We start from the raw sequence: 144,179 nt of genomic DNA on the forward strand, positions 1-144,179 counted from the left end.
AATCCTGAAAGATGATACCTCAGAGAAATGGGCATAGTACATTACAGGTGGGTAGGCAAAACATTTCAAGTGACTGTCCCTGTTTCAGAGTAATCTTCATTGCTACACGAGAACAGCCTGTTAGCAGCAGTGGGCTTGAGACTCAACTTGGCTCATTCAGGGGCATTTCTCCTGTCATTGGATAACTATCTCAGGGCTCCTGGTGGCTTGGAATATAATATAGTGCCTTTTGCAGCCAAGATATTGATTCTGATCTCTATTTGAGCCAGTTTCTGTTTCATAGCCAATAAACAGCATCTCTTTCCCTCATGAAACCGATAACTCATTATTCGGAACTAGCTATTACCAGGTGCTTGTCTTGATTGCTCAGAAGACTTAATGAGTAACAGTATTTAAATCTGGAGTATCTCTTCTTCTGTGTGTTTATTTAGGAACTTTTGAAGAGATTTCTTTCAATTTCTCAGAAAGTTCCTCAAAGAATCAGGGAGATTTCTTTTTTTAATGCTTAGGAGTCAGTGGGAGAGGCATTAAAAGTCTTTGAACATTATATTTGCTGTAATTAAAGATTAAGGTTCAAAATTGACTGCTTAAAGATCTTACCACCCATTTCTGTATACTATGCACTTGATTGCAGGGGCAGACTGAAAATTGGAAGGAAGATTGTTGACAGAAGATGGTTACAGGGAATCCTGGGATATATTATCATTACTCAGAATCATACAAAACTTGGATGACTTAGGATGGGGGAGGGCAAGAATTCTAGTGTTGTTTGTTCAAGTATACAGTTCTTTTAGTAAGTACTTAGGCATTTTTTGTCAGATGTCCCTGGAGATCAAGGCCTATTCTTTGCATCAAAGAATAGAATACTAATGCTCAAGGAATGTATATCATTAACAGTTGCCAGTGGAGCATGGAGAGCACACAATAGAAAGAAGCATGAGAAGCTGTGCAGTGGAAAGACTGGGGAGAATCAGGTAGATTCCACACTTAACCAGAATATTAAATAGCTCTGTGATACTGGACAAGCTATTTCACCTCTTTTAGTTTCTTCCTGGGTTAATATAAGACATTACTATGGTACCCTGACTCCAAAGTTCCATTTGCATTAATAAAGTATTCATATTGTCTGAACAAAGCTACGGAGAGTGAGTGGTAAGGAACCACCCACCTGATTTCATCTAGTTCTCTCATTAAATATTTACATTCACTATATAGCAGGCAATTCACAAGCTTGGAGATACAAAGAATATTTCAGGCAATCAAGGTCAAGTGGGAGAACTCAGTGAGTTAATGGACAGTTTTAGTACATGGTATGGTAAGTGCTAAAATGGATTGAGGTGTGGGGAGTGGCACAACCCAAATTGGAGGTTGTGTGGTATCAGTAAAGGGTTTCTCAGGTTAAGTGAAATCTTACCTAAGACCTGGAGGACAAGAGGACTTAGCCAGGAAAATGGAGCCAACAATCTAGGCAGGAACAAGCAGTGTATTTGGGAGCTTCCGAGAGTTCACTGTGACTAGGACTTAGAATCTGAGGCAGAGAGGGAAGTGAGACTGGAAAGATGGTCAAGGAGGGCCTAGGTACTATGTTAATCACATTTACATTTAATCAACCATGGGGAGACAGGCAAATTGGATTCCAGGAAACTCTCAAGTAGCCTGGTATCCATCCAGATGGAACTAGGGGCCCAGACTTCAGTATCCAACTTCCTGGCCTAGTGGAGCTTCCCCTTTGCCCTGCAGTCCCAAACCGGTTCAGTTACAGGTGCTAGCAGCAAGTGTTCCCTTAGCATCTAAATTCGGATTTATTAGCATTTAAGCAAACCCTGACTTGATTGCATGCAAGGCTGCCCTCATGCTTACCCTGTAACTTTAACGGGAAAGAAAAACTTCCCCTGAAGCACAGCCCCAAGGTGCAGCCAGCAATGCCCGGCCTCTTCAAGTCTTGCTGTATGAGGTACTATGTCCATGTGTATATTCTTCCTGACACATTGCTGGTAAGTCCCTCATTAAAACCTTCTCAATTTGCTCAGACCACATGCCAGTTACAAGGTTTGCCTTCACTCACCTCATCACAAATGGGGCACAACATAAAAGCAAAGTCCACTCATTTCAATTCTGGCCATTTGGAAACTGCAAAAGGGATCAACCAAGCCATACCAGGGATGATCAACATCCCTAGGTTGGTGTTGGGAAACCTGGCTGGGCTAAAATTGCTGGTGAGAATGTTATTGTGCTCATTTGTGTCCATGTGCCACAACGGCCCTGGAAGACCACCTCATACGGCAGAATGAAACTGACGAGGGACAAGAGTGAAATGGTTTGATCCCTTGGCTCTCCCTCACAAGTGGCCAGCCCTTGAGAGCCCTAAGGAAAAAGATTTGAAAAGAACCCTTCACCCCAAGGGCCATTGGGATAATGGATTCAACATAACCACTTAGACTTGAAATGTCATTGTACAGTATGCCATCCAGGGGCCTTTGGGGGAGAGTTGATATACAGCCTGAGGCACTTCAATACAATGACAGGTGTGGACCACTGACCACGAGGTACAGCGGTGCTCAGAGATGTATTCACCAAGTGCATTGACTGTCTCATGATGATGGAGGAGGTTGTGGTTATGGGGGGAGGAGTGGGGTGAGGGGTGTGGGGGGTATATGGGGATCTCATATTTTTTGAATGTAACATTAAAAAAATAGACAAAAATAAATCTTTTAGAAAGCTAGGAGAAAGAAAAAAAATGCAATGACAGGAAACATGATGAGACCAACCATGAAGTCAATGAAGCTGAATTTAGAGAATTTGTATGTTACTGTGGGATCCCGTGTTGCCAAATAAATTAGCTAGTCTGACCAAATTGGGGGGAGGGGAGCAGATGGGCTTGCCTTTTTCTTGAACCGGATGCTCAGGGAAATCAGGTTCAGGTAGCTACAAAGAGGAGACTTCCCTGGGACCCTGAATGCAAAGTGGGATATCCCTCCTGAGGCAGTAGCTACTTCTGGACACCTTAATATTTTAGCATGGTTCTATGGAAATCCTGGCATCAGACCAAATGACCTTAATTCCTACAGTGCTGGAAGAGTTGGTAGAACCTTTCACAAGAGGACATCCCTAATTCTGCTCATTCTGCCAGGGAGTAAAAGAAGAGGCAATCCTTTGTTATGCCCAACCTAAAAGGGGAAGATGAACATAAGGGGCCCTGGCAGGTGAGCCAGGTCTCTGCAGAAGTGGAAAGGCACCATTTCAGACTTCCCTCTGATGCTCCCTCAGGCACACATTATGGCTCTGGGTCTTGAATAAAGGGACTGCTAGATAAGGAGATAGATGGGGAAAACTGAGAGACTGGTGGATCAATAAGCAAGCTCAAATCATTCTGAGGTTGCGGAGAAAACAAGGGTGCAGGAAGCAAAAATGGCTGCTGTTATTAGAGCAAGCATTCAACGAGACCCTCACAAGAAGCTGATGCAAAGAAGTCTTGGGTGAGAAGGCACCCTTTGGAGATGAAGGCCATTAGTTCTCCCCACTGTCTAGCCAGGAAAGCTCCAAAGCTGCCTGTGTCATTGGAGATGGGTCCAGAGGATGAAGCTAGGTGGTTAGCCAGCTACCATCTTAGCACTGCTAAAACGAGACCATCAAAGACACTCCCCACCCACACAGACCCCATGCCACCTAAGAGACTGATTTTCTAGCCCAGCTACTAACAGGGTCCTTCAATTCCTATATAAGTGTTCAAACCAAAAGCAAATTTGGCCCAGAGCCCAGTCCCCTGCCTTTCTCAAGGAGATTAACTTTATGCCCTAGTCCATGTAGCCTGGGAAACAGATGGGGTGGGAGAAGATCCAACATGCTTGGACTTACCAGACACTGGACCCCAAGGACCTGTTGTTCTTGGACCTGATCAAGTCCACAATAAATCAGTGTCTCTGCCAGGGTTTGGGACTGGTTTTACTTAAAACCAAGAGACTTGGTACAATGACTGCAGATGCTGTTGACTCATTTGATTAGATGAGGCTCATGGTCCCTTTGTCCAACTGCATAATTGGTGTGTACATGCTAGATCACATGTATTGCAATCCCACCTGATGAATGCTACAGATTAGGTTGAGTCATAAGAGCCTCCTGTACTTCCAAAGCCTGCATGATGGTGCAGTCAGAACACTATCACATACCTGAAAGTGGGAAAGAAAATATTTCCCTTATACAAACTTTATTTCAAGGAGGGAGTGGTGGCCCACACTGTCTTCTAATTCCACAGTACCCCTGCCAACCTGTTTTGGGTGCCGTGATAGTTTGGAGCTCTGTACACACATCTTAATCCATTCATTGTAAGCTCTTTTGATGAGGTTGCTTCAGTTAAGGTGTGGCCCACCTCAATGAGGGTGGGTCTTAATCCTACTACTGGAGTCCTTTCTCAACAGAATGAAACTTGGACAGATGGAGAGAAAGCCACAGGAAGCAAGAGCTGATGGTCAATGGAACCCAGAAAGGAAGGGAGAGGCCAATAGAGGCTACTGTGTACATTACCATGTGAGAGAGGTACCCAGGACCAAGGCTCACCAGCAGCCAGCCCCCAGAATGCCAGTTTTGAGAAGAAAGCATCACCTTACTGATGTCTCAGTTTTGGAATTCTTCTACCCTCGAATCATAAGCCAATAAAATCCCATTGTTTAAGCCAAACTATTGCATGATATTTGCCTGAGCAGCCAGAGAAAACTAAAAAACATGTAGCATGAACAAGAATCTGCTCTCTGTATCTGTATTTTGTCCTCATCTTCTTTTTAGGAGGCACTGGGAACCAAACTGGAACCTCCCATGTGGGAGGGAGGTGCCCAATGGCTTGAGCCACCTCCACTCCCGCTTGTTGTGTCACTCATAGTGTTTCTTCATTGTGTCACCTTGTTGCATCAGCTCGCTGCACCAGACTGTCACATCAGCTCACTGTCTTGCTCATCTTCTTTAGGAGGCACCAGGAACTGAACCTGGGACCTTCCATGTTGTAGGTGGGCACCCAACTGCTAGAGCCACATCTGCTTTCCTCTTTGTTGCTTTAATGCCCTGAGACTTTGGCATTTTATCATCTTTAGGCTCCTTCATAAACCCCGAAGAATGAGGGATTTTCTAGACACATTGGTGTCTCATTCTAAGTCCCCAGATAGGGGGAAATGGACATTCTTCACTTCTTCCACCTTGCTGATGCAAGGTTTGGAAACATTGCTGTTTAACAGAGGAATACTGACTCATTGTAACCAAGAAAAGCCACTAGTCTGATGTATGGCTACCTCAAGACATCTTGCTTTGAAAATGCTTCCAAAGAGTGACTGGAGATGGCAGTAAATATTGAGCATGTCTTTCTCTCTCTGAAGTAGCTGCTAATTCTATTTTTTACCTCCAAGGACCACATGATTAATGGCATTATAACCTAGCAACATGGGAAGGTATAGAAGAGAGATCTAAACTGGTATGGGAAGGTCTCATGAAAAAGTAGTATTTAAGCTGAGACCTGAGCAGGAGGAGGAGTTACCTCAGTGGAAAGGAGGGGAAAGCATGTGCAAAGGCAGAAGAGTGCATTAGGAGTGCAGGGACTCCTAATGGTATGGCCATGGCATAAAAACAAGGAACTGGGACAGCAAGATGCAAAGCAGGTGAGCTCTCATAAATCAGGGAAAGGAATTTGGATCGTCAGGGAAATCAGCAGCTGTTGAGCGGTATTGAGCAGGAGAGTGGCATAATCAGACTTACGCTTTCAAAAGTACACAATGGTCACAGTGTGGTGAACGTATTGGAGTGGTCAAGACTATGGGTAAGTGCCAAGTTAAGAGATTATTTCAGGAATCCAGTCGAGAGTTGATGTTGGAGGCAATGGAAACAGAGAGCAGTGGCGGGATTAAAAAAACAGAGTGTTTTAGGACTCTCCAAAGAAGCAGAACAAGCGTGTGTGTGTGTCTGTGTTTGCACACATACACATATTTCATTTTCATTTCAAGGAACTATCTTCTGCCATTGTGGGGAAATCACAGACTGGAAACTCTCACACAGGAACAGTCTCCTCCTGCCCACCAGATGGCTCTCTCGTCTGTTTGCTTGTTGTTTTTGCTCATTGTTTGAGCTCATTGAATGTTCATTGTTTTGTTTTGTTTTGTTGCTCACTGTCTGTTTGTTTTTTCTATAGGAGGCATTAGGAAACAACCCTGGACCTCACATGTGGGAGGTGGGCATTCAACTACTTGAGCCACATCTGCTCCCTGCTCATTTGTTTGTTTGGGGTTTTTTTGCTCCTTGTCTGCTTCTTTCTGCTCATTGTCTTCTTTTGTTTTTGCTCGATGTCTCCTTGTCTGCTTATTGTTTGATATTCTTCTTTAGGAGGCACTGGGAACTGAACCTGGGACTTCCCTTGTGGGAAGTGGGTGCTCAACTGCTTGAGCCACATCCACTCCCCTGATGCTGCAGTCTTGAGGCAGAATTTCCTTTTCCTCATGGAAGCCTCAGTTTTGCTCTTAAGGACTTTAAACTGATTGGATGAAGGGCACCCAGATTATCAAAGTAATCTCTTTTACTTAAAGTCAACTGATTGTAGATGTTAACTACTTCTACAAAGTACCTGCACAGCAACACCTAAATTAATGTTTACTTGAATAACTGGAAACTATAGTCCAGTCAGGTTGACACTCAAAACTAATTACACATAGTTTAGGAAGCAGAATTGGGAGGGTTTGTTGATTGAATGGGGATTGAGGGATATGGAGGAATCAAGGACTCCCAGATTTCTCACTTGAGCAACTGGATAAAAGGTAGTACCACTGAATGTGATAGGGAAACTTGAGAAAGTGCAGATTTGTGGTGGACAATCATTCCTTCAATTTGGGGGGATGAAGATTTTTCAGTGCTTGTGAGTCATCCAAGTGGAGCTAGTCAGATTCAGAAGAGAGATCTAACCTGGAGATGTAATTTTCTGCATCATTAGCAGATAGATGGCAAGTAAGATAAGAGTGTTTGTATTTCTTTGAGGAGATAGGGTAGAGTGAGGAAAGAAAGAGAAGAGAGCTGAAGGGAGCACACTGAGGAATTCCAATACTTAGATGTTGAGTAGAAGAGGAGGATCCCAGCAGAGTAAATGAAAAGTAGCAGGCAGATATATGGGAAAACTAGGAGGTAGAGATTGAAAGATGCCAAAGAAAGAGACTGCTCCAAGAAGGAGGGAACAGATTTATTATCATCATTTATCCTGTGGGGCCATAGGGAGCCAGCAGAGATATTTAAGTAGGAAGACACATTTGAAGCAAGTAGAGTGGATTAGAACTATAAGACACTATTGGTAGGAAGATCATTTAGGAAACTTTCTGGCCTAGGGGAGAAGTAAGGGGGGTCTGAACTAGGAATGATGCAATAGGAATAGCAGGGAGGAGTGGACTTGAGCATTTTGAAGCTAACTGGGTGTGAGAGATAGAGTCCATGAGGACCCCAAGATTTGAATCATAGGAATTAGGCATATAATGAGGACATTCCCAGGGAAAGGAAAGTTAGGAGGAGGTGTTGGTTTGGAGGAAAAGATTTAAAGGTTGTTGGAACATACTTTTAGCAGACTATCCCTGATTCCCAAGCATACCATAAATATCGTCCCCTTTCATTCCCTACAAGTTTCTGTTCAGGCTCCTTCCTCCATGAAAAACACCTTTCCTGCCTTGTTTGCCTGAACATTTTCTACTCAATGGTCAAAGGCCCAATTTAAGGGTCAATTCTCCATAATTTTTGCTGGTACCCTCAGGCCACCTCTGTGCTCCTCTGGCTCTCTGTTCAAACTTTTATTTATTTATTTTTGTTTTTATTTATAGAAGTTGTGAGCTTACAAAACATTCATGCACAGTGTTCAGGATTCCCATACATCACCCCTTCATCAACACCTTCCATTGCTGTGGAACGTTTCTTACAGATTTTTTTGTCTTTATTTTTTTTAATGTTACATTAAAAAAAAATGAGGTCACTATATATCCCCTACCCTCACCCCACTCATCCCACAACAACAACCTCCTCCATCATCATGGGACATTCATCGCACTTGGTGAATACATCTCTGAGAACTGCTACACCACGTGGTCAATGGTCCACATTATAATTTACACCCTCCCCCAGTCCACCCAGTGGGCCTTGGGAGGACATACAATGTCCAGTAACTGTCCCTGCAGCACCACCCAGGACAACTCCAAGTCCTGAAAATGCCCCCACATCACATCTCTTCTTCCCACTCCTTACCCTCAGCAGCTACCATGGCCACTTTCACCACATCAATGTTACATTTTCTTCAATTACTAATCACAATAGTTCATGAATAGAATATCAGTAAGTCCACTCTAATCCATACTCTATTCCTCCATCCTGTGGACCCTGGAATGTTTATGTCCACTTCACATCTATATCGAGAGGGGGCTTAGATTCCACATGGATGATGGATGCAATTCTCCTGCTTTCAGTTGTAGGCACTCTTGGCTCCCTGGTGTGGTGGTTGACCTTCTTCACCTCCCTGTTAGCTGGCTGGGGTAAGTCCAGTAAACCAGAGTGTAGGAGTTGCAAGTCTGTTGAGGCTCAAGGCCTGGCTATCACATGGACAGTCCAGAGATTCAGATCCTTTGAGTATACACTAAACCCCAGTGCCAAACACAGGTCTGGTAAAAGTAACAGGAGAGGCTTGTGAACAAAGATCACATCTCAGTCCAACTCCATCACACTCAGGAACACAAACTCCAAAGTAGGGTCAACTGACATGGCACTAAACTCCATCTGCCATGACTATAGAACATGTGGGTCTCTGTAGCCCTTAGAAGAACCAATACCTGGGGTTATATCTACTTTAAGTGTCTCTGAGACTCTGCTGAGGTGTGCATAAGGTGACCCCTCTGATGAACTCCCGGCTCATTTTTGGAGACTCATAGCCATATAACCTCATTTGTCCTTTCCATTTCCCCCTTTTATTCAAGATCAAAAAGCATTTTTAACTCCTGATATTACATATAGGCTGAGATATTCTGCTGGTCTGAGTTGACCCTTTTATTCAAGGTCATTTTGTAGTTACATCATCACCTGGTACTTTGTAGTAATCCCTTGATGCCAGGGAGGCTCATCCCCGGGAGTCATGTCCCATGCTGGGGAGAAGGCAATACATTTACATGCTGAGTTTGGCTTTGAGACTGGCCACATTTGAGCAACATGGAGGATCTTAGGAGGTAACTCTTAGGAACCCTGCAGCTCTAGGCCTAGTTTTTATTTCAGGCACACAGGCTCACAAGCATAGTCATTAGTATCAAATACCTCATTGTTGGACCATCCTTCTTTTTTGGCTTGTGCCGTTGCATTTGGGGGATTGTTCCTGTTCCATTAGGGAATGTGATAGAGCTCCCCTGGCTAGGAACTCAGCACTCCCTCAGTTGTTGTTTTTAATTGTAACCACTATGAAAATATCTAAACATTTTTATGTACCCTGTATATATGCCCTGGAGAACTCCCTTCCAACCATGTGCCCCCTATCAATAACATCCCCTACCAGTATTCCTCCCCTGCCATTGTTGGACCTCTCTGTGATCCAAAACTTCTTCAAAAAAGAAGCCTAATATATTGCCAGGTTCCATTAATAGTAAAATGGAATATAGTGATGAGTTTAAAGGTTAGATATAGAATACATACTAATTTAGAAAAATTAAAGTAAAAATAATTTCGGGTGTCAAAACATTAAAAAATGAAAAAGCTTTGTTTTTGATGTTTGCCTTCCATCACTGCAATAAGTGTTGCCCTGTATGCACATTGGCAAGACAACTTCTTCCATCTCTTCCCGGTGTCTACGTCCTTTCTTTTTCTTTTTTTTTTCTAATTATTAAACTTGTCTTCACAAAAGTTTTAGATCACAGTAATTCATATATACAATATATGGTACTTCTACATATCCCTCAACATCGTTGCAAGTATCTCTGAACATGGCCCTTCAAGTAATTGATTGTCACTGTGGGCCCTGAGGGAATGGGGAATGAGGTATTGAATAGATGGAATCAGTGTAACTGTGGGGCAATGGAAGTGTTCCACAAGATATGCGAGGATGGGTATAGGACATGTTAAATTACACCAAAAATGTATAGGGGACTATAGGGTAAAATGTAAATCATAATGTAAAACATAAGATAACTAAAAATTTAGAAAATTGTGTAATCTAAAATATAAACCATAATGTAAAGCCAAGTGTAACCTTCTTTGAAAGCTATTGTCTCCATATCTGTACTTTAGTTACAGATTATTAAAGAACATCATACCATCATTTTTTTTAAAGTATCTATTGAAGAGTGTTCCTTGAGCAGTGATTAACGCAGGGAGAATTTATTATTGGGAAGGTAAATTTCAATTCATTTGTGGGGAAGGACAACAATGAAAAGTGAGGATTTAGAGTAATTTCTTCACAGTAGGATGGAGGTTCTAGTGTGCTTCTATCAGAGGTGGAGTGTGTCTGTGTGGCAGTAGCTCTCATCTGGATTGGTGTGAGGCTACCAAAGGTGGTAGTGAATTGCTCAACACCCATTCCAATCTCTTCAGTGTGCCTTCCTATACTGCAGGAGTTAGAAAGCTAAAACCTACATCTCCCAGATTTCCTTGTGTTTTGATTTGCTAAAGGTTGCCAAGGCAATATATCAGAAATGGGTTGGCTTTTACAATGGGGATTTATTAACTTATAAGCTTAGAGTTCTGACGCTGAGAAAAATGTCCAAATCAAGGCACCATCAGCAGATTCTTTCTCTCTGATCTGCAGCTGCTGGTGATCAGGCACATGGCAGGGCACAGCAGTGGCATCTCCTGGTCTCTGCCTTCTCTTCCAGGCTCCATTGCTTTCAGGTTCTGGTTGTCTCCAGCTTTCTCTCTGCTCCTGTAGCTTTCTCTTTACTGGGTTCCACTGATTTTAGCTTTTGTCTTGTCTGGTTTCCTCTCTCAGCTTCTAGGAGTTATTCTCTGTATTTCTGCATGTTTCTCCCATTTATAAAGGACTCCAGTGAGAGGACTGAGACCCAACCTGGGTCACACAAATCTAATCAAAGGCCCTTAAGCAAAGTAATTTTATCAAAAGTTCCCACCTACAATAGGTTTACATGTACAGGAATGGATTAGCTCTTAGGACATGATCTTCTAGGGTCCACCCAGCTTCAAACTGTCACACTTTGCAAACAGGGTTTGGATGCCATTTAGGTACTACCATTCAGAAACTATTACAGCATGCTTGAATTCCAAACTGAAATGAAAGCAAAGCAGTTTGCAAGACATGCAATTTTGCTGGTGAAGGTCTGAAGCCAACAATCTGGCATCAGGTTTCTAATCTCCAAGTCTCAGCTTATAGAGTGTTTTCCCTAGATTCAACAGTTCTGGAAATGACTTCCTGAGCCTCGTATCTCATTATTAGTTTAACTTGTCCTCCCTCATTACTTGAGGTTGAGCATCTTTTCATGTCCATCTGTGGTGATATTAAAAAAAATAGAGTCAAGGGATGGGGAGGGAGGGAGGGAAAGTAAAGAAGAAAAAGGAAAAAGTAAAGAAGAAAACAAAACAGAAAACATCAATTCTCAATTCTCCACAGGAACAGTAATTACATTCTGAGCAGTGGTATGTTCCATGTCATGAAGCAGTTCTTTGTATTCATGCCATACAACAGATTTTCTTCCCTAATGGTATCTGGGTTGGCTAGTATCAAATTTAGCTCCCTTGAAGGTATAGGATGAAAGGGTAAAGCTAGTGTGTGATTTTATTTTATTTTTTTATTTTTTCATGCGGGGCGGCTCAATGCGGGGCATACTCCTTGCACATGGGGTTCCTCTACATGGGGGACACCCCTGTGCGACATGGCATTTCTTGCATGAGGCAGTGCTGCGCCTGGGCCAGCTCACCACACAGGCCAGGAGGCCCTGGGTTTGAACTCTGGACCTCCTATCTGGTAGGCAGATGCTCTAGCAGTTGAGCCACATATGCTTCCCAGTGTGTGATTTGAAATCAACATTGGATAACCTACAACATGGTTACTTTTTTGACTTTTTATTTTGAAATAATCTCAAACTTACAGGTCAGTTGCAAAATTATATTTTCAAAAACCCATATAGGGAACTCTACCATAACCTCCACTCAGATCCACAGATCCCACTACCTTTTAATATTTTGCCACATTTGTCATTGTCAATCTCCCTCTTTTCTAGCTAGATAGGTTGTATACATCATGTACTTTGAGCACGTAATACTTCACATACATTTCCAAAGAACAAGGATATTCCCTTATGTAATCATCTTAAGTACAGCTATCAAGTCCAAGAACTTTAACATTGATATAAATCTTGCAGTTATAAAGGTTTATTTGGGCCTTTCTCCTCCATTATTAGATCCAGTAAAGGATCACTGCATTGCTTTTACTTGACTTGTGATTATCTTTTTAATCTCTCTCTCTCTCTCCACTTTTTTAAATTGTGGAAACATATGTACAACATAAACTTCCCCATCTGAACCACTCCCAGTCATACCACTCAGGGGCTTAGTCACATTCACAATGCTGTGCTACCCTCACGCACCCTCCATTACCAAAACTTTCCCATCCTGCCAAAGAGAAACTCTGTACCCATTTTGCATTAACTCCCCATCCCCCTGTACTCTACTTTCTGTCTCTATGAATTAGGATATTCTAACTATCTCAAAAAAGTGATTTATTTCACTCAGGGTGATGTCTTCAAGGTTCATTCATGTAGTAGCATGTATCAAAATGGCATTCCTTTTTAAGGCTGGGTAATTACTGTTTATACCACATTTTGTTTATTCATTCATCTGCTGGTGAATATTTGGGTTGCTTCCACCTTTTGGCTATCATTTTATCTCAGTCTTAAGGTCTCACCAAAAAGCTCCTATTACAGTGTAACAATCTATTGACCATCTACCACTGACCATCTACCATATTCATTACAGTAATTCTTCACGAGTGCGGTCCAAGACAACTGTCTGCTACGATGCAAATGCTCCATATATGCACTGTGCAATAGGAGAGCCATGAGCACTTGCTGTGTGGCTACTGTGACAATTCTATTGCATTTTAATTAATTAAAATTGAAATAGCCACATTTGGCTAGGAGGAATTAGCAGCGAAGGGTGGAGTATGAATTGATCCAGGACAAGGAGTCACGCTACCGGTGCGGCCTTAAGCCCCATTCACGTGTTCAACAAACATATAACAAGCACCTATAAGAGCCAGGCCTGGAGCAGGGGCGTGGCGTGCGCACACGACACAATTTCAGCCCTTACAAAGGGCAGAGTCAGCGCGATGAGTCAGAAGACAAGGTTCACCGAGAGCTGGCAGCACAACCCGTCACCGCGAGGGGGCTTCTGGGGCACGGGAACGCCGCGCAGGCGCAGTGAGGCAACGCGACGGTTAGGCGGGAGTCCGGCGCCATGCCTCTGGAAGCGAGGCCTGCACGCGGGAGGGCCCGGTTCCTGACTGAGACCGTGTGGGGGGCGCGCGCAAGGCTGATCGACGGTGATACAAATTTCAGTGCGGAGAACCGGGCAATTGGGGCGCGCCCTGGGGTTAGCAGTCTTAGGCGAGGGTACGGCATAGCTAGGACGCCTCAGCTGAACCAGCAGGCATCGCTGCGCGGCCTCCAGGCTGATTCGCGGCATTCTGTGTTAAAGATGTGGACCAACAGGCGGTTCGGCCTGCTCACGCTCATCATCTGGGTCTTCCTGCTTCTGTGCTACTACTTCAGTCCTGGTGAGTGCCGGCAGCAGGCTCGGTGGGGTTGAGGGGGCGGGACGTGGGTGATTTGGCACCTACCTGTGCCTTTTCTCCTCAAGCGTCTGGGTTCTAAATATGTACGCTTTTCCCTCCCCAAGGCCTTCATCCCCTGAGACTCCCCCACAGAGGCTTTCCCTGCCTCACTCCCTCAGCTCACAAAGGTCCTTAGTCCCTCAGCTCCTATCACAGTGCCTTCCTTCCTTCATCTCTTCTCACAAAGGCTTCCATCCCCCCTCTCCCTTCAAATCCCGTCCATCAGTCATGGCCCCTCTAGAAGGGTTTTTCTTCCTAACCACCCCTCGCATGCTACTAACCTTTCCCATCTCCCCTCACAAGGTACTAAACACACTTCCTTACCCTCACAGATGCCTGCCCTTCCCTCGCTGAAGTCTTCCCGTTTTCTCTCCCCTCATAAAGGCCTTCTATCCCTCACCTCATTCACAAAGTCCTTCCTTCCCTTCCCTCCAGTCACAAAGACCTTCCTCTCACTTCCTATCCCAGGACTTCCCTCCCTTACCACCTCTCTCAAGAGAACACCCTGCTTCACCTTTCCTGAAAAAGTCTTTACTTAACACAGTGAATCATGCGGTGGAGGATGGACTGTGGTTACCAGAACAAATAAGAGAATGCTCTCTCATGAACTGTATCACATATGTAATACTAACACAGGGTGTTAATTATCAGGTGGGTTGGGGGAAAACACACCAAATGTAAGATATTTGCTATAGTTGGTAGTAATATTTTGATGATGCTCTTTCATAGTTTGTAACATATTTCACAACAATGCAAGGGATTGGTGGTGTATAGGAACCTATGATGATATGCATATTGTTTTTCCAAGTATACAACTCCCCCTGCCCGATGGCTTCCTCATCTATTTGCTCGTTGTTTTTGCTTCTTGTTTGCCCTCGTCTGCTCATTTTGTGTGTGTGTGGTTTTTGTGTGTGTGTGTTTTTGCTCGTCTGTTTTTCTGTTTTTGTTTTTTTCTTTAGGAGGCACCAAGAATTGAACCCAGGAACTCCCTTGTGAGAGATGGGCACTCAGCTGCTTGAGCCACATCCACTCCCTGTTTGTTTGATTTTGCTCCTTTTCTGCTTGTTGTCTGCTTATATTGTTTGTTTGTCTTCTTTTGGAGGTAGTAGGAACTGAACCTGGGACCTCCCATGTGGGAGGTGGGTACTTAACTGCTTAAGCCACATCTGCTCCCCAATAAGTACACAAATTTTACTATAGACTTATTGTTTATGTATGTTCATGTGTGAATGATATACTTCAATGAAATTTTTAAATGAAAAAAACTCAATGACGTAGTGCCTTAAGAATAATTTTTTAAAAGCCCTTACCTTCCTCAGAACTCTTCAGAAAGTTCTTCCCTTCCATACCCCCACTCAAACCAGTCGAAAGGTCTTCCCTCCTTTGCGGATTTTCTCTCTCAACATCCCTCAGGAAATCCTTCCCTCCCTAACTCCCTTCACAAAGACTTTCCCTCACTGATTTCTCCTAACAAGTCTTCCCTTCCTCGCCTCCCCTTATAAAGTACTAACCTCCCTCACCTTCCTTCTTTTTTTATTAATTGAGGTGACAGTCACATAAAAAATTAACCATTTTAGAGTGTGGACTACAATGTGTACCACTGTCCATGTGCTGCAGTATTTCTCCAGAATGTATTCACCAGGTGCAGTGGATGTGCCACGATGATGGAAGAGGTTGTTGATGTGGGAGGGGTGGCGTGGGTGGGGTGGGGGGAATATGGGGACCTCCTATTTTTTGAATGTAACATTTAAAAGAAAATAAAGAAAACAAAAAAAAGCAAACAAAACGAACCATTTTATAATGAAAATTCAGTAACATTTAGTACATTCACAATGTTGTACAACCATCACTTCACATCTATCTTGTTCCAAAATACTTTCATTACCCCAAATAAAACCCCATACTCTAGGAAGTGGATGTGGCTCAAGCAGTTGGGCACCTGCCTACCACATGAGAGGTCCTGGGTTCAGTTCCTGTACCTCCTAAAAAATTAAAAAGATGAGCAGACACAGAGAGCAGACAGTGAGCACAAACAACAGTGGGGGGTGGGGTGGGGAGAAATAAATAAAATAAATCTTTGAAAAAAAAAACCCATACCCATTAAGCAGTTACTCCTCATTCCTCTATATCCCCAGGCCCTGGTAACCACCAGTGTACTTTCTTTATCTATGGATTTATATATTCTGAATATTTCATATAAATGGAATCATATGATTTTTTTGTGCTTGGATTCTTTTGCTTAATGCTTTTTTTTTTTTTTTTTTTTGAGGTACTGGGGTCTGGGGAATGAACCTGGAACCTCATATGTGGGAAGCCAGCACTTAGCCAACCACTGAGCCACATAGGCTTCCCTGAATTGGTTTTCTCATTTGTTTTGCTGCTGTTTGTTTTTGTTGTTTCAGGAGGCACTGGGAAAGAAATCTGGGACCTCCCATGTGGGAGGCGGGTGCTCAACAGCTTGAGCTACATGTGCTCCCAGTTTAATGTTTATAAGCTTTACATTATGGCATGCATCAGTACTTCATTCCATTGATAGCAGAATAATATTTCATTGTATGGATATACCACATTTGTTTATTAAGTAACAGCTGATAGACATTTGGATTGTTTCTGTCTTTGGCTATTGTGTATAATGCTGCTATGAAAATTTGTTTACAAGTATTGGATTGATTACCCGTTTTCAATTCTTTTGGGTAGATGGAATTGCTGGATCATATGGTTATTCTGTGTTTAACATTTTGAGGAACCACCAAACTCCCATAGCAGCTGTACCATTTTACATTTTTGTTCATGAATTTATGGGGAAAAGTTTTGGTATTTCACCATTAAATGTAATGTTTTCTGTGGGTTTTTCATATGTGCCCTTTATCATGTTAAGGAACTTCCCTTGTATTCCTAGTTTTCTGAGTGTTTTTATCATGAAAGGGTATTGGGATTTTTAAAAATGCTTTTACTGTCAATTGAGAAGATCATGTTTTATTTCCTTTGGTCTATTAATGTTGTATATTACATTAATTGATTTTCTTATGTTGAACCACCCTTGCAGGGATAAATCTCATTTGGTAATTTAAATATGTTGATGGGTTAGATTTGTTAGTATTTTGTGAAGGATTTGTGCATCTGTATTTATGAGGATTTGGTTTGCTCTTCTTTTTCTAGACCTCGAAGTATATTGTTAGGTCACTGATTTGAGATCTTTCTTATTTTTAAAATGTAGTCATTTATGGCTATAAATTTTCCATTGAGCACTGCTTTCACTGTATCCCATAAGGTTTCATATGTTGTGTTTTCATTTTCATTCACCTCAAAGTATTTTATAATTACCCTTGCGATTTTTTTTCTTTGACTCATTTGTTATTTTAAGAGCATGTTGTTAAATTTCCGTGTATTTCTGAATTTTCCAGTTTTCCTTTTGCTATTTATTTCTAGCTTTATTGCATTGTGGTCTGAGTAGATACTTTGCATGATTTCAATCTTTCATAAGTTATTGACGGGGAGTATATGTAGTACAAGTTTGAGTGTCAGCTTCTCATGTACAAGGTCCTGGGTTCAATCCCTGGTACTTCCTTTAAAAAAATATTGAACCTTGTTTTGTTGCCTTACACATGACCAATTCTGGAGAGTTTTCCATGTGCCCTTTAAAAGGGCATGTATTCTGCTGTAGTGTGGAGCGTTCTATATAAGTTGATTAGGCCTACTTGGTTTATAGTGTTGTTCAAGTCCTCTATTTATTAATACTCTATCTAGATCTTCTTTCCCATAGTGAAAGTGGGGTATTGGAGTTTTCACATATTATTATAGAACTGTCTGTTTCTCCTTCTGTCAATATGTAATGTCTTTCTTTTTCTTTTTTTTGTGTTTTAAAGTTTATTTTGTCTGATATTAGAATAGCCACCTCAGCTCTTTTTTGGTTACTATTTGCATGGAACATCTTTTTCCATCCTTTTACTTTCAAACTCTTTCTATTTTGGGATCTAAAATGAGTCTCTGGTAGACAACATATAGTTGGATTATAGTTTTTATCCATTCTGCTAGTCTTTTTTTAATTGGCAAGTTTAATTCTTTTACATTTAAGGTAATTACTGTTCAGGAAGGTCTTAATTTCTGCTAAATCGATATTTGTTTTCTATGTCTTTTTTTGACCCTCAATTTCTTCAATCTACTTCTTTGTGTTCAATTGATTCTTTTCTAATTTATCATTTTGATTCCCTCCTCATTTCCTCTTTAGTATATGTCTTTAGTTAATTTCTTTGTAGTTAACATGGGAATTACTGTTAACATACTAACTTTATAAGATTCTAGATTGAACTGACACCACCTTAGCTTCAATAGCATAAAGAAACTCCTCTTATACACCTTCATCCCCACCTACCTTTGTGTTATTATTGTGACAGAGTATCTTTATATATGGTGTGCACATGAACAGAGATTTATAATTATTGTTTTATGCATTTGCCTTTTAAGTCATATAGGAAACCAAAAGAGGAGCCACAAACAAAAAATGCATGTATTCACCTATGTAGTTATCTACCTTACTTCTTCATATAGCTTTGAATTACTGTTCTGGTGTCCTTTCACTTCAGCTTGAAAGGTTCACTTTAACATTTCTTGGGGCAGATCTACTGATTAAACTCCCTCAGCTTTTGTTTATTTGGGATGTCATATTTTCTCCTTCATTTTTGAAGGATAGTTTGTCAGATATTGAATTCCTGGGTTTTGACTGTCATGGTTTCTGATAAGAAATGAAATTTTAATCTTATTGAGGCTCTCTCATATATATATATATATATGAAAAAATATATTAAATATTAATATATATATATATAAAGAGTATATATATATATTCTCTCTGCTTTCAGGAGGTTCTCTCTTTGTCTTTCAGCAGTTTGAGTATAATGTTTCAGTGTGCCTCTCTTTGAATTTATCTTTTTTGGAGTTTGTTGAACTCTTGGATGTATAGATTCATGTCTTTCATCATATTAGTGAAGTTTTATCATTGTTTCTTCAAATATTCAGTCTTTCTCTTTTTCTGTCTTCTTCTTCTGGAACTCCAATAATGCATGTTTTTGTATGCTTGATCGTGTCCCACAGGTCTCTGAGGCTCCATTCATTCTGTTTTCCTTTCTGCTCCTCAGACTGGATACTTTGAATTGTCCTATCTTCAGGTTTCCTGATTGTTTCTTTGACCTGATCAAATATGCTTTTGAAACCCTCTAGTGAATTTTTCATTTCTAGCTATTTTACTTTCAGCCCCAGACTTTCTGTTTGGTTCCATTTTGTAATTTCTGTCATTTTATTGATATTTTCTATTTGTTTATCCATTATTCCCCTGGTTTTCTTTAGTTCTTCATCTATTGTTTCTTTTAGATCTTTGAACATATTTAAGACAATTCATTTAAGATCTGTGTCTAGTAAGTCCATTGTCTGAGCTTTCTCATGGATGGTTTCTGTCATCTTTCTTTTCCTGTTAATGGAAAATATTTTTCTCTTTCTTTGTATGCCTGCTATTTTTTGTTATTGTCATTGCTCAAAACTGGACATTTTGCATATTATCATGTGATAACTCTGGAAATCAGAGGCTGATGTCTCCCCAGGGTGATGAAGATTTTTCAGGGCTGCTGTCATCTATTTGTTTAGTAAACTTACCAGATGTTTTCCTTGTGTGCAGTCACTTAAGTCTCAGTTCCTTTATCTCAATGGTCAGCCAGCTACCTGATAGAGTTTTCTTTAAACACCTGGAGCCAAAATGGACAAAAAAAAACAAAACCTCTCCTGTTCTTTGAAGATTGATTGCCTCTGAAATGGGGTACTCCTTCAGTGCTGGTCCAGGTTGTCTACAACTCTGCTTTTTTCTTACCTCCTGCTTGTGTAGAGCCCAAATATTATACAGAGGTGCAAGCCTAGGGTCTTCCCATGTCTTTTCTGAGCACACGTGTGTCCTGGGGCATGCACACTGCACTACAGATTCCCCAGTATATATGTAGTAGCAGAGAGAAATCGGGTATGCATGGTATTGAAGGCCAGGATGTGAGAATTCTGAGAAGGAAGTTTTAATTTTGACCGGCTGGACTGAGCAGACTCTTGTCCTGATAAAAACCAAGCCCTGAATAAAATTTTTGGGTCCATCTTATACAGAGGATGTAAGAGTGGGGAGTCAAACAGTACTTGTATGCAAAAGGACTTTTTATTAGTTTTTTCAAGTGTTTTATCTGAGTATTAGATAGTTTATTTCCTCTAGGTAAGCTTGAGTTAACACATATCCCCTACATTCCAGGTAAGCTTTTAGTGTGAACCCCCCACATTCCAGGTAAGCTTGACACATTTGGCTTGCATCCTCCCTGAATATCCAAAGCCTATAGAGTTTATACTTCTCAATTGTCTTTCTAGGCGTATTTGGATGTAAAATAAGTTTGAATTTGTGCACAGGCTATATTATTTCCCCCCATTTGATGCCTGCTTAAGGTTATTAAGCTTTGGCATCACTACTGTTAGTCTGTCTGAACTGACTGGAACGTATATAGAGCCATGAGATGGGCAGCTGTTTGTGTTTTTACTATACCATTTATTAGGGTGCGCATTCTGTTTACAATGAAAGGGAGGAGGCAAGAAAGTATGGTACATCCTCCTATGAGGAAGGCATTTATTCCCAGTAGAAGCTTGAAATTGTTTACTATTGACTGCTGGCTTCCAAAGGGATTACTTAGATTCCAACCATTCCAGTTTTACACTGGAACATGAGCCGTTTTACCATTTTTCATGTAATTTTATCAATAACCTTTCCAGTGCTGTCTAGTTCAAGGCAGCAGTTAGAGAGATTGAATTTTCCACAAACCCTCCTTTCAGCTGCTAGGAGATAGTTTAGGGCAAGACGGTTTTGATAGATAGCATTCCTGAATTGAGTTTGCTGTTGGGCTATTAAGTTTAGAGCATGGGCAGTGTCATTAGTTATTATTTCTACCATGACTTGTAAGTGGATGATTCGGTTTAGCATATAGATAGGGCTTTGATAACCCTACATGCCATCCTCTGCCCAAGTTGCTGGCCCATAGTACTGGATTATATGCTCAGGGGGCCATTTTTACCTCCCCAGGTAACAACAGCCCTTTTTTCTCTTATGTTTTGATATACTGGCTGGCTTAGCTTTTTCCTTTTTGTTAAGGGAATGAGGAAGAAGGAGGGTTTTATTGTACCAAGCATACAAGCACCACATCAGTCTTTGGGAAGCTCTTGGAATGCAACCTTTCCACAAATCCAGTGCAGACCATTTGGGGCAGTAAAGGGGCCTTTTGCGGTGGAGTTCCACACTGTGATTAATTTGGGGAAAGTACGATTTATGAGAATGAGGTTAGATTCATTCCATGTTTCCCAAGGCTCTGTTGCATTGGTGGTATAATTTTGGAATTTTCCCGTTGTACATGTTAAGTTTCCAACAGATATAGAGGAGTTTAGGCAGGCCCTTGAAGCACAATATTTTCCTGTGACTGAAGTTTGTAAGGGCCAAATACTATCTTGGAGAACAGCCGGGAGGCCAGTTTCATTATATGATTGGCTGTAATTGTATTCTCTAGTTTCCCAGGGCCATTGGTTTCCCATATTAGTACCTTCACATACATGGCACAAGGAGACATTTAAGGCTGCCCCTACTACTTTAGCTGGGTTTATGAAGAGGTTTCTTGCTGCTTGTGGAATAGAAAAGGGTTTTTCCATTCTTCGTAGAAGGAATGGAACAGAGTGGGCTTTACTTGTGAGTAGGTATTCCCGATACCCAACCCAGATGTACGCTTTTGGGTTTATTCCTCTACCATCAATGTGGAGGCCCATTTGGACTCCCTGAGTCTGCCGGGATTCAAGGTTAAGGACGGTAAGGTTTAAGGGGTTACATTGACTGCGTGGACAGTTAGCTGGGGCCATACACTTGGTGAGGATGGCTGTTTGTTTAGCTGTGTTTGTGTTCCAGGTGGCCCAGTTGACACAAGACCAGTAGGGGCAGTAGTATGCACCTATGTATTTGCACCAGTAGGCCACCCCCTGCCTTGGGCTGTATTTTCATTTTTGGAACACATATATACTTGTTGTTATGAGTATATTTCTGCTCTCAGCTGAGCCCTCCATAATTGGTGTTCCATGGTATCCCGGAGTCTATAACTTGACATGTGTCAAATAGGAGGGACACTCATTGGTTCCGGCTAGTGACTGGGGTAGAGTTAAGTAGCTTCCCATTTTGATTAAGCACTTTTATTTCCCATTTATGGGAGACTGTTGGGGGTTTGGGGTCATAGCAGGTTATTTTGGCCAGATACATTACAGATGCTATAGGAGATTCTCTGAAACTGGCAGGTGGTTATATGGCCCTTGCAGGTGTAATGGCTATGATATATTAATGTGGTATTGACATGGGCCCCTGATCGCACCTTCTGGATTCATGGCTCACATTCTGTGGTGCTGACCTGGGACCAGAGGAGGGTCAGGGCTAGGAGTATGGAAAATAATTGAAGGGGCATTGTAACTGGGATTAAACCGGATTCCTATTTTTCGACTGTGCATAGACCAATCAGCTTCCAGGGTGTGCTTGCAGCAGAGCTCGGTGTTCTGTCCTTCACCTTCAGCTGTGCATGGACTAGTCATCTTCCGGGGTGTGACTGGAGCAAGGCTTGGTGTTTCGTTCCCAATCTTCGGCCATGCATGGACCAGTCAGCTTCTGGCGTGTGACTGGAGCAGGGCTTGGTGTTTTGTTCTTTTGCAAGATGAGTTTGGTTGAGTTGTGGGTATCTGGAATATAGGTCCAGAACTCTGGGGCAGCTCGCTTGACCCAGCTATGGTGTATCCACGGGGTAATTTCAGCTACTTTAACTGCACTGGGTGTGGATAAAATGACAAGATAGGGTCCTCACCATCAAGGGATTAGTGGAGCTGATTTCCAGTCTTTGACCCAGACTGCATTTCCTGGTTTGTACAGGTGTATGGAGCTGCTTAAGATAATGGGGGCCCTTTCTTGAACCCAGTGATGCAGGTTTTGCAGGGTTTTTTTTAAGCTAACTATTTGCTGAGCTATTGATAAGTTTCCTCTTTCTCTGAGATCCCCTTCTGTATTTCAGATTGGGTGGGGTTTCCAAAGAGGATTTCATAAGGGGTTGTTAGGCTTAGCTTTTGACTTGGGCTGGCCGGAACTTGGAGGAGAGCACTTGTAAGTACTTGCACCCATGTTAGCCCAGTTTCTTGGAAAATCTTGGCAATGTAAGTTTTTATAGTATGGTTCACTCGCTCTACTTTCCCTGAGCTTTGAGGATGGTAAGTGGTGTGCAGTTTCCATCGGGTACACAGTGCTTTGGCAATCTTTTGAGTGATTTCAGAGATGAAGGCGGGTCCATTGTTAGAGCCAATTGAGAGGGGTAGCCCATATCGAGGAATAATTTCCCTGAGGAGAACTTTGACTACTTCTTCAGTGTTTTCTGTTCGAGTGGGAAAGGTTTCCACCCAGCCAGAAAAGGTACAGACAAGGACTAGGAGATATTTACAGCTTCCGGATCATGGAATTTTAGTGAAATCAACAACTAGATCTTCAAGAGGCATACTGCCAGTTCTTTGGACTTCTGGAGTACCTGTGAGCCCCTGGCAAGGGTTATTTTTTGCACATGTCACGCACCGTTATCATACGGCATGGGTGATAGTGGCTAGACTTGGGATGTAGAAGAATCTTTCTAACACTTCTTTAAGGTGGGCTTTTCCCAAGTGTGTGTTCTTGTGGTAGTCTTGAACTACAGTTGTGGCTAATATTTGTGGCACAACTATTCTGTGATCGGGTAATGTCCACCATCCGTTTGCTCTTTGTGTTCTGCTCTTAGAGAGTATCCACTCTCTTTCGGCCTGAGTATATTGTGGCTCCTGGTGATTCAGAGGCTGTGGGATGACAGCAGGCAATGTATACTGAAGTTTCTGATAATTAAGAGGTTGAGGAATGAGAGCAGTGGCCAGGTTTTTAGATAGGGATCCTTCCTGTGCCACTCTTTATGCTTCAGCATCTGCCTTCCAATTTCCCTGAGCGATGGGACTGTGGCTTGTCTGGTGTCCCTTACAGTGCATCATAGCCACTTTGATAGGCTTCCAAACTGCTTCTAGTAGTTCCAGAATCTGTGTGCCATATTTAATGCTCTTTTCTCTTGAGTCAATGAGTCCTTTTTGTTTGTATGAGGCTCAACGCAGGGTAAGGAAGGCGTATTTGGAGTTTGTGTAGATATTAACCTTGGCCCCAGTCACAAGTTGTAGGGCTCAGGTAAGGGCAGTGAGTTTGGCTTTCTGTGCTGATGTGTTATCTGGGAGGCACTGGGCCTCTGCTGTGGTCTCGGATGTTACTACAGTGTATCCCACTGGCCGACTGCTGCCCTGCATAAAGCTGCTCCCATCCGTGAAGAACTCCATGTCAGGATTTGCCAGTGGCTGGTCTTGGAGGTCTGGCTGGCTAGAATATACTTCTTGCAATGTTTCCAGGCAGTTATGGGCTGGAACCCCTGGCTCCAATGGTAGCAGGGTGGCAGGATTTAGGGTTTTTACAAGTTCCAGTTGGACAGATGGATTTTTCACATAATAGGGTTTGATAGTTAATTTAACCAGGCAGCTTTTAGTTAGCCAGTGTGTTCCTTTGGCTTCTAAGATTGTGATTACTGCATGCAGAACCCACAAAATTATAGGCTGCCCAAGAGTTAAATTCATGGTTTTTAGTGTTATCATTGCTGCAGCTGCTACAGCTTGCAGGCATGAGGGCCATCCCTGGGCTACAATTTCCAGTTGTTTGGATAGATAAGCTACAGGTCTTTGTCAGAAACCGAGGTATTGAGTGAGTGCTCCTACTGCAGTGCTTTGGCAGTTATGAACGTAGAGGTAGAACAGTTTTTTGAGATCTGGAAGCCCGAGGCTCAGTGTTTCCATTAGGGCTTGTTTTAGAGCAGTGAAAGTGTTTTCTGTGGGCTTTCCCAGAGCAGGAGATCATGATATCCCCACTTTGTGGCTTCATATAAAAGGCACGTGAGGTCCCCAAAATTGGGGATCCAATTGCAGCAGAATCCAGATGCTTTGAGGAACTTTTGCAGCTTTGGGCAGGTGTTGGGCTCAGGGAGACTACAGATTGCTTTCTTTCTTTCTAGTTCCAATTCATGGCACCCCTGTGCTATTTTATAACCTAGATATCTGACCTGAGGTAGGCAGATTTGGGCTTTTTTCTTAGACACCCGATAGCCTTTTTGCTATAGATGCTTTAAAAGGGCATGGGTTCCTTCAGTGCAGTGTTGGTAGGTGGAACTTCCGAGGATGAGGTCATTTACATATTGGAGGAGAAATCGTTACGGCTTTCTGGTTTAAAGGATTTAAGATCACTGGCCAGGACTTGTCCAAAAATACTGGGCACATTTTTAAATCCATGAGGCAGTCGCGTTCATATTAGATGCTGCTTTTTGCCTGAGTTTGGATTGTCCCACGTAAAGGCGAAAATTGGTTGCTCCCGGGCGCTACCTGAATGTAGAAGAAGGCATCCTTAAGATCTAAGCATGAAAAGTAGATTGCCGATGAGGGTATTAAGCTGAGAAGAGTATATGGATTAGAAACTGCAGAATGGAGGGTTTTTACTGCTGAATTAACTGCTCTTAAATCTTGGACCGGACGATAATCCCCATCAGCTTTTTTAACTGGAAATAGTGGGGTATTCCATGGAGACTGGCATGGCTTTAATATGCCTTCATTCAGTAATCTCTGAATATGTAGCTGGACATTTTCTTGCACTTCACATGGAAGTGGATATTGCTTTATGCTTACTGGACTGGCTGTGGACCTTATTTCAATAATAATTGGAGGAATGTCATGTGCCATCCCTGTTGGATTGCCCTTTGCCCATACTTTGGGCACATTTTCAAAGGGGAGCTGCATGGCTGTGGATTGGCCAGTTTCACTGAGGCAAAACTGTTTCCATTCCTCCTGCAGAGGAAGGGTTAGCACTATTTTTGGAGGGTTTTGTGGTCCCAGTGTTAATGTGGATTGCCCCGTGGTGTTAAAGATAATTTGAGCCTGTAGTTTAGACTGCAGGTCTTGACCCAGGACGGGGACTGGGCATTTTGAAAGATAAAGGAATTTGTGAGTGACCTCCTTACCCCCTGTGATACAGGTCCTGGCTTGGAGGAAGGGCCATTGGGTACCTTTGCCAGTTGCCCCTATGATAGTTGCCTGTCTTTTTGATAGAGGCCTGACTGGCTTGGTCATTACAGAATGTTGAGCCCCAGTGTCAACCATCATATGTATGGTGTGGCCCCCAATATGGACTCCGACCACAGGCTTCGTGGGGACAAAAGAATAGGAGCCCGGTCTGTCCTAATAATTTCTATCAGAGTTCTCTATTCCTGCCAGTCCAATGATCTGATTTCCAGGTTTTTTTCCTGAATTTTTATGAACCCAGGGTTTGGTTTGTGATGCCCTGCTAGCTTTCCTGGCTAATGTTTTGGCTACAGTGACGGGGTTGAGTGGCCAGCTGGGATACTCTCACTTCCGATGCCCATCCTCCTTGTAGTACGCATACTGATTTCACCCTAGGGGTGGGCCCTTCCCTGTCCTCGGGATAGTGGCTTTACAGTTTACTCTCCTTGACACAGGATTGGAATTTTCAACTATTACCCCTGGCAGAAGATCTGCCTTCTTTTTCATCTTCTAATTTTCTTCACTCCTTGTTTCTACATAGCAGGTGACATAAACCTTAGTGGTTATTTCCATGAGCTGAGAGATATTCATTCCAGCGAAGCCATTTAACTTCTGTAGCTTTCTTTGGATGTCAGTCTGTGATTGGGTAGTGAACACTGCATTGACCATTGTTTGGCTCTTGGGAGCATTTGGGTTAAAAGGCGTGTATACACAGAATGCTTTGCACAGTCTCTCATAGAATTGAGTCTAACTCTCATTGAAAGCCTGTAGGATTTGGGTGGTTTGTGCCATGTTTACTGCTTTCCAGCTCCCCACCTTTAATCCTTCAACCAAGGCCCTATGAAAGGTTTCCTGTCGGTTGAGCCTGGTTGTATTATTGGGGTCCCACTGGGGATCCTCATCTGGAAATTGCGAGTGGGCATATTGGTCACTGTCCAAAGTTCCCACAGGTGGGTACTCTCTAAGCCAGGTTAGAGCCCCCTGCGTGACACACATTCTTTCTTCAAAGTTTAGTAACATCATAATGAGTTGTTTATAATCAGCACAGGTGGGTTTGTGGATTTATATGATGGGCTGGAAAAGGTTGGTCATGGCTTGGGGCTTCTCTGAGAATGGTGGGGTATGGCTTTTCCAGTTAAAGAGGTCCTTTGTAGTAAAGGGCTGGTAGATAAATGTTTGGTTTCCCCCTTGAACCTGACCATCTGCATCATAATAAATTGGGGCCCAGGCTTCATGGAGTGGTAACTGGAAAGATGCCTTTCTCTTTTCTCCCTCTGCCTCCAGGGCTCCCCGTGGTCTGAGTTGCCATTTTTCAGCGACTCCTTCCTGAACTGATGATCGGCACTGTGTTGCCAAGGGCAACTGGCTGTGGAGGCAGCTGGTCTGCATTTTTCGGTGCAGAAGGTGCCAAAGACAGCTACGGGGATGGTGTAGGTGCCCTCTCTGATGCAGATGGCAATAAAAACAGTGGCGGGGATGGTGTAGGTGCCCTCTCCGGTGCAGATGGCAATAAAAGCAGCTGCGAGGATGGTGTTGGTACCCTCTCTGGTGTAGGTGGTGATAAACTGTGGGGAGGGTGTGGGTGTTGCACTTCCCCATGCGGATGACGTGGGCTGCTTAGGGAAACTTGCTCATTCTCATTCCTCAGCACTGCCACGGTAGGGGCAATCACATAATGTGGCAGGAGGTCATTTATTTTTGGCCCTTCTGAAATGGGTGGGTTGGCACTAGCTTTGGGGTGCACTTTCTCTGGGCTGTTTGCATGGTGCTTGTTTGGTCTGGTTCCTGGGACAGCACTCCTCGGCTTTTGTAGTAGGCAAATCCTGGCTTCCTTAGTCATGCACTTCCCGAACCAGGGTGGACTTTGTCTCACAGCATTTTGCCAGGCATTAATGTAGGGGAACTGGGCTGGGTGCCCTGGTTTTTCAGGTACTACATCATGGATTTTAAGGATGATCTGGGGATCTAAAGTGCCCTCCTGGGGCTAACCCACACCAAAAGTTGGCCATTCTAATTCACAAAGCATTCTAAGCTTTCCTGACTGGAACCTTATGCTGTATACTTCTCCATGGAATGCACAGGGGAAGTTTTTCAGCATATAACCTAATGGGGTCCTACTTTGTGTGTTTCCCATGTTTTCACCTTGTGCTGCACAACACTCACTGAAGCCTCTCGCTTTGTCCATCTCAGGCTATGACCCTCGCAGGAGCTTAAAGCACTTCTTAGCTGTCGCGGGTCCGTACAAACCCCTGACTCGGAAGAGGGTCCCTTTGCAGGGAGGTCCCCTCGACCCTTGACTATATGAGGTCACCACGGAAGCACAGATCAGGACTCTGCACTCATCCCGCAGAAGTGATTTTTCTGTGTCTCACTCAATCTCCACAATCATACATATGCAACCACCCCATTTTTCTTTTCTCAGATCTAGAGAGAAGGCGGCTTCCTCCCATATTCTCAGGAATACTGAGGTCTCTTCCTTCCAGAGCTGATCAGGCTCCCCTCCTAATTTTAGAATTAGACTTTTCCTGCACTATGCCCCCAGGGGTCTTACCCGTCTGGCGTGTGGTGCTCCTTGCTTTTTTCTCAGAGTCTCTTAAACCTTTTGGTGCCCCCAGTTTCTCCAGAAGGGCTCTGGCAAAGTCCACAACCTCCTTCTGGATTAAAAGGGAAGTCCAAGGGTGCCCAGGGCTGGATTTTGCCTGGGCCCTCCCAGTCTCCTTGGAGATATCCGGGAGGGACAAACAACCATTTCTACCTCTGACCTTCTCAGCGTAATCCCGGACAAGCCCCCAGAAATGTAGTAGCAGAGAGAAATTGAGTGTACGCAGTATTGAAGGCCAGGACACGAGACTTCTGAAAAGGAAGTTTTATTTCTACCAGCCAGACTCGGTGGACTCTTGTCCTGATGAATGCCGAGCCTGGAATAGAATTTTTGGGTCCCTTTTATACAGAGGATATAAGAGTGGGGAGTCAAACAGTACTTGTATGCAAAATGACTTTTTGTTCGTTTTTTCAAGTGTTTTATTAGATAGGTTATTTCCTCCAGGTAAGCTTGATTTAACACATATCCTCTACATTCCAGGTAAGTTTTTAGTCCAAACCCCCCACATTCCAGATAAGCTTGACACATTTGGCTTGCATCCTCCCTGAATATCCAAAGCCTGTAGAGTTTATACTTCTCAATTGGCTTTCTAGGCATATTTGGATATAAAATAAGTTTGAATTTATGCACAGGCTATATATATTATATACAGTTGCCCTTCAAAGTCCTTATTCACCAGAGAATCCCCTTCCTCATCTTCCTTCTTCCCAGCCTTTTGGATCTGTATGCTGCTTGTCCCATCCTCTTACCCCATGTAACTACACATAGCCTATGTCTTTACTTTTTTTTTTTTAAGATTTATTCAATTTATTTATTTCTCCCCACTCCCTCATTGTTTGCATTTGCTGTGTCTGTTCATTGTGTACTTGTCTTCATTTTCTAGGAGACACCGGGAAACAAACTCAGGACCTCCTGTGTGGGAGGGAGGCATCTAATTGCTTGAGCCAACTCTGCTCCCTGCTTTGTTGTGTCTCTCATTATGTTTTATGTTTTTCCTCCTCATGTCTCTTGTTGCATCAGTTCACTACACCAGCCCGTTGTGTTAGCTCGCTGTCTTGCTTGTCTTTTTTAGGAGGCACCAGGAACCTGGGACCTCCCATGTAGTAGATGTGAGCTCAATCACTTGAGCCACATTCACTTCCCAGCCTGTGTCTTTAAATGCTGTTGTCACACTCTTCTCAGAAAGCTGTTCCAGCCTGAGGGGGGACAAGACAGAGGTCCCCTGCCTTTCCTCATTTAAAAATGCCTTCCCTCCCTTCCCTCCAATCTCTCAAAAATGCTCATTCTCTTTTATTCAGTCACAACATCTTTCCATCTCTCAGTTCCCTGCACAGTTATTTCCCTCAAAACCTACCCTCTCAAAAGTCTTCCCTCCCTCACCTTTCTTCCAAAGGCCTTCCCACTCTGACCTCCCCACAATAAAACCTTCCCTCCATTACCTGCCATCACATAGTACTAACAACCCTCACCCACTATTCTAAGTTCTAACATACCTTCCCTCCCTGCTCTCAAAGGTCTTTCCTTCCTCTCATCCCCTCACAAAATACTAACACTGCTCTCTTCTCTCTAAAAAACATTTCCGGCCTTACCTCCCTTCACAACTTCCCTCGCTCCCTTCTCAAAAATGCCTTCCTTCCCTCAACTCCTATCACAATGGCTTCCCTTCCCTTTCCTTCCTTCACAAAGGCCTTCCCTCAGCTATACTCTGAAATGCTTTCCTTCTCTAACCTCCCTTCAAAAGGCCTTTCTCCTCTTCCCTAACCACTGTGGCCATTCTTCCATTAATTCCCATCACATGGAAGTAGCCTTCCTCACTCACGACTCAAAATAATAACCTCCTTCAATTCTTCTCTCAAATGTCTTCCTTCTTTCATGTCCTCTTACAAAGTACTGGCTTCTCTTATTTCTCCATGTAAAAGACTTCCTCCCCTCAATTCCCTTCACAAAGAACTTACCTAGTTTGCTTTCCCTCACATAGACCTTCCCTCTTTCACTTTCCCTCCAAAAGTACTAACTTCCCTCACCATCCCTCACAAATGACTTCCTTTCTCTCATTAAGGGCTTCCCAACCTACCCTCCCCTCATAAAGCCCTTTTCTTTTTTGCCTCTTTCACAATGGCCACTCCTCCTTCACCCCTTCTCAAATGCCTAACCTCTCTCACTTACCCTTACAAAGTCCTGTTCTCTAACTCCCTCTCCCAAAGGCCTTCTTTCCCACATCTCCCATCAATTGGTATTTCCAGAGACTCAAACAAATAGGTTTATCAATCTTCATAGCAACATTATTCACAATTGCAAAAAGGTAGAAGCAACCCAGATGTTCAGCAGATGAATGGATAAAAAAAAATGTAGTATATACATACAATGGAATATTATTCAGCCCTAAAAATGAATGAAGTTCTGATACATGCCACTACATCGAAGAACCTTGAAGACATGTTGAGTGAAATAAGTCAGACACAAAGAGACAGATATTGTATCATTCCACTTATATGAAATAGCTAGAATATGCAAATTCATAGAGATAGAAAATAGAGTATAGAATACTAAGGGTAGGGGAAGAGGGAGAAGAGGAAGTTAATGCAAAATGGGTGTAGGATTTCTATTTTAGGTGATGGGAAATTTCTGGTAACAGATGGTAGGAAATTTCTGGTAACAGATGGTGGTTAAGTGTAGCACAACATTGAGAGTGTGATTAATCCCAATGAATGGTATGTATGGGAGTGGTTGAGATGAAAAAACTTCATGCTATATATGTTTCCACAGTTTGGAGGGGGGGATTAAAAAGACAAAAACAACTAAAGGCAATCTCATGAGCCCAGACTGTATCTAATAACGGAGGAGAAAATGCTCAGAGGGACATTATTACTGGAATATATGAAAAAATCAGAGTATAGACTATAAGCTTTATATCAATGTTAAATTTCTTGGACTTAATATACATAAGTAAATATCCTTGTTCTTAGGCAATGTACATGGAAATTAAGTGTTCAAGGAGCATGATGTATACAACCTAGTCTCAAGTGTTTAGCAAACAGAAAAATAGATAAATGAATAGAATGATATGGCAAGTGTAACGAAACATTCAAAGTTGATGAATCTGAGTTCAGTGACCTGGAGTTATATACTCCAGAGAAACATGTTCTTAATCTTTATCCATATCTGTGAGTATGAACCCACTGTAAATAGAACCTGTTGAAGATTTTGTTATTAGTTATGGTGTGCCCAAACTGAATGAGGGTGAACCTTAATCTAATATGACTGAAGTCCTTATAAGCAAAGGAAATGGTCTACTGACAGACAAGCCATGTGGAGCGGCCAGAAGCTGAAAGTCAACAGAACCCAGAAGAGAAAGGGCACCACTGTGTGCTTTGCCAAGTGATGAAGAAGCCAAGCAACCCCAGAGGTTGTTAACCAGCCTGAAGATATCAGCCCTGGAAGGAAGCAAGCCTTCTAGGCTCTAAAACTGTGAGCCAGTAAGTTCCTGTTGTTAAGCCAACCCATTGTATGGTATTTGTTTTAGCAGCTAGGAAACTAAAATATTGGAAATCAGGGCAGGGGTTATGTTGGAGTTCTTTGTATGGGCTTTGTATTATTTTTGCAACTCTTCTGTAAGTGTGAAATTACATCAAAATGAAAAGTTAAGTAAAATAAAAAGGGCATTTCTGCTTTCATCCCCCCTCATAAACACCTTCCCTCCCTCAGCTCCCCTCATAAGGCCTTCTCTCCCTAACTGTAACATAGTACTAAAATCCCTCTCTTCCTTTCTCAAAGGATTTTCCTTCTTCATCCCCCATTATTAAGTACTTACCTCCATAACATACCCTCTCCAAGGCCTTTCCTTCCTTACCAGGGGCTTTTCTGACTCACCTCTCTTTTTTTCTTTTTAAAGATTTATTTATATATTTATTTCTCTCCCCTCCCCTCCCCCTGCCTCGATTGTCTGTTCTCTGTGTCTATTTGCTGCATCTTCTTTGTCCGCTTCTGTTGTTGTCAGTGGCACGGGAATCTGTGTTTCTTTTTGCTGCGTCATCTTGTGTGTCAGCTCTCCGTGTGTGTTCGCTGCCATTCCTGAGCAGGCTGCACTTTCTTTTGTGCTGGGCGGCTCTTCTTATGGGGCACACTCCTTGTGCGTGGGGCTCCCCTACGGGGGAACACACCTGTGTGGCTCGGCACTCCTTGCGCACATCAGCACTGTGCATGGGCCAGCTACACACGGGTCAAGGAGTCCCGGGGTTTGAACTGCGGACCTCCAATGTGGTAGATGGGCGCCCTAACCACTGGGCCAAGTCCACTTCCCTCACCTTTCTTTAAAAAGGACATCTCACTCCATTCCCTTAACAAAGACCTTGACTTCCTCATGTCCCCCACCTTTCTTTAAAAAAGGACATCTCACTCCATTCCCTTAACAAAGACCTTGACTTCTTCATGTCCCCTGACATTTTCTAGTTCTTTTATGAATCCCAAAAAGAAAAAGATTATGTTTTTGAACAAATCCATTCTTGTGGATGTCCGCCCTTTTGATTGGACTAAGTCAATGAGGCATGACACAAGTTAGGTTTCTATCCTCTTGCTGGGCCTTATATAAATGGAAACACAGAGGAAGAGACACACAGGGAAAGGGAGCTCTGCCATTTTGACATGGCCACATGAGAGAGAACTCCAGGTTTGCCTACAGCTGCAGAAAAGTAGATAAACCCCGAGAGGCTGAGAGAAATCCCAGAGTCTGGAATCAGCAGAGCAAAGAGTCACAGAAAGTAGCCCCTGATGGGCTGGGGCCAACCAGAAGTTTAAGGCTGAGGAGACTAACCCTATGCTTATTTACCATATGGCAGGATGCCAGGATCATTAGTAGCTGACATTGGTGAGGAAACATCTCTGATTATGATTTGATTTGGATATTTCACAGTCTTGGAACTGTAAGCTTTTACCCCAAATAAAATTCCCATTATTAAAACCAACCCACTTCTGCCACTTTGCATTGGTAGCCCTTTGGTAAAGTAAGACACCCCTCTCAAAGTGACTAACTTCCTGGACTTCCTCTCAGAAATCCTTTCCATTCTCTCAGTAAGGGCTTTCAGGCTCATCAGCCTTCATAAAAACCTCCCCACCTTCATCTCATTCAAAATTGCAATTTCTCTCTCACATTCCTTCTCAAAGATCTTCCCCATTTCACATTACAATCTCCCTTCCCTCACCTACCTTCAAATAGAATTCCCCTACCTTTCTTCTGCTCAAAAAGCCTACCCTCCCTCAACTCTCCATATAAAAGACTTCCCTCCCTTACTTTCCCTCACAAAATAATAACCTCCCTTAGCATCCCTAACATAGTCCTCTCCTCCCTTCCCTTTTCTCACAAAGGTTTTCTTTCCTGCCTTTCCCTACAAAGGCTTTCTATCTCTTACTTTGTCTTATGAAGGTTGTCTCCCACTGTTCCTTACAAAGTATGCAGCTCCCTCACCTCAGGTCTTGAGGACTTCCCTCCTTCATATCCCTTGCCAAAGGCCTTACTTCCCTCACTTCTCACAAAGACCTTCTCTCTCGAGCTACCCTCAGGAAACACTTCCTTCCACTCATAAAGGCCTTTCTTGTGTCACCTCCTCTCCTAAGCCTTTCCCTTGCTCACCACCCCTCATTTAATTCTTTTCCTCTTATTTCTCCTCAAATATTACTAAACTTCCTCTTTTCCCCTCTTAAATTACTAACTTCCTTCACTTCCTTTGCAAAGGGCTGCCCTCCATCATCTATCACACAATTTCCTAACTCATCTCCTCTTACAAAGCCTTCCCTGTTCCAACTCACCTGGTAAAGTACTAACCTCCTCTCATAAATTTCTTCCATTCCCTTATTATGTGCTTCCAGATCTCAACAGCCTTCTGTCCCTCATTTCAGTACAAAATGCCATTCCTTCTTCACCTTTCCTCACAAAGGCCTTCTTTCTTTTGCCTACTCTCACAAATTTCTTCATTGCCATTCACAAAGGCTTTCCTTCCCCTCACAAATTCTTTCTTTGCCTTCACTCTAGGCTTTCCCTTCCTTGCTTCATAAATATCCTTCCCTCACACTAAGGTCATAAGAGCCTCACCTGACAAGGACCTTCATTCCCCTCATAAATGCCCTCTCTCCTTCACCTCTCCCCCAAATTCTTTCCCTCCCTCAGTTTAACTCATCAATTCCTTTCTTAGCCTCACAAAAGCCTTCCCTCTCCTCAGGCAGAATCCTTCCATTACCTCCCAAATGTCTTCCTTCCCCCTAACTTCCCATTCTAAAGCCTTTGTGTACCCTCTGGAGGACTTCATTCACCCTGATCAGAAGCTTTTAAGCCCTCCAAAGGCCCTCTTTCTTCCCATTCACAGGTTTTCTCCCCCTTACCACCCAAAGGCACTCTCTTCTCTTCCTCAAAAGCCATCTTTTCCTCCCCCTGCTCAGTGTTATTGCCTCACTTCCCACACTCAAAATACCTCCTTTTCTCCCACATCTTTCTTTTTTTCATGTACTTTTAAATTTTTATTTTTTAATTATCTTTTTTAAAAATTAATAGAACACACAAAACATTACATTAAAAAACATAAGAGGTTTCCATATACCCCACTCCCCAACCCCATCATTTTTTTATTTTATTTTTTGAAGATACATAGATCACAAAAAATGTTTCATTAAAAAACACAAGAGGGAAACGGACTTTGGCCCAGTGGTTAGGGCGTCCGTCTACCATATGGGAGGTCCGCGGTTCAAGCCCCGGGCCTCCTCGACCCGTGTGGAGCTGGCCATGTGCAGTGCTGATGCGCGCAAGGAGTGCCGTGCCATGCAGGGGTGTCCCCCACGCGCAAGGAGTGCGCCCGTGAGGAAAGCCGCCCAGCGTGAAAAGAAAGTGCAGCCTGCCCAGGAATGGCGCCGCCCACACTTCCCGTGCCGCTGACGACAACAGAAGCGGACAAAGAAACAAGACGCAGCAAATAGACACCAAGAACAGACAACCAGGGGAGGGGGGGAAATTAAATAAATAAATAAATCTTTTTTAAAAAAAATAAATAAATTTATTAAAAAAGAAACACAAGAAAAAAATACAAGAGGTTCCTATATACCCCACCATACCCCCTACACACCATTCCTCCCACATCAACAATCTCTTTCATCATTGTGGCACATTCATTGCATTTGGTGAATACATTTTGGAGCGCAGCTGCAAAACATGGATAATAGTTTACATTGTAGTTTATAATCTCCCCCAGTACATTCAGTGGGTTATGGCAGGAATATAATGTCCAGCATCTGTCCCTGCAAGATCATTTAGGACAACTCCAAGTCCCAAAAATGCCTCCACATCACATCTATTCTCCCCTCTCCCTGACCTATATACCCTATATACATACCCTGGAGAACTCCCTCTCAACCATGTGCCCCCCATCAATAACAACCCACACCAGTGTTCCTCCCCTGCCATAGTTGAACCTCTGTGTGGTCCAAAACTTCTTCAACAGTGAAGCCTAATATATTACCAAATTCAATTAATAGGAAAATGAAATATAGTGATAGGTTTAACGATTAGTAATAGAATGCATACTAATTTAGAAAAACTAAAATAAAGTATAAATAAATTGGGCTGTTAAAAATGAAAAATATTATAAAACTTTGTTTTTGACATTTTGCCTTTTATCACTGTAATAGGTATTGTCCTGTATGTACAGTGGCAAGGCAATCTATTTCATTTCTTCCTCAGTGTCTATACCCCTTCTTTTTTTTTTAACTTTTAATTTTGTCCTCAAAAGTTTTATTTTTTACACTTTTTAAAAAGTAAACTTAATCACAACAAATGTTACATTAAAAACATAAACATAAGAGGTTCCCATATAACCCATTTCCCCACCCCCCCACACCACCATTTCTGTAAGCTGTATTTTTTTGAAGATATATAAATCACAAAAAAAAGTTACATGAAAAACATAAGAGATTCCCATACCCCACATCTTTGTTACCCCAATCAACAACTTTCCCTCTCCCCTCTTTCCTTCCTTCCCTAAGCTCCAAGATGGCCTTCTCCAAAAGTCCTTTTCTACTTAACTCACCATGGCCTACTCTCCCTGCCAACTCCCTGACAATGGTATTCTCTTTCTCCAGGTGCCTAAAAGCCTTACCTTTTCTATAGTCTCCCACTCTCTCCCCAAGTTCCAGCCCCAAAGCTAAAAGCCTTCTGTCTTCACCACCTCCAAGTCCAGTGTCTTCACTCTCCCTGCCCTCCCCAGTAACCTTCCATCTTCACCAACCAAGGTACCCCAGTATAACTCGTCCTCAAAGATTGGGCAAGGGCAATGCAAGTAAAACAGAAACTGCTTTTTACTATTTCAAAACTACATGTGTTTATAATATTTTGTGAGGAATGAAATTCAAAGTTAAAGTATATTCTGTTCTTTTATCAACTATTTGAAATAAGTTAGAATAATATGATTCCTACTCTTCGAAAAATATTTTGATACTTATAATCCTTTATAAATTATAGTTTTACTTCAGATTATTCATGCTTATTTTTTTCTACTGTTCATTTAGAACTACAAAGTAGTTCTGAATTACCTTTATCCTATTTGTAAAAATTAGTGCAACACTGTGAGCTTTTTCATTCTCTGAAGAAATATGTACAAAAACAACAAAAGGATAAAGTCTACATTATTTTTTTCTTAGTCCACGAGTTCCTTTTCTATTTCTACTTTGAGTAGAAGTTTCAAAAAATTCTGTTTTAGTTTGCTAAATGCTGCCCAAGCAAAAAAGCAGAAATGACTTGGCTTTTATAATGGGAATTTATTAGGGTAAAATCTTACAGTTCTGAGGCTGTGAAAATGTCCAAATCAAGCATCATCAGAGAGGCTGTCTCACCAAAGACCAGCTGCTAGTGATTATGGACTCCTGCCACGTGGCAAGGCAAAATGGCAGCCTGTCTCTTCCTTCTCCAGGCTCACTTTCTCCCCCAGCTCTGCTGTGGGCGTTCAGGCATATGGCTTAAGTCTGTCCCCTCTCTTTTCCATGCTTCCTTGTTTCAGGTTTGGCTGCTCCACTGACTTCAGCCTCCAGACTCTTTCTCAGCCTCTTAGGGTTCCTCTCTTTTTCTGCAGCTGCAGGCCATCCTGGAGTCCTCTTTCACATGGCAGGGTAAAAATGGTGCCCTTTCTCTCTATGTCCCTGCATGTTTCTCCCATTTAAAAAGGACTCCAGCAAGAGGGCCAAGACCCACCCTGTGCCACACCTCACTGAAGTACTCCAATCAAAGGCCCCCAACTAAATTCAGTGCAATCAAAAGGTCCCACATCCACAGGAATGGACCAATTTAAAAACATAATTTTCTGGGGTGCACATACAAGACTTAAACCAACACAGTCTTTTCAGTGATTTTTTAAAAATTTCCATAAAGACTCTTCATTGTAGGTTTAACATGTTTTCTCTTAAAATAACCCATGATTCATTCTTTGTATTGTCAGATTTCCCAGATTCCCAGGAAGTAATATGTGTGGTATGGATTAAATATAATTTTGCATTTGAAACAATTCACTTAATGTAAGTAAGTGTGTCAAGAGGTGAAATAATTTGGCCCTGGCCCTGGAGCATTATGGTGAAAGCAGAACAGTTGGTCCAGAGCTAAAATAATTCACCTTCTCCTTCCTAGACAGACCCTTCTGAGTTCTGTTGAATCTATCTCTACCAAGAGGAATTGATGTTGTGGGACCTGATGTAACACTAGGATACCTCAAGCTTTTCTTTCCATTTGGTCTTCTGAGCCCCATTGCTTTTCAGGTTATATTTATGCAAAAGGCATAATCCTTTTTTTGCAAAAGACTAGTTGTGTAAAGGATGAGGAGTAAACAGGTAAGAGATTGTATGTTTGATCCTAGCACCTCCATTGACTGTCTATAACCTATTGGAAGAGTCCTTATTTTTTATCCTTTTCCAGGAAGATAAAAAGAAATAAAGATTGACTAATAGGTAACATTTTCAAAAAGCTTTGGCTGCAGGGACAAAACCGAGTAGTTAGTTTTCATATTTGTATTCAATTGCTTCATTTATCTGTTATCATTGGGAGTGAATGAAGCATTGCATAGTACCATGTACCTTGTTAAGCAGCAAGCCTTCTGTTGCTTTAACCATGTACATGTGGTGTAGTTGGAGGAACCCTGAACTGGGAGTTAGCAGATCTGGATTATTTTGATTTGGCCACTGACTCACCATGTGTCCTTTGACAAATCACTATATCTTGAGGCTTCAGTGAGGAGATTTAACTAGATGACTGTTTCTCTAGCCACAGTGTTTTGTATAATACCTTCATGACTTTTGGTTAGCTTGGTGCTACCAGTGGCTCATATTTTTTTTTTAACTGACTCTGTTAAAAATACATATATATTAAAAAGGAAACTGAAACACAGCTACAAATGGAAAAAAAATTAATTGCTCTTGATAATTATTTATAAAACTAAATATCCTAGAAACAAAGTAAAGTTACTAAATTAAAATTTAAAATGATGAAAGGCATGTTAAAATTTTAGACAAAATACTAATTATGGGAGTTTGAGCTATTTATGATTCATGAATTGGGCAGCATCCAAACCACACGGAAAGGAACTCCACTGAGGAGGTGGAAAGGGGGCTCTGATATATGGAAAACATGAAAGCAAGTGAGGAAATATTCTGATTGATGTTAAGTTTCCATTTTACATAGGGTGATCTTACAATGTGGGCAGCATATATACATTGATTAGTATGGTATGCTTGTCCGGTTTGATAAACTGTCTCTACTGGACTAAAACTGGTTTATCATTAGATATTGCTTATCCACACTGTTAAGTTGCATTACATTGTTCCCTTTTCTCAGAAAGCCCCCACATGTCACCTGTTTTTGGCTTCTGGAAAATCTGTTCTTGGAAAGGGGTCCCTCTTCACAATGCCCATTGCAGACAGCTGTTCTATTTTACTTAATGTTGGTGGAAAGCTCTGAGTTCTGGGCTTCTAGGTTCTTGGCTTATGTCGCATAATAGAATTTAAGGACATGCCATAGGGTATGAAAGGGAGTAAAGAGTTTATTAAGAAACAAAAAAACGAGTAAAGTACACGGACTGAGGCATGGACTACGGGATGGCTACAGAATGAAATATGCACGTGAGTGTCCTAGGTTAGGCCTTTTAAGACTTTTATTCCTCCCCTTGCATAATATTGGGGAGGGGTCCCAGCTGTTTGCTGTTCTGATTGGTTGCCTCACCTGTCAGTTCTCAGGGCCAATGGTGAGGTCTTTTTAGGGTATCTGGGGCTTTCCTCTTGACTGAATGGGATCTCATCCCACTCTCATTCCAAATGGGGTTCTTTCTCATGGCAGGGGTCTCATGGGGTCCTTCCAGCAGCCTTCTTGGTGGTCTTTCCTTCAGGGTTTCCATGTGGGGTTTCATGACCACATGCCTCACAGCCATGTTTTCTGCCAGGTCTCAACTGCAACTCCTTTTCCGTCTTCCTAAACTAACCTGCCTCACTTAACACATATACCAAATTGTTTAATCATTTTATGTTGTATTAAGTGCTTCATGTATGACTTTTCATTTAATCCTTACAACCTTTCAAAATAAATAGTATCTCTATTTTGTAGATGAATAAACTAAGGCTCAGATAAGTTTACTGAATTATCTGAGTTCCCTGACTTTGGGGGATGCAAATTAAGGTCTGTTTGACCTGAATCCTGGTTCTTTCCATTTCCATAATGACATCTTAATCCACAGCTTCCATTCTCTCTCCTCACCCTTTCATCCAAGTTCTCATCTGAAAGACCTTACCCCAGAGCAGGACTGCCTAGATTTTTTTCAAAATGAAAATGTAGGGCCCCATGTTCAAAATTTATTAAGAATTTCAAGATGGTGACAGCAAAGCATTATATCAAGCATGAGCAACTCCACAGGTCACAAACCCACAAAACCAGCCTGCCCCAGAATACACCTGACTCTGAGTCCGTTTTTTTTCCCCTTTGGAATATAGTTAGGTTTTCGTTCTTTTTACTTTCTGACAAGGGAGTTTAAAACCAAAATTTATTTGGGAAAGGAAAGCATAATTGGTTCTTTACCATTTTCCACTGCCATTTAAGGAAGTATGGTGCCTCATCTTTTGTTTGCTGAGCAGGTTGCTAAATGTAAGTATACAAATTAGAGGCTGAGAGGAAGAAATTCTTTTGCATATGAAAAGAGATGGGAGAAGAGAATAAAAGATGGAGGCTCCTAAAAAGGAGAAGATGATCTAATATGAATCTTGGGGCTGGATGATGGAAGGTTAGGGAGACAGGGAGAAAGCATATAGGGAACAGTGTTTCCTAGGGAAGAAAGAACAAAGATGTTAAAGTGGATTTTATGAAGGTTCGTAATATGGCGAGTGATGTCAACCCTGTTTGGTCTCATGATGGATTTGCTATACTGCTCATATATTTTTTCTGCTAGACATTAAAATAAATACATGCATAGTTAGGACTAAATACACCCACAAATATCAATCTGTGTTCCACATAAACTCATCTCATGTAGTACCCTTGGTACTCACACCACATTTTGGAAAATATTGCTCAAGTTAATTTTTTAAAATGTATTATTCTTTTCTTAGAGTGTAGATTTAGGAAATCATTCATAAAATATATAAAATACAGAGTTCCCATATATCACCCTATTAGTAACAGCTTGAATTATTATGGTACATTTGTTATAATTCATGAAAGAACATTTTTGTAACTGTACAATTAACTATAGTCCATTGTTTATAATAGGGTACATTGTGCAGTAAAGCCATATGGTTTTTCTTTTAATTATTATACTAGTAACATATGACCTTAAATTTCCTCCTTTAACCCCATTCACATACATAATTCAGCAGTGATAATTTCATTCAATGTTGAACTACTACCACCATCGTCCAATACCCAAACTTTATAATTAACCCAGGTAGAAACTGTACATTTTAAGCCTTAACTCTCTGTATCCCCAACACATCCCTTGGTAACCTATATTCTAGATTCTGAATTTATGAGTTTTCTTTTTCTTATGATTTTGTATCAGTGAGATCATACAATATTTGTCCTTTTGTGTCCAGCTTATTTTACTCAACAAGATGTCTTCAAGGCTCATCCATGCTGTCTCATGAATCAAAATTCCAGTCCTTTTTATAGCTGAATAATATTGCATTGTATGTATGTACCATTTTTTATTTATCCATTCATCAGATGGTGGTCACTTGGGTTGCTTCCATCTTTTGGCAATTGTGAATAATGCCACTGTGAATATCAGTGTGCAAATATCAGTTCGAGTCCATTATTTCAGTTCTTTTGGGTATCTATCTAGTAGTGAGATTACCAGGTCTATTAGACAGTCAAAGGGGTGCTGATGCAAAGTACCAGAATTGTGTTGGTTTTTATAAAGGGTATTTATTTTGGGTAGAAACTTAGTCACAAGGCCCTAAAGAGACCAACTTAAGGTACCATAAGAGGTGCTTTCTCACCCTAAGTCATTTGCCATGTGTGGAAGCAAGATGGTGGGTGACATCTGTGAGGGTTCAGCCTTTCTCTTCCACTTAAGGCTCCATGGGTCCAGCTTTTTCCAATCTCAGCTGTAAACTGGCATAAGGCTAGTCTCTCTTCCCAGGGCTCATTTCTTTCTGGGCTCAGCTGCTGTATTCTCTTTACAAGGTCAACTGTAGACTATCAGGCTCATTTCTCTTCCCAGGGCCACAGCATCCTCTGTATATCTTCTCTGTGTGTCTACTTCCATGTTAGGGTCTTTTATCGGCCCAAGGGGGCTTGGACTCAACACTGAGTCACACTCTAATGATGTGGTTGAATCAAAGCCCTAATCTTAACATAATTTTATCAGGCATCTTGGCTGAATCTAATAAAATCAAAGGATATCATGTCCAGAGAATCGGACCAGTTTATGAACTTAATAATCTTTTTTAGAATTCATAAATAGTATCAAACTGCTACACCAGCTCATATGGTAATTCTATACTTAGCTTTCTGAGGAAGTACCAAACTGTCCTCCACTGCAACTACACCATTTTCCATTGCCACCAGCAATGAATGAGTGTTCCTATTTCTCCACATCCTCTCCAACATTTGTCATTTTTTTTTTAAATAGTAGCCATTCTAGTAAGTGTGAAATGATATCTCATTGTGATTTTTTAAAATTGATTTTGTAAAAATATTACATTAAACAATATGAGGTCCCATTCAACCCTACCACCCCCACCCCACCACTCCCCCCCCAGTAACACTCACTCCCATCATCATGATACATCCATTGCATTTGGTAAGTACATCTCTGGGCATCTCTGTACCTCATGGTCAATGGTCCACATCATGGCCCATACTTTAGCATTTTCCTAACAGCTAGTGATCTCAAGCATTTTTTCATGTGCTTTTTAGCCATTTGTATATCCTCTTTGGAGAAATGTCTTTTTCCAGTTTTTTAATTGGGTTGTTTATCTTTTTATTGTCAAGTTGTAGGATTTATTTATATATTCTGTATATTAAATCCTTATAGGGTATATAGCTTCCAAATATTTTCTCCCATGGAGTAGGTTGTCTTTTGACTTTCATGATAAAGTACTTTGAAGTACAAAAGTTTTTATTTTGATGAGATCCCATTTATCTATTTTTTCTTTTGTTTCTTGTGCTTTGGGTGTAAAGTCTTAAGAAATCATTGCCTAACACAAGATCCTGAAGATGGTTCCTTACATTTTCTTCTAGGAATTTTATAGTTCTAGTTCTTATATTTAGGTCTTTGACACATTTTTAGTTCATTTTTGGATATGGTATAAGATACAAGTTATTTTTCATTCTTTTGCATATGGATATCCACTTCTTCCAGCACCATTTGTTTAAAAGACTATTATTTTTCAATGGAGTGTACTTGGTGTCCTTGTTAAAGTCAATTGGCCATAAATACGAAGGTCTGCTTCTGAACTCACAATTTCATTCCATTGGTCAACATATCTGTCCTTGTGCTGGTACCATGCTGTTTTGACTACTGTAGCTTTGTAATAAGCTTTAAAGTCAGGAAGTGTGAGTCCTCCATACTTTGTTCTTCTTTTTCAAGATGTTCTGGGCTATTCAGGACCCCTTACCATTCCATATAAATTTGATATTTGGGTTTTCCATTCCTGCAGTAGGCTGCTGGAATTTTGGTTGGGATTGCATTGAATCTGTAAATCATTTTGGGTGTAATTAACATCTTATAAATATTTAGTCTTCCAATCCATGAGCATGGAATATCCCTTCATTTATTTAGATCTTTGATATCTTTTAGCAAAATTTTGTAGTTTTCCATGTATAAGTCCTTTATATCCTTGGTTAAATTTATACCTAGATAATTTATTTTTATAGTTGTTATTGTAAATGGAATTTTTTCTTGATATCCTCCTCAGATTGCTCTTTTACTAATGTATGGAAACACTGGATTTTTGCATGTTGAACTTGTATTCTGCTACTTTGCTGGATTTGTTGATTAGCTCTGGTAGCTTTGTTCTAGATTTTTTGGGACTTTATTTTATAGGATCTTGTTATCTGAAAATAGTGTAAGTTTTACTTCTTTTCCAATTTGGTTGCCTTTTATTTCTTTTTCTTGCCTAATTTCTCTGGCTAGAACTTCCAGTACAATGCTAAATAATGGTAGTGACAGTGTGCATCCTTGTTTTGTTCCCAATCTCAGAGGGAAAACTGTTTTCTTTTCCCATTGAATATGATGTTAGCAGTGGTTTTTTCATATATGCCTTTTATCATGTTGTGACTTTTCTGGTTAACTGTGATGATCATGTTTTTTTTTTCCCTCAGTTTGTTAATGTGGTATATTACATTAATTGGTTTTCTTATGTTGAACCACCTTGTATACCAGGAATAAATTTCACATGATCGTAATGTATAATTCTTTAAATGTGCTGTTGGCTTTGATTCACAAGTATTTTGTTGAGGATTTTTGTATCAGTACTCATAAGAGAAATTGCTCTATAATTTTCTTTTGTTATAGTACCTTTATCTGACTTTGGTATTAGGGTGATGTTGACCTCATAGAATGAGTTAGGTAGTGTTCCCTCTTGAGTTTTTTGGAAGAGTTTGAGCTGGATTGGTGTTCAGTCTTCTTGGAATGTTTGATACAAGTCACCTGTGAAGCCATTGGTCCTGGGCTTTTCTTTGTTGGGAAGTTTTTGATTCAGTCTCTTGTAATTGGTCTGTTGAGGTTCTAGAGTCAGTGTGTTTCTAGGAATTTGTCCATTTCACCTAGGTTGTTGTATTAGTCAGCCAAAGGGGTGCTGATGCAAAATACCAGAATTCTGTTGGCTTTTATAAAGGGTATTGATTTGAGGTAGAAGCTTACAGTTACCAGGCCATAATGTGTAAGTTACTGCCCTCACCAAATCTTTTGCCACGTGTTGGACCAAGATGGCTGCCAGCATCTGCAAGGATTCAGCCTTCTTCTTCCTCTGAAGGCTCTGTCATCCCAGCTTCTTCCAGTATCAGCTGTAAGCTAAGTCTTGTCTCTCCCCTGGGGCTCAATTCTCTCCTGACTGCACTGCTCAGGGCTCTGGTTTCTGCAGCTACAATCTATCAGGTGAATGGCTCTCTTCCCGGGGCCTCTGCCATGTCTATTGGAGCTTTCTCTCTTTCCTCACATATATGCTTCGGTGTGTTCTTCTTGTGCATGTTTACTTCCTGGGGCTCCAGCTCAAAGCTCCAACTAATTCATCTCCCTTGTCCTTTTCTCTGTGAGTCCCCACTCACCAAGGGGGTGGGGACTCAATATCCTACTGATGGGGCCCAATCAAAGCCGTAATCATAAATTAATCAAGTAAAAGTAAAACCTCTGAATCCAATACAATCTAGTGTACCCAGAGGAAAAGACCAATTTACAAACATAATCCAGTATCTATTTTTGGATATCATAAATAATACCAAACTGCTGTAGTTGCTAATTTGTTGGCATACAGTTATTCATGGGGTCCTCTTATGATCCTTTTTATATCTGTGGAATCAGCAGTGATGTCTGTCCTCTCCTTTATAATTTTTTTTATTTGCATCTTCTCTCTGTTTTCTTTGTCAATCTAGCTAAAAGTTTGTCAATTTAATTGATCTTTTCAGAGAGTCAGTTTTGGTTTTGTTAGTACTCTGTTGTTTTTTATTTTCTAATTTCATTTATTCCTGCTCTAATATTTATTTGTTTCCTTCAGCTTGCTTTGGGTTTAGTTTGATGTTCTTTTTCTAATTCTTCTATGTGTGAAGTTAGTCTTTTTTTATAATATAAACATTTGGGCTATCAATTTCCCTTTTGGCACCGCCTTCACTGTATCACATAAGTTTTTATATGTTGTGTTCTCATTTTCATTCATCTTAAGATATTTACTAATCTCCCTTGTAATTTCTTCTTTGACTTATTAAGAGTGTGTTATTTAATTTCCATAAATCTGTAAATTTTCCAGTTCTCTGCCTGTTATTGATTTCCAGCTTCGTTCCATTATAGTGAAAAAAGATGCTTTGTATAATTTCAATCTTTTAAAATTTATTGAGACTTCATTTGTGAGCCAACATATGGTGTATCCTGGAGAATGATCCACATGCACTTGAGAAGAATGTATGTATTGCTGTTTGGGGGTACAGTGTTCTGTGTATGTCTGTTCAGTCTAGTTCATTTATCACCTTACCCAAGTTCTCTGTTTCCTTATTGATCTTCTGTCTAGGTGTTCTATCTGTTGATGAGAGTAGAAATTGAAGTTTCCAACAATTATTGTAGAGGTGTCTATTTTCCTTCAGTGTTGCCAGTTTTTGCCTCATGTATTTTAGGTCATCATGGTTAGGTGCATAAATATTTATGATTGTAAATTCTTCTTGGTCGATTGCCCCTTTTATTAATATATAGTGTCCTTCTTTGTCTCTTATAACAGCTTTTGATTTAAAGTTTATTTAGTCCAATATTATTATAGCTACCTTAGCTCTTTTTTGGTTAGAGTCTGCATGGATTATCTTTTTCCATCATTTCACTTTCAGCCTCATGGTATCTTTGGGTCTAAGGTGAGTCTCTTATAAACAACATATAGTTGGATCATGCTTTATAAAAAAATCTCTTCTGCTGATCTTTGTCTTTTGATGGTAGAGTTTAAACCATTACTGTATAGCATTAATACTGTAAAGGCAGTACTTAAGGCATTTTGTCCTTTGGTATCTATTTATTGTCTTTCTTTTGTCTCTCTTTTCCTTTATTGAAGCATCCTTTTCTGTATAGTTGATCTTTTGTGATGTATCTGCCTGATCCCTTTCTTATTTCTCTTTCTGGATAATTTTTTAAAATGTACTTTATGTTTACCCTGGGGTTTGTATCATACAACTTACTTATCCTACTAATTTGAAAAGATTCCAACTTAGCTTCAGTAAGATACATGTTCTCTGCTTCCATATCCCTCCATTTCCCCTTTTATATTTTTGTGTCCTTATCAGGAAATATGATTTTTCCTATTCAGTTGTATTCTGACTCTTATAGGAGTTAAAGAGTAGAGTTATATGTTGAGGACACAGTGCTATTATTTTTTTTTTAAGATTTATTTTATTTATTTCCCCCTCCCCTCCATTGTTTGCACTCACTGTCCACTCACTGTGTGCTCTGTGTCTGCTCATATTCTTTTTTAGGAGGCACCGGGATCTGGACCCAGGGCATCCTATGAGGGAGGAAGGCACCCAATTGGTTGAGCCACATCCACTCCCTGCTTGTTATGTCTTTCGTTGTGTCTCCTTGTTTTGTCTACTTTTTGCATCATCTTGTTGCGTCAGCTCACTGCACCAGCCCTTCGCATCAGCTTGCTGCCTTGCTCATCTTCTTTAGGAGGCACCAGGAACTGAACCCAGGACCTCCCATGTGGGAGGCGGGCACCCAACTGCTTGAGCTACATCCTCTCCCCAGTACTATTGGGTTTTATATTTACCCTTTTAGTTACCGTTATTGAAGATCTTCACTTCCTCACACTATTCCAAGCTACTCTCTTTTGTCTTTTCCTTTAATCTTAAAGAACTCCCTTTAGTAATTCCTGTAATACGGTCTTTTGTTGGTGATCTCTCTTGGTTCTGTTTATCTGTGTGTATTTTAAACTTTCCCTTATTTTTCTAATAGTTTTGCTGAATAAAAATTTTTCACTAGCAGTTTTTCTTTCATTACCTTAAATATATCATACCACTGCCTTCTCACCTTCATGGTTTCTGATGAGAAATTGATACTTAGTCTTATTGAGGATCATTTGTCTGTAATGAATTATTTTCTCTTCCTGCTTTCAGAATTCTCTCTTTTTCTTTGGCCTTTGAAATTCTGATTAGTGTGTGTCTCACAGTGGATCTCTTAGGTTTTATTCTCTTTGGAGTACATTTTACTTCTTGGATATGCATACTTATATCTTTCATAAGAGTTGGGAAAATTTTGACTGTTATTTTCCTCAACTCTTCTATATGTGCCTTTTCCCTTCTCTTTTCCTTCTGGGACATCCATAATGAATATGTATATATGCTTCATGCTGTCACTCAAGTCCCTGAGACACTGCTCATTTTTTTTTGTATTCTTTTCTCTCTCTGTTCTTCTGACTTATGATTGTGATTTCTCTGCCTTCTAGTTCACTGATTCTTTCTTCTCTCATTCAAATCTTCTGTTATATGCCTCTAGTGTATTTTCTTTTTTTTTTTTTTTGGTGAAATTTTTTTTAATTAATTTATTTTTTTTATTGACTTTGTAATAATATTATATTAAAAATATATATGTGAGGTCCCATTCAACCCCACCCCCCCAACCCACCTCTCCCCACCCCAGCAACACTCATTCCCATCATCATGACACATCCATTGGATTTGGTAAGTACATCTTTGGGCACCTCTGCACCTCATAGTCAATGGTCCACATCATGGCCCATACTCTCCTCCATTCCATCCAGTGGGCCCTGTGAGGATTTACAATGTCCAGTGATTGCCTCTGAAGCACCATCCAGGGCAGTTCCATGTCCCAAAGACGCCTCCACCTCTTATCTCTTCCTGCCTTTCCCCATACCCATCAGCCACCATGTCCACTTTTCCCAATCCAATGCCACCTCTTCTATGTGGACATTGGATTGGTTGTGTCCATTGAACCTCTATGTCAAGAGGAGGCTCAGATTCCACATGGATGCTGGATGCAATCCTCCCACTTTCAGTTGTAATCACTCTAGGCTCCATGGTGTGGTGGTTGTCCTTCTTCAACTCCATCTTAGCTGAGTGTGGTAAGTCCAATAAATCAGATTGTAGGTGCTGGAGTCTGTTGAGGCTCAGGACCTGGCTATCACATTGTCAGTCCATAGATTCAAATCCCCTAAATATATCTTAAACCCCAACATTAACTGCACCTCCAGCACATTAGCATGAAAGTCTTATGAAGGAAGATCCCCTCTGAGTCCAGATTCATCACACATAAACACCAGTTCCAAAGAGGGGCCATCTGACCTGGTAGTTAACCCCATCGGCCATGACCATAACTCCCATGGGTCTCTTAGCCCTCAAAGGAACCAATATCTGGGGGTTGTATCTGCTTTATCTGTCTCTCTGACTCTGCTCAGTTGTGCATGAGGGCAATCCTTCTGCCAGCCTCCAGACTCTTTTTTAGAAACTCGTAGCCATATAAACTCATTTCTCCTTTCCATTTCCCCCTTCCATTAGGTCAAACAGCATTTTAAAGTCATGTTATTTTATGTAGACAGGGATATTCTGCTGATCGGCATTGAACCTTCCGTATAAGGTCATTTTCCAGTTGCATCATCAGTTGGTAGTTGATAGTGGTCCCTCGATGCCAGGGAGGCTCATCCCCGGGTGTCATGTCCCACGCTGGGGGGAAGGCATTGCATTTACATGCTGAGTTTGGCTTCGAGACTGGCCACATTTGAGTAACATGAAGGCTGACAGGAGGAAATTCCCAGGCACAATGTTGCTCTAGGCCTTGTTCTTATTTTAGGCTTATCAGCTCACAAGCATAGTCATTAGCATCAGGGGCTCACTGTTGAACCCTCACTCCCTCCCGGTCCCCGCCGCTGTACGTGGGAGACTGTCGCTGCTCCCCTAGGGACCACGACAGAGCACCACTGGCCAGGAACCCAGTACCCCCCCTGCTGTGGTTTTTAATTGTTGCCACTATGAGTATATTCAAACATTACCATGCACCCTGGACATATGTTCTGTACAGCGCCCTGTCAGCCATATATCACCTGTCATTGGTATCCCATACCAGTATCCCTCCATTGCCATTGTTGAAACACTCTGTGATCCAGAACTCCCCAAAATTTGAAGCCCAATATAATGTCATGGTCCCTTACTAGGGAATGGCATACAGCGATGGGTTTAAAGGTTAGATAAAGAACTTGGATAAAGTTAAAGAACTTAGATAAAGAATGTTGACTTGAAAAAATTCTACATCCTATCTTTTTCTTTTTTTTTTTTCCCCCCTAATTATTCAGCTTCTCTTCAAAGGAGTCCTAGACCACAGCAATGCATATATATAATATACAGCACTCCCATACATCCACCACAAAACCTTTTTCCTTCCACAGTGATACTCTTACGCCCTATTCACATCATATTTACTTAACGTGATGTACAGAGTCTGAGACATTAGCTTTCTAACAAGGTGACATCTGTGCTTACATTATGGTGCATACTTTAGGATACACAGTTCTTTACATTCTTAGTTATCCTATGTTTTACATTATGGTTTACATTATCAGTCTGTCATCTCCTATATGTTATGGTGTAGTATTACATGTTTTATATCCATCCTTGTGTACTCTCAAGAAACTCCTCTCTTACCCCCCATTTACCTTGGTTCCACACATTTAACGTCCATTTTCCCTTCCACCTTGGTACCCACAGTGACAGCCAACCTCCGTTTCCTGAGGAGCCACTTCCAGAGATAGATGGAATAGTGTTCAGGGCCTAACTTGCTCAACTGCCCCAATGCCCTGGGAGCCACCCTTTCTCTCGAGGGATACAGTTCCCTCTATTTGATGGCATTAGTCCTCCCCAGGATGTGGGTCCACCCCCACTCTCACTACTTGGGTTTCTACCCCATGGTGTCACCCACTCTGGCAGAATGAGCATTTAGACATTCCCCAGGAGCCCGTTCTGCATCAGACCCTCCCCTCCGAGCATTCTAAACAGGTAACCCTCTTTATTATATTTTGATATGATTTTCTCGGCATTTTACTCTCCACCAACACCTGACCCTCTCCTGTGTTCGTATGCTACCCCTCCCTCCCCCCACTTTTGGGCAATGTTACCCATCCGTCCCTCCCCAGCCACCCTCAAACACGCAAAGCCCCAACCAAAGGCAACCCCTTGCCTCCCTTTTATCTCTTCTTTGTGTTCATACTTACCACCATCTCGTCTTAAATTCCACGCCTGCAGACATTGGCTCATATCCTTCCTCCACCCTCCGATTTCCTGTAAGCCTATCGTTCAGTCTCTTGCTATCTAGGGCAGCTTGTTTATTTCATATCATTGAGGTCATGTAGTATTTGTCCTTCAATATCTGGGTTGCTTCACTCAACATAAGGTTCTCAAGATTCATCCATGTTATCACATGTGTTTGTAGTGTGTTTGTTCTTACAGCCGAGTAGTATTCCATTGTGTGTATATACCACATTTTATTGATCCACTCATCTGTTGATGGGCATTTGGGTTGATTCCAACTTTTGGCAATAGTGAACAATGCTGCTATGAACATTGGTGTACATATATCGGTTTGTGTCCTTGTTTTCAGTTCTGCTGGGTATATACCCAGCAGTGGTATTGCTGGGTCATATGGCAAATCTATGGCTAGTTTTTTGAGAAACCGCCATACTGTCCTCCAGAATGGTTGGATCCTTCTGCATTCCCACCAGCAGTGGATGAGTGTTCCCCTTCCTTCACATCCTCTCCAGCACTTGTATTCTTCTGTTTTTTTCATAGCTGCCAATCTTATGGGTGTAAGATGGTATCTCATTGTAGTTTTGATTTGCATTTCCCTGATAGCTAGAGATTTGGAACATTTTTTCATGTGCTTTTATGCCATTTGTATTTCTTCTTCGGAGAAGTGTCTGTTTAAGTCTTTTTCCCATTTTTTAAATGGGTTGTTTATCTTTTTATTTTCAAGATATAGAAGTTCTTTATATATGCAAGTTATAAGTTTCTTATCAGATATATGATTGCCAAATATTTTCTCCCACTGTGTGGGCTCCCTTTTTACTTTCTTGACAAACTCCTTTGAGGTGCAGAAGGCTTTAATTTTGAGGAAGTCCCATTTATCTATTAGTTCTTTTGCTGCTCGTGCTTTTGGTGAGATATTCATAAATCCATTTCCTATTACAAGGTCCTGTAGATGTTTCCCTACACTGCTTTCTAAGGTTTTTATGGTTTTGGCTCTTATATTTAGGTCTTTGATCCATCTTGAGTTGATCTTTGTATAAGGTGTGAGATGGTAATCCTCTTTCATTCTTCTACATATGGCTATCCAGTTCTCCAGACACCATTTGTTGAATAGGCCACTCTCTCCCAGTTGAGAGGGTTTGGTGGCTTTATCGAATATTATGTGGCTGTATATGTGAGGTTCTATATCAGAGCTTTCAATTCGATTCCATTGGTCTATGTGTCTCTCCTTATGCCAATACCATGCTGTTTTCACCACCGTAGCTTTGTAGTATGTTTTGAAGTCAGGTAGTGTGATTCCTCCAATTTCGTTTTTCTTTTTCAGTATGTCTTTGGCTATTCGGGGTCTCTTTCCTTTCCAAATAAATTTCATAGTTAGTTTTTCTAGTTCCTTAAAGAAGGCTGCGTTGATTTTTATTGGGATTTCATTGAATGTGTAGATCAGTTTTGGTAGGATAGACATCTTAATAATGTTCAGTCTTCCTATCCATGAACAAGGAATAGTCTTCCATTTATCAGGTCTTCTTTGATTTCCTTGAACAATCTTGTATAGTTCTCAGTGTATAAGTTCTTTACCTCTTTAGTTAAATTTATTCCTAAGTATTTGATTTTTTTATTTACTATTGTGAATGGTATTTGTTTCTTGATTTCCTCCTGATCTTGCTCATTATTGGTGTACAGAAATGCTACTGATTTTTGCGCATTGATCTTATAACCTGCGACTTTACTAAACTCATTTATGAGTTCTAGAATCTTTGTTGTAGATCTCTCAGGGTTTTCTATGTATAGGATCATGTCATCTGCAAATAATGAAATTTTGACTTCTTCCTTTGCAATTTGAATACCTTTTATTTCTGGTTCTTGCCTCAGTGCTTGAGCAAGTACTTCTAAGACAATGTTAAATAGGAGCGGAGACAGTCGGCATCCTTGTCTTGTTCCTGAATTTAGAGGGAAGGAGTCTAGGATTTCTCCATTGTAAACAATATTGGCTTTAGGTTTTTCATATATACTCTTTATCATGTTCAAAAAATTCCCTTGTATTCCAATCTTTTGGAGTGTTTTTATCAAGAAAGGGTGCTGTATTTTGTCAAATGCTTTTTCTGCATCAATAGATATAATCATGTGATTTTTTTCCTTCAATCTGTTTATATGGTGTATTACGTTGATTGATTTCCTTATGTTGAACCATCCTTGCATACCTGGGATGAATCCCACTTGGTCGTGGTGTATAATACGTTTAATGTGTTGTTGAATACGATTAGCAAGTATTTTGTTAAGTATTTTTGCGTCTAGGTTCATTAGAGAAATTGGTCTGTAATTTTCCTTTCTTGTGATGTCTTTGTTTGTCTTTGGTACTAGGGTAATGTTGGCATCATAGAAGGAGTTGGGTAATGTTCTTTCTGTTTCGATGTTTTGGAATAGTTTCAGCAGGATTGGTGTCAGTTCTTTCCGGAATGTTTTGTAGAATTCACCTGTGAAGCCATCTTGCCCTGGGCTCTTCTTAGTTGGAGATTTTTAATAACTGATTCTATCTCTCTGCTTGTGATTGGTTTGTTAAGATCATCAATTTCTTCTTTTGTGAATATGGGCTGCTTATGTGTTTCTAGGAATTTGTCCATTTCCTCTAGATTGTCATTTTTGTTGGAATATAGTTTTTCAAAATATCCTCTTATGATAGTCTTTATTTCTGTGGGGTCAGTGGTGATATCGCCTTTCTCGTTTCTTATTTTGTGTATTTGCATCTTCTCTCTTTTTTTCTTTGTTAGTGTTGCTAAAGGTTTGTCAATTTTGTTAATCTTCTCAAAAAACCAGCTCTTGGTCTTGTTTATCTGTTCAAGTGCTTTCTTATTTTCTATTTCATTTAGTCCTGCTCTTATCTTTGTTATTTCCTTCCTTCTTCTTCCTGTTGGGTTACTTTGTTGTTGTTTTTCTAATTCCTTCAAATGTGCAGTTAGTTCTTCAATTTTTGCTCTTTCTTCTTTTTTGATATATGAATTTATGGCTATAAACTTCCCTCTCAGTACTGCTTTTGCTGCATCCCATAAATTTTGCTATGTTTTGTTATCATTATCATTTGTTTCAAGGTAGTCATTGATTTCTTTTGAGATTTCCTCTTTGACCCACTGTTTTTCTAAGAGTGTGCTGTTTAATTTCCAAATCGTGGTGTGAAATCTGGGCTTCTGTCCCTTGCAAATCTCCAGCTTGACTCTACTGAGGTCAGAGATAATGTTTCGTATGATTTCAATCTTTCTGAATTCATTCTGCCTTTCTTTGTGGCCTAGCATATGATCTATCTTGGAGAATGATCCATGTTCACTTGAGAAAAATGTATATCCTGCTGTGTTTGGGTGTAGCGTTCTATATATGTCTATTAGATCCAGCTCCTCTAATATACTATTCAGATGTTTTGTTTCTTTGGTGATTCTCTTTTGAGATGTTCTGTCCAGAGTTGATAGTGGTGTATTAAAATCCCCCACTATAATTGTAGATGTATCTATTCTTTCACTTAATTTTTCCAGCGTTTGCCTGACGTATTTAGAGGCACCCTTGTTAGGGGCATAGATATTTATGATTGTTCGATCTTCTTGACAGATTTTCCCTTTCACTAAAATGTAGTATCCTTCTTTGTCTCTCACAATTGTTTCACATTTAAAGTCTATTTTGTCTGATATTAATATAGCTACTCCTGCCTTTTTTTGGTTATTGTTAGCTTGTATGATTGTTTTCCAGCCATTCACTTTCAATCTCCATGCGTCTCTGTGTCTAAGATGTGTCTCTTGTAGACAGCATATGGATGGGTCATATTTCATTATCCAATGTCCCAGTCTGAATCTTTTGATAGGTGAGTTTAATCCATTGATATTCAGTGTTATTACTATCAAGGAATTATTTGTGTTAGCCATATTTTGATTGGATTTGTGTTTGTCATATTTTGTTTGTATATTTTTTTTTGTCTTTTTTGTTGTTGTTGTTGGTCTTATACTCTCCTCCAACTCTGCCTTTCCTGTTTTTTCCCTTCTTCCTGCAGAAGTCCCTTTAGAATTTCTTGAAGGGGAGGTTTCTTGTTGGTATACTCTTTCAGTTTCTGTTTGTCTGCGAATATTTTGAACTCTCCATCATGTTTGAATGCTAGTTTAGCTGGATAGAGTATTCTTGGTTGGAAATTTTTTTCCTTTCGTACCTTGACTATATCATACCACTGCCTTCTTGCCTCCATGGTTTCAGAAGAGAAATCAGCACTTAATCTAATTGAGCTTCCCTTGTATGTGATGGTTTTCTTTTCTCTTGCTGCTTTTAGGATTTTCTCTTTGTCTTGAGCATTGGATAATTTGACAAGTATATGTCTTGGGGTGGGCCTGTTGGGGTTTATGACTTGTGGAGTGCGCTGTGCTTCTTGGATATGTACATCTGTCTCTTTCAGTAGATTTGGGAAGTTTTCAGCCATTATTTCCTGCAACACTCCTTCTGACCCCTTTCCCTTCTCTTCACCTTCTGGAATGCCTATAATACGTATGTTTGAACATTTTGCATTGTCATTCAGGTCCCTAAATCCTAATTGGATTTTTTCTATCTTCTTATTGACCCCTTCTACTATCTGTTTGATTTCTGATGTACTGTCTTCCACATCACTAATTCTCTGCTCTGTCTCTTCTAGTCTGCTGATATTTGCTGCAAGTGTATTTTTGATTTCTTGAACTGTGGTGTTCATTCCCATCATATCTGTTATGTTTTTGCGTATGTCTGCAATTTCCCCTCCAAGTGATGTCTTCATGTTGTTAACCTCTTTCATTCCTTCGTCAAATTTGTCGGTGATAAATGTTCTGAGATCTTTCATTGCTTGTGCCAAGTTTTGCTCCCCTTCGTGATTATTGGTTTGTTGATTGGATTCAGCCATGTTTTCCTGATTACTGGTTTGGTTTGTAGATTTTTGTTGCTTTCTGGTCATCTCTTTATTTTGACGGATTTAATCAGTTCCTTAGCTTCTTTGTCTGCTCTTGGAGGTTAATTAGCTGTTATTTTTGCATAGGTGTTATATCTTCTCTTTGTCACTTTTTTCTTCTTTTTCTAGTTACTTGAAAGCAGCAGACCCGGGCCTTTGCTCACAAATCTCCTCAGGCTTCTCGTGGCGTGCTCTCTATCCGCCCTTCGTTGGCGCGTGCGCGTTTCCTCACACCTCCCTGAAGCGTGTTCGTTCCCCTCCTTGCGCACAAGCCTCTCTAGTGTATTTTCAATCTCCATTATTTTCCCCTTCATTCCCTTAGTTTCTGTTATATTTACTTTTAAACTTTTGAATTCTTTTTTATGTTCATACATTGTCTTCCTAATGCCCTTTAATTCTATATCCACCATTAGTTTATTTCTATCCACATTTCTTAATATCCTTGAATTAATTTAAGAAATTTGAACTTCTTTAATTAGTTGTTCCAAATTCTGTGTGTCCTCTGAAATTTTAATTTGTTCTTAGTATGACTTGTAATTTTTTGCTGATGGTTGGGCATCTGATTATTTTGAATAGTTTACTCTGAAAGTTAGTTTCTCCTTCTTGCCTAGGGTTTTATTATTGATTGGCTATGTGTTCAGGCTCTTCTTTGATGCTTGGTCCAAATCATTGTGGACTTTTGGAGTACCCTGTGTTTAACTGTTCAGATGTCCTCAGGTCTTCTGCACCTGATTCTTGCTCTCAATCTGCAGTACAATTTTTAAGATTGTCCTTTTTGTGTGCAATTGTCTCACCTTCAAGAGAAAACTTCCATTCATCTGTTCCTTCTCCTGGAATCTTATTCTGTTCTTGTTTGTTTTTGTATAGAATTTTCTCCCCAGCTACTATGATTTGTTTAAATTCTATCTTTCACTCAGTGTCCCCTTTTCATTACACTTTTCAGTTCTGGGACCCATCCTGTCTGACAGTAGTTCATTTCCTACCCCTACCCTTTTTATTTCTTTGAGGATTTTCTGCCCCTGGTTTCTTTCCTGTTAAGGTATCTCACCTCAGGGAACCAGATGGGGTCAATCCAGAAAAGTACATTTTGTATTTAGGCCATTTAGAAACAGAGACTGCATTGAGTGTGTGCATCTCTTGCCAGCAATTCTGCTGTGGTCTCTCTTTTTCCTGGGGGCACTTTTTTTCTGGCATTTCTCAGCTGCTTGTGTTCCACTCTGGGTCTCTGTGCACTTGGGTCCTTGTGCCCAGATATGCATGGGGTTCTAACTCACTGTTGTAAGTGGCTCTAGAGTCTGCATCCACAGCAGGAGGGATATGGGCTGTGCTATCTCTGCATGACTCCCAAACTGCGTGGGACCAAGTAAGTGTGAGGGGACTGGATTGGTGGGTCTGGCACACTTGATTTTCAGGTATACTTGATTTTGATATTTTTCTGTGATTTAGTATTTGTGCAGTCCTTCTCCAGTCTCTATTATACTCCAGAGGTCCACACAAGTGTAATTTGTCCTTTTATTAGTTGATGCTAAGGGGGAATCTTACAGGGGATGTTACATCACAATGTTTATGACATCACCCCTGCTCAAGTTAGTTTTCCATGATTGCGTTTCCAGGTAGGAAAGACACCAGTGGCTAGGGGCAGATTAAACGTTCTCAGCCACTGAACTACATCTATTCCCCAATGAGAGTTGGGTTTTTTGTTTGTTTGTTTGTTTGTTTTTAGGAGGTACTGGGAATCAAACCTGGGACCTCGTACATGGGAAGTAGGCACTCAACCACTTGAGTTACATCCACTCCCCAAGACCTTGATTTTTTTTTTATTTTAAAAAATGTATTGAAGTATGCCATTCATACATAATAAAAATACATAAGCAATAAGTATATAATAATAACTGTGAACTTACAAAACAAACATATATAACATCATACAGGACCCTCATAACTTACCCTACCACCAATAACTTGCATTGTTGTTAAACCTTTTCAACTAATGATTAAAGACCATTGTCAAGATATAACTACTAACCAAAGCATTTTCCCCCAACCAACTGTATTATTATTGTCTTTATATGATTTATATATGAACATGCATAAACAATTAAGTGTGTAGTAAAAGTTGTACCCTTACAAAGCAAACATGTATAACATCATACAGGGGTCCCATACATCAACCCTCCACCAACAACTTGCATTATTGTGAGGCTTTTGTTACAAATTATGAAAGAATATTGTCAAAATCTTATTAATAATCATAGTCCTTATCTTACATTTGGTGTGTTTTTCCCCCAACCCACCCTATTATTATTTTTTAAATATATATTATGACAGAAGTTGTAAATTTATAAAACAGTCATGCACATGTGCAGACTTCCCAAACAACACCCCTCCAACAACATACCACACTGTGGTGGAATATTTGCTACAGATAAGATAATGTCATCTGATTGTTACCATGTCCATAGTGTACATTTGGCTAGGATTTTCCATACTGCCTCATTATCAACACAGTATATCTTTTGCATAGATGCAAGAATATTATATTATTACTGCTAACTACAATCCATAGGTCACTCCAACTGTATTTTTCCCATGCTTCTACATATTGCCAACATCCTGCAGTAGTAATGTACATTTTCTCTAGCTCAGAAAGGACACTCTTACATCTGTACCATCAACCACAGTTCTCATCCACCTCCTGGTTTACTGTGCTATTCATTTCCTAGATTATTCTCTAGCATTCTGTCAGTTGGCATTTAAATAACTAGACTACCATTTTCAGCCATATCCCCATTTATAAACTAGCTGTTACTATGTGTTACCATCCACTTTATACATTTCCACACTTTTACAGTAAAGCTAATTAAAATTTCTATATACATTAAATACCAGTAGTCCATTGCAGTTTTCCTCTTATCTCCTTTAGGAATCCACCACCTACTACCAGGTCTTGAAGATATTTTCCTATAATTTCTTTTATGGTTCTTGCTTTCAGTTTTAGGTTTTTGATCCATTTTGAGTTAATTTTTGGATAAGGTGTGAGATAAAGGTCCTCCTTCCTTCTTTTAGCTATGGATATCCAATTCTTTCAGCACCATTTGTTGAATGGACTGTTCTGCCTGAGCTGTATGGGTTTGACAGGCTAGTCAAAAATCACTTGACCATACATGTGAGGGTCTGTTTCTGAACCATTAATTTGTTTCCATTGGTCTATGAGTCTGTCTGTATGCTAGTACCATGGTGTTTTTACCACTATAGCTAGGTATTATGACTTAGTCTAGAGATGAGGGTTTGCTTTTCCTTATTATGATGTTTCTGGCTATTCAGGACATCTTACACTTTCAGTTAAATTTGATGATCATGTTTTCAATTTTTTTTTAATGCTGGTAGAATTTTTATCAGGATTGCATTGAATCTGTGTATCAATTTGAGTAGAATTGACATCTTAATGATATTTAGTCTTCTAATCTGTGTGAGCATTGAATGTTCTTCCAGTTATTAGGCCTTTTTTGATTTCTTTTAACATAGAGTTGCAGTTTTCTGAATACAAGTGCTTTACATTGTTGATTAAGTTTATTCCTAACTGAATTTTATCTGTCATATTTTATTTTCACCACTCTTTTGACACTTTTTGTTACTTTAATTGGTATAATCTTCATTTCTATACTCCCAGGCCTCTCTCCCCTGTCTTTTCTTTTCAGGCTCTAGCCCACCCTTTAGAATTTCCTGAAAATCTGGTCTCTTGCTTAGAAATTCTCTCATTTTCTGTTTATCTGTGAATATTCTAATTTCACCCTTATTTTTGAAAGACAGTCTTGCTGGATATGTTTCTTGGCTGGAAGTTTTTCTCTTGTAGAATCTTAAATATATCAGGCCACTGTCTTCTTGCCTTCATGATTTCTGGTGAGAAATCAGCACTTAATCTTATTGGGTATCCCTTATGTGGTATACATTGCTTTTCTCTTGCTGTTCTCAGAATTCTCTCTTTGTCTTTGTCATTTGACATTCTGAAGATTTTGTGTCTCAGAGTCGGTCTATTTGGATTTTTTCAGATGGGAGTCCCTTGTGCTTCTTGGACATGGATATCTATGTCCTTCAGTAGGGTTGGGAAATTTTCTACCATTATTTCTTCAAGTATTCCTTCTGCCCCTTTTCCCTTCTCTTCTCCTTCTGGAACACCCATGACACATATGTTTGCATGCCTTTTGCTGTCGTTTAGTTCCCTGAGACGTTGTTCAATTTTTTCCGTTCTTTTTTTCATCTGTTCTTTTGTATGTTCATTTTCAGAGGCCATTTCTTCAAGCTCACCAATCCTTTCTTCTGTCTCTTCAAATCTGCTATTATATGATTCCAGTGTTTTTAAATTTCATTTATTGCACCTTTCATTCCCATAAGATCTGCTATTTTTCTAAGTATACTTTCAAATTCTTCTTTTTGCACATCTATTATCTTCTTAATATCCTCAGTCTCTTCAGCCATCTAATTGAATTTATTAAGGAGATTTGTTTGAACATCCATGATTAGTTGTCTCAACTCTTTTATGTCATCTGGAGGCTTATCTTGTTCCATTAACTGAGCTTTACCTTCCTGTTTCTTGGTGTGGATTGTAATTTTTAGTTGGTGTTTTGGCATCTGGCTTACTAGAGTATTTATCCTGAGTGAAAGTTTTCTCTTTAGTTTAGCATTTCCTGCCCTTTCTCCCTTGCTGGTTGTGAAATAGGAAACAAAGTTGTAATTGGTGCTATAAGCTGTGGAGGCTCAAGCTGCCCTCATTGTGCCAGGGACCAATGAAACTTCTCTCGACTTTCTCCTTTGCCAGAGGTAGGGACAGAGTCACAGCTGTGTGGAATAATCCAAGTCGTGCAGTCCTAGACTGTAGTTGCCCAGAGAGACAGATGAAGTTTCCTGTCCCTTTCTCCCCTGCCTGGGTGGGGATGGAGCTGCAGGTCTGGACAGTAATCTATGCAGTGTGGGTCCAAGATGACTCCAGTTGCCCCGGTAGACTTCTGATTTTCAGTCTGTGCCAGCCAAAAGGACCTGCAGTTACCTGAATCGGCTGGTGCATGGCCTGCCAGCCTCATCCCTGCCAGAGGTGGGGCTGAAGCCTAGTCTAGGGCTGCAGGCCAATATGGGTGAAAGAAACCTGTTGTTCCCATCACTGTGATTTTCGGTCAGCCCGGCTGCCCCTCAGGCTGGGGGCAGAGTGAAAAAACAGTGGCCACCGGCCTCTTTACAAGGTGGGCAGATTTACACCTCAGCTATTCCCAGGTTTATGTCTTAGCCAGTCGAGTCTGCCAATCAGTAGCTGAAATTGGCAGCCAACTGTCTCCTCCTCTCCTGTTGGAAAATGGAGCTTCCAATTCCAGCCACAGAATAGCCCCTGGGGTAGCCCATATAGCTAGAGTAGGTTAATCACCGGCCTCTGCAGCTTGGCCGGTAACTTCCTGGAGAGACTGGCGCAGGTCCCCCAGCTTCCTTCCTCCCAGAGGTAGGGCTGGGGCTTAGGCTCAAGCTGTAATCTGTCCTGGATGGAAAGAAGTGGGTCCCCACCAGCACTGTGATTTTCAGTTCACCCCACTTCCCCTCATGCCAGGCTCGGAGTTAAGATGGCAGCTCCTGGCCTCCTTCTGACCTGGACTGGTTCTAACTTTAGCTGTTCTCAGGATAATACTTTAGCCTGCTGAATTTACTCATTAGTAGCTGAATTTGGTGCCCAACCGTCTCTTCCTCCCCCATTTTGGGGAAGTGGAGCTTTCGATTCCAGCCGCGGAACGGCTCCCAAGGTGGCTTGTGCTTCCAGTGGAGGATGGGCAGCGACCTTCATGGCATGGAGCACTCTACTTATGAGTGTTCTCTGCAGATAAGCAGTCTCCTCCTTCCATTCCTTTAAGGACGTGGCAGGATGCTCTTCTGGCTTCCTGGAACCCCTAAACAGGTGCTTCAGCTAGCTCCAGATAGCTCTGGGTGTTTACTAACTGCCCTATAGCAGGAGCTGACTCTAGGAGCTCCTTACTCTGTTGCCATTTTCTGGTTGTCCAAGGCCTTGATTTTTATCCGTAAATAAGGAAGCCACTATTTGCCAGAGTTTCTGTGATGGGTTTGTGGTAATATCAGATTTAATTGGAATGCATACTGTTTTCAAGGTTTTCAGTTGACTAGAACTCTAAATGTCAATACTGTTTGTCAGAGGCAAGTACACTTTTGTAAATCAACAATGGGGAGTTTTGTCCTGTAGCTTAAGCACTTGTAAACTTCACACTAAGTTTTTCAGTTTCATAGCAGAATTACATACTGATTAATAATAATACCTAAGCTATTATGAGTTGAAAGTACAATATCTGTTTGCTAATAGACTTTCTGTAATTATTCTAAATCCTTACTAAGTAAAGGCCACTACTATTAAAGGGTCATTGGAAATGATAAACGCTTTATGCATTTATCAGTGTTGGGACTGATAATTTTACTTCTTCTTAAGGATTCTCAGATTCTTTTTCTTCAAACTATGTTGAGGGGAGCAATGAACATGCTAATGGACAATCTCCGGAAAAACTAACTGCATTTGGAGCTTTTGCAAGTTTTTTCTCACCAACAAGTAAGTTCTTGTTTGACACCCCTTGATATCCTCTACCCACATTGTCCTCATTTTGAAAATAGTGGTTAAATTAAACATTTAATTTAAGGAAGCAGTGTGGTATAGTGGTATAAGAGTCTGAAAGGCCTGAGTTTGAATTCTGGCTCTGCCTTTTCCTTTAGGCATGATCATCTCTGTGAACCACAGTACTCTTATTTTTAAAACAATCATACTTACCACAAAGCATTGTGAAGATGAACTGAGACAGTATTTGTAAGGCAGTAATTAAATGCCATTAAATCTTGTTCCTCTTTATAAAATACCTTTGCTTCACATGTATCTGAATATTCCACAATTTATATTAATACCATCACCTGGAATAGAGTCACTGACCGAGCATTGTGAAATAGATGTCTTCTATGGCATTAAGTAGGGTCCAGTGTGACTCTGATGCTATGGAACATACCAGATGTTTTCCCATCTGTTTGAATGATAAAAAGTTCAGATTTCAAGTGACAGTCTTTTTGTGATCCTATATAAAATGTGTTTATCAAGCACGTGATCACTCAGAATTATTTACAAATAAACATGTTTCATTTTCACTGCATATGGTGTCCTTTCAAAGAGAAGCTTTACTTACATAAATTGACTAATGTGAATTATAAAGGTAAAGCTTGCATTAAATATAATGCAGGATATATTCTAACAAAATTAGGTATATGTATATAAGCACCCATTTATATCCATTGTTTAATTTCTATTCCAGATTCTATCACTGAATTATTCTGTGACATGGCATAATCTCTTCATGTTTCCCTGTACTAGTTTCATCAAATACGAAATGGGCATTATAACATCTACTGCAAGTGTGAAGAGCAAAATAAATGAGCTCTTTAAATAATTTTAAATTTCTGCCATGGTCAAATTGGGTGGAAAAAATAAATTCAAGAGGGTGTTTATCTTGTGTAGGCTCACACAGTGGTTAGTGAGTACTAGAATTGGTCATAAATAATCACAAATGTTGATTTAAGCTTTAGAACTTACAAAAGTAGCAGACATAAATGACCAATAGTTACCTATAAAAACTGCTTTATACAAACACTGAAGCCACCTTTAAAAATAGTCAAAATAAAATAGCTGCATTTCTAAAATATGCCTCGAACGTGGAGGGGTAGGGTGAGTCAAAATTAATTGTAGGAAATAATGTTTTAGTTCAACAAAACCAAGCATTCAACTTGAAAAGAATCATCTGACCTAGGTTGATTCAAATTTTGAAAACAATGATTAAATATTTATAAAATGTACAAAACTTTTATATTTGAAAAGAATTAGTTTCCTAAAATGTAAAATATTTTTAACCAGTGTATTTCCTACCCTGTACAACTGAAAATGAGCACCTTCCCACTCAAACATTAAAATTAAAGCCTGTTGTTTTGTCAGGCAGCTGTTTATAAAAGCATCATCCTTTGCGGATTAAAGTGACAACCTTGAGACAGATTGGCAGGGAAGCTTGAGAGATCACTTGATCTCTTCTCCCTGAATTATATACTTAAATCTGATAAAAATTGTTCTACCCTTTTTTTCTTCAAAATCACTAGTGTCTCTCAGTGCTTTGAAACTGAAAAATTAATTTAAATATCTAACCGAAAGTCTATCAGATGCCATTTACATATAAAATGACAGAAGCTCAGCAAGAGAAAGGACTTTAAAGCACACCTTCTCAGTCTCTTCTGTGATTTTAAACCCTCTTTTTTTAAATTTTTAATTTTTGTCTTTATTTTTTTTAATATTACATTAAAAAAATATGAGGTCCCCATATACCCCCCACCCCCCTCACCCCACTCCTCTCCCCATAACAACAATCTCCTCCATCATCATGTGACATTCATTGCATTTGGTGAATACATCTCTGAGCACTGCTGCACCTCATGGTCAATGGTCCACACCATAGCCCAAACTCTCCCACAGTCCATCCAGTGGGCCATGGGAGGACATACAATGTCCGGTAACTGTCCCTGCAGCACCACCCAGGACAACTCCAAGTCCCGAAAATGCCCCCACATCTCATCTCTTCCTCCCATTCCCTACCCCCAGCAGCCACCATGGCCACTTTCTCCACACCAATGCCACAATTTCTTCAATTACTAATCACAATAGTTCATGAATAGAGTATCAGTAAGTCCACTCTAATCCATACTCTATTCCTCCATCTCTTTAGCATTCTGTAAAGTGGTGTTTGAGCAATGCCAGTGGTAAGGAACTCAGCACACAGGAAGTCATCCCATCTCTGTGTAGGCCCTGACTGTTATCACAATGTATGTAAAGCGAGGTGCCTGGTCCAAACAGGGCTTAATGAATGGGAGCCCATATTATTTTTAGCTCAGCTTCAGGAACTGCCAATCCTTAAAGAAGAGGAATATAATGAAATACACTAAGAGAGAAAAGTATGCTTAAAACAATTGTGTTGTTCTTTGTTGATGTTGATGCTCTTTAGAGCAATTGTAAAATATCAGTTATTACTTTTCCTGGTCTGTAGTTGCTAACGACACAGGAGACTGAACTGATTCTATACAGGCTTTACGACATACTATAGAGGTTTTTCTTTTTCAATAAAATCTGATCTCAGCCTTTTTAGTTGCCATTTGTTTCTCTTATAAAGCAAGTTTTAAAAATATCAGCTGTTCAAGCTTCCCTTTTACACTTCATCTTAGCCAAAAGGTTGAGAAGTGATTTGCAAACCTTTTAGATTGAGACATTTGCAAATTTATTGCAGTTGCATGAGTTTTGGTGTCCACGTCATAAATTATTGCTTGTTCAAAATTTAATCATAACTTAAGGCCAAAAGGAAGAACCTTAAACATTTACTGTAGTGCCAATATGATAAGTGTTCACAGGAAGTAGGTCAATACCAAGAGTATCACTTACCTTACTCTCTCTCAATAAATTGTGTGAATTTTACCACATTCATTCTCATTGATGCATTCAATAAGTTTCTCTAACGTAGCAAATTTAAGTGAGATGATATTCATGGTATCATCTTAACTGGATGGTAGTTATAAGAGAGTTTGGCTTTTTTTTTTACATAGTTCCTTCTGTGTTATATTTGAATTATCACGACTCAGGTCATTTTATAGTCCTTTTAAAACTGTTTTACCAATGATTTGCTAACAATTTCTATTTATTTCCTGCAGTTCATCTAGAATTGAAACTGTGATGTTAAATAACTTTGTATTAATTACTAGTTTAGCTCTTATTTTTTTTCAGCATTCACCTCTACATGTATGTATCGCATTCACCTCTACATGTATGTATCCTTCAGTCTTTTCTTTAAATGTACCAGCTTAACTCTTTTTCCTTTTTTGCTTTGCAGTCATTATTTAATTAGGGAAAACACTTATTAACCATATTAAATTCTCTTTCTTGGGTTCCTGTCTCTGAAAGCATGCATTACCAAGGAGAATGAGGTGTTAAAGGCATGTAATGTTCTGCAAGATCTGAACAGGAGTGAATGTTTGAGGTACAATTGCTGTTACTCACCATCTGGAACCAGTAACTTGGAATGTTTTGTCCCATTAATAGATAGTAAGTTCATCCTCTTACATTTATTATATTTCTATCTTTAAAATTAAACAGGTCACAATTGCAAAGGTTTAAATTTGGATCTCCCAGTTTAACACTAAAAGAGGGCTCCTAAGCTAGAGCAACACTGTCCTTTTAAAGTCCTCAGGTGGTCAAGACTTTCTTTAGGGACCATTTCTGTTTGACCTTTAGATTGTACCTCTGGTGGCTCAAAATTAGCTTCACCTTTTCTTTTACTTTAGCTGCTCTCTGCCTTTTGTCCCAAAGCTTCCAGGCTCTCTGAGATGGAACACTTGTACCTGGGAGAAGATATGAGTTGGGCATGCCTCAATTTACTTTTCTCTTCCTAGCTTCTCTTCCCAAGTAGAATTCTCCCAAACACCTCAGTATATAGCAGTAGACCTGAATGTTTCTTGTTAATGTTTATTAGTTTTTCTATTATCTTTGAATTAGGTTCTCTTTTTTTTTCTTCACAAAGTTTTGAGAGCTAAGACAATATGATTTTGCTACCTTCGTTAGAATAACTGGGGCATAGTACCTGTTGATCCCATGATGAACATTTTTATATGGTCATATAAAATCATATGTTTATATGATAAAACACTAGCAAATATTATAAAAAGGGTGCATGCAAAAACTGTCTTAGCTTAATATAGTCCCTGTTCAATTTACAGTTCTTTGTTAGACATCTAGTATTAATAATGGAAACTGAAACCTGATCATGAATATAATATTACAGTTTTAACACTATCACATAGTGTTTATAATTCATTCATCTGTCTGGCCTTTATATTATATGCAGAGTCATTTGGTTCTTGTAGAGGAAAAAATTGAACCATGACTTACAATTCCCCAGTCACATTAGAATGTATTTCTAAATGAATGTACAGATAAAATATGCTTCTTGATCTGCAAATTCTTGATTCCTTACTTCATTTAATGTTTTAAAATTTAGAAGTAAACATTTTAAAAGCCCCATCTTAACCAAGGTAACTATTCATAGATTAATTCACTCATTGAGTGTTCCAGGATATATAACATATGGCCAAGAAAAAGCACACTTATGGTCGTAGGAAGAAATGTATACATCATAATAATCTGTTAACAAAAGCAGTAGGATCATTTTTTTAAGGCTTCCACAGGGGGAGCACATATTTGAAGTGTAGCCTTTAGTCATATTTCAAGAACGTTTCATAAACTCCTGCTACTTACAGAGTAGCAAGAATATTTACCTGTCTTATAAGAATGGGTCCTCATTTTATTTTATTAAGTGATAGTTTTCTATAAAGACTTTATGAAAGAGTCCAGATTAGCTTCTTTTGCTTAAGTCGTAAAAGTAACAGGATATAATTAAACCAACAGAACCTACACAGATGTTCCGGATGTTTGGACTCGGTGTGATCAGCATGATCTTCCTGGGATGTCTGCCCATTTATTGCTGTGCTCTTTGCCGGAGGAGGTAGGCAAATGTAAACTTTTATTTGCTGATTGCTGAGTATACCTGGATATTTCTGCATAGACAAATTTATTCATATGCTCCAGAAACACTGGCATTATTATTGGGTCCCTTTTGTTAAAATGAAGGTAGCTTAGCAAAAAAAAGTTGCCTTACAACACTATTTTTTTAAATTCGTGTTTTTTTTCCCCATAAACTCAAGCCAGCCTCTTGCACAGACTGTATATTCCCTCATGAAACAAAACTCCAATTGGAAGGAAAAATGAATCAGTCAGCTGGGGGTGTGTAGAGTGGTGGTGGGGGGTAGGGTAATTAAGGGTCAATCAGAAGGACTCCCTGAAGTATTACTCTCCATCCAGTAGCTGGTCATCTACTGTTGGTTCCTAATGCCTTTGTCAGTCTCCAAGCCAATTCGTACCAGGTTCCTTTCTAGCATCTTGTGTAAAATCTCAGTGAACTAATAGCATGATGCTTCTAAGTGACTTTTTTATAGTTTCCCCCTTTTCAGGGACAGAGTGAATGTGAAGGTACAGAGCAAGGCCAGTACTGTAGTGAGGCAAGTGAGGTGCCTGGGTGAAAAATTTAGGGAAGCCCTCACTGTCAGCTTTGTGCAAGTGCAGAGTCGGTACCTGCTCAACCTGAAAGTAAGAACCTCCTTAAATTCTCTGGTAATGAGAAGGCACCTGTTGAAGATTAAGCACCTTGAAATTATGGGAAAGTAGTACTTAAATTACCAACAAAAGATTTCTCTTTCACAGAAAGGTTTAGATTGTACGCATGTATCTTAATTTCCATAAGGATCATTAAGTCATTTTTTAAATAAAGATTTATTTTTATTTATTTCTCTCCCCTTCCCCCTCGTTGTCTACTTTGTGTCCATTCGCTGTGTGTTCTTCTGCATCTACTTATATTATCAGGTGGCACCGAGAAACTGCAGTCTCTTTTTTTTGCTGCGTCAGCTCTCCGTCTGTTTGGCGCCACTCCTGAGAGGCTGTGCTTTTTTCACATGGGGCTGCTCTCTTTTCAGGGTGCACTCATTGTGCATGGGGCTTCCCTACATGGGGGATACCTCTGCGAAACATGGCACTCCTTGTGCATGGCAGCACTGCACGTGGGTCAGCTCACCACATGGGTCAGGAGGTCCTGGACCCTCCATATGGTAGGCAGATGCTCTATCAGTTGAGCCACGTCCGCTTCTCCATTAAGTCATTTTTATTTTTACTCTCCTTTAGCTTTTCCTTGAGTCTGAGGAATGTGTCATATTCATCACTGTATTCTCAGTTCATAGCAAGATGTCATATAAAGCGAATGTCTCATACATTTTTGTTGAAAGAATGATTGAACGAATGAATGCAAAAATACAGTGGATGGAATTGGACTAGTGTGGAAAACATTCCTATGTATCTTATACTTTCAGTGGTAAGGATTAGATTATCAGAGGCCTGGAGCTTCTGGAAATTATCAAGTGATTTGGAACCTGGCAGTTTGCATGGTGGCTGTTGTAAGAAGGACATTTAATCTTGATCATGAAGCCCATTTTCTCATTGCTTTTATTATTTTTACAGACCATTTTCTGTCTAATGTTGGATCACAGCATTTCAACTATTGTAGCTTGTATATGACAGTCAATTCTTTTCTCAGTTTTCACCTAGTTTCCTATCCTGATTGGGTGATGTTTGCCCCTTCCTCCTTCCCTCCAAAACTTTGTTTCAAATAAAGATTACTCATGAATAAAAGTGAAATCCTATTTGTTAGGAATGGTGTCTAGGATCATGCCATGCAATTTAGAGGGAGTCTGGTATAATAATAATTTCATTATGCCCCTCTTTTGTGACTTCTGCTAAGGAGTTTAAGAGGATATTAGGATCCATTGGATTTTTCTCTAAAATGAAATCCAAAGGATTATCCCCTGATAAGTCTATATTTTCTTTCTATACAATATAAACTACTTGAGAGACTTGAGCAATGTGAACAAGTGTATATTGAAAACTATAAATTTTGGTTCACTATTATTTATTTGTTATTATTTTCATGTATGAGGGGTATTGTTCCTTCAGTCATCCTGAGCTGCCTGTTGTGACTCTGGAGCAGGTTGCAGTTTTAGCCTGTCGCTTAGCTCGGTTTCTAGGAAAGATGGTTAAGCGTAGATGAGGTGCTGTCTCCTTTTCCTGTTAAACTCATTGTAGAGGTCAGAGGAATAATTGTGTTAGAATGGAGATCCCCATCCTTGATAACCAAACAAGGAACCCAGTGGAGGCTAAAGACTGCTAACTCCCCTTCTGGGGGCAAGATATCTCCTTAGAAAGATCCCCCTTAACACACTCCCCATTGTCTATTTCAAAAGACAAAGATATAGATAAAATATTAGAATAGGTAAAATAACCCCATAAAAGAGAAATAGCTGCTGCAGTAAATTCAGTATGTAGTGGTTTAAAACGGGGGGAGAAAGGCCAAGCACAGTTTGTCTAAATCCGAGGTACTAAAAGCCAAATGCAAATCTGCAGTCATAAGACCCTGGGCTCTTTGTTGGAAGGACTCTTGAGCAGTTGGAGGAAACCCATAAGATCCTCTTCCTGCTGTGTCCTGTCCAAATACATGAAATAGTTGAGGTTCCCTGAAGAAAAAGATGCTGTAGTTCTCCTCCTCTGGTTTTCAGTTGCAAGCCAAAACAAACTATGTTGCAACATTGCCCACTCCTGGCATTTGCACAGTGCCTTTTATTTACAGATCATCTAAGAAACTAACAACTGGCAAGAGATGGAGGGATGAAAACTGAGAAGTAACCTAAGCAGGTGGAAGAAGTGACAGTCATTTAGGTGAAGAGGATAATCACCCTCCCGAGCCAAATGTACTTCCTTCTTTTGGTGCCTAATTCATGTATTCCACAAGTGTCCATATCTGTTCCGTGTCTGCTCATACAAGATATTGTGAAGGGTACAGAAAAGTGTAGCACATAGACGCTACTCTTAATAAGCTTACCTTTACCTTAAAACACATCTTAAGCAGGACACACTTGAATGACAACATATAATAGAATATAATTAAGGACTAAAATGAGTGGTGGTGATAACTTGTAGAAGTTCTGAGGCAATGGAGATTGGAATAAGTAGGAGAGGAGAGGACAGCTCCACAGGACAGTGGAAGTGGCATTTGAGCTGGGATTTGAAGAGAGAATACGATTTAGATAAGAGAGGGAGGGGGCCTTTCCACACAATTCATTAAATCTAGATGGGGTCTCCTCACTATATACTCTGTAACTGCTTGTCATTTCTAAGCACAGGTGGTTGAACTTTGTCCCTGGAATAATCTATAATTGAATTTCTAGTTTACTTCTACTTGACTTGAGTTCAGGAATGATCCAAAGTAGGTACACAAAGAATTTAAGCCGTCTGGAACTGGTTGTCCATATACAAAAGGGAGCAGAGAGCCTTAGTAAGACCTCTTATATATATTTTTTTAATGTAACATTTTTTTTAAATTATAAGGAGAGAAAAAAAAAAGCTTTCTAAGAATTTGCTACTAAATAGCCTTATTAAGCTAGCATATAAGCTCTTTTCTGAAATTTATTGCATCCTCAAGGTTATTTAAGGTCTATTTTTATCCTCATTATTAGGGCTAAGAAGCCTCATTAGGTTTAAGTGTCACAGGTAGGCTTAAGACTTCTGTACAGAAGAAAGAAGGGAAAGATCAGGTAGATGGGGACAAAAGGAAGCAGTGGAGTAGGGGTTCTAGGGAGAGAATACAGAGGGGGGAGGGGAATTGTTCCAGTTACTAACAAAAGTAGGTCTCATTCAAGGTCTCAAATTCAGTTTCTAATCTTTATCTGTTTTTAGATAAAGTTTAAATCTGTATGTATATTCCATTTAAACATCTGTGTATTATATAGTGGTGTGATACTTGAACATGTAAGGTAGAAAATTCAAATAATACCATACCTATTAAACTCAGATGAAGTACATTTTCATGTTCTGTTTTCTCCTCTCAGACTGGGTTTTTACCTTTGAATTAAGAAAAAACTTCAGAACTCAGTCTGAAAATGACAAAGCTATCAGTTTTCCTTCCACTAATAAAAAAGCTTTGGTTTTTTTAAGATTATAGAGGATCTGATTCACAGATGATGGAAAAAGCACATCCCCCATATATTTAAAAAGTTGCTACTTGCCAGATGGCTGTTAACTGAAAATTTCTACATTTAGACAAATCCTGCTGCTTGATTCTCTGTATTGTAATATGGTTTTCAGTATGCAGAAACTCTTAATGCCGCTTATTCTCTTATAATGGGAGGTAAAGAATTGGAAATAAATGTGTCAAAAATTGCCTAAAAATCATCACCCTTTAAATAAAAAAATAGGCATTTACATTTTCAAATCCCCATATTAGTGTTTCATTACACTGTACAATATAATTAGTAATGTTATTTTGAAAAGCTTTAAGCAGTAATTAGCCAACTGCTGAAAGATTTGAAGTTCCTAGGATTATATACATATGAATTCAGGGAAAGGAAATAAAGTCTATAAATTTTAGAAGTATGGCTAGGTTCTAAGAACTTTTATAAAATATGATCTGATCAGAATGTGAGCAAACTGCAACCTTGCTCTAACATGAGTCACTATAGATTTGAAATTCGTATAAAGCCAGTTCTTCTTGGACTCTGTTCAAGGTAATTTAGTTACTGAAATAACAAGAGAGTCTTGTTACATGTGGATTATATATCTGAGGTGTTCCCATAGCAAGGACTCCAAGGGTAGCATTTTAGAGAATGCTGGAATAGTAGGCACTATTAAAGACAGCACACCATTGCCCAGTAACAAATAATCTTATGCAAAATGCAGTGACCTTTACTTAATTCCCATCTAACTTGACCTTTTTGTCACGTAGTATCCTGTCGACTGTCCCCTTCTTGAAATTTGTCTCCTTTGGATTTCATTGTTCCCCTTACCTTTCTGATCCATCTCAGTCTGTTTTGTGTGTGTGTGAATGTGTGTATGTGCACTCTCAACTGCACTTGTTTCCCCAAAACCTTACTGTCATCTATCAAAGAATGTTAGAGGTATATAGTAGGAAAAAAGCCTTTTAAGAAGATTTGGGTTCTAGTTCTGTCTTTACCACTAATATTATGGCTGAACTTAACCTCTTTAGGTCTTGGTTTTCTTATAAAACTAGAGTAGAGAATTGGGTTACTCTCTAAAGTCCTTTCTGACCATAACATTCTGAGGTCTCTTTAAATGACCGTTAAATCTGAATCCTGAAATCCTCACCTCCACATGTTCCATGTTTCTAGCTGCCCTCGTTAATGAGATGCTCTGTTGCACCTTAAATGCAAAATGTAGAAAACTGAAATTATCTTCTTTATCTTCCAAATTATCTCCCCTTACCACCTCTCTATTTCTGTCGGTGATTTCTTTAAGTCTCCCAGGCTAGAAACCTTGTCTGCTCTTTCCTTTTTCCTCAATAGGTAATCTGTTCACTTAGTCTCCTTGTCATTTTTTTTTCCTTTAGAATGAGTCTGGGATCTTCCCCTGCTCCCATTTTCCTGTTACAACTTAGTCCAGGCCTCTATGCTCTCAACTCCCGTTCTGGACACGTGGTTGCAGGACAGGAGCAAAGGGGAACCAAGGCCGGCTTCCAATAGCAAAGGTAGAGTTGGGAACTGAGGAGGCCATTGTAATGAAAAGTCCCATCCAAAGTGTTCCTACAAGAGAGGCAATAACTGTGATGGAGTTGTAAGTGGGATTTGGAGAAATTTTCTTCAGTAGGGAATGAGTGGCTTTGCCTTTAGGCAAGGAGGTAGTGAGTAAAGATACCTCCTAAGCCAGTTAGAACAGATATCTGGATTCTGCAGTTGACTCCTACTCTACCCTTCTGCTAATTCATCTTGTAATGTCCTGCCAAACTCAAATTCCTAAAATAGTACTCTTACATCATTCAAGGACTTCTAATGCTTCAAGAATATTTCGGTATCAGGGCTTGTGAAGGTACTCTGAAAGACAGCAGTGAATTAGATGTTGCTTTGTGCTCTTAAGGAACACAGTTTAATAAGGCATATACACACGTGTCCAAGGAAGAAAGTAGCACTCTATAAGAAAAGTACAGATAGAAGTTATTAGTATTTGTTTGGCCTTTTCCAGTTTCTATATAGTTTTCACGTAACTTGTTTCATTTGACCTTTAAAACAAATTGGTGCAGGGAAGTTTGACCTCTTACTCAAGATATAGTGGTAGAGCTAGGATTCCAACCTTGGTCTTCTGAGTTCGGTGCTTTTGTATTCTAGGAAATAAGAAGAAGAAAACATGTAGCTAGAGGGGTGGTAATCTCTCGAGAGCATAGGCAGAGCCTATTTGGGGAGGACAGGCCAGTATATCAAGCCCTCAATGTTGTTGCAAGTGACTCTGAATCTTGTTCTTCCAGGAGTAAAGCTTGGTGGTTGCCATGGGTCTTGAGGGAAGGGGGAGGGAGGAATAGAAAGATGGAAGATGGAACATTTTGGGGATGATAGAACTGTTCTACATGATCTTGCAATGATGGGTACAGACCATGTTAAACCTCATCAAAATCTATAAAAAGTGTATGGTCCAAAATGTAAACCATGATGTAAATCATTGACCAGGAGTAGTAGTAATGTTTCAATATTTGTACATCAATTGTCACAAATGTACCATCCACATGTAAAATGTTATGAATAGTGGAAAGGAAAAAGGGGGAGGATATTGGTTATATGGGAATCCCCTATATTCAGTATATCACTTTTCTGTAACCTAAAGCTTCTTTGAAGACAAAATGAAAAAATAACACACTGGGGGGATGAAGAAAATTTCACTGTACGTACAAAACAGTAGATCTTAGAGTGATGAAAGACATAATGTCAAAAATTTTTTTTAATTTTAAATTTTTTCCAAATTAAAAATTTTTTTTTAATTTTTTGTATTTTATTTGTTATTTTTAAAACTATCATTATTATTTCATTTTCTTAAGTTTCTTTTAGAGATTTATTTTTTATTTCTTTCTTTCCCTTTCCCCGCCTGCCCCCCATTGTCTGCTCTGTGTCCATTCGCTATGTGATCTTCTGTGTCTCCTTGCATTCTTGGTGGCACTGGGAATCTGTGTCTCTGTTTTTTGCATCATCTTGCTGCGTCAGCTCTCTGTGTGTATGGCGCCACTCCTGGGTGGGCTGTACTTTTTTTTGCTCAGGGCGGCTCTCTTGCAGGGCATGCTCCTTGTACATGGGGCTCCCCTACATGGGGGAGCGTGGCACTCCTTGCACATTGTACATGGGCCAGCTCACCACATGGGCCAGGTGGCCCTGGGTTTGAACCCTGGACCTCCTATATGGTAGGTGGATGCTCTATCAGTTGAGCCACATCCACTTCCAATTCTTATTAATTTTATTTGGTTATTTTGTTGGCTTCATTTTTTAAGATGTTTTGGATCATAGAAGGGTTACAACTGTGGCAGGGGAGGATCATTGGTGTGAGGTGTCAGTGGTGAGGGATGCATGGGAGGAGGTTCACCCTGGGGCATACCCATAAGGCATATAAATGTGTTCAAGTGTTCATGTGTTGCAACACCTACTTACATGGTGGGTGGAGATTCACACAATAACCGAAAGAATATTAAATTCCCATCCTGGGGAGCTCTGCCACATTCTCTAATGGGACAGTAAGAAACCCCCGAGTACAGGGGCAATAGCGAGTAAAGGCGGTTGGACCACTGACAGGTCCTTAATATTGATAGCTGTACTTATGAACCTTTACTTTTGTAATTGAAACTTAGCCTAGTATTATAGGGTGCCTAAGCATTACCTCCTGAGATCCTCTTGTTGCTTAAATGTGGCCTCTCTCTAAGCTGAACACAGCATATAAATGCAATATCTTCCCCCCCAGTGTGGGACGTGACTTCCGGAATGAGTCTCCCTGACACTGAGGGATTACTACCAAGCACCAACTGTCAATGCAACTGAAAAAAGACCTTGACCAAGAGGGGGAAAGGATAAAGACAAATGAGTTTATATGGCTAAGAGACTTCAAATTGAGTTGGGAGGTCATTCCAGAGATTATTTATGCTTATGCATGTCTTAGCAGGATCTCATTGACTGCCAAAGTAAATATAGCCTCAAATAGCAGGGCTTCTGAGGGCTCTGGGGACATCTAGGCATTATAGATAAGGCAGATGGTTCAGGAGTTTGGTGCTTTGCCAGTGGACCCTACTTTTGAATTTATGCTCGCCAGTGCGACAGAGTTGTACTCAGTTGTGGTTTCCCTACACATGGCTTTTCTGCCCCTTCTATTTGAACCTACAGTTGGTACTAGAGTTGATAGGTTTATGTCTAAGAGACTTAAATCCCTGGGCTGTTTATGTGCCAGCTAGGCCCTGAATCTCAACAGAGTTGCAACACCTACTCTCCAGTTCATTGGACTCATCCAGGACAACTAACAAGGAGATGATGACAGACAATGCACATCCCAAGGAACAGAGAGTTTCTGCAACTTCAAGCAAGATAGTACCATCCACCTGCCCCAGGGGATCTAAGCTCCCTCTCAATTAGAGGTGGAGTGGGCATCACCATCCCAGAATCCTCAGGATTGGGGAGTGAATGATGGCCTAGAGTAGACTTACTGGTATTCTACTATAGATTTATTTTGATTCTAGCAATAGAAGAACTTTTAACATTGATGCGGAGGCAGTGGCCACTGGAGGTTCTGAAGGGAGGGAGAGGGAAAAACAGACATAAATCGGGGGCATTTTCGGAACTTGTGAATTGTCCTAAATGATATTGCAATGACAGATACAGGCTATTGTATATATTGTCATAACTTACAAAATTGTGTGGGAAAGTGTGTAAACTGCAATGTAAACTATAATGCATGCTTAGTGGCATTGCTCTAGTATGTGTTCATCAATTGTAACAAATGCACCACACTAATGAAGGATGTCGTTAAATGTGGGAAAGTGTGGGAGGGGTAGGGAGTGGGGCATGTGGGAATCCCTATATTTTTTATATAACATTTATGTAATCTAAGTATGTTTTTTAGAAAGTATATTAAAAAAAAGACACAATGACATCCTGTTGCCTCAAGTTCACTCAAAGGGCTGTGGCTTTCAATGCCATCTGTATTGGACTCATTCTGTAAATCCAGCAATATTTCTTCTAACACTCCATGTTTCTTTTGCTCCAGCCAGGGAGGTAACTTTACTTTCTTTGGCACACCCCACATTTTATTCTTGCATCTGTTCTTTTGCCCATGTTGCACCAGACCTTGAGATTGTTCTTTTTTACCCTCTTCACTTATTTGAAATGTTTCTGTCCTTCAAATTGTACGTTCCCCCAGTTCTTCCAAGAAGCATTCTTTAGCTGCTCCAGGTCTGTGCTTTGAATGTATTTCTGCACTTGTATTCTGATCCACATAAGTTAATATATAATCTTCCTTTGTTTCCTGGCTAAATTATAACTTTCTGGAGGACAGGGACCAAGTCTCATATTTCTTTGAGCTGCGGTTCTTAAAGTGGGGACCATCAGCAGCAGCAGCAAAATACATTTTCTCAGCTACACTCACAGATATACTGAATCAGAAACTCTGGATTTCGAGCCCAGAAGTTTGTATTTCACCAAGCTCTACAAGTGATTCTGTTGTACATCGAAGTTTGAGAACTACTGGGCTCTAGAGTATGTAATAGGCAACTCAGTAATTATTGATTGGAATAATCTGGTTAGTCATTGTTGCATATTTCCTGTCTATCTTTGTGGCTTTGTAAATAGTAAATTAAACTTATAATTTTTTGTATCTATAAGACGGATATTATGTTCTTTAACTATCTTGAAAGATTGATATTTATATTAATAAATTATAGTTTGTTAAGGTACATGGGAAAATCAGTCTACTAGACCAATATTTCTCAAACTCTGGTCTATCGATGGCTTGTATGGCAGTAACCTAGGGACTATTTAATAGTACAGACTCCCAGACTGTACCCTAGAGATTATAATTTAGAAAGTCTGGTGTTTAGCTCTGAAATTTGTATTTTTTGAAGGACCCCAGATGATTTTTAGTATGCAGCCCATTTGGAACTACACCAGACCCTCTCCAGTTAAGCCTTTTTTCATTCATTCATTCTTCAAATAATTATTTGAGTTCCTACTTTATTTCTGGCACTTGCTAGGTGGTATTGTTCTCCACCTTATCATCTCGCTCGATAGCCTTACTGTCCATGTTATGAACCCTCTAAGCCCGTAGCCTCAGAGTTCCCTGATGCATTAAATTCTGATGAGTCTTCCCCGCAGTCTGCCTAAGGCCCCCCCACTTTGATGCTGACATCTTGAAACTTGCTATTCACCCAATATTGAACCATCTCTGAAATCTTCTTTTTAATTTTTAAAAATTTATTTATCTCCCCCCCCCCCAGTTGTCTGCTCTCTATGTCCATTTGCTCTGTGTTCTTCTGTGTCCACTTATATTCTTGTCAGTGGCACCAGGAATCTGTCTCTCTTTTTGTTGCTTCATCTTACTGCATCAGCTCTCTGTGTGTGCAGTGCCACTCCTGGGCAGGCTGCACTTTTTTCATACTGGGTGGCTCTCCTTACGGGGTGCACTGCATGTGGGCCAGCTCATCACATGGGTCAGGAGGCCCTGGGTTTGAACCCTGGACCTCCCATGTGGTAGGTGGATGCTCTATCCATTGAGCCAAATCCGCTTCCCTCTGAAATCATAAACTTCAAAATCCTGCTCTTTGACCATGGGTGCCTTTTCCTTCCTTTACTCTTGCTATATCTAATCTCCTTGAGGCCTCTGGGTGCTTTAACTCTGTTTTTCCCTGCTCTTCCATCCTCTAAAAATCATCTGCTTTCTTTATCCAGCTTGGATCCTATTGCCTGATACTCCGAGCTATTCTTTCTAGCCCCCTCAGCCTCCTTGTTTCAGTGCCTTGCTTCTACATCTGCCCTGCAACCCCCCAACCTGACTAAACTAATACAATTTCTCTGCTCTTAGGAATTTCTAGAGAAAACGAAAGTCTCCTACTGTGTGGATCTGGAGTGCTAGAAATTCCTAGTGGGCCAACTTAATGTTTCCAGCCACACCATTCTGCTTGGTGTTTACAATCAACATGCTCCCATACTTCTCTGAGCCTTTCACATAATGTACCTGCTGATTGAGATGCTCTTACACATCTCTCCAAGCCACTCTTCTTTATCTGGCTCATCCCACAGGCCTTGGCTTGGATGTCACATCCTCCGGGAAGCCTGTCCCAAACTACTACCATGAAAGGATCAGCCTTCTTCCTGTTTGTCCCCTAGAAATCTCTGCCTTCCTCTTTTGGGACTTATCTCAATGTGACACAATTATCAGGTTGTATAACTGTCTTCCTTTCTAAATTTCAAACTCCTTGAGGGTAGGTCTTATATCTTAATCATCTTTATGTCTCTAGTATTTTGAATAGTGTTTATTTCATAAATAAATGAATGTGTCAGCGAGAGACTGAATGTGTTATAAGTTGACCTGTACTTCTCAAGTTTGAGTATGCTGACCATGATATATGACAAGTGCATTTTATATGAAAAAGAAAAAAGTCATCTCTAGGACACTAGACAAATCATTTCACCTACCTCCTACCTGTCCCCTGGGGCATTTTCATTTGATGTTGGGTAAAATATCTAACTTTGGATCTTGGTATAAATGTTTGTCACCTAGCCAGGTAGCGATTAGGCTGAGCCTAATGGGAGTCCTCTGAAACCCAGGCTAGTGCAGTGGGTTTTTGAAGTAATGAGGCCGTATCATAAGCCACCTAATTTAAAATAAAATCTTTGCATAAAGTGAACATAGTGATTTTAATTATGTAAGGTATATTGAATTCAGTGCATTAGAAAAGGAAGTGCAGGTCGTCAATCATTAACAATTCTGAAATTCAGTGAAGCCGATGTGGCTAAAGCAGTTAAGCACCTGCCTAACCCATGGGAGGTCCCAGGCTCAGTTCCTGGTGCCTCCTAAAGAAAATGAGCAAGACAGCAAATTGATGTGGCAAGCTGACACAATGAGATGATGCATGAGGAGACACAATGACAGACACAATAAGCAGGGAGTAGAGGTGACTCAAACAATTGGGCACCTCCCTCCCACATGGGAGGTCTTGGGTTCAATTCCCAGTGCCTCCTAAAAAGAAGATGAGCAGACACAGAGAGCACACAATGAACAGACACAGAGAGCAGACAGCAAGTGCAGACAACGAGGTTAGAGGGGAGAAATAAATCTTTAAAACTTTAAAAAACAATTTTTAATTCTGAAATTCAACTAAATGTATTGTGTGTCATGGTGTATTCCATTTATATAAAATGTAAATATAGGCGGCGGACTTGGCCCAGTGGTTAGGGCATCTGTCTACCACATGGGAGGTCCGCGGTTCAAACCCCAGGCCTCCTTGACCCATGTTCAGCTGGCCCATGTGCAGTGCTGATGCGTGCAAGGAGTGCCGTGCCATGCAGGGTTGTCCCCCACGTAGGGAAGCCCCACGTGCAGGGAGTGCGCTCCGTAAGGAGAGCCGCCCAGTGTGAAAAAAAGTGCAACCTGCCCAGGAATGGTGCCGCACACGTGGAGAGCTGACACAACAAGATGACGCAACAAAAAGAAACACAGATTCCCATGCCGCTGACAACAACAGAAGCAGACAAAGAAGACGCAGAAAATAGACACAGAGAACAGACAACCAGGGTTGGCGGGGGGAGATAAATAAATAAATAAATAAATAAATAAATAATGTAAATATAAATCAATTTATAAAGAAGAAAAAAATTGCTGAAATTCAAGACATTCTGCAAAGCTTAGGTATTTTTCCTAACTCACTTGACAGCAATTCCTGATCTGACCTGACCTGAGACTCTTTATGGTTATTATTTCACACTTAGATCAAATATTCATATATTTTGTTGCAGAAATATTACTGTGTTTGGTTATGAGATACTGTCCCAGACCCTGTGGGGGTATTATATGTCATATTATCTTTCTAGAATCCAAAAAATTCTGTATTTTGAAACTCATCTGGTGCCAAGGGTTTCAGATAAGGGACTGTGAACTGCATAGTTATTTCATTTATAATATTTTGAGACTGCAACAACACTGCAATATAAAGAGGCCAGAGGTAAATCATATAAATATATTTTTGGCCTTCACTCACTATTTCATGTATACCTGCAGGCTTTTTTATGATTAATTGAGAAGAAAGTGTTTCTTTGCTCCATATCTGTCTTACCTAGTGGAGCTCAGTGACATCCTAGTAATGCAGTTTTCAGGGAGAAAAGTGAGTATTGCCTTCAAAGTCATCATTCCAAAGTCAGGCTTATCCATCTCCAGGCCCTACCTGCTCTGAACCTGGCCTGCTCTGTATAGCTAAGTAGCACTCTCAGGTGTCTGATGTCCTTTTCTTTGCTTTCTGTAGCATTAACTGACATAGGTTTATTTAACTCTCATTACCTCTTCATAATATGGTATGTAAATCTTTCTCTCTTTTTTTTTTTTTTTCCGGGGGCGGGTTCCTTCCTTTACCTCTACCATTAACATTTCTTTTTTTCCTTCTGGTTTGTATTGAGTTTTTTAGAAAGTGAAAGCTCTATACACAAAAAATCAACTAACATTTTCCGAGCCCCTATTGTGTGCCAGTATCTCTGGGTATGCAAAATTACAAGGTTCCATTCTAAAAGGATTTACAAGCTTGGAGGGGAAGAGAGTCAGGGAGGCATATTGAGTGAGAGATTGTGCTTCAGATTTAAGCAGGTCTGAGTTTGAATCCTGACTCTACTACTGAGGGTTTTGGTGACCTTGGGCAAGTTACTTTCCTTCTCAAAGCCTTAGTTTCCTTATCTGAAAAATGGGAATGATAGAAATAGTTCCTGCCTCATCAGATCTTCATGAAGATTAAATGAGATCATCCATGTGAAGTGCTTATACACAGGCCTTGGCATATAGGGAGTCTGTTATACTTGCTGCCACTAGCCATTATTAGTTTATATTAATATTGATATTAATATACTATATTAGTATGCTCTCATGGAATGAGCCTATACTTTAGATTCAGGCACACCTGCATCCAAATCCTAGCATCTCCATTTACTAGCTGTGTGGGACCTTGTTACCTTACCTCTCTAGATACCAGTTACTTATTTGCAAACCAGGAAACACAGTATCTACCTTACATGGTTGTTGTGAGGATTAAATACGATAAAGTATGGAAAACACTGATCCAAGTGCTAGGCATAGCATAGAATAATCTCTCAATTAGCCTCCCCCCCTCCCAGACTGTTCAGAGAAACACATGGAAGCACAGGATTAAATACCAGGTGATAGTGATAGGAACTGAAATTGCTTCAAAAATTGTAAATGCTAATGTGAACTATTGTTATTTACTTGTGAAGTTCCTAGAAGGGTGCAATCCCAGTAGGCTAGGAGTAAAAGGGAAGGCTTCCAAAGAAGGCAAGATCTAAGATGGGTCTTGCAGGATGGATAGGATTGATGTCAGCAGATGGTGTAGGGCAGCATTCCTGGGTGGGGGATCAAATGCTCCAAATGACTTTATATAGAGTAAAAGTGATGGTTACAATGATAAATATGAGTGAGCCAAGTATAATACTTTCTATCAGATCTATGAAATCTGGTGAGTTATTAAAAAATCAGGTAAAGTATAAAGAGTTATATGAGAAAATATCCTCTTTATAATCACCATTGTTACTATACTATCACTGTTGAGAAATAAGATTTCACCTAAACTTTTAATGTTACAGCAAATGGGCCAATCCTTTACGAAGGAAAGTCAACAGAATTTTAAAGGGTTTCAAGAAGCAAAGAAACAAACAAAAGAGGAATACTGAAATGTTAGAGCCAGTAATGGAGGATGAGGAGGCTTTAGAAGGTGATGAAAAGGAGCAGGAGACCCAAGGTAATTGACAATAGGATATAAAATCAAAGTCATCAATGTTTGATTCTTGTTACCTTTATACTTCTACCATCATCTTCGTTTGACTGATGTTTTTTTTTTATCCCACAAATGCTCGAAGTTCAGGAGTATCAGCTTTTGAAGTTATATTTTCACCAGGGATTTTTGGATGGTAGAGAGGTATACAAGAGGTATGCCAAGCTGTTTGGGTGCTATATTATTTGATATACATAGTTTAGCCCTTCAAGGGCAGCAAAGAAATGGAATCTGCCTGCTCTGACTCTGAGGCTCTGCTCAGACACCCTTGTTAAATAACAATGGCCCAAGTCCCCCATGAGTGTTGACCATACCACATTTCCAAAGGAAGGAGCATGGCCTTAGGAGTCTGGCAGAGCTGTGATCAAATCCTGGCTCCTAGCTGCTAGTCTCAGCTACCCATCCCAACCCATAGGCATACAGTGCAGTGTTAGATGAGGTTGAGAGGAGATCCCAAACTCATACACCAGGGACTGCCTGGGCCTTATTTACACAGGTTTGCAAATCCCCTTAATTTGGCCTGAGTCTCTTCCTCCCTGCGAAGGGCCAAGTAAGAATAAAATTTGTGATGAGGAAAGGGGTATATACTTCAGCAAATAGAGCACTGGATCGGGAATCAGGAGACGCAGGCCACTAACTAGTAATGTACAAGTAACTTAACCTTTCAGCTCCTTAGTACCATCATATGAGATTTTTTGTATGTGAATAATGCTTTGAAATTGCAATGCGCTACTCACATTTAAGGTATTGATTTCTAGCTTTAATCACAGAGAAGCAGAGGAATGGGATAAGCAGATCATTGACCTTAGTGTCAGGAGACTCTGGCTTTAATTTCAGTTCTGCTATTATTGACAGCATGAGCTTGGGCAAGGCCCTTAACTTTCCTAAACCTCAGTTTACCAATCTGCAAAATAAGAGGTTTGGATTAGATGAATAGGAAAAATGATTTACCTGAGGTAAAACAAAAAAAAACAATACTTGTACAAGCTAATAGATATATATATGTGTGTATGCATATATTATTTATATAAGGTAATATGTAAGCATGTAAATAATTGTTACACAGTTATATATTACCTTATATAAGTTTAATGTAATAAACCATGTGCATGCACACGTGTACATACTCATATATATGACATTGTAACTAGACTTAGACTAACAAAACTTGATTTCTGTGGACCATTCAATGGAGCATGGAATTAACTTTGTTACCTAGATATTACTTTTATAGCAATAGTATTTGCTGTAATATATTTTGTGTGCTTCACATAAAAATATGATACATTGGCAAACTAAAAGTACATAAATCAATCATAACATTTCACATATAGAGTTTGAGAACTTTGTTGCAGTAATTTCTTTATATAGCAAAGTGTGATGTATATATAGTAGTCCTTTAAAGTTGTTTAACCTTACTCTACTTTTCTCCTCTAGCCTTAATTTCCCATTGAAATGAACGCGTGAACCATCCAGAGCAGAGGAGACCGTCCCAGTAACCTAAATCTGCTAGAGCGTTTTTGGGAAAACAAAATTTGTTTCTTATTTTTGTCATGTTTATTTCCAAATATGAAATAAAATTGATAGTTATGTTTTGTGCATCAAACCAGAATCCAAATTATTCTTATTAAAAATCATTTCTAGACAATTTTAAAAACCACATGTGAAACACTGGTGGCACTTCATGTCATATATAGTGATAGGATTTTTGCAACTTTAGTTTATAAACATATACTTTTGTTGGTGTTAAATAAGGCAGAGATTTCATGTTATTCACCTTCCAGCAAAATGGAGAAAAGCAAAAACCCAGTGGTCATATTTCACTGTATATGATACAGTTATTTTGATTAGAAGAGGTGAAAAATTTTGTAGTAGGGTTGTTCTTTTTGTTTAAAAATTTATGTTGTTTTTCACACCATAAAAGTATTCATTTTAGAAAATTTAGCAAATAAGGATATGTAAAAGAAAGAAAAACATCTATCATAATCTCACTATCCAGAGCCAAACACTGTTATCTTGTTGTGTTTTCTTTACTTTTAAAAGGAAACAATTTTGTTCTGTGGCATATATAAATTGATAATGCTGATTTTTAAAAAAGTATTTTTATTATTATGAAATTCACCTGTGAGTGACATTCTCATTGTTAGAGTTATTTACTCTTTTGAAATGTGCAGTGCTCAAGTTTACTTGGGCTGTTTACTAATTTCATTCAGTGAACATTTACTGAGCCTGTTATGTGCCTTGTGCTCTTTATGTGTTGGGAATATAGTCTTGAGCAAGACAGACTTGACCCTGCTTTCCTGGAACTCACATTCTCGCATGGGAAGCAGACAGTTAAAGAAGTTCTATGGGACCACATAGCAGGGGCACCTAGTCCAGACTTGAGAAAGTGATATATAATGTAAGATATGAAGAATCAACAGGTATTTGCCATGCAATCACTGTGTGGCAGTGATGGTGTTTCAGGGACAAAGGCCCAAGTACATGGCGTATTTGAAGCACTGAAAATAGTTTGGGATGGTAGCAACTTATACTTAAAGGGCAGATCAGAACAATTTAGTAGTCCATATTAAGTGGTCACGTTTTAACCTTCTGTTTGAGGGAGGATACATCTTGGGCAGTGATAAAGGGATGTAGGCCGACTATGTTTAATGGACAACTAGGTTGCCTAGAAAATGAGTTCAAATAGTTGTTTGGAGAATGAAAAGGATTGAAGGGAGGACACTCAAGGTACCCAGGATATGAGTTATCATATCCTGAATAAACTGCATTTCTGAGGAAAAAGGTCTTGGTCTTTGGTGACCAGAAAAGAAAAAGCTCTTGTTATTCCCAAAACTTCAGATACATCCAGGTAGATCCAGAGCTTGCAGATATAATGAATTTAAAAAGAGTTCTTGTAAAATTCAAAATGACAGTGTGGGTGGGAAATGTGTACTTACTGTGTATACGTGCTCTTTTGGAGGAAGTGACATTTGATCCACTGAAGCCATAAGCCTTCAGTTGAAAAGTTTGGTAAAGATCAGATCCACAACATGTGCATTGCAAGATTTACCAGACCAACAGAGCTATCTGAAGAAGTTGCTTAGGTGTATGATAGTCACCAGACAAAAAGAGACCTGTTCCTAATACCCTTTTGTTTCAGGAGTCTAGATTTTCTCATGGCTCTTGCAGATACAAATGGAAATATTGTTCATTTATTTATCCATTCAGCAATATATACTAGGTACTCTAACACTTGAGGAGACAGAAGTGAACAAAACAACAAAAATCTGTACCTTTATAGAGTCTGCATTCTAGGGAGGAAGGCAAAAAATAAACAAGATAAATCAGTAAAATGTATAGTATGCTAGATAATCACTTGTGCTAAGGAGAAAAAATAGAAGCAGGGGCAAGGACTAGGGAGTTTGGGGAGGGCTGTAATTTTAGATAGAGTGGCTAGAGAACACCTCACTGAGAACATGATATTTGAGTAAAGACCTCAGGAAGTGAAGGAGCAAGTCATATAGATATCTGTTGGAAGAGCATTCCAGGGCAAAGGAACAAGTGCAAAGACCCTGAGGAAGAGACTGCCTGACATGTTCAAGGAGAAACTTGGAGGAGAAATATTAAGGGGCCCAGTATTACTGAAACAGAGTGAACAAAGGGGATACAAGTGGAAGTTAAGGTCAGAGGGGTAATGGTGGGTGGGAGGAAGGCAGGTCACTCTGATTTGGGAAGCCACTGAAGAGGGGTTAAGAAGAAAAGTGTGTCTGAAGCAAAAAAAAAAAAAAAGAAAAAAGAAAAGTGATGTGAGCTGGCTTTTATTTTAACGTGATAACTCGGACTGCTGTATGGAGAGTAGCCTTTAGGTGGCAAGTGCTGAACCAGGGAGACTAGGTGGGGAAGTTGATGGTGGCTGGATCAGGGTGGTAGTGACGTAGATGGTGAAGCAGTCTGATTCTTAGTATATTTTAAAGGAAAAGCATACAGGATTTGCTGGAGCATAAGAAAGAAGGCAACCAGGGTTTTGGCCTGAGAAATTTGCTGTGGTCAAAAGAACTAATAGGATAAAACCAGAAAGCAACAGACAATATGAAGCCAATAGCATTAATCAGTCATGGATACCTCCAAAATAAATGGAATTCCTATGGGAGAATTGAATGGCTGAAACAAAATGGGTCCACATTTTGCTTTAAAGTAAACCTATCTTTTCAAGAACTCTTTTCCTAGGAAAAGCAGTTTCTGTGATGGTGTATGTGTGTGTCCATAAGGTAAAAGTAATAAAGCTTGCAATTAATGAAAACCACCCAAATGGCTAAAAAATAAAAGAAGAATCAGTGTTCATTTGTTTAGGGAAGAGAAATTAGAAGTCAGTTGTTTAGGGAAGAATTTCTGAAAGCTGATCTTCAGGGAAATCCTGTTGGTGAAGTTCCTATTTAAAGCTGCATCTGCAAAGTCAGGCAGCCAAAATGGTGGCAAAAGATACTCCAGGATACTGTACCCCCACAGAATATTTGAACAACTAGCAAAAACTTGCAGAGCCATCTTCCTCAAAACTTTGGAAAACAAAAAGGGTTGCAGTAACTGGGCAAGTACAGAATCAAGAACAAACAGTTTTTAAAATGGTAGGAGAAGCTTGTGGTATCCTTGCTGGTGTCTCCCCCAACCCCCCTGCAGCATGGGGTGGAGTAGATCTACAACTCCCAATCTGGGTCCCTGGCCTTGTTTTGAAGGGAGCTGAGTAATACCTATGTGCATACTGGGGTGCCTTTATGTTGGTGCCAGTCAATCAGGTGGCAGCCTGAATCACTAAAACAGGGCAGTCATCTCTGGCTTGACCTCCTAGTAATTGCCCTGCAGAAAGCAGCAGCTTGCAGACAACTAAAGCAGTAAAAGAAACATGTCGAAGTGGCCTAGGGCAAAAGATAACTAACTTTAAGTCACAATAGAGCACTGGGGAGGTGGAGGGGAGTGATTCTGTAGGGACTAGAGGAAATGTTCATATTTTTGTAAATAGGGGAATTCCTAAGGTCATGAGCAAGTGCAAACCCAGGATAAGGCAACAGGCTCAGAAAGGCTGGAGAAGACCCTGCACTTCACTTTCACCTCAAGCTAGTCTTCCTCACAAGAGGCATAAGTGAAGGAGAGCACCAGCCAATGCAAAACCAATTTACAAAAACTATGAAAGGTGTTTTGTTTTTTTGGTTTTTTTTTTTTTTGCATTTGCTTGTTTTTGTTAGCTCCTGGCACTCAAGTAAATCTCTGTCATATCACTAGCTGTATACAAATTTAAGAAACATATCTCAGGGACTAAATATCAGAGTTAATGGATTAGAATATAAAGATGTATAGTATGCAACAAAAGATTATAAGACAAACAAGCAGGAAAGGTTGGGCCAGCCAAAGAAACAATATAAAATTTCAAAAACCATCAATGAAGAAAACCAAACTTTGGCTATCTTGGTCAAAGACCTTTAAAAATGATCTTCACCCTAACCAGTTGACACTCCCCAGCTGTATTTGCCAAAAAAACCACATTTCCAACATTGTAGTTTCAACTGCATATCCATAAATCCCCAGAGTTCATTATGTATCTTGTCATAACTTACAAAATAGTACGGGAGAGAGTTTAAACTGTGATGATAATTGTAATCCACACTTAGTGGTAATGCTCCAATACATGTTCATCAATTGTAACAAATGTACCACACTAATGAAGGATGTTTAAGTGGGAAAGTGTAGTAGGGGTAGGGAGTGGGGCATATGGGAATCCCCTACATTTTTTATGTATCATTTATATAATCTAGGTATCTTTTAAAAATAAAAATTAAATTTTTTAAAAAGATCTTCAGTATGCTCAAGGAGGTAAAGGAAAACAAAGCAAAGGATATCAGATTTGAATGAACAATGTGAGAATCTCAACAGAGAAATTTTTAAGAAGGATCCAAACAATAGTGGAGTTGAAGACCACATTAACTGAAATGAAAAAGTTTCCTGGGGTGTTTTTTTTTTTTAAGATTTATTTATTTATTTCTCTTCCCTCCCCCCACCCCAGTTGTATGTTCTCTGTGTCTATTTGCTGAGTGTTCTTCTTTGTTTGCTTCTGTTGTCAGTGGCACAGGAATCTGTGTTTCTTTTTGTCGCGCCATCTTGTTGTGTCAGCTCTCCGTGTGTGCAGCACCATTCCTGGGCAGGCTGCACTTTTTTTCGCTCTGGGCGGCTCTCCTTACCGGGCACACTCCTTGCACGTGGGGCTCCCCTATGTGGGGGACAGCCCTGCGTGGCACGGCACTCCTTGCATGCATCAGCACTGCACATGGGCCAGCTCCACATAGGTCAAGGAGGCCCAGGGTTTGAACCGCAGACCTCCCATGTGGTAGACAGAAGCCCTAACCACTGGGCCAAGTCCGCTTCCCCTGGGGTGTTTCAACAGAAGATTGAAGCTGGCAGAAGAAAAATTAAGCAAAGTTTAAGACAAGGCAATTCATCATGTGATTACACATGAGGAAAAGAAAAAAATGAAAAGTAAACAGAATCTAGGAGATCTGTGGGAAATCATTAAGAATACCAATATAAGCAATGTGGGAGTCCCAGAAATAGAAGAAGGAAAGAAAGGGGTAGAAAGAATATACAGAGAAATAATGGCATAAAACTTCCCAAATATAACAAAAGACATGAACATTTACATTCCAGAAGCCCAGTGAACTGCAAACAGGATAAATTCAAACAGAACCATGCCCAGACACATTGTAGGTAAACTTTTGAAAGCCAAACATAAGGAGAGAGTTATGAAAACTAAGAGAAAAGCAATGTGTTATGTACAAAGGAGTCCAAATAATGTTATATGCTGATTTCTTATCAGAAACCACGGAGTCAAAAAGGCAGTGGGACACATTTATCTAAACTGCTGAAAGAAAATAAGTACCAACCAAGAATTTTATATCTGGCAAGGCTGTCCTTCAAAAATGAGGTCAAGATTAAGACATTATTAGATAAAAGGTGAGGAAGTTCATCACCACAGGACCTGCCCTACAAGCATATACATTTCTCTACATAAATTAACTGAAAGTGGATTAAGAACCAAAGCTATAAAACTCTTATGAGATAATGCAGGGAAGCATCTTCAGGACCATGTGTTAGGCAATGATTTCTTACACTTTACATCCAATACACTAGCAATGGAAGAAAAAATGTGTAAATAGGACCTCCTCGAAAGTAAACAATTTTGTGCATCAAAGGACTTTGACACAAAATGAAAAGACAACCTACTCAATGGGAGAAAATATTTAGAAACCACACATCCAATAAGGGTTTAATATGCAAAATATAAAAAGAAATCCTACAACTCAACAATAAAAATAAATAAATAAAAAATAGGCAGCCAAATGACAAAATGGCTGAATTAAGTACTGCCTTTTCAGTAATAACATTGAATATTAATGGATTAAACTCCCCGATCTAAAGACACAGATTGGCAGAATGGATAAAACAGTGTGATCCAACTATGTGTAGTTAAAGAGAAAAATAGGTTGAAAGTGAAAGGATAGAAAAAGATATTCCATGCAAATAATAACTTTTAATCAGCCAAAGGGGTGCTGATGCAAAATACCAGAAATTGGTTGGTTTTTTAAAAGGGTATTTATTTGGGGTAGGAACTTATGGATACCAGGCCATAAAGCAGAAGTTACTTCCCTCACCAAAGTATATTTTCATGGATTGGAGCAAGATGGCTGCGACAGCTGTGAGGGTTCAGGTTCCCTGGGTTCCTCCCTTCCAAGGTCTTGCTTCTCTCTGGGCTCAAGTTTCCTTTATTCCTGGGGCTTGCTTCTCTTTCCTCTGTGTGCTTTCTTCCTGGGGCTCCAGGTTAAGACTTCAGCATCAAACTGCAACATCAGATAACCCTTACCTCTGTCCTTTGCTTCTGCAATCAGCTTAGGGATAGATTTGCTCAAAGGGAAGCAATGCAGAACTGTATGAAATAAAGGACAGAGAGAAAGACCCAAGAGAGGAGATAAACATAGGATGAGGGGATTCACAGCTTGTGGAACTGAGAGCCTCAACCCTAGTTTTGACCTTGTATTTATTGGAAACTACCAAGCAGCAGTTTGCTATTAGAACTGCAACATCATCTACAATAATAGGGAACAACTGCAACATCTAACAACTGCAACATCTACAATAGAACAGGTGTAACATTTACAATAAAGAACAGTTTCCCAGGACACTTTGCCATGTCTTTTATCTGTGAGTCCCCACCCACCAAGGGGTGGGAACTCAATGCTCCAATCATAACTTAATCACGCCCAGGTACAGACCAGATTATAAACATAATCCAGTATCTATTTTTGGAATTCATAACCATATCAAATTGCTACAGTAACCAAAAATGAGCTGGGATAACTATACAAATATTGGACAAGATGGACTTTAAGTCAAAAGCTGTTATGAGACAAAGAAGGACATTCTATTAATAAAAGGGACAATCCATCAAGAAGAAATAACAATCAAACATTTATGCATCTAACCACCATGTCCTGAAATACATGAAAGATTACTGGTAAAACTGAAGGAAGGAATACATGCCTCTACAATAATAGTTGGAGACTTCAATACACCACTCTCATCAATATGTACAACATCTAGATGGAAGATCAATAAGGAAACAGAGAACTTGAATAATATGATAAATGAAATAGACCTAACTGACATATATATATATATAACATTGAACCCCTAAACAGCAGGATATACATTCTTTTCAAGTGCACATGGATCATTCTCTAGGATAGACCACATGTTGAGTCACAAAACAAGTCTCAATAAATTTAGAAAGATTGAAATCATACAAAACATCTTCTCTGAACATAATAGAATGAAGCTGGAAATCAATAACAAATTGAAAACTGGAAAATCCACAAATATATGGAAGTTAAATAACACTCTTTTAATCAATGGGTGAAAGAAAATATTAAAAGGGAGATCAGTAAATACCTTGAGACAAATAAAGAACACAACGTATCAAAACCTATTGGATGGGGAATGGACTTGGCCCAATGGATAGGGGTCCGCCTACCACATGGGAGGTCCGCGGTTCAAACCCTGGGCCTCCTTGACCCATGTGGAGCTGGCCCATGTGCAGTGCTGATGCACGCAGGTAGTGCCCTGCTATGTTGGGGTGTCCCCCGCAAGGGGGAGCCCCACGCGCAAGAAGTGCACCCCGTAAGGAAAGCCACCCCATGCAAAAGAAAGTGCAGCCTGCCCAAGAATGGCGCTGCACACACAGAGAGCTGACACAACAAGATGATGCAACAAAAAGAAACACAGATTCCCAGCCCGCTGATAAGGATAGAAATGGTCACAGAAGAACACATAGTGAATGGACACAGAAAGCAGACAATGGGGGGTGGGGGTGGGGCGAGAGAAATAAACAAAATAAAAAAATAAATCTTTAAAAAAACAAACAGAAAAAAACCTATGGGATGCAATGAAGGCAGTGTAAAGGAAAATTTATAGACGTTAATGCTTACATTATAAAAAAGAGCTAAAATCAAAGAACTAAGTGCACACACTAGAAAAAGAACAGCAAACTAGCCCCAAAGAAAGCAGAAGGAAAGAAATAACAAAGATTAGAGTGAAAGAAAATGGGAATAAAAAAAGAATAGGATTAACAAATCCTCAAGTTGGTTCTTTGAAAAGACCAATAAAATTAGCTAGACTGACAAAGAAAAAAGAGAAGATGCAAATAAATAAGATCAGAAATGAGAGGGGTGCATTACTCTTGATGCTCGAGAATTAAAAATGATCATAAGAAGATGCTACGAACAGTTGTATACCAACAAATTAGACAACCTAGATGAAATAGATGAATTCCTAGAAAGACACAAACAACCTACACTGACCTAGAAGAAACAGAAGACTTCAACAAACCAACCACAAGTAAAGAGATTGAAACAGTCATCAAAAACCTCCGGCAATAAAAAAGAGTCTGGAGGTTGTCAGAAGGATTGCCCTTACGCACACCTGAGCAGAGTCTCAGAGACAGATAAAGTAGATACAACCCCAGGTATTGGTTCTTTTGAGGCCTAAAGAGACCCACGGGTTCTATGGTCATGGCAGATGGGGTTCACTGCCATGTCAGATGGCCCTTCTTTGGAGCTGGTGTTTCTGTGTGATGGAACTGGACTCAGATGGGCTCTCTTTTCACAAGACTTTCATGCTACTTTACTGGAATTGTAGTTGGTGCTGGGGCTTAAGATATATTCAGAGGATTTGAATCTCTGGACTGACAATATGATAGCCAGGCCCTGAGCCTCAACAGACTGCAACTCCTACACTCTGATTTATTGGACTTACCCCACTCAGCTAACATGGAGTTGGAAGAAGGTCAACCACCACACCATGGAGCCTAGAGTGTCTACAACTGAAAGCAGGAGGAGTGCATCCAGTATCCATGTGGAATCTAAGCCCCCACTTGACATAGATGTGCAATGGACACAACCAATCCAATGTCCATAGAGAAAATGTGGCATTGGTGTGGGAAGGGTGGCCATGGTGGCTGCTGGGTGCGGGGAATGGGAGGAAGAGATGAGATGTGGAGTCGTTTTCAGGACTTGGAGTTGTCCTGGGTGGTGCTTCATGGACAACTATGGGACATTGTAGATCCCCCCAGGGCCCACTGGATGGAACGTGGGAGAGTGTGGGCTATGATGTGGACCATTGACTATGGGGTGCAGCGATGCCCAGAGATGTACTTACCAGGTGCAATGGATGTGTCATGATGATGGGAAAGAGTGTTGCTGTAGGGGGAGTGGGGGGTGGGGGCCGTGGGGTTGAATGGGACTTCATATTTTTTGAATGTAATATTTTTTAAAAAAATGAATAAAAAATTAAAAATAAAAAACCTCTGGCAAAGGAAACACAGGACAGATTGGCTTCACAGGTGAATTCTGCCAATCATTCCTAGAAGAATGAATACAAAACTTGCTCAAACTCCAAATTTGAAGAGGAGGGAATACTGGCTAACTCATTCTATCAGGCCAACATCACTCTAATACTAAAACCAGTTAAATATGCTATAAGAAAAGAAAATTATGGAACAATTTCTCTTATAAATATAGCTGCAAAAATCCTCAACAAAATTCTTACAAATCAAAATCAAAGCACAAGAAAAGAATTATACATCACAATCACCTGGGTTTTATCCCAAGTATGCAAAGGTGGTTCAACACAGGAAAATTACTGTTACATACCACATCAACAGAATGAAGGGAAAAAACCACATGATCATCTCCACTGATGCAAAAAAGGCATTTGATAAAATTCAGCATCCTTTCTTTATGAAAACAATTAGAAAAATAGGAATAGAAAGAAACTTCCACAACATGATAAAAGACATATATGAAAAATCCACAGCTAACATCATACTCAATGGGGAAAGACGGAAAGCTTTCCCTCTAAGATCTAGAACAAGACAAGTATGCCTATTGTCACCACTGTTATTGAACATTCTGCTGGAAGTTCTCAACAAAGCATTTAGACAAGAAAAATAAACAGCATTCAAATTGGAAATGAAGAAGTAAAATTTTCACTATTTGCAGGTAATATAATCCTATATATAGAAAGTCCTGAAAAACAACAAAGCTACTAGAGGAAACAAATGAATTCAGCAAACTGGTGGTTTATGTGATCAACACACAAAAATCAGTAGTGTTTTTATACACTAGTAATGAGCAAGCTGAAGAGAAAATCAGGAAAAAATTCCATTCACAATAGGAACTAGAAAAATCTAATATCTAGGAATAAATTTAACCCAGGATTAAAGGCCTTGTACATAGTAAACTACAAAACATTGGTAAAAGAAGACCTAAATAAATGGAAGGATGTTCTTTGTTCATGGATTGGAAAACATAATATCATTAAAATGTCAATTCTACCCAAATGATTAACAGATGCAATGCAATCCCAATCAAAATTCCAACAGCCCCTTTTGCAGAAATGGAAAAGCCAGTTATCAAATTCATATGGAAGTGTAAGGGACCCTAAATAACCAAAAACTTCTTATAAAAGAAGCAAAAAGTTGACAGACTCACCCTTCTTGACTTTAAAGCATATTAAAAAGCCACACTGATCAAAGCAGCATGGTGGGGAGCGGGTATGGCTTAAGCAATTGGACACCTACCTCCCACATGGGAGGTCCTGGGTTAAGTTCCCAGTGCTACTAGAGAAGATGAGCAGACAGACGAGGGAGCCAACCCTGGGGGGAGGCATTAAAAAATCTTTTTAAAAAAACAGCATGGTACTTCCATAAGGACATTGACAAATAGACTCAAGTTGAAAGTTCAGTCTGAAATGGACAAATGATTGGGCTCCCGCCTACCATATGGGAGGTCCTAGGTTTGATTCCCAGGGCCTCCCAGTGAAAAAGCAAGCTGGCTCATGCATCAAGCTGGCCCGCGTGGAGACCTGGTCCATGTGGAAAGCTGGCACAATGAGATGATGCAATTAAAGGAGACATGGAGGAGGGACAATGGGAGATACAGCAGACCAGGGGAGCTGAGGTGGCTCAAGTGATTGGGTATCTCTCTCTCTCTCAAATCAGTGGTCCTATGATCAGTTCTTGGTGTCTCCTAAAGAGAAGATGAGAAGACAAGCAGACACAGCACACGGCAAATGGACACAGAGAGCAGACAGTGAGCTCAAAAACACAATGTGTGTGGGGGGGAATAAATAAATAAAAATAAATCTTTTAAAAAAAGAAAGTTCAGAAATAGACCCTCACACCTGTGGCCAATTGATTTTGACAAGAGTGCCAAGTCCACACAATTGAGAAAGAATAGTCTCTTTAACAAATGTCGTTGGGAGAACTGGATGTCATATACAAAAGAATGAAAGACGACCTATATTTTTTACCATATCAAAAAATGAACTGAAAATTCATCGTAGATCTAAATATAAGAGCCAGGACTATAAAACTCCTACATGAAAATGTAGGGAAGCATCTTCAGGATATTATTGTGCTAGGCAATGGTTTCTTAAAACTTTATACCCAAGGCACACGTAATTAAAGATAAAAATAGATAACTGGGACCTCCTCAAAATTTAAAAAAAAATCATGCATCAAAGGACTTTGTCACAAAAGTGAAAAGACAGCCTACTCAATGGGAGAAAATATTTGGAAACCACATATCTGATAAGGGTTTAATATCCAGAAAATATAAAGAAATCTTAAAACTCAACAGTAAAAATACAACAAGCCAAATTAAAAATTGGCAAAAGACTTGAATAGACATTTCTCCAAAGAGGAAATACAAATGGCTTAAAAGCATATGAAAAGATGCTCAACATCACTAGGTATTAGGGAAATGTAAATCAAAAACCACAATGAGGCATCATTTCACAACTTATGTAAGGGCCATTATTAAAAAAGCATTGGAGAGGATGTGGAGAGATAGAAACATTCATTGCTTGTGGGAATGTAAAATGGCGCAGCCACTGTGGTAGACAGTTTACAAGTACCTCAAGAAGCTAAATGTAGAACTACCATATGATCCAGCAATCCTGTTATTAGGAATATATTTGAAAAAACTGAAAACAGGGACACCAACAGACATTTGCACAACTATGTTCATAGCAGAATTATTCACAATTGCCAAAAGATGGAATCAGTCCAAGTCCATCAACTGCTGAATGGGTTAACAAAATGTGATATATACATACAATGGAATATTATTTAGCTGTAAGAAGGAAATCCTGATGCATGCAACAACATGGATGAACCTTCAAGACATCATGTTGAGTGAAATAAGCCAGACACAAAAGGACAATTGTTGTATGATCTCACTGATATGCACTAATTATAATAAGCAAACTCATAGAGTTAGAATGTAGAATGTAGGTTACCAGGGGATAGACTGGGGGTAGAGAATGGGGAGCTGATGCTTAATTTATACAGAATTTCCATTTAAGTTGATGGTAAAGGTTTGGAAATGGATGGTGGTGATGGTAGCATATTATTGTGAGTGTAATTAATAGTGCTGAATTATGTATGTGAATGTAGTTGAAAGGGGAAGTTTTGGGTCATGTATGTTATTAGAATGAAAATTAGAAGATAAAACATGGGAGTGTATACACAGTAAGCCTGTTGTGGATTATGGACAAGGATTAATATTACAAGTATAAGAATGTTCTTTCATGAAATAAAACAAATGTATGACACTAATAGCAGGTGTTAATAATAGGGAGGTGTATGAAAAAATACATTCAATGTAAACTATGGATGAAAAAAAGAAAAATAGGACCTCATGATTGTAAAAAAACAACCTATAGAATGGGTGAAAATATTTGGAAACTGTTATCCAATAAGAGTTTAATATCTGGAATATATGAAATCCTACATCTCAAAAACAAAAAGACAAACAACCCAATTAAGAAAAGAGCAAAAATCTTGAGTGAAATTTCTCAAAAAAAGATATATAAATGGCCAGTAAGCACATGAAAAGCAGTTCTACATCATTATCCATTAATGAAATGCAAATCAAAACCACGACATACAATTTTTTACCACTAGAATAGCTACAATTAAAAGAATGGAAAACAAAAAGTGTTGGAGAGGATGTGGAGAAATAGGAACATTCGTTCATTGTTTGTGGAAATGTAAAATGATGCAGTCTCTATTGAAAACAGTTTGGTGGTTCCTTAGAAAGTTAATTATAGAATTATCATATGACCCACAATCCCACTTTCTACAAAATAATTGAAAGCAGGGACTCAAACGGGTATTTGTACACTGATGCTCATAGTGGTATTATTCACAATTGTCAAAAGGTAGAAGCAACCCCAGTGTCCATCAATGGATGAATGGATAAACAAAATGTGTTAAATACATACAATGGAATATTATTCAGCCATAGAAAGGAATGAATTTCTGATACATGTGACAACATGGATAAACCTTGAAGACATCATTTTGAATGAAATAAGCCAGACACAAAAGGAAAACTATTATATGATCTCACTGAAATTAACTAGAATAAGCAAATTCATAAAGTCAGAATCTACAAAACAGTTTACGAGGGCCTGGAGTGGGGGTGAGGAATGGAGATTTGTTGCGTAATTGATGCAGAGTTTCTATTTGATGTGATGGAAAAGGTTTTTTTTTGTCTTTAATTTTTAATGTTACATTAAAAAAATATGAGGTCCCCATATACTCCCCACACCCGTCACCCCACTCCTCCCCCCATAACAACAACTTCCTCCATCATGAGACATTCATTGCATTTGGTGAATACATCTCTGAGAACCGCTGCACCTCATGGTCAATGGTCCACATCATAGCCCACACTCTCCCACATTCCACCCAGTGGGCCATGGGAGGACATACAATGTCCAGTAACTGTCCCTGTAGCACCACCAAGGACAACTCCAAGTCCCAAAACGCCCCCACATCACATCTTTTCCTCCCACTCCCTACCTCCAGCAGCTACCATGGCCAATTTCTCCACACCAATGCCACATTTTCTTCGATTACTAATCACAATAGTTCATGAATGGACTATCAGTAAGCCCACTCTAATCCATACGCTATTCCTCCATCCTGTGGACCTTAGAATGGTTGCGTCCACTCCACATCTATATCAAGAGGGGGCTTAGATTCCACATGGATGCTGAATGAAATCCTCCTGCTTTCAGTTGTAGGCACTCTTGGCTCCCTGGTGTGGTGGCTGACCTTCTTCACCTCCATGTTAGCTGAGTGGGGTCATGGTTATGGTAGCACAAACCTTTGAATGTAATTAATACCACTGAAATATATTTGAATGTGCTTAACGGGAAATTTTAGGTCGTATGTATGTTAGTAGAATAAATTAAAAACAAAACCATAGGGCTATACAAAACAGTGAATTTGAATGTATAGATTACAGTTTATAGTATAGTTACAATAATATTGTCCCATAAGTTGTAAAAAAGATACCACACAAATGTTAACAAAAGGGAAAACAATGTGTGAGAGGGCGATACATGGGAACTCTGTTTTGCGTATGATGTTTTCTGTAAACTTGGAACTTCTCTAATAAAATTATTTTTTAAAATTGCATCTTCCCTCCTGATGCCTACCTTACCCTGCTCTATTTTATCTATAGCATTTATCACCTTTATATGCACTATATTTTAATTATTTATTATGCATATTGTGTATTACATTCCCTGCTGGAATGTAAACTCTACCAGGGAAGAGATTTTTGTCTATGTTCAGTGATATGACTTCCGAAGTGCCTAGGATGTTGTCTGGCATATAATATGTACTTGAGAAATAAAATTTCAATTGGATGATTGATAGGGAAGTTTTTCAATTATGCTATGATGAACAGGTTCTTCGAAGGTGGATTGAAATCTTAGGAAAAAACTCATTAAGTGCAACAAATGATCACCAGAGCCCACTAAACAGATGGTCTCTTTTAAAGCTATTCCTCGAGACTCTGATATTCCTGCTCTAAATTTTAAGAGCTGCATGCAAGGAAAACTAAATGAAAAATAACACAAAAAGTTCTCAGAGTAGAAACAAGTAAAGCAACTACATGAGGAAACAAATACTTTAGAATCTAAGAGATTTTAGCAAACACAGCTACACTCTAGGAAGAAGATAAGCAGACTCTGAAGCAGGATCTTGAAATTCATAGAAGGAACATCTGTGATTGTTCTCTGACTTACAGATTGGAAGTTAGGTTGCAGGATATGTTGACAGAAAGTGCCAAGTGGTGACAGAATGTGAGCATAGAGTGGCAAACAATTAAAATGAATAATAATCTCTGGGTCAAAGATGAAAGCAACTGAGGGTTATTAAAATTAAAAATCAAAGATACCCTCACAAGAGTGGGAAGGACATAAGGCTGCTCAGAGTGCACACTCCCCTCTAATGCACTATTAATTTGTCTGACACGGATGATCAAGCCCTGTGAGAGACTGACCAACAGGTGGAGACCAAGCATTTCAGTAACGTGCAAATATTAAGTGTCATATCCATCCTGCCATTACCATTATTTGTTCCAAATGAAGAGGTACCAGCTAAGCAAGAAGGACCACTGATGCAGAGCCTGAACTTGAACTGACTTGGGGTGAATGCTTTAAAATCAGAGGAGAGGGGAATTTTTTAAACTCCATTGACATTTAGATGTTAAAACAAGAATTGTCAGATGGTCAAAAATAAAGATCCTCCATGTCAGCCTGTAACCAAGCAAATGTGGGGAGAGAATATGGACGAATGTAAAAATAATCTTCAGTCTCAGAATATGAGGACAAGATCTCACTTGGATATCAGCATCCTGGACAAAGGAAGCTCCATCAAATAAGGGCTTCTCTTTAGTGTAATAAAGGAACATTTTTTATTCATTATGGTATTTTGTGAGTATTTCTTATATATATATTGTCTAAATGGTATGCACTTTCCTTTGGGGGAGGAATAGGGCAACTAATAATTTCTACTATGGGATTGCCTGGCTAAATTTGTAGTCTCAGTCTAAGCTTTCATATTGGGGAGGCCAGGTAGCTACTGCCTGTCCCAAGTATTGGCCAAGAAAATGTAGCTGTGTTAATTGCCTACAACTGCAGAGTAGAAGACAGAGCAGAGAGAGGCCAAACTCAGATGAAAATGTACTGAGGATTAGCAGGGCTGGCTAGATAATTTGCAGGGCTCCCATGCAAAATGAACATGCAGAGCCCTTATTTTAAAAATTATTAAGTATTTCAAGAGAGTGAAAGCAGAGCATTAAACCAAGTATGAGGGCCTAAAAGCTGGGCCCTATGTGACTGCCCAGGTTGCATCTCTATGAGACCAGCTTTGGGGGCGAGGTTAACCCATGGGACCAGTGTACCACCTAGCACAGTATATTTAGTTTAGTTTTATTTATAATTTTTAATTTTAATTCAATTTAATTTTTTACAAGAGGAGTTGTGAATTTACAAAACAATCATGCATAACATAATAGGATTCACGTACATTACCCCACCACCAACATCTTGCATTGTTGTGTGCATTAGTCAGTCAAAGGGGTGCTGATGCAAAATACCAGAAATCTGTTGGCTTTTATAAACGGTTTTTATTGGGGTAGAAGCTTACAATTACAAGGCCATAAAGCATAAGTTATTTCCCTCACTAAAGTCTGTCGCCACGTATTGGAGCAAGATGGCTGCCGACGCCTGCCAGGGTTCAGGCTTCCTGGATTCCTCTCTTCCCTGGGCTTGTTTCTCTCCCTGCTCCTCTGTGTGCTTACTTCTTAGACTCCAGCTCAAAACTCCAACATCAAAACTCCAACTTCAAAACTCCAGCTAACTCCTCTGCTCTGCTGTGTCATTTTATTTGTGAGCCCTTGCCCAGCAAGGAGGTGGGAACTCAACATCCTATTGACATGGCCCAGTCAAAGCTCTAATTATAATTTAATCACACCCAGGTTCAGACCTGTTTACAAACATAATCCAATATCTATTTTAGGAATTCATAAACTGTACCAAACTGCTACACTGTGGAACATTTGTCACAAATGATGACAGAACATTATCAAAATATTACTGCCAACTACAGTCCATAGCTTACATTTGGTATATTTTCCCCATAAACCACCCTATTATTAACACATGTACCAGTATTGTATATTTGTTATTGTTCATGAGAGAATGTTCTCATTTTTGTATTGTTAACTACAGAGTCCATCAACCACCAAAGGACTCACTGTGTTTTATATTCCCATGCCTCGTACAACCCATCCAAAGTGTACACTCAGTGGCTCTATGTTTCATCACAGTGTTGTACTGTCATCATCACAGTCAATTCTACAACGTTTTCATTACTTCAAAAGGAAAAATCCCATACCCCCTTAAACCCTTCTATTGTTGACCCTTAGCACTGATACAGTACCTTCTTTGCTATTGAAGCAAAAATATTATGTTACTGTTAACTGTAGTCCATAAATTACATTCTTCATATTTTTCCTGTGTCACCATATTCTTAACACCTTGCAATAGTGATGTACATTTGTTTTAATTCATAGAACAGTCTTGTATTTGTATTATTATCCGCAATCTTCATCCATTACCGAGTTCACTATGTTATACAGTTCCTAGATTATCCTCTTGCTTTCTTTCAATTGACATTTATGTCCCTAGACACCTCTTTCAGCAACAATCACATTTATAAATCAGCAGTGATAGTTATACTCACTATAATTTGTTACCAACTCTATTCCCACACATTTACAATCGACCTTATTAAAATTCTACATGAAGCATCGGCTCCCCCTTTTCAACCCTTATTTTATTTCCTAGTAACCTATACTCTAGAGTTTAACTCGATGAGTTTACTCATTTTATTTAGTTCACATTAGTGAGATCATACAATTTCTCCTTTTGTGTCTGGGGTATTTCCCTCAACATAATATCCTGTAGGTTTATGCATCTTGTCATATGCATCTTGATTTCCTTTCCTGTTATAGCTGAAGATGGTCCCATCATATTTATATGCCATCTTTTGTTTATCCATTCATCAGTTGATGGATACTTGGGTTGGTTCCATCTTTTAGCAATTGTGAATAATGCCATATTAGTGTGCAAATATCTGCTCACATCCCTGCTTTCAGTACTTTTGAATATATTCCTAGTAGTGGGGTTGCTGGATCTTAAGGCTGATCTGTATTTAGCTTCCTGAGGAACGATCAAACTATCTTGCACAGAGGCTACACCATTCTATATTCCCATCAACAGTGGAGGAGGGTTCCTATTTCTCCACATCCTCTCCAGCACTTGTAGTGTTCTGTTGTCATAATAATGACCATTCTATAAGGCATAAAATGATATCTCTTTGAAGTTTTTGATCTAGTGATGTTGAACATCTTTTCACGTGCTTTTTTGGTCATTCGTATTTCCTTTTTGGAAACATGTCTATTCAGGTCTTTTGCCCATTTTTTTGTGCATTTTGCTTGTCTTTTTATCGAGTTCTATGGTCTCTATGTAACATGGAAACCAAACCCTTATTGGATATTTGGTTTCCAAATATTTTCTCACATTGAATAGACTGCCTTTTTACTTTCTTGACAAAGTCATTTGAAGCAAAAAAGTGTTAAGTTTGAGGAGGTGTCATATCTTTTTTTTCTTTCACTGCTTGTGCTTTGGGTGAAAGGATACACCTGATCACAAGATCTTGAAGATGTTTCCCTATATTTTCTTCTAGGAATTTTATGTTTCTAGCTTTTATACTTAAGTCTTTGATCCATTTTGAGCTAATTTTTGTATAAGGTGCGAGATACAAGTCCTCTTTCTTTCTTTTGGCTATGGATATCCAGTTCTCCGAGCACCATTTTTTGAATAGACTGCTCTGACCCAGTTGTGTGGGTTTGACAGCCTTGTCAAAAATCACTTGACCCTAGATGTGAGGGTCTATTTCTGAAATATTAATTCAATTCCATTTGTAAATATGTCTACCTTTATGCCAGTACCATGATGTTTTTACCAATGTAGCTAAGTAATATGCTTTAAAGTTAGGAAGTGGGAGTCCTCCAACTTCTTGCTTTTTTATAAGGTATTTTTGACTATTCAGGGCCCCTGACGCTGATAAATGAATTTGATAATCGGTTTTTCCATTTCTGCAAACTGGGCTATTAGAATTTTGATTGGGATTCAAATAAAATGAATTGTAAATCATTTAGGTAAAATTGACATCATAATGATAGGCAGTCTTCTAATCCATGAACACAGAATATCCTTCCATTTATTTAGGTCTACTTTGGTTTCTTTTAGCAATGTTTTATAGTTTTCTGAATACAGCTCTTTTATGTCCTTGGTTAAGTTTATTCCTAAATATTTGATTCTGTTAGTAGTTACTGTAAATTGAATTTTTCCCCTGACTTCCTCAGGGGAAAAATGAGGTTACTCATTAGTTGTGTATAAAGACACTATTAACATTGTGTATTAACCTTGTATCCTTTACTTTGTTTATTACCTCTAGTAGCTTTGTTGTGAATTTTTCAGGATTTTCTAGGTGTAGGATCATATTATCAACACATAGGAAATTTTGACTTCTTCCTTTCCTATTTGGGTGCCTTTGATTTCTTTTTGTTGCCTAATTAGGCCAGAACTTCTAGCACAATATTGAATAACGGTGGTGACATTAAGCATCCTTGTCTTGTTCCTGATCTCAGTGGGAAGGATTTTAGTCTTTCACCATAGAATACAATGTTAGCTGTGGGTTTTTCATAGATGCACTTTATCATGTTGAGAAAGTTTCCTTCTATAACTATCTTTTGGAGTGTTTTTTTAATCAAGACAGGATGCTGTTTATGGCCTGCTCCCATGGAGAGAGAACATGTATGGTAATGCAAACCTGGAGCTCAGATCTATTAATATTAACTGCAGCTCAAAGAGGAACTTGTGCATTGATTAGTGTTAAGTACTGTACCTACATGCCTGATGATTATTATGATATCTCTTCCATTCTAGGTCATATGCAGAAGGATTGAACATGTTAAAAGTTTCGGTAAATTTAATTCATTTTCAAAGTAGTTAATGATGTGCCTATAAGATAAAAGAATGAATTTCTTAAGTACTGTCTGTATTTTGCTTGCCATTTGCTTGTCTTTTTGCCTATACTATCTTTGTGACTTTATATGTAGGTCAGTGCCTCTTTTCATACCTCTCCGAATTGTCCTAAGCATGCTATGGGAGTTGGAATTGGCAGTTTATACACAAACCCAGCAGGTCTACCACAATCTCTCCCAGAGTTAACCAACAGCTTAAAAGAACTCAAGGAAGAATACTGTTTCCCATCAACTTTGGGAGGATGCAACTGAAAGAACCTGACCTTTATCTATCTTGTGATCAAGTTGGCCCCCTTTTTGGATCTTCTTTATCCTTTTAATAAACCATGCATCTTCAAAATTCTAATTAAGTTTATTTCTTACAGAATCAATGCCTTATTAGTTCTGTGGGGATTTCATACAGCTCCAACCAGGGTGCCAGACCCCTCTTCCCTCAACCACAATAGAATAGCCAGAGAGGTTTATGCCCTGTTAGGCAGGAACTGCTTCCCTAGCCAGCAAGAAATAACTACAGAAGAATGACCATTGCTCCTCAGCACCCCTTAAGATTAAGGGTATGAACTCTGGGAAGGGTGGGGGGGAGTTGAGGCAAGTTAGTACAGGGAAATGAGAAGAAAAGCCACAACATGGCTGACAGACAGCAAGGCTGTGAGACCATGCTGAGACCTTTACCTTGAGGTCCCAGTTGGGGCTCATTCCAGGGCCGAGGGGAGGCTCTGGATATTCCAAACAGGTATCACCATTGGCCCCCACCATTGGTGAGGTAACCAGTAACAGCTGAGACCCCTTCCATAAGCTTTAGCAAGGGGAGGAATCATTAGTAGCTTAAAAGGTAACCACACAAGCTAAATCTCTCTCTCTGCCTAGCCTGCATCAAATCTCAATGCGTATTTCTGTCCTTCTCTCCCATTTCTCAGCAAGCTCTGTTCTTTCCCCTCATGTCTCAATAAATTCTTTTCACTAGCCAAAAAAAAAATGCATGCTGTATTTTGTTAAATGCCTTTTTCTGCACCAATTAAGATGATCATGTGATTTTTCTTCTTTGATTTATTAATGTGTTACACTGATTGATTTTCTTGTGTTGAACCACCCCTGCATACCTGGGATAAAACCCAATTGATCGTGACATGTAATTATTTTAATGTGGTTTTGGATTTGATTAGCAAGAATTTTGTTGAGAATCTTTGCTTCTATATTCATTAGAGATTTTGGTCTAGTCTGTAGGTCTGTAATTTTCTTTTTTCATAATACGTTTATCTGGCTTTGGTAGTAAGGTGATATTGGCTTCATAGAATGAGTTTGGTAGTAGTATTAGTCAGCCAAAGGGGTGCTGATGCAAAATACCAGAAATTGGTTGGCTTTTATAAAGGGTATTTATTTGGGATAGGAGCTTACAGATAGCCTGCCATAAAGTATAAGTTACTTCCTTCATCAAAGTCTATTTTCACGTGTTGGAGCAAGATGGCTGACAACACCTGCAAGGGCTCAGGCTTCCTGGGTTCCTCCCTTCTGGGGTCTTGCTTCCCTCTCCTCTGTGTGCTTACTTCCTGGGGCTCCAGCTTAAGGTTTCAGCATCAAACTCAAACATCAAAACTCCAACATCAAAAACCCTCAACTCGGGAGGTCTATCACATTTCCTAATGGAACAGCAACAATCCCCCAAGTGCAACGGCAAAGACCAAAAAAGAAGGATGGCCCAACAATGAACCCTTGATACTAATGACTATGCTTGTGAGCACGTGTGCCTGAAGTAAGAACTAGGCCTAGAGCTGCAGGGTGCCTAAGAGTTACCTCCTGAGAGTCTCCACGTTGCTCAAATGTGGCCAGTCTCAAAGCCAAACTCAGCATGTAAATGCATTGCCTTCTCCCCAGCGTGGGACATGACTCCCAGGGATGAGCATCCCTGGTGCTGAGGGATTACTACCAAGTACCAGCTGATGATGTAACTACAAAATGACCTTGAATAAAGGGGTCAACTCAGACCAGCAGAATATCTCAGCCTACATGTAATATCAGGAGTTAAAAATGCTTTTTGATCTTGAATAAAAGGGGGAAATGGAAAGGACAAATGAGCTTATTTGGCTATGAGTCTCCAAAAAAGAGCCGGGAGTTCATTAGAGGGGTTGCCTTAACACACATCTCAGCAGAGTCCTGGAGACACCTAAAGTAGATACAACCCCAGATATTGGTTCTTTTGAGGGCTACAGAGTCCCACAGTTTCTATGGTCATGGCAGATGGAGTTTAGTGCCATGTCAGTTGGGCCTACTTTGGGGTTTGTGTTCCTGAATGGGATGGAGTTGGACTGAGATGTGATCTTTGTTCACAAGCCTCTCCTGTTACTTTTACCAGGCCTGTGGTTGGCACTGGGGTTTAGTGTATACTCAGGAGACCTGAATCTCTGGACTGTCCATGTGATAGCCAGACCCTGAGCCTCAACAGACTTGCAACTCCCACCCTCTGGTTTTTTAGACTTACCGCAGCCAGCTAACACGGAGGTGAAGAAGGTCAACCACCACACCAGGGAGCCAAAAGTGCCTACAACTGCAAGCAGGAGAATTGCATCCATCATCCAAGTGGAATCTAAGCACCCTCTCAATACAGCATAGAGTGGACATAACCATCCCAGGGTTCACAGAATGGAGGAATAGAGTGTGGATTAGAGCGGACTTACTGATAATCTATTCTGGAACTAATATGATTAGTAATGGATGTAAATGTAGCATTGAGATAGCGAAAGTGGCCATGGTAGCTGCTGAGGGTAGGGAGTGGGAAGAAGAGATATGATGTGGGGGCATTTTCAGGACTTGGAGTTGTTCTGGGTGGTACTGCAGGGACAGTTACTGGACATTGTATGTCCTCCCATGGCCCACTGGGTGGACTGGGGGAGAGAGTAAATTATAATGTGGACCATTGACCACGTGGTGTAGCAGTGCTCAGAGATGTATTCACCAAGTGAAATGAATGTCCTATGATGATGGAGGAGGTTGTTATGGGAGGAGTGGGGTGAGGGGGGTGGGGGTATATGGAGACTCATATTTTTTGAATGTAACATGAAAAAAAAACAATTAAGAAAAGGAAAAACAAAACAAAACCCTCAACTCTGTCCTTTGCCATGCCTTTTATCTGCAAGTCCCCACCCACCAAATGGTGGGTACTCAATGCCCTACTGACACAAGAGGTTTACATAATTATTTAATCAAGTAAACCTATGAATCCAATGTACTCTAATATGCCCCAAGGAAAAGATCAGTTTACAAACATAATCCAATATTTCTTTTTCGAATTCATCAATAATATCAAACTGCCAGAGTAGTGTTTCCTCCTATTCAATTTTTTGGAAGAGTTTGAGCAAGACTGGTATTAAATCTTCTTTGGATGAATGGTAGAATTCACCTGTGAAGCCATCTGGTCCTAGGCTTTTTTTTTGCTGGAGGATTTCATGACTGTTTCAATGTCTTTATTTGTGATTGGTTTGTTGAGGTCTTCTAGGGTCAGTGTAGGTTGTTCATGTGTTTCTAGGAATTAGTCTATTAAATCTATGTTATCAAGTTGAGTAGCATAGAGTTGTTCATACTATCCTCTTATGATCTCTGTTATTTCTGTGGAGTCAGTAGTAACGTCCCTCTTCTTCTTTCTGATTTTATTTATTTGCTTCTTCTCTCTCTTTTTTTTCTTTTCTTCATCATTCTAGCTAAAGTTTGTCAATTGTGTTGCCTATCTCAAAGAACCAACTTTTGGTTTTGTTAATTGTATTTTTTTTTTGTTCTCAATTTCATTTATTTCTGTTCTAATCTTTGTTCTTTCTTTCCTTCTGATTGATTTGGTATTAGTTTGCTGTTCTTTTTCTAGTTCCTCTAGGTGTACAGTTAGTTCTTTAATTTTAGCTCTTTCTTTTCTTTAATGTAAGAATTGAGGGCTTTCATTTCCATCTCAGCACTGCCTTTGCTGTATTGAGATGGCATAGGTTTTGATATGTTGTGTTCTCATTTTTATTTGTCTTGAGCTATTTATGGGTTTCTCATTCAATTTCTGCTTTGACATACTGATTGTTTAAGAGTGTGTTTTCTCAGAGTGTTTCAACAATGGCAATGGAGGGATACTGGTATGGGATACCAATGACAGGTGATATATGACTGACAGGGAGCTGTACAGAACATATGTCCAGGGTGCATGGTAATGTTTGGATATACTCATAGTGGCAACAATTAAAAACCACAGTAGGGGGGGTACTGGGTTCCTGGCCAGTGGTGCTCTGTCGTGGTCCCTAGGGGAGCAGCGACAGTCTCCCAGGTACAGTGGTGGGGACCGGGAGGGAGTGAGGGTTCAACAGTGAGCCCCTGATACTAATGACTATGCTTGTGAGCTGATAAACCCAAAATAATAACAAGGCCTAGAGCAACTTTGTGCCTGGGAATTTCCTTCTGTCAGCCTTCATGTTACTCAAATGTGGCCAGTCTCGAAGCCAAACTCAGCATGTAAATGCAATGCCTTCCCCCCAGCGTGGGACATGACACCCGGGGATGAGCCTCCCTGGCAACGAGGGACCACTATCAACTACCAACTGATGATGCAACTGGAAAATGACCTTATACGGAAGGTTCAATGCGGATCAGCAGAATATCCATGTCTACATAAAATACCATGACTTTAAAATGCTGTTTGACCTAAAGTAAGGGGGAAATGGAAAGGAGAAATGAGTTTATATGGCTACGAGTTTCTAAAAAAGAGTCTGGAGGCTGGCAGAAGGTTTGCCCTCATGCACAACTGAGCAGAGTCAGAGAGACAGATAAAGCAGATACAACCCCCAGATATTGGTTCCTTTGAGGGCTAAAGAGACCCATGGGAGTTATGGTCATGGCCGATGGGGTTAACTACCAGGGCAGATGGCCCCTCTTTGGAAATGGTGTTTATGTGTGATGAATCTGGACTCAGATGGGATCTCCCTTCATAAGACTTTCATGCTAATGTGCTGGAGGTGCAGTTAATGTTGGGGTTTAAGATATATTTAGGGGATTTGAATCTCTGGACTGACAATGTGATAGCCAGATCCTGAGCCTCAACAGACTCCAGCACCTACAATCTGATTTATTGGACTTACCACACTCAGCTAAGATGGAGGTGAAGAAGGACAACCACCACACCATGGAGCCTAGAGTGATTACAACTGAAAATGGGAGGATTGCATCCAGCATCCAGGTGGAATCTGAGCCTCCTCTTGACATAAAGGTGCAATGGACACAACCAATCCAGTGTCCACATAGAAGAGGTGGCATTGGATTGGGAAAAGTGGACATAATGGACAAAGGGTATGGGGAAAGGCAGGAAGAGATGAGAGGTGGAGGCGTCTTCGGGACATGGAGCTGCCCTGGATGGTGCTTCAGAGGTAATCACCGGACATTGTAAATCCTCACAGGGCCTACATGATGGAATAGAGGAGAGTATGGGCCATGATGTGAACCAATGTATATGAGGTGCAGAGGTGCCCAAAGATGTACTTACCAAATCCAATGGATGTGTCATGATGATGGGAACGAGTGTTGTTGGGGGGGGGGGAGAGGGGGGGTGGGGGGGTGGGGTTGAATGGGACCTCACATATATATTTTTAATGTAATATTATTACAAAGTCAATAAAAAAAAAATAGCACCAAAAAAAAAATAAATAAATAAAAGGAAAAGGAAAACTAAAAAAAAAAAAAAAAAAAAAAAAAGAGTGTGTTTTCTAATTTCCATATATTTGTGAATTTTCCCTTTTTCTGCCTGTTACTGATGTCCTGCTTCATTCCATTATGTTCTGAGAAGGTGCTTTGTAAAATATCGATCTTTTTTACATTTGTTGAGACCTGTTTTGTTACCCAACATATGGTCTATCCTGGTGAAATGTCCATGAGCACTTGAGAATAATGTATATTCTGCTATTTTGGGCTTCATTATTCTGCATATGTCTCTGAGGTCTAGTTCATTTACCATAATACTCAAGTTCTATGTTTCCTTATTGATCCTCTATCCAGATGTTCTATCCAATGCTGAGAGGGGTGTATCGAAGTCTCCAACTATTATTGTAGATGCATCTATTTCCCCCTTCAGTTTTGCTGTATTTGTCTAATGTATTTTGGGACATAAATTTAGGTGCATAAATAATAGTTATTATCACTCTTTCTTATTGGTGAATTGCCCCTTTTATTAATATATAATGACCTTCTTTTCTTCTAGTAGCAGTTTTGCATTTTAAATTTATTTTGTCTGATATTAATGTAGCTACCCCAGCTCAAGGTTACTATTTGAGTATAATATCTTTTCCCAATCTTTCACTTTCAGCCTACTTGTGTCTTTGCACATAAGGTGCATCTCTTGTAGAAGCATATAAATGACTGATATTTTTGTCCATTTTACCAGTCTGTGTCTTTTGGTTGAGGAATTTAATTAGCATTCAATGTTATTACTCTAAAGGCATTACTGTAAAGGTAATGTTGGCTCCACCTCTAAATCAAGAGGGGGCTTAGATCCCACATGGCTGATGGATGCAATTCTCCTGCTTGCAGTTGTAGACTCTCAGTTCCCTGGTGTGGTGGTTGACCATCATCACTTCCCTGTTAGCTGACCTGGGTAAGTCCAATGAACCAGAGAGTAGGTGTTGCAACACTGCTGAGATTCAGTGCCCAGCTGGCACATGGATAGTCCAGATTCAAGTCTCCTGAGCATATGCCAACCCCAGCACCAACCACATGTTTGGTAAAAGTGACAGAAGAGGCACGTGTAGAGAGGTCACATCTGAGTCCAACTCCATCACACTCAGGAGCACAAATTCCAAAGTAGGGCCCACTGGCAAGGCACTGAATTCCAGAGCCATCTGCTATGACCATAGGACCTGGGTGTTTCTGTAGCCCTCAGGAGCACCACTACCTGGGGTTGTATCTACTTTGGATATCTCTTTTGCTGAGATGTGCAGAAGCACACCTCTCTGATGACCTCTCGACTCATTTTGAAGTCTCTTAGCCATATAAACTCATTTGTCTTTACCATTTTCCCCTTTTATTCAAGGTCTTTTTCTAGTTGCATCACCAGCTCATGATTGGTATTAATCTCTCAGAGCCAGGGAGGCTCATCCCTAGGAGTCATGTCCCACACTGGGGAAGGTAATGAATTTACATGCTGTGTTTAGCTTAGAGAGAGGGCTCTCAAGAGGTAACTCTTAGACACCCTGCAGCTCTAGGCTTAGTTGAAATTTTAAGCACACAGGCTCATAAGCATAGTTATCTGTATCAAGGGCCCATGCTTGGACCATCCTTAGTCACTGGTCTTTGCCTTTGCACCTGGGGGATTGTTACTATTGCATTGGAGAATGCAATAGTGCTCCTCCAGATGGGAACTCAGCACTCCCTCAGTTGTTGTGTGTAACTACCTACTATGACAATATCCAACGAGTATCCAAACATATTTATATACCCTATATGCATGCCCTGGAAAAATCCCTTCCACCCATGCATCCCCCCATCAATGATACACCACACAAGTGCTCCTCCCCTCCCATAGTTGAACCCCTCTGTGATCCAAAACTTCTTAAAAAATGAGCCTGATATATTGCCAAATTCAATTAGTAGGAAAATGAAATAGTAATGATAGGTTTAAAGATTAGAAATAGACTACATACTAATTTAGAAAAATTAAAATAAAGTAAAACATAAATTGGGGTATTTAAAAATGAAAAATGTCATAAAACTTGTTTTTGACATTTGGCCTTTCATCACTCTAATAAGTGTTGCCCTGTATGTATGGTGGCAAGGCAATCTCTTCCATTCCTTTCTCACTGTCCACATCCTTTTTTTTAAAAAAAATTATTGTCTTCAAAGAAGTTTTAGATCACAGTAAAGTCACATATACAATATAGGGGACTCCCATATACCCAATCTCAAACCCTTTTCCCCCTTCTCTAGCAATGGTCTTTTTACATGTGGATGTTATATATGCTACAGCTGATGCACACATATTGAAAAATAGCTTCTAAGCATGGTTCTATTATGATTTACATTACGGTTTATATTTTAGACTATATACTTTTATAAATTTTTTGTTACATTATGGCTTACATTACTTTTTACATTTAAGAGTATACAGTTTTATAAATTTTTGGTGAAATTTAACATGGCATATATCCATCTTGCATGATATTGTGGAACACTTTCATTGTCCCCTAGTTACCCCCCCTTCCATCTATTCTATTCCTCTCTCCCCCTCCCCTTGGGGCCCACAGTGACAACCTAAGCTTCACTGCTTGAAGGAGAAGATTCACAGGTACTTGCAACAATGCTGAGTGCTTGACACACTAGTCTGTCCTCTCCCATTGGGAGCCACCTGTGCTCTCGAGAGACATCCTTCCCTCTGTTTGAGAACATCAGGCCTCCCCAGCATGGGAATACAACACCTTCCTGCTCATTATATGGGTCTCCACTCACCAGTATAACACACTATGACAAGAAGAGCACTCATGCACTCCCAAGACTTTCCCAGGTGGACCCTGTGCCAGATGCCCCCCGTCAAACACCTTAAACCAGCAACACTTTCCTATTATATTTCTGAAGAGTTTTCTCAACATTATAGTTTCAACCATGTACCTGACAATCTCCTGTGTTCACCTGCCCCCCAAACCTTGCCCCCAATTCCATGGACCATCTGACCCATCCTCCCAACCCTAGCCCCCCTCAAGCGTGAAAAGCCCCACCCAATAGTATCCCTAAGCCCCATCTTATCCCTTCACTATACAACTACTTAACCTCCACTTTATCATAGATTTTGCCTATGTAGGCATCAGCTCACAACCTTCTTCTCCCCACCCCACCACCCATTTCCTGTAAGCCTATCTTCCAGTCGCTAGCTCTCTGAGACAGTTTAATTTGCTTAATTCATATCAGAGAGATCATGTAGTATTTATCCTTCAATGCCTGACTTGCTTCACTCAGCATAAGATTCTCAAGATTCATCCATGTTATCCCAGGTGTTAGTACTGTATTCTTTCTTACAGATGCATTTGGGTTATTCCAACTTTTGGCAATAGTAAATAATGCCTCTATGAACACTGGTGTACATTTATTGGTTTGTGTCCTTGTTTTCAGTTCTTCTGGGTATATACCCAGCAGTGGAATTGCTGAGTCATATGGCAAATCTACAGCTAGTTTTTCGAGAAACCAGCAAAACATTCTCCAGAATGGCTGGATACTTCTTCATTTCCACCCGCAGTGGATAAGGGTTCCCATTCCTCCACATCCTTTCCAACATTTGTAGTCCTCTCTTTTTTTAATAGCTGCCAATCTAATGGCAGTCTAATGGTAAGATGGTATCTCCTTGTAGTTTTGGTTTGCATTTCCTTAATACCTAGTGATGTTGAGCATCTTTTCATGTGCTTTTTAGCCATTTGCTTTTCTTTGGAGAAGTGTCTGTTCAACTCTCTTGCCCATTTTTGAATGGGTTGTTTGTATTGTTATTTTTGAGATATAAGGCTTCTTTATATATGTTGGATATTAGACTTCTATCAGCTATATGGTTACCAAATATTTTCTTCCATTGGTTAGACTGTCTTTTCACTTCCTGATAAACTTCTTTCAGGTGCAAAAGGCTTTAATTTTGAGGAGATCCCATTTATCTATTTTTTCTTTCACTGCTTTTACTTTGGGTATGAAATTCATGAAGCCATTTCCTATTACAAAATCCTGTAGATGCTTCCATACATTGTCTTCCAAGGTCTTTATGGTCTTGTCTCTTATATTTAGATCTTTGATCCATCTTTTTTTCTCTCTCTCTCTTTATTTTTTTAAAATGTTACATTCAAAAAATATAGAGGTCCCATATATCCCCCACCCCTCTCATCCCACTCCTTCCACATCAACAACCTCTTTCTTCATCGTGGAGAAAGTGGCCACAGTAGCTGCTGAGGGTAGGGAGAGGAAGAAGAGATATGACGTGGGTGCATTTTCAGGACTTGGAGTTGTCCTGGGTGGTATTGCAGGGATAGATGCTGGTTATTGTATGTCCTGCTGTGGCCCACTGGATGGACTGGGGGACAGTGTAAACTACAATGTAAAACATTATCTTTAATCCATCTTGAGTTGAGTTTTGTATAATCTATGAGATGGTAATCCTCTCTCATTCTTTTGCATATGGATATCCAATTCTCAAAGCACCATTTATTGAAGAGGTCATTCTCTCCCAATGGAGTGAGCTTGGTGGCCTTGTTGAATATCAGATGAGTGTATATGCGAGGATCTATATCAAAACTCTCAGTTTGGGTCCATTGGTCAGTATGTCTATCCTTGTGCCAATACCATGCTGTTTTAACCACTATAGCTTTGCAGTATGTTTTAAAGTCAGGTAGTGTGATTTCTCCAGTTTCATTCTTCTTTTTCAATATATCTTTGGCTATTCAGGGCCTCTTTCCCTTCCAAATAAATTTCATAGTTAGTTTTTCCAGTTTATTAAAAAACGATGTGTTGATTTTTATTGGGATTGTGTTAAATCTGTATATCAGTTTGGATATGATAGACATCTTAATGATATTTAGTCTTCCTATCCCTGAACAGGGAATATTCTTCAATTTATTTAAGTCCTCTTTGATTTCCTGCAACAGTATTGTATAGTTTTCTTTGTACAAGTATTTTACATCTTTACTTAAATTTCTTCCTAAGCATTTGATTTTTCAATTTACTATTGTAAATGATATTTTTTCTTGATTTCCTCCTCAGATTGCTCATTATTGGTGTACAGAAATGCTACTGATTTTTGTGCATTGATCTTATAACCTGCGACTTTACTGAAGTCATTTATTTTTTTTTAAGATTTTTTTTATTTATTTCTCTCCCCTTCCCCCCACTACCCCGGTTGTCTATTCTCTGTGTCTATTTGCTGTGTCTTCTTTGTCCACTTCTGTTGTTGTCAGCGGTATGGGAATCTGTGTCTCTTTTTGTTGCGTCATCTTGTTGTGTCAGTTCTCCATGTGTGCGGCACCATTCCTGGGCAGGCTGCACTTTCTTTTGCTCTGGGCGGCTCTCCTTGCACGTGGGGCTCCACTAAGTGGGGGACATCCCTGCGAGACACAGCACTCCTTGCACGCATCAACACTGTGCATGGACCAGCTACACACGGGTCAAGGAGGCCCAGGCTTTGAACCGCGGATCTCCTATGTGGTAGACAGACATCCTAACCACTGGGCCAAGTCTGCCGCCTGAACTAATTTATAATTTCTAGAAGCTTTATTGTAGATTTCTTAGGGATTTCTATGTATAGGATCTTGTCATCTGCAAATAGTGAAATTTTGACTTCTTCCTTTTCAATATGGATGCCTTTTATATCTATTTCTTGCCTCTGTGCTCGAGCAAGTACTTCTAACACAATGTCAAATAGGAGGGGTGATAGTGCACATCCTTGTCTTGTTCCTGATCTTAGAGGGTAAGAGTTTAGGATTTCACCATTGTAAATGATGTTAGAGGTGGGTTTCTCATATATCCTCTTCATCATATTCAGAAAGTTTCCTTCTATTCCTATCTTTTGCAGTGTTTTTCTCAGGAAAGGGTGCTGTATTTTTTCAAATGCTTTATTTTGCATCTATAAAAATGATCATGTGGTATTTTTTCCTTCGATCTGTTTATGTGGTATATTACATTGATTGATTTTCTTATGTTGAACCATCCTTGCATACCAGGGATGAAACCCACTTGGCCATAGTGTATAATTCTTTTGATGTGTTGTTCCATACAATTAGCAAGTATTTTGTTGAGGATTTTCACGTCTAGCTTCATTAGGGAGATTGGTCTGTAATTTTCCTTTCTTGTGGTGTCTTTGTTTGGCTTTGGTATTAGGGTAATGTTGGCATCATTGAATGAGTTAGGCAATGTTCCTTCTATTTCAATTTTTTGGACGATTTTAAGCAGGATAAGTGTTAGTTCTTTCCAGAATGTTTTGTAGAATTCACCTGTGAAGCCATCTGGCCCTGGGGCCTTCTTAAATGGGAGGTTTTTTTTAAAAAGATTTATTTTATTTATTTCTCTCCCCTTCCCCGCAGTTGTCTACTGTCTGTGTCCACTTGCTGTGCACTCTTCTGCGTTCAACTGCATTGTCCGGTGGCCCTGGGAAACTGCATTTCCCCTTGCCATATCATCTTGCTACATCAGCTTTCTGTGTATGCAGCACCACTCCTGGGTTGGCTGCACTTTGTTCAGGCAGGATGGCTCTCCTTGCGGGGTGCGCTCCTTATGCATGGGGCATCCATCTGCGGGGGTGCCCCTGCATGGCACTTCACTTCTTGCATGTGGCGGCGCTGTACATGGACCAGCTTACCACACTGGTCAGGAGGCCCTGGGTATCAAACCCTGGACCTCCCATATGGTAGGCGGATGCTCCATCAGTTGAGCCATGTCCTTTTCTCTTAGTTGGGAGGTTTTAATAACTGATTCTATCACTTTACTTGTGATTGGTTTGTTGAGATCACCAATTTCTTCTTTGGTCAATGTAGGCTGTTTATGTGTTTCTAGGAATTTGTCCATTTCCTCTAAATTGTCCTTCTTTTTGGCATATAGTTTTTCAATGAATCCTCTTATGATAGTCTTTATTTCTGTGGGGTCAGTGGTGATATTCCCTTTCTCGTTTCTTATTTTGTGTATTTGAATCTTCTTTTATCTTTGTTAATCTAGCTAAGGTTATGTCAAATTTATTCATCTTCTCAAAGAACCAGCTCTTCGTTTTGTTTATTTTTCCTAGTGCTTTCTTATTTTCTATTTTATTTAGTTCTGCTCTGATCTTTGTTCTTTCTTTCTTTCTTCTTCCTGTCAGGTTAGTTTGTTGTTGTTGTTGTTTTGATAATTCCTCCAAATGTGCAGTTAGGTCTTCAATTTTAGCTCTTCTTTTTTGATGTATGAATTTTTGGCTATGAATTTCCCTCTCAGTACAGCTTTTGCTGCATCTCATAAGTGTTACTATGTTGTGTTGTCATTTTCATTGGTTTCAAGGTAGTTACTGATTTCTTTTGAGATTTCCTGCTGATCCATTGTTTGTCTAAGAGTGTGTTGCTTAATTTTCATATCTTTGTGCTTAATCTGGTTCTCTGGCCCTTGCAGATTTCCAGCTTCATTCCACTGTGGTCAGATAAATTATTTTGTATGATTTCATTCTTTCTGAGTTCACTGAGACTTTCTCTGTGGCCTAGCATGTGGTCTATTTTGGAGAATGACCCATGTGCACTTGAGAGGAATGTATGTCCTGCTATATTTGGGTGTAATGTTCTGTATATGTCTATTAGGATCAGATCCTCTGATATGTTATTCAAAATCTTTGTTTCTTTATTGATTCTCTGTACAGATGTTCTGTCCAATGGTGATAGTGGTGTATTAAAGTCCCCCACTATAATTGTAGAGGCATCTATTCCTCCACTAAATTTTTCCAGTGTTTGCCTCACATATTTGGAGGCATCCTGGTTAGGTGCATAAATGTTTATGATTGTTCTTTCTTCTTGAAAGATTACCCCTTTAACTAATATGTGGTGTCCATCTTTGTCTCTCACAATAGTTTTGCATTTAAAGTCTATTTGTCTGATATTAGTATAGTTACTCCTGCCCTTTTTTGGTTATTGTTTTCTTGTAAGATTGTTTTCCAGCCATTCACTTTCACCCTCCTTGAATCCCTCATCTAAGGTGGGTTTCTTGTAGAGAGTATATAAATGGGTCATAATTCCTTATCCATTGTGCCAGTCTGTGTCTCTTGACTGCTGAATTTAACCCTTTAGCATTCAGTGTTATTACTCTCAAGGAATTAATTACATTAGTCACATTTTCTTTGGATTTGTGTATGTCATATGTTGTTTTTACTTCTCTTTTTGTCATTTTAGTTGTTCTTACATTCTCCTCTAACTCTGCCTCTCTTGATTTTCTTTCTTTCCTCCTGCAGAACTCCCTTTGGTGTTTCTTGAAGGGCAGGTTTTCACTGGCATACTCTCTTAGTTTCTGTTTATCTGTGAATATTTTGAACTCACCATCATTTTTCAATGCTAACTTTGCTGGATAGAGTATTCTTGGCTGAAAATTTTTTTCTTTTAGTACCTTGATTATGTCATACCACTGCCTTTTTGCCTCCATGCTTTCAGATGAGAAATCAGCACTTAATCTTATTGAACTTCCATCTATGTGATGGTTCTCTTTTCTCTTGCTGCCATCAATATTTTCTCTTTGTCTTGAACATTTGGATAATTTGACAAGAATATGTCTTGGGGTAAGCCTGTTGGGATTTATGCTGTTTGGCATGCATTGCACTTGCTGGACAAGTACATTCATTTCCCTCAATAGGTTTGGGAAGTTTTCAGCCATTATTTCCTCCAATACCCCCTTCTGTCCCCTTTCCCTTCTTTTCTCCTTCTGGGATGCCTATAATGAATATATGTGCAAGTTTTTCATTGTTATTCAAATCCCTAAGTTCCTGTTGGATTTTTTCTATCTTTTTATCAATTAATTCAACTGTTTGATTTCAGATGTACTGTTGTCCACATCACTAATCTTCTCCTCTGCCTCTTCATATCTGCTGTTATTTGCTGAAAGTGTATTTTTGATTTCTTGGATTGTGCCATTCATCACCATCATATCTGTTATATTTTTGCATATGTTTACAATTTCTTATGTATGTTCTCCAAGTGTTTTCTCAATATCCTTAATCTCTTCCTTCCCTTCATTAAGTTGGCCCATGATATTTGTTTGGAGAGCTTTGATTAGTTGCTTGATATTCTGGTCCTCTTCCTGGTTTTTAGTTCATTCATTGGATTGGGCCATGATTTCCTGATTATTGGTATGGTTTGTAATTTTTTGTTACTGTCTGGTCATCACTTTACCTACGTGGGTTTGTTCAGTTGATTAGCCTCTCTGCATAGGCTCAGGTTTTATTTAGGTGCTGTTTTTGTTTGTGTGATATGTTTTCTCTTTGACACTTTGTTCTTCTTATTCTATTTCTTTGTTGTTGTCTAAGTTCCATGAAGAAAAAAGATTAGGGCCAGGGACAGCAACAGAGGTAAGAAAAGAAAAAGTATAATAATAGTATTGATAGGAAATGTTAGCAGAATAACCATATATGACCTAGGAGAATGAATATTAAACTCATGTAAGCTGTGTAGAGTTATAGGAATAAAAGATTAGAGTACCTACAATGAAATGGGAAACTGAATATGGAGAAGATTGTAGTATGAATTAAAAGGCGAGTGTGATCAGGAGAGAGAAAAGGAAAAAAGAAAGGACAATAACATTAAGAGTGAATAAAAGATAGAAAACAGAATAGAGGTGTTAGAAATAACAAGCCAGAAAAATTGGGGGCTAAACAAAGAGAGGTGGAATTTAAGAGCAACAACAGAAGATGGAAGATTGAAAGATGTAAAGGAAAGGAGATAGCATTGGTAGCCAAAATCAGTACACACAGAAAAGAGGAATTCAAAGATGAGGAAGTACAGCACACAAGAAACACTGCCTGCAGCACCTAATAGAAAAAAAGGAAAAAATAATAAAAAGGGGTGGGGGGATAAAGAGGAAGGAGAGACAAGAAAACAAACAAATAAAACCAGACAAGCCCTCAAGCAAGAAGCCCTCTTTGCAATTGAATAAACTGATCAGGAATCTGTCCTTCCCCCTTCTCTGTTCCTCACTTCTCTCTCTCCCAGGGTAGCAGGTAGTCCGTGTGAGAGCTCCCCTCCGAGATTCAAATGGGAACTTGGTGAACCAACTCACCACAGAAAATAATGGCTCTCAGTCTCTTTGAGAGCTCTTTGAGCACCCACACCTTTCCGGGAACCCTAAATATGTTCTTGGAAGCCTACCAAGCAATTTCTACTGTCTCCCTCCCTTAGGTGTATTGCACAGGACTAGTTAATTGCCTGAGTCCACCTTCTCCCAGACCAATTTTCCCTATCCCAGGGTGTTTAGTTAAATCGGGCTGCCTCAGCAGATTCACCTCTCACCTCTTCCTGGTTTCTCCTCAAGCCAGCTGGTATGCTCCTCAAAGCTCAAAACAGGGGGACCAGACAAGTGACCTCATACTCCTTGGGCCCTTCTGCCCCCTTCACCAGAACCCTACCACTCTTTGAGTTTGTCTGAGATCGGCAGGCTCAGGGGATGCCGGGGTTCAGGGAGTGCTGGGTTTGAGGAATACAGGTTCGAGGATCACAGATTTTGGGGAACTAGGCTTTCAGGGAATGTTGCCATGTGACTGGCGGCGTTTGGGGAATGCTGCAGGTACCAACCCTAAGAGAAGCATTTAGCCTGTCCACAGATTTCGGCACAAGCACCAGAAACCCACTGTTTTACCTTGAGCAAGCACTCTTTTTGTCACACTCTCCGATTGATATCCAGAAGCCTCCTGCTTTGTGGGTTCTCAAAACTGCTTACTCAGGCAGGATTTTGTCCCCACTCTGCCAGTTTTTTGTAGGAGAGATGATGAAGGTGCACTTACTCCGATGCCATCTTGCTCTGCCCCCAGTGTCTTCTTAATATCCATGATCTCTTTAGCCGTATTTTCCTTAAACTCCCTGAATTGATTTAGGAGATTTGTGTGAATATCACTGATAAGTTGTCTTAAATCCTTTGTCTTGTCAGAATTGTTAATCCATTCCTTCGGGTGGGCCACATTTTCTGTTTTTTAGTAGGGCTTGTAATTTTTTGTGGATTTCTAGGCATTTGGTTATGTTGGTGACTTTATTCTGATGGTAAATTTCTCTCACCTGGTTTTTAAAATTTATTTTTTATTTAATTTTAATTTTATTTTTTCCCATATAACCCACTCCCCACCCCCCCACTACATCATTTTTGTAAATTGTATTTTTTGAAGATATATACATCACAAAAAAATTACATTAAAAAATATAATAGGTTCCCGTGTAACCCCCACACCGCCCCCCACTCCTCCCACACCAACAACCTCCCCCATCATTGTGGCACAATCATTGCACTCAGTGAACACATTTTAGGGCACTGCTGAACTACACAGATAATAGTTTACCCTGTAGTTCACACTCTTCCCCATACATTCAGTGGGTTATTGCAGGATATATAAAGTCCAGCATCTGACGCTGCAATATCATTTAGGACAACTCCAAGTCCCAAAATGCCCCCACATCACCCCTCTTCTACCCTCTCCCTGCCCTCAGCAACTACTGTGGCCACTTTCTCCACCTTGATGCTAAAATTTCTTCTATTACTTGTCACAATATTTTTATAGTAGAATATCAGTAAGTCCACGCTAGTCCATATTTTATTTCTCCATTTTACTGCGACTGCCTAGTGGTTTTATTTCATGGCTCTTCTTTGATATTTGGTTCAACTTATTCTAGTTCTTTAAAATCACCCTGCCTAGGTTATCATATCAGAGCCAAGGACCCACTGATGGGGCGCAGACCAGATTCAAGGGGGCCTGGGGATAGGGACAGGAGAGACTCCAAAAAGCCTTTTTCCTCCATCATTTCCTGGCCTGCCAGCAGGTGGCACTCTTCCGCGAACTTTTCCAGGGATTTTTTTGTTGTAACCTCCACTGGCTTATCTTTCTGGGATGGCCAGACCCACGACTCAAAGCGGGGCCCTCCTATCCAAACCCACTGAAGAGAAACCACACTCAGACCTCTGTCTCACTCCCCACCCCTTCCCAGGGAAGAACAGATCAATTCCTCTCTCAGTTGGCTGCACGAGCCACAGGTTTTCTAGATACTATTCACTTCAAGGGCCGGGTATAGGCACCATTCCCAGCCATGGGGGAAGTAACTCACAGTTTTCATTATGGCCTTTTCATCTCTGTCCCTCTCCCTCCGGGATGATGTAAATGGCTCTCTCCTGGTCTGCAGGTTTCCCAAGAAACTCCCTCAGACAGTTTTTGCACTTCTTCCATTGTTTTTGTAAGAGAATTGAGCCCAGCCACATACTCTGATGGCATCTTCCTGGAAGTCTAGCATAGTGGATTTTGCATAGTAATCGCTCCTTAAATCTTTCGTTGACTTGAAATTTGTAGGAGCACATATATAAAGCAAAGTACCCTCTTTAGAGTGCTATCAGAATCCTATACTCAGCAATTCATTCATTCATACCTTCATGAATTATTCATGGAGCACCTATTTTTTGGCAGGCATTGTTTTAAGCTCTGGGAAATCTACCTTATGCATATGTATTGTGCTACATAATTGAGGTTCATTATAATTTCATGGGTTCACCATGAGGACAGAACCACTTGATGGCAGTATATGCAAAGTAGAGGCAGAAAACTAGGCATAAGTTTTTGAATGTGTATTTGTAAAACTTGAACTGTACCAGTTAAGGAAATATAATCCAAATACACTGAAGATGTGGCTTCATAGGCCAGGGGGTAGTGTGAAAGGCAGAGCCTTAATGGGTAGGTCCACTGTTTGCTGTCCAGGATTCCTAAATCCTCCTACTCATGTCACCACTTCTTGTGTGGTCTTGGCCCAAGTGATCAGTTTAAAAAGAGAACCTTACCTGTCTTCTCCTTCAACAAAATTCCCTGAAATTAATTGAGGCAGTACACATTGCTATGAAGTATCACATAAAATTTGCTATCATCTCTGTTATTCATTCAACAAATTTTAGCAAGTGCCTACTGTATGTAAGACACTGTGTTAAATCCTCAGGGGCGTAGAAATAAACAATCCGGTCCTTGCCCTCAAGAATCTTCCAATCTAAGGGACAAAGAGTTGTTAACATTGATTTACACTCGTGAACAGATCACATTATAATAGAGGGATGGACCTGGTGCTGTGGGAACACAAAGGAGATGTGCCTCATTTGGTGGATGGACCAGAGAAACATTTCCTGGAGGAAATTTCTAAGGAACTTTGAGAAAAAAAGGAAGAAAGATGACATTGGAAAGGTAAAGAATAATTGTGAATGTGCCACAAGAGCAAAGGAAGGCAATAAAAAAGTTAAAAGACCTTAGGTTTCTATTGCAAATCTCCTCTAAATCAGCAAACTACAGTCACATTGAAGAGAAGTTATCATATATGGCTCCCTCCCCCACCTCCAACCCTGGCAATGAGTGATAGGAAAGTCGATGAAAAACAAACTCAACAACTAGAAGACTATGAAAGACTTTTGTGCATGGTCAGTATATGAAGGGAAATGTAGGAGATAGTCAGGGCCTAATGATGGATGGTAAAGTTGTCTTGTTGCACTCTTTACTTTCCCCTTATGGTTCCTAGTGTTAGACTCAGGTTTTTTAAAAGGAGAATTTTACTGAGCTTTCAGGAACAGATCATTACAATCTTATACAAATTGTTACAGAAAATAGAATAAAGAGAGAAAGCTGCCCATAACTTTTATATTATGTAAGCTCTACATGCCACAACCAGATATTGTGCAAGAAAAGAACATTAGAGGCCAGCTAACCTTAAGGATGTAGATACAAAAACCAAACAAGTTTGTTTATTAGGTAACTGAATCCAATGATGTATTAAGTAGGGTTTATTTCATAAGTGCCAGGAAGTTTCAGTGCAGGAATATATAGCAATACAATTACATTAATGGACTAAAAGAGAAAAATCACATGATTTTCTGAAAAGATACAGAAAAAAGTTTATGAAGATCAACACCCATTTGTGATTTAAAACATCTTAGCATACTAGAAATAACTTTATAAAAGTAGACCAAAGACAACATACTCAATAGAGAAACTTTAGAAGCATTCCCTTTCAGGTTAAGAACAAGGATGCCTGATATCACAGCTACTATTTAACATATTTCTGGACGATCTAACCAAAGCAATATTAGAAAAGAAACAAATGACTTATGAAGCCTGAAAGACACAAGCTCTGTCGTCATTTGCAGTTGACTTCGTCATTTACAGAGAAAATCCAAGAAAATTAACAACCAATTTAGACTAATAAAATAATTAAGACAGTTAGAACCAGCCCCTAGGGCACATATCTGACCTGAAACACCTACAAGTTCCTTGAGGTCAGTTTCCCATCACTGCCTTGGGCAAGGATGACCAAAGGTTCTGGTTTGCCCAGGTTCCCAACTCTGGCTCCCATTTCTTTCTTCCCTTAAATCCCCAGGGGGTTTAATTTCTTTTAAGCTAGGCTATGCATTAAGTTTTTTTGTTTGGTTATTATATTTTATCCAGCATTCCTAGATAATTTTAGTGTAAGCTATGGGTTCACATCAGTTCAATCTGTTATTTTGGCAGAATTCTCCTTACTCAGCCTTTAATAATAATGGAATATTTATTGATTAGTAGACTAAAAAATAAAACAAAACTAGATTATAAAATATTATGTAGGGTTGGGTCCTGGCTACCTTTTTTTGTTGTAAAAAAATATATCCTGTATTGATATCCTTGGAAATTTTGTGATAGCTAGCAGAACTTCTATATGGAGAATTTATTATAGTTCAATGTCTTTCAGGGGGAATTATTGTGGGGAGGTGTGGAGAAGGAATAATATTATAGGAAGAGTAGCTGGGAAAGGGAAAGAAGGATATGGTAGGAGAAGAGAAATAGTGAAGACTGGGGGACCTAACTCAGAGGGAATGTTTCCACTTTGGTGAGAGGGTTTGCATTTTAAGGCAGAGCTTTCTCTCCTTTGTACATTCAAGAGAGAAGATGATCGAATGTTACTACTTGGAGCCCTGGAAACAGATTGCATTGTGTTATTGAGCACGTAACTAGGTCATTGGAGCATGCGTTTTAAATAATTACTCACTAAGGGAATTTTTTTATATCCATGCTTCAACTAGGGCAAGAATAGAATAAGTTAACTACAATATATTTGAATGTTAAATATCCCTAGAATGGCTTTTAAATAGCTCCGATTTTTATGGCAATAAAGTCAATCGATAGCTTGTGAGTGCAGGCTCAATACAGAGACTTGAAGAGGTATCAGGGATTCCTTGGCTATGAAAATGGTGCCTGCCTGTTGTTAGAATTTTTAGGTGTGTGTGCTTCACAACAGGGAGAACCATCTGAAGCGGCACATTTCTAAAATAGGTGGGATGGGGGGTATATGGGAACCTCATATTTTTTGAATGTAACATTGAAAAGAAAATAAAGAAGAAAAAAGATTTAAGAAATAAAAATAAAATAGGTTATATAGAGATGAGGGTGTGGGTATAGCCTGAGGGAGATCTTTGTGATGATCTAGTCATTCTGTATCTGGTTACTGTGGTGGTTCCAGCAATCTACACATGTGCTAAAATGACATTGAATTATACACACGCATTACACCAATGTCAATTTCTTGGCTTTGATACTGTACTCTAATTAGGTAAGATGTAACCACTGGGGACAACTGGATGAAGGGTACATTAGACATCTAGGTTCTACTTCTGCCACTTCCTGGGAATCCCACAATTGCTTCAAAATTTGAAAATTTTTTTCCCACATTTATTTTATTTTATTTTATTTTATTTTTTAATTGATTTTGTAAAAATATTACATTAAAAAATATATATAAGGACCCATTCAACCCCCCCCCCCACCATTCCCCCCCCCCCCAGCAACACTCATTCCCATCATCATGACACATCCATTGCATTTGGTAAGTACATCTCTGGGCACCTCTGCACCTCATGGTCAATGGTCCACACCATGGCCCATACTCTCCCCCATTCCATCCAGTGGGCCCTGTGAGGATTTACAATGTCCGGAGATTGCCCCTGAAGCACCATCCAGGGCAGCTTCAAGTCCCAAAGACGCCTCCACATCTCGTCTCTTCCTGTCATTCCCCATACCCATTAGCCACCATGTCCACTTTTCCCACTCCAATGCCACCTTTTCTCTGTGGGCATTGGATTGGTTGTGTCCATTGCACCTCTATGGCAAGAGGAGGCTCAGATTCCACATGGATACTGGATGCAATCCTCCTGCTTTCAGTTGTAGGCACTCTAGGCTCCATGGTGTGGTGGTTGTCCTTCTTCAACTCCATCTTAGCTGAGTGAGGTGAGTCCAATAAATCAGATTGTAGGTGCTGGAGTCTGTTGAGGCTCAGGGCCTGGCTATCACATTGTCAGTCCAGAGATTCAGATCCCCTAAATATATCTTAAACCCCAACACCAACTACAACTCCAGCACAGTAGCATGAAAGTCTTATGAAGAGAGATCCCATCTGAGTCCAGATTCATCAGCATAAACACCAGCTCCAAAGAAGGGCCATCTGACATGGCAGTGAACCCCATCTGCCATGACCATAGCACCCATGGGTCTCTTTAGCCCTCAAAGGAACCAATATCTGGTGGTTGTATCTACTTTATCTGTCTCTTAGACTCTGCTCAGTTGTGCATAAGGGCAATCCTTCTGACAGCCTCCAGACTCTTTTTTAGAGACTCGTAGCCATATAAACTCATTTCTCCTTTCCATTTCCCCCTTACATTAGGTCAAACAGCATTTTAAAGTCATGTTATTTTATGTAGACAGGGATATTCTGCTGATCCGCATTGAACCTTCCATTCAAAGTCATTTTCCAGTTGCATCATCAGTTGGTAGTTGGTAGTGATCCCTCGGTGCCAGGGAGGCTCATCCCCGGGTGTCATGTCCCACGCTGGGGGAAATGCACTGCATCTACATGCTGAGTTTGGCTTTGAGACTGGCCACATTTGAGTAACATGAAGGCTGTCAGGAGGAAACTCCCAGGCACAATGCTACTCTAGGCCTTGTTCTTATTGCAGGTGTATAGGCTCACAAGCATAGCCATTAGTATCAGGAGCCCACTGTTGGACCCTCATTCCTTCCTGGTTCTTACCGTTGCACCTGGGGGACTGCCGCTGCTCCCCTAGGGACCACGACAGAGCACCACTGGCCAGGAACCCAGTACCCCCCCAGCTGTTGTTTTTAATTGTTTCCACTATGAGTATATCTAAACATTACCATGCACCCTGGACATATGCCCTGTATAACTCCCTGTCAACCATATATAGCCTGTCACTAACATCCCATATCAGTATTCCTCCTCCGCCATTGTTGAACCACTCTGTGATCCAAAACTTCCTGTAAAGTGAATCCCAATATAATGTCAGTTTCCCTTACTAGTAAAATGGAATATAGCGATGAGTTTAAAGTTTAGATTTAGAGTACATATTGATTTGGAAAAATTTCTACATCCTATCTTTTTCTTTTCTTTTTTTCTAATTATTGAGCTTCTCTTCACAAGAGTCTTAGATCACAGTAATTCATATATACAATATACAGTACTCCCACAGATCCACCATAAAACCTTTTCCCTTCCACAGCAATAATCTTTTAACTTATTGATATCATATTTCCTGAAACTGATGTACAGACTCCGAAACAATAGCTTTCAAACAAGGTGACATCTGTGCTTACATTATGGTGCATACTTTAGGATACACAGTTTTCTAATTTTTTAGTTATCCTATGTTTTACATTATGGTTTACATTATCAGTCTGTCATCTCCTGTATGTTATGGTGTAATATTACATGTTTTATATCCATCCTTGTGTACTCTTGCGAAACTCCTCTCTTACCCCCCATTTACCTTGGTTCCACATATTTAACATCCATTTTCCCATCCACCTTGGTGCCCACAGTGACAGCCAACCTCCGTTTCCCGAGGAGCCACGTCCAGAGATAGTTGGAATACTGTTCAGGGCCTAACTTGCTCAACTGCCCCAATGCCCTGGGAGCCACCCTTTCTCTCGAGAGATACAGTTCCCTCTATTTGATGGCATTAGTCCTCCCCAGGATGTAGGTCCACCCCCACTCTCACTACTTGGGTCTCTACCCAATGGTGCCACCCACATTGGCAAAATGAGCATTCAGACATTCCCCAGGAGCCCGTCCTGTATCGGACCATCCCCTCCGAGCATTCTAAACAGGTAACCCTTTTAATTATATTTTGATACGATTTTCTCAGCATTTTACTCTCCACCAACACCTGACACTCTCCTATGTTCGTATGCTACCCCTCCCTCCCCCCACTTTTGGGCAATATTACCCATCCGCCCATCCCCAGCCACCCTCAAACCCGCAAAGGCCCTCCCAAAGGCAACCCCTTGCCCCCATTTTATCTCTTCTTTGTGTTCATACTTACCACCAGCTCGTCATAAATTCCACCCCTGCAGACATTGGCTCACATCCTTCCTCCACCCCCCAATTTCCTGTAAGCCTATCGTTCAGTCTCTTGCTCTCTGAGGCAGCTTGCTTATTTCATATCATTGAGGTCATGTAGTATTTGTCCTTCAATGCCTGGGTTGCTTCACTCAACATAAGGTTCTCAAGATTCATCCATGTTATCACGTGTGTTTGTAGTGTATTTGTTCTTACAGCCTAGTAGTATCCCATTGTGTGTATATACCACATTTTATTGATCCACTCATCTGTTGATGGGCATTTGGGTTGATTCCAACTTTTGGCGATAGTGAACAATGCTGCTATGAACATTGGTTCACATTATATCGGTTTGTGTCCTTGTTTTCAGTTCTGCTGGGTATATACCCAGCAGTGGTATTGCTGGGTCATATGGCAAATCTATGGCTAGTTTTTTGAGAAACCGCCATACTGTCCTCCAGAATGGTTGGATCCTTCTGCATTCCCACCAGCAGTGGATGAGTGTTCCCCTTTCTTCACATCCTCTCCAGCATTTGTATTCTTCTGTTTTTTTCATAGCTGCCAATCTTATGGGTATAAGATGGTATCTCATTGTAGTTTTGATTTGCATTTCCCTGATAGCTAGAGATTTGGAGCATTTTTTCATGTGCTTTTTAGCCATTTGTATTTCTTCTTTGGAGAAGTGTCTGTTTAAAATCTTTTTCCCATTTTTTAAATGGGTTGTTTATCTTTTTATTTTCAAGATATAGGAGTTCTTTATATATGCAAGTTATAAGTTTCTTATCAGATATATGGTTGCCAAATATTTTCTCCCACTGTGTGGGCTCCCTTTTTACTTTCTTGACAAACTTCTTTGAGGTGCAGAAGGCTTTAATTTTGAGGAAGTCCCATTTATCTATTAGTTCTTTTGCTGGTCGTGCTTTTGGTGTGATATTCATGAATCCATTTCCTATTACAAGGTCCTGTAGATGTTTCCCTATACTGCTTTCTAAGGTTTTTATGGTCTTGGCTCTTATATTTAGATCTTTGATCCATCTTGAGTTGATCTTTGTATAAGGTGTGAGATGGTAATCCTCTTTCATTCTTCTACATATGGCTATCCAGTTCTCCAGACACCATTTGTTGAATAGGCCACTCTCTCCCAGTTGAGAGGGTTTGGTGGCTTTATCGAATATTATGTGGCAATATATGTGAGGTTCTATATCAGAGCTTTCAATTCGATTCCATTGGTCTGTGTGTCTCTCCTTATGCCAATACCATGCTGTTTTCACCACCATAGCTTTGTAGTATGTTTTGAAGTCAGGTAGTGTGAAACCTCCAATTTAATTTTTCTTTTTCAGTATGTCTTTGGCTATTCGGGGTATCTTTCCTTGCCAAATAAATTTCATAGTTAGTTTTTCTAGTTCCTTAAAGAAGGCTGTGTTGATTTTTATTGGGATTGCATTAAATGTGTAGATCAGTTTTGGTAGGATAGACATCTTAATAATATTCAGTCTTCCTATCCATGAACAAGGAATATTCTTCCCTTTATTTAGGTCTTCTTTGATTTCCTTGAACAGTCTTGTATAGTTCTCAGTGTATAAGTTTTTACCTCTTTAGTTAAATTTATTCCTAAGTATTTGATTTTTTTATTTACTATTGTAAATGGTATTTGTTTCTTGATTTCCTCCTGATCTTGCTCATTATTGGTGTACAGAAATGCTACTGATTTTTGCGCATTGGTCTTATAACCTGCGACTTTACTAAACTCATTTATGAGTTCTAGAAGATTTGTTGTAGATCTCTCAGGGTTTTCTATGTATAGGATCATGTTATCTGCAAATAATGAAATTTTCACTTCTTCCTTTCCAATTTGAATGCCTTTTATATGTGGTTCTTGCCTCAGTGCTCGAGCAAGTACTTCTAAGACAATGTTAAATAGGAGCGGAGACAATGGGCATCCTTGTCTTGTTCCTGAGTTTAGAGGGAAGGATTCTAGTATTTCTCCATTGTAAACAATGTTGGCTTTAGGTTTTTCATATATACCCTTTATCATGTTCAATAAACTTCTTTGTATTCCAATCTTTTGGAGTGTTTTTATCAAGAAAGGGTGCTGTATTTTGTCAAATGCTTTTTCTGCATCTACAGATATAATCATGTGATTTATTTCCTTCAATCTGTTTATATGGTGTATTACGTTGATTGATTTTCTTATGTTGAACCATCCTTGCATACCTGGGATGAATCCCACTTGGTCGTGGTGTACAATTCGTTTAATGTGTTGCCGAATATGATTAGCAAGTATTTTGTTAAGTATTTTTGTGTCTAGGTTCATTAGAGAAATTGTTCTGTAATTTTCCTTTCTTGTGGTGTCTTTGTTTGGCTTCGGTACTAGGGTAATGTTGGCATCATAGAAGGAGTTAGGCAATGTTCTTTCTGTTTCGATTTTTTGGAATAGTTTCAGCAGGATGGGAGTTAGTTCTTTCCAGAATGTTTTGTAAAATTCACCTGTGAAGCCGTCTGGCCCTGCGCTCTTCTTAGTTGGGAGATTTTTAATAACTGATTCTATCTCTCTGCTTGTGATTGGTTTGTTAAGATCATCAATTTCTTCTTTTGTCAATATGGGCTGCTTATGTGTTTCTAGGAATTTGTCCAAGTCCTCTAAATTGTCATTTTTGTTGGAATATAGTTTTTCAAAGTATCCTCTTATGATAGTCTTTATTTCTGTGGGATCAGTGGTGATATTGCCTTTCTCATTTCTTATTTTGTGTATTTGCATCTTCTCTCTTTTTTTCTTTGTTAGTCTCGCTAAAGGTTTGTCAATTTTTTTGATCTTCTCAAAAAACCAGCTCTTGGTCTTGTTTATCTTTTCAAGTGCTTTCTTATTTTCTATTTCATTTAGTTCTGCTCTTATCTTTGTTATTTCCTTCCTTCTTCCTGTTCAGTTACGATGTTGTTGTTTTTCTAATTCCTTCAAATGTGCATTTAATTCTTCAATTTTCCCTCTTTCTTCTTTTTTGATATATCAATTTATGGCTATAAATTTCCCTCTCAGTACTGCTTTTGCTGCATCCCATAAATTTTGGTATGTTGTGTTATCATTATCATTTGATTCAAGGTAGTCATTGATTTCTTTTGAGATTTCCTCTTTGACCCACTGTTTTTCTAAGAGTGTGCTGTTTAATTTCCAAATCATGGTGTGAAACCTGGGCTTCTGTCCCTTGAAAATTTCCAGCTTCACTCCACTGTGGTCAGAGATATTGTTTTGTACGATTTCAATCTTTCTGAATTCATTCAGCCTTTCTTTGTGCCCTAGCATATGGTCTATCTTGGAGAATGATCCATGTGCGCTTGAGAAAAATGTATATCCTGCTGTGTTTGGGTGTAATGATTTATATATGTCTATTAGATCCAGCTCCTCTAATATACTGTTCAAATGTTTTGTTTCTTTAGTGATTCTCTTTTGAGATGTTCTGTCCAGAGTTGATAGTGGTGTATTAAAATCCCCCACTATAATTGTAGATGCATCTATTGTTTCACTTAGTTTTTCCAGCGTTTGCCTCACGTATTTAGAGGCGCCCTTGTTAGGAGCATAAATATTTATGATTGTTCGATCTTCTTGACAGACTTTCCCTTTGACTAAAATGTAGTATCCTTCTTTGTCTCTCACAATTGTTTCACATTTAAAGTCTATTTTGTCTGATATTAATATAGGTACTCCTGCCTTTTTTTGATTATTGTTTGCTTGTATGATTGTTTTCCAGTCATTCACTTTCAATCTCCATGCATCTCTGGGTCTAAGATGTGTTTCTTGTAGACAGCATATGGATGGGTCATATTTCCTTATCCAATGTCTCAGTCTGAATCTTTTGAAAGGTGAGTTTAATCTGTTGACATTCATTGTTATTACTTTCAAGGAATTATTTGTGTTAGCCATATTTTGATTGGATTTGTGTTTGTCATATTTTGTTTGTATTTTTTTCCCCATCTCTTTTTGTCTTTTTTGTTGTTGTTGTTGCTCTTATACTCTCCTCCAACTTTGCCTGTCCTGTTTTTTCCTTTCTTTCTGCAGAACTCCCTTTAGAATTTCTTGAAGGGGAGGTTTCTTGTTGGTATACTCTTTCAGTTTCTGTTTGTTTGCGAATATTTTGAACTCTCCATCATGTTTGAATGCTAGTTTAGCTGCATAGAGTATTCTTGGTTGGAAATTTTTTTCCTTTAGTACCTTGACTATATCATACCACTGCCTTCTTGCCTCCATGTTTTCAGATGAGAAATCAGCACTTAATCTAATGGAGCTTCCCTTGTATGTGATGGTTTTCTTTTCTCTTGCTGCTTTTAGGATTTTCTCTTTGTCTTGAGCATTGGATAATTTGACAAGTATATGTCTTGGGGTGGGCCTGTTGGGGTTTATGACTAGCGGAGTGCGCTGTGCTTCTTGGATATGTACATCTGTCTCTTTCAGTAGATTTGGGAAGTTTTCAGCCATTATTTCCTGCAACACTCCTTCTGACCCCTTTCCCACTCTTTTCCTTCTGGAATGCCTATAATAGGTATGTTTGAGCGTTTTGCATTGTCATTCAGGTCCCTAAGTCCTAGCTGGATTTTTTTCTATCTTTTTATCGACCCCTTCTACTATCTGTTTGATTTCTGATATACTGTCTTCCACATCACTAATTCTCTGCTCTGCCTCTTCTATTCTGCTGATATTTGCTGTAAGTGTATTTTTGATTTCTTGAACTGTGGTGTTCATTCCCATCATATCTGTTATCTTTTTGCGTATGTCTGCAATTTCCCCTCCAAGTGATGTCTTCATGTTGTTAACCTCTTTCATTACTTCATCAAATTTGTTGGTGATAAATGTTCTGAGATCTTTCATTGCTTGTGCAAAGTTCTGCTCCCCTTCCTGATTTTTGGTTTGTTGATTGGATTCAGCCATGTTTTCCTGATTACTGGTTTGGTTTGTATATTTTTGTTGCTTTCTGGTCATTATTTAATCTTGATGGATTTAATCAGTTCCTTAGCTTCTTTGTCTACTCTTGGAGATTAATTAGCTGTTGTTTTTGCATAAGTGTTATATCTTCTCTTTGTCACTTTGTTCTTCTTATTCTAATTTCTTGTTGTTGGTTAAGTTCACTTTAAAGGAAAGTATTAGTGCCGGGGAAAGGCAATTGTGTAAGCAAGGGAAAAGTGTAAAGTAGTATTGGTGATATATGTTAACAAAGCAAGAATATGAGATCTGGGAGGATGGAGGTTAGATTCATGTAAATTGTGTAGAGTTATAGCAGTAGGTAGAGTATCTATTTTGTGGTAGATGATTGAATATGGGAGGAATATGGTATGAGCTAAAAAGCTACTGTTTTTGTGCGAGAGGGAAAAAGAAAAGAAAGGTAATAGTTTCAAGAGTGGATAAGAGACAGAAAACAAAACAAAGGTATTAGAAATTAAGACCTAGACACTTCGTGGATCAAAGAAAGGGAGGTGGGAGGTGGAATATCAGAGAGACAGTAGATGATGGCGGATATCAAGATGTAGGGGAAAGAGGATAGTGCAGGTAGCCTAAATCAGTTCACACAGAAATGAGGCAGTGGAGGATGAGAAAACCCCAGGAAATGTGTGGTGTTTCCTGCCACACCTATTGTTTAATTGAGTTTAAATAAAATAAGTAGAAGATGAGGGACACGAGGGAGAGAGAAAACAGAAAAAGAAAAAGAAAATAAAAAATTTAAAAAGGGGGGGAAGAGAAGAAAGGAAGAAAGGAAAAGGGGGTGGGCAAAGGGTGAGGAACAGGTAGGGGAAAGAGAAAAAAAAGATATACACGAACCACAATTAAAACACCAACTACACAACAACAACCACAAAAAAAAACCCTAAATAACTGAATAAAAAAAAGACTTTGGGGGATATGCTGTGAGAAAAGACTAGGGGATAATGCGATGTTAGCAATCAGGACATTAAAAAAAGTAAAAAGTAAGACAAAATGAAAATAAAACCAAAACAAAATGAAATGATAAAGAAAAAACACCAATGTTGAAGGTTAGAGCATTCAAGGACCTCAGATGGACCTCAGGGTGTGATGGATTCAGGGGTGGAAAGTCTGAGATATTAAAGACTCAAGAGGTGTAATTCTCTGGGGTGTGGACCACCAGAGTTTAGGGGATTCAGACCTGGCAACCTCCAATCTGGTCAACAGGAAGCCTAGGAGCCCCGCAGTGTAACACAGCCCTCAGGGATCCCCACAGCTGGGTGCCAGCCCTATGGGGGAAGTCAGATCCGCAAACTCTATATTATGTCTGAACCCTGCAATTCACTTACTTAGTAGGGCTCATTAATGTGGGTATATCGTCACTTCAGCTTTTGGACTGCTCCCGCCCTGTGCTTCCACAACACTGCCACTTGAGGGTGCCTTTACACCGCAGCCACTTTACTGGCACAGATCCGAAGCCCGGCCCGTGACGCCGAAAACAGATTCCAAAACCGGAATTCCCAAGCTTGGCAAAATTTTCCTTAATTGGCTTCCAGACATGTCCCCCTCCCTCGCCGCACCCTGAAACAACTTCCCAATTACGTCCCTTTATTGCCTACAGCTTAATTCGGTTGCAGATAGGCAGCTGGGCTTGTGGGGGCAGGGCTTCAGGCAGAAGCGCTATTATTTGTGTCTGCAATCAAAAATTTCCCCCGCTTCACAACAAAACACCGTCTATCTCCCCAAATCGATCCGTAAAGGCGACCCGTTGCATCAACCCGCCAACAGCCCACCCAGGACTCGCAAACTCCCCAGCACCGCAGAGCCACCAAAAAGCTGAGCCGCTGCACGGCACTGCGTCTCCACCCACCCCCAAGAGGGGAGGAACCTGTGTGCGGGTCTCACCTCCGGGCAATAGAACCCAAATTATATCTTATAGACCAATCCTCTCTGTTACCTTTCCATCAAATCGATGTCCAGACACTTCCTGCCCTGCAAAAATCCCAAAAAAGCCCCACCTCGGAGAACCTCCAGCCGCGCCCAGCCGTCTCTTCCCAGGAGAGACCGCAAGGCAAGTTCACTCAGCGACCATCTTGCTTCTTCTCCAAAATTTGAAATTTAAAAAGAGAGAAACAACAAAAATAGGGTCTGCAGAGTAGCCTCTCCCAGAGGAAGCAAACATGACTCCCAAATACACTGCTTTGTATGCTTTGTATGCTTTGTATACTTTGTCTTAGTTGATTCACTGTAAGGGGAATATTCACCTAATAAATTGAGTGGCTGAACATTGAGAATTTCAAGTGCTTTACTCAAAATAGACAGTCATGGGATGTATGTGCACAATAAAACAGCTCACAAAATAGATTTAGGTCATTTGACTTCCGTTTTTTTCTTCAGTAGAGGATGGTACTTGGAACAGGTGTTAACAATAATTAGCACGTTTGTAAATAGGCCTTAACTGTTTAAGCTATGTTGATATGTTATCATAAGAAAAATCAGAACTAGAAAAGATCAGAAATCACCTTATCCAATCACTTCCTTTTATATGTAGCAGAGACTTTTGTCTGAGCAAAAACTAAAATTCAGATCTATCTGGGTATCTATTTGCATAGGTTGATTACATCAGGCATGGGTCCTAGGAATATAGTCTGGTTTACCTTTTAGCCCCTGGGGCAGAAATTTAGTGATGGATGGGTAAGCAAAGTGTCTGTTTCTCTGTCTGGCCCCCTACACAAGGGCTGAATTCTATGGAGAGAAGAGCATTCTTTCCATTTCTACTTGGAAACTATCGTATGTTAAACGCAATGAAGACTGGATGTTGCAGATTGAGAGCATTGGAAGACAGCATCCACAGTAGGGAAGTTTCTCAAGAAGAGTAGCAATGACAGTGACTTTTCTGGAAGAAAAAGAACATATTTGCTCATTTTTCAACAAATTTTTATTGAGCATCTACTATATTCCAGACATAGTTCTGTATGCTTGGGATACATGATGGAACAAAATAAGATCCCTGCCCTCAAAGAGCTTACATTCTAGTGTGTGTGCGTGAAGAGGCAGAAAAGAAACAACAGCATAGTACATAAATTGTATTGTATGTTAGTGTTAAGTACAATGGAAAAAAGTAAAAGTACAACAGGAGGAGATGAGTTCAGAGTAGCATGGAGGGTAGGCACAGGTTTCATCACTGAATAGTGACGATAGGCTTCATTAAGCAGGAAAGACTTGCGGAAAGCTTTGAAGGATGTAAGGGGGATTAGCAGAACTGATATCTAAGGTTAGTGCATTCCAGCAGAGAGGCCAGCTAGAACAAAGGCCAGAAGGTAGGAATATGCTTGGCATATTTGAGGAACAGCAGAGCCCATGTGGCTGATTTAGAGAGAGAAAGGGGAGGAATAGGTGGTGAGAGGTCAAAGAGGTGATATGGTCCAGATGAAGTAGGCCATGTTGAGGAATGCAGATTTTGCCTGCATGAGATGGAAGCCATTGCAGGAAACTGAATGGAGGAAGGACATGACCTGTCTTGTTTTCTTGTCTATTGTTTCCTTCCTTCCTTCCTTCCTTCCTTCCTTCCTTCCTTCCTTCCTTCCTTCCTTCCTTCCTTCCTTCCTTCCCTCCCTCCCTCCCTCCCTCCCTCCCTCCCTCCCTCCTTCCTTCCTTCCTTCCTTCCTTCCTTCCTTCCTTCCTTCCTTCCTTCCTTCCTTCCTTCTTTCCTTCCTTCTCTGAGGAAGAGCATGGGGCAATGCTGGAGGAGGCCAGCAGGCAGTGCCCTGGGAAGGAAGGTGGAGCCCAGTGGAATGGGAAGAGGAGTGCTGAAAAACAAAAGGGGAGAGCTTCACACTCCCAGAACAAGAATCTGAGGCAGGATTCTGGGTGGGAGAGGCAGGACAGAGCTGACAGGAAAGGGGAACAGGAGCCACGGCAGAGTTGGGGAGACAACACTGAAGATGGGAGGGAACAACAGGGAGTTTGGGCCTTCAGAAAATGGGCAAAGCCCATGTAGATCCAGCTGATAAGAGAGACTTTGAGTAGAAGGCAGCAAGGAATGAGGGACAACTTGGTGTCCTGGAATTTGTTTGGGGAAATTGAACAAGTAAAAGTTGAACAAAGAAAACAAAGGGCTGTTCTACATGGCCCATGCCACCTGGGGAGGGACTGGGTTGTTTTTTAATAGAATCACTTTGGTGGTTGCATTGAGAATAGATTGTTGGGTGGCATAGGAAGAGCAGGGACACCAAAGAGGAGCATGTCACAAAAATGTAGGTAGCTTAAGTCAGGATAGTAGTGGGTGAAATGTGGTATTGAGAAGATGAGATTCTGGGTATATTTTGAAGTAAGTACCAATAAGATTTCCTGTCATATTGGATGGGAGGTGTAAGAGTAAGTTATCCAGGTTGAACTGGAAGGATGGGGTTGCTATCAGATGACATGGGAAAGGCTTTAGGAGGAGCAGATTTGAGAGGGAAGATCAGGGATTGGCCATAATGAGTTTAAGAAAATTATTAGACATTCAAGTGGCTAAGTTGAGTAGGCAGTTGGATATATGAGTCAGGCGCTCAGGGCTGGAGATATAAATTTGGGAATTATCAGTACAAAGATGGTATTTATAACCATGGAGTAAAATGAATGTGATAGTCAAGGACTAAGCCCTGGGACATCCCAAAATTCATGTAAGGAAAAAAGGACAACCAGCAAAGGAGATTGGGAATGTCCAAATGAGGTAGGATTAAAACCCAATGTGTGTAGTGTTCTGGGAATCGAAGGAAGAAAGGAGGGTGTGATCAGTGACCAAACACTGCTGCTAAGTCAGCAAGATGAGAGCTTAGAATTTGATGTGGATTTTTTATGTGGATATCATCGTAGGCTTTGATGAGAGCAGTTGTGATGACATGTGTTTTAGTTTGCTAAAGGTTGCCACTACAATATACCAGAAATGGGTTGGCTTACATAATGGGAATGTATTAAGTTAAAATCTTGTAGTTTCAAGGCTGTGCAAATGTCCAGCTCAAGGCATCATCAGAGACGCTCTCTCACCACAGGTCACCTGCTGGAGATCCTGTACTCCTGCCACATGGCAAGGAAAAACAGCGGCAGGTCTTTGCCTTATCCTCTCTTTCTCCCCAAGATCAGCTGTGGGCCATCAAGCATATGATAATTCTCTCCCCTTTCCTCACTGCTCCACTGATTCCAGTCTCTAGCCTCTTTTTCAACCTCTCCGGGTTTCTCTGTCTTTCTGGGGCTGCAGGTAATCCTAGAGTCCTCTCTCACATGGGAGGGAAAAATGGTCCTCTTTCTCTCTGTATGTCTCTGCATGTTTCTTCTATTTATAAAGGGCTCCAGCACGAGGGCCAAGACTACATACTCCAATCAAAGGCCCCCAACTGAAATCAGTCCAATCAAAGGGTCCCACAAACACAGGAATGGGCCAATTTAAGAACTTAAGTTTCTGGGGTCCAAAAAAACTCAAATCAGCACAGCATGATAGGAGTAAAAGCTTGATTGGAGTGAGTTTAATAAAGACTTAGAGAAAGTGACAATAGCAGGTATAAGCAACTCTTTTGAGAAATTTTGTTGATGGGCAACAAAGAAATTGAGCAGTAGTGGTGAGAGAAGTGAGATCAAGAGAAATGGTATTCTTTACAAGGTAATGCATTTTATATTAAAAAAAGATAATTTTCATCTTTGAAAGTTTATTGGTGAATGCACAATTAAGGCAGATTGTGTTGAATTAAGGCATGATATGTCAAATGCAAAAAGAGGGTGTAGAGTAGTGGTTTTCAACCTGTGCTCCCCAAATCTGTATCACTTGGGGACTTGTTAGAACTCCCCAACCCAGACTAATTGAATCTCACACTCTGTGTTTTAACAAGCTTGTCAGGTGATTCTGATGCACCCTAAAGTGAGAGAGCCACTGGTGCAGAACAGCATTATCAGGTAAGTTTGCTTCAAAATCATTAACAGAGAATGTCTCCATTTTTTTATAAGGAACATAAGATATTTTTTTTTCTCTGCCTTCCTAGCCTCCATGTTGTTCATGTCTTCACCCTAAAGGAAATAATTCTCTCTCTCTCACTCTGATGGGGAAATGGCCTGTTTGTATGCTGGTGGGAACCATCTAATAGAGAGAAAAAAAAATATAGGAGAGAGAGTATAGTATTAGTGGAGTGTTGTCCTTCAGTAGGTGAGAGGGATGGGATCTAATGTGTAAGTGGCCTTGCACAGGAACAAGGAAAACCCGTCTGTGGTAAAATAGGCAAGAAGGCAGAGAACATGGGCACAAATGCAAGTCAAGTGGCATGGGAGTTTGTGAAAGTTCTGAGTGCTTCAATTGTCTCCTGAGGTAGGAAGCAAAGTCATTAGCTTGAGAGTGAGGTTGGGGGAGTTTTGGCAAGCTTGGCAACACAGTCTTTGGGCAAATTTCTGCTATTCTGTTTCTGTCAAGCATTGCTAGTGGGAGCGTGAAATGATAATGACTCCTGAAGAGAGGAATTTAGCAATGTTTTTATCTTTTGACCCAGCAGTCTCACTTCTAGTAATTTAGCATGAAGATAATTCTCCACAAATCTGAAACATGCACAAAGTTATTTACTGCAGCATTATTTGTAATAGCAAGATATTGGAAATAACCTAACTGACCACTCATATGAGACTAGTTGATAGAGCACTGTGCAGCCATAGAAAGAATAAGGATGGTCTTTACAAGGATGGTCTTTAAAATCAGATTTCCTGATTATATTATTAAGTGGAAAAAGCAAGGTAAAAGAGAGTTTATTTAGTATGCTACCTTTTGTGTAAGAGAGCAGGGGTTCTTTTTTTTTGTCTTTTTTTTTAAAGATACATAGATGACACAAAATGTTCCATTAAAAAATATGAGTTTCCCATATACCCCCACCGCTTCCACCCTACCCTCCACTCCTCCCACATCATCAACCTCTTTCATCAGTGTGGCACATTCATTGCATTTGATGAATACATTTTGGAGCACTGCTACACAGCATGGGTTATAGTTACATTGTAGTTAATACTCTCTCCCAGTCCATTCAGTGGGTTATGGCAGGATAGATAATGTCCTGCCTCTGTCCTGAGCAGGGGTTCTTAACAAGAGATCCATGAGCTTGAATTGAAATTCAAGAAAACATTATTCTGTGGGGACGTGTTGGTGCGGGTGTGATATATTTATTAAATAAGACACAGTGTAGTGTGGACTTAGTAAGGGGTCCATGGTTTTTACCTGACTGGCAAAGGGGGCCGTGGAACAAAATAGGAGAAGAACCTCTGCGCTAGAAGGAGGTGGGTAGGAATTGGGTAGTGGGGATATAGATGACGGCAAGATTTCTCTGAGTATCTTTCAGTATATATATTTAAATAACAGCTTTATTTATTTCTTAAAGATTTGTTTGTTTATTTCTCTCCCCTTCCCCCCCCACCCTGGTTGTCTGTTCTCTGTGTCTATTTGCTGCATCTCCTTTGTCCGCTTCTGTTGTCATCAGCGGCATGGGAATCTGTGTTTCTTTTTGTTGCATCATCTTGCTGTGTCAGCTCTCCGTGTGTGCGGCACCATTCCTGGGCAGGCTGCACTTTCTTTCGTGTTGGGTGGCTCTCCTTATGGGGTGCACTCCTTGTGCATGGGGCCCCTACGTGGGGGACACCCCTGCATGGCACAGCACTCCTTGCGCATCAGCACTGCACGTGGGCCAGCTGCACACAGGTCAAGGAGGCCCGGGGTTTGAACCGTGGACCTCCCATGTAATAGACAGATGCCCTAACCACTGGGCCAAGTCTGCTTCCCAATAACAGCTTTATTGAGATATAGTCCATATACTGTAAATTCACCCCTTTAAAGTATACAATTCAGTGCTTCTTAGTGTATCCATAAAGTTTTCTTTTTCTTTTTTAAAACAAATTTATTTTATTGATACATATTAATAAAGCATAAATCCATCCAAAGTGTACAATCATTGGTATTTGGTATGTCACATGGTTGTACATTCATTACTTCAATCATAATTACAGCATTTTCCTTTTTCCAATAATAATAATAATAAAAAACAGACAAAAAACTTCATCAGCTCTCAATCTCTCTATGCTTCCCCTGCCATACATAGCTGCTGTTCTGTTTCTGCTCTCCAGTTTAATTGTATTTATATTTTGTAAAAACAGACATATATGCAATATTACCCATATTCAGATTTCACATGAATTTTCACTATGTTATACAGTCTCATGTTACATTTCTTTTTTTTTTTTTAAAGATTTATTTTTATTTATTTAATTCCCCTCCCCTCCCCCGGTTGTCTGTTCTCTGTGTCCATTTGTTGCGTCTTGTTTCTTTGTCCGCTTCTGTTGTCGTCAGCGGCTCGGGAAGTGTGGGCGGCGCCATTCCTCGGCAGGCTGCTCCCTCCTTCCCGCTGGGCGGCTCTCCTTATGGGTGCACTCCTTGTGCGTGGGGCTCCCCTACGCGGGGGACACCACTGTGTGGCACGGCACTCCTTGTGTGCATCAGCACAGCGCATGGGCCAGCTCCACACGGGTCAAGGAGGCCCGGGGCTTGAACCGTGGACCTCCCATGTGGTAGACGGACGCCCTAACCACTGGGCCAAAGTCCGTTTCCCTCATGTTACATTTCTTAGCTTTCCTTCCAGTAATATACATGACCTTAGACTTTCCCTTTCAACCACTGTCATACCCATATAATAGCTCTGCTGGTTACAAACACAATGATATGCTTTCCTTTTTTATATTTCCAAAGATTAACAAACAACCTTTTATCCAATTCTGCACTGATTAACCCTCTATTCTCTAACCTCATTCTAATTTTGGTGACTGATATTCTAGTTAACTCCGTGAAACACAATATATTTAGTTCATGATAGGGCAATCATACAGTATTTGCCCTTTTGTGTCTGGCTTGCTTCACTCAACATAATGTCCTCCAGGTTCATCCATGTTGTCATACGCTTTACAACTTCATTTCTTCTTACAGCTGCATAATATTCCATTGTGTGAATATACCAGTTTGTTTATCCATTCATTGGGTCCACAAAGTTTTGTATCAATGACCACACTTTAATTTCAGAATATTTTCATCATCTGCTCAAAAAACCCTATACCTATTTGCAATCATTACCCATTGTTGTCCCCACACCCTAACCCCTGGCCACCACTAATCTGCTTTTTTTTGCTGGATTTCCTTCACTTAGTATAATGTTTTCAGTGTTCATCCAAGTTGCAGCATGTATCAGAACTTCATTTCTTTTTGTTGACAAATAAGATTCCATTATACGGATTACCATATTTTGTTTATCCATTTATCCACTGGTAGACATTTGAGATGTTTCCTCATTTTGGCCATTATGAATAATGCTTCTATGAACAGTCATGTACAAGGTTTTGCTTGGACATGTGTTTTCAAATCTTGTGCGTATGTATCTAGGAGTGGAATTGCTGGGTTATATGGTACGTCTGTGGTTAACATTTTGAGGAGCTGCCAAACCAACAATGTAATGAGGGTTCCAATTTCCCAAAATCCTTGCTGATACTTATATTCTGTCTGACTGTCGACGCTTTAGTGGGTTTGAAGCAATATCACATTGCATTTTTTATTTGTATTTCTCTAATGGTTAATTGATGTTGAGCCTTTATTCATATGCTTATTAGCCATTTGTATATCTTCTTTGGAAAAGTGTCTATTCAGATACTTTGCCCTTTTCAACTGAGTCATTTGCCTTTTTATTGTTGAATTTAACCATTCTTTATATGTATTAGATGCAAGTACTTTATCAAATATGTGGTTTGCAAACATTTTTTCCTAATCCATGGGTCATTCTTACACTTTTTTCCCCCAAATTCTACTCAATTTATTCATTTTTAAAAAAGATATTACATTAAAAAAGATGAGGTCCCCATTCGCCCCCACCAACCCCACCCCACCACTCCCCCCACAATAACACTCTCCCCCATCATCATGTCACATCCATTGCGTCTGGTGAGTACATCTCCGGGCATTGCTGCACCCCATGTCCTGTGTTCCACACCATAGCCCACACTTTCCCACGTTCCATCCAGTGAGCCATGGGAGGACATACAATATCCGGCAATTGTCCCTGGGGTACCACCCAGGACAACTCCAAGTCCCGAGAATGCCTCCACATCTCTTCTCTTCCTCCCATTCCCCGCACCCAGCAGTCACCATGGCCACTTTTTCCACATCAATGCCACATTTTCTCGATTATTAACCACAATAGTTCATGAATAGAATATCATTAAGTCCACTCTGATCCTTACTGTATTCCTCCTTCCTATCTTATACTTTCTTTTGAAGCACAAACATTTTTTATTTTGATGAAGTCCAATTTGTCTGTTTTAATTTGGTTGTTTGTGTTTTTGATGTCATATATAAGAATCCATTTCCTAGCCCAAGGACATGAAGATTTATTCATATGTTTTCTTTTAAGAAATTAATAATTTTACTACTTATATTTAGGTTTCTGATCCATTTTGAATTAATTATTGTACATGGTGTGAGGTAGGGCTCCAAATTCATACTTTTGCATGTGGATATACAGTTATTCCAATTTTGACTTTTAGGTATCAGTATGAATTCATGAGTTATGTTTTAAGTAAAATTATTATTATTGAATTATAACAAACTTGCCAAAAATTGTACATAAAAGTTCGGCTTGGTGAATTTTCACAAAGTAACCCATCTATGTAACCACCACCCAGACCAAATATTACCAGCACTCTAGAATTCTCCCTTGTGCCTTATGCAAGTCTCTAACTCTTCAAAGATAACTTGTATCCTGACAGAACATTTGCCTGTTTTTGAACATCATATAATGAAATCATAGTGTATACTCTTTTGTGTCTTGCTTGTTTTGCTCAACATATGCTTATGAGATTCATCCATCTTGTTGTGTATGGCAGTAGTTAGCTTACATTGTGTGTAGTTTTCCATTTTATAAGAAAATCATAATTTCTCTCTTCTGCTTTTGACAAACATTTAGGATGTTTCCAGATTTTGACTACTATAAATATTGCTACTATGAAAATTCTTGCCCAACTTTGGTGAAAAAAAAATGTATGCATACTGTTCCTTTT

The 144,179-nt window shown here is 39.9% G+C and overlaps 1 protein-coding gene across 1 annotated transcript; it reads left to right on the plus strand.

The window, feature by feature from the left end:
* Positions 1–13,427: 13,427 nt before the first annotated feature.
* Positions 13,428–84,124, plus strand: FMR1NB (FMR1 neighbor). The gene is made up of 6 exons (XM_058291214.2): positions 13,428–13,756; positions 62,442–62,558; positions 65,979–66,119; positions 67,479–67,575; positions 82,331–82,485; positions 83,956–84,124. Exons 1-6 carry the CDS (start codon positions 13,438–13,440, stop codon positions 83,970–83,972), a joined length of 846 nt encoding a protein of 281 aa, XP_058147197.1. The 5' UTR covers positions 13,428–13,437; the 3' UTR covers positions 83,973–84,124.
* Positions 84,125–144,179: the final 60,055 nt, after the last annotated feature.

This window comes from Dasypus novemcinctus, chromosome X, assembly GCF_030445035.2.
Source record: "Dasypus novemcinctus isolate mDasNov1 chromosome X, mDasNov1.1.hap2, whole genome shotgun sequence".
NCBI lineage: Eukaryota > Metazoa > Chordata > Mammalia > Cingulata > Dasypodidae > Dasypus > Dasypus novemcinctus.

Coding starts and splice junctions, on each gene's coding strand:
- FMR1NB (XM_058291214.2), top strand. CDS start 13,438: ATGCCTCTGGAAGCGAGGCCTGCACGCGGGAGGGCCCGGTTCCTGACT. Junction 13,757..62,441: donor GTGCTACTACTTCAGTCCTG/GTGAGTGCCGGC, acceptor CTTCTTCTTAAG/GATTCTCAGATTCTTTTTCT. Junction 66,120..67,478: donor TTTTGTCCCATTAATAGATA/GTAAGTTCATCC, acceptor TTAAACCAACAG/AACCTACACAGATGTTCCGG.